The sequence below is a fragment of the Melozone crissalis genome, unplaced genomic scaffold (genome assembly GCF_028551555.1).
Source record: "Melozone crissalis strain CALT ecotype California unplaced genomic scaffold, PUWL_Pcris_2 ptg000018l_1, whole genome shotgun sequence".
Classification (NCBI taxonomy): domain Eukaryota; kingdom Metazoa; phylum Chordata; class Aves; order Passeriformes; family Passerellidae; genus Melozone; species Melozone crissalis.
The window spans coordinates 22,468,222-22,599,823 of NW_026535796.1; the positions used below are offsets into that span (position 1 = coordinate 22,468,222).

At 42.1% G+C, this 131,602-nt stretch overlaps 2 protein-coding genes and 1 long non-coding RNA gene across 6 annotated transcripts; 2 read left to right on the plus strand and 1 right to left on the minus strand.

Annotated features, from left to right (window-relative positions):
• The first annotated feature begins 1,310 nt into the window (after positions 1-1,310).
• On the plus strand, positions 1,311-60,653 carry MAP3K9 (mitogen-activated protein kinase kinase kinase 9). 4 transcript variants are annotated; one of them, XR_008482997.1, is made up of 12 exons: positions 1,311-1,648; positions 6,565-6,978; positions 29,060-29,240; positions 36,395-36,543; positions 39,921-40,096; positions 42,144-42,384; positions 43,494-43,616; positions 44,361-44,514; positions 47,147-47,259; positions 47,923-48,738; positions 49,080-54,065; positions 60,609-60,653. XR_008482997.1 is itself a non-coding variant. In XM_054275860.1 (11 exons), the coding sequence occupies exons 1-11, from the start codon at positions 1,348-1,350 to the stop codon at positions 49,559-49,561; spliced, it is 3,150 nt and encodes a 1,049-aa protein (XP_054131835.1). In that variant the 5' UTR covers positions 1,311-1,347; the 3' UTR covers positions 49,562-56,422. The 4 variants fall into 4 exon arrangements, 1 of the variants encoding a protein (XP_054131835.1); XR_008482996.1 differs by lacking the exon at positions 60,609-60,653 and adding an exon at positions 58,549-59,854; XR_008482998.1 differs by lacking the exon at positions 60,609-60,653 and having other exon boundaries at positions 49,080-49,875; positions 53,945-56,422.
• A 25,861-nt stretch (positions 60,654-86,514) lies between these two features.
• TTC9 (tetratricopeptide repeat domain 9) lies at positions 86,515-114,731 on the minus strand. The gene is made up of 3 exons (XM_054275208.1): positions 114,365-114,731; positions 92,782-92,964; positions 86,515-87,667 (listed from the first exon to the last, which is right to left on the minus strand). Exons 1-3 carry the CDS (start codon positions 114,729-114,731, stop codon positions 87,588-87,590), a joined length of 630 nt encoding a protein of 209 aa, XP_054131183.1. The 3' UTR covers positions 86,515-87,587.
• A 428-nt stretch (positions 114,732-115,159) lies between these two features.
• LOC128936780 (uncharacterized) lies at positions 115,160-119,811 on the plus strand. Its single transcript, XR_008483001.1, has 4 exons — positions 115,160-116,361; positions 118,589-118,650; positions 119,098-119,226; positions 119,746-119,811. It is a non-coding gene; the product is annotated as an uncharacterized LOC128936780 (long non-coding RNA).
• The last annotated feature ends 11,791 nt before the right edge of the window (positions 119,812-131,602 follow it).

Sequence of the window (131,602 nt, forward strand, 5' to 3'; positions counted from 1 at the left end):
TAAAAGCCTGAACCCTGGGGCTCCCTATAAAGGTGCTACAGCATAATGCTAATGCAAGGATGGATAAATAGACAAAACCACAATGCACAAAGTTAAGGAATTAGTAGGAACTACTCTGTACATAAACCAAACTGAAGGCCTGACTTGGGGATGGAGAATTTTTTAAAAATCCATCTTGCAGATAAGAACTGTGTAATTGCATTTGCTAAATACTAAAGAATAACGAAGCCCTGCATTTTATGTATAAGTGTGAAGACATCAGATGTGGTCACGGTACTTGGGCTTCTCATTTGGCATTAGTGGGCTTTGTTATGATGAAGCATGAACACAGAATTTTCATTTCCAGTTTTACCACTGGAATTCAAATGAAATGGAGTGAAATGGGAAGAAAATTTCCCAGTAATATCACCAAGTTCAAGCAAATTCCACTGACAAGATCTGGTGTCTCCACGAGCTGTGAAAACCCTGGCAGCAGGGAGAAGGCATTTGGATGTTCAGGACCGAGCAGCAACATGCTGATTGCAAGAGTGAGAAGTAAATTCTGTTAATTTTTAACAAATCGGCAGGGATACACCCACGATGACCTCGTGCAGAAACCATCTAACGGCTTAAGTTCGGACGGGTTACGGAAGTCCATGGCCTAACAGGAAACCGAGCTCCTGGCGGGTTTCCGACGGGTCCCGGCGGGGCGGGGGACACCGAGCCCAGGTGTGCGCCGGCTCCGCCCGCCACCAGGTGGCGCCCGCCCGCTCCGCCCTGGGGCCGCTCCACCCCGCCCTTGGCCCGTGTCATGCCCCTTTCCCCAGCCAATGAGACGCGGCGGGGAAGGCGGAGCTCAGAGCGCGCGGCCCAATGGGAAGCGAGAGCTGACCATGCGGGGGCCAATCGGCGGCACACCGGTGAGTGCGCGACGCCGGGGGCCGGTAGGGGAGGGGCGTGGCCAAGGGGGCGCGGGCCCTCAATCAGGTGAGGGCGGAGCTGACGAGCGGCGGCGGCGGCCAATGGTGGCGCGGGGGCGGAGCCCGCCCTGCCCACCCCTCGCGCCGCCGAAGCTGCCAGAGAGTCAGGTGGCTCCGGGATGTGCGGCGGCGGCAGGAGGCGGAGGCGGGCACGGAGGAGGCGGCGGATGGGGGGGATGCGGCGGCTCCTCCACGGCACACGCTGCCTGGTCTCGCCCCTGCCCGCGCTGGGCTGAGGCGGCCCCGCGCCGGGAAGCCCCGGCAGCGGCGGCGGCACCTGGTGCCGGCGGGCGCCGGGCCGCATGAACAATAGGCGGCGGTCCCGGCCCCGCCGCCCCCCGCAGCGCCCGGCTGCCGTGGGCGCCTCCCCCTATGGAGCAGCCTCGCCATGGAGCCCCTCACCGAGCTCAGCCAGGAGGGCGCGGGCGGCGGGGAGCCGCCGGGCGACGGGCCGCTCTGGACCGCTGTCTTCGAATACGAGGCGTGCGGCGAGGACGAGCTGAGCCTGCGGCCGGGGGACGTGGTGCAGGTGCTGTCCCGGGACTCGCACGTGTCCGGCGACGAGGGCTGGTGGACGGGCAAGATCGACCAGCGCGTCGGCATCTTCCCCAGCAACTACGTGAGCAGCGGCGTGCAGGGGGCCGGCCCGGAGCTGCGCGCCCGATACCCGCCGCCCCCCGCCATACAGCGTAAGGGAGCCCGGGCCCGGGCGGGGGGCTCGGCGCGGCCCCTTTGCCGAGAGGGAGGGAGGGAGCCAGGAACAGGCCCGGTCCTGCCCCCCTATCGCGGGCTTGGGGTGGATATGGGAAGGGGGAAGAGACCGGCGGAACTGCCGAGGTTGTGGGTACAGCCGAGGCTCGGCCCTCCCGATGTCCCTGGGGAGGGGCCCGGCCCGGCCCTTCCGTGGGTCCTGTTGGAAGCCGGTGCCGCCGCTGAGGGGGAAGGGAAGGCCCATCCCGGTGGCGAGCGGCCGTGGGAGGCCGCGGGCCCAGCCGGCCACAGGGTGGGGGGGCCTGCGGTGGCCTTCGGTGGCGAGCGGAGGGGCCGCGGCGTCTCAGCCCCCCCGGCCTGGGGCCGCCCCAGCCTCCGGTGTGTTCCCTTGCCCACCCGCGGAGGTATTCCTGCTGCTCCAGTGCCCTCTTGCCTTCCCGGCCAGCGCGCCGCTCCCTGGAAGGCAGAGCTTGGCTCAGTGTGGTGGCGTTTCGGCGACGCCGGGAGCAGTGTCCCATTGTTAAGACCTGTCTTTCTAGGGGCTGATAAATTTTCATCAAGCGACAAAACCCTGGTGACTGGGCAGTGGTGGAGTCACCAGGGCTCTGGTCATTCTGCCTTTAAGAATATTCTTAAAGAAAGGTTGCTGGGGGGGAAGCAGTTGTTTCCTGAAGTGTTGATTCACTGCTAATACTTGTACAGTGTTATCCTACTTACTAACCAAAAGCTTATTATTTCTGATTGAAAAATTTCTAAGTTGACTTGTGTTACCAGGTTCCTCTGCCCTCTTACAAGTTCTGTCCTGAAATACCTGTGAGTGAGTTGTATCTGCGTTTGGGTATCTGGGACTGCCTGAGGGTCACTTGACTATGTTGTGATGCTGAAGGCACTGAGGGATCGGTTTGTTTCCCTGAATTTCGGTGCAGTTTTGAAGCCTTTGTTGGAGACAGAGAATAGGGCTGTTTCATCTCAGTGCTTTTTAGTCACTGTGGACAATTGTGGAAAGAGAAACAACGTGGAATGACTTTCTAGATCCTGTTTATCTATCACCATTGACAATTCAGGCAAGGGTGCTTTTTTTTGAGGGGCAGAGAAAGATCTTCAGACTAGTAGGCTTTTCTAGAAAGTAAAAGAGTGAAAAGATGCTTTGTCCTATCTAGGCCGTATCTCCAAGGAGTACAACTAATAGCTTTTTTTCTTACTTTAGATTCTTCTTGAAAGCATTTAGGTAAAACTCAGTAATTTGTAGCATTGCCCTTGGGCTTGTGAAAGGAACTAGGTGCTGTTCCTTTCTTCCATGCTGCAAGAGCACTGTGAAGTTATTTTTTTCCCCACACACAGAAAACGCTGTGAATGAATGCTTATTAGGTTTTGCTTTTGAAGTACTTAAGGGAGCCATTTCTATAGAATCTTTCGAACCCTCAGCTCCCATCCTCTGTGGGGTGTTCAAGTTCAGGCTTTGTAACTGTGGATTTTCCTGTCTTGCTGCCTCTTCTATGGCTTGATGGCTCACCAACAGTTGTGGAGTTGTACCTTCTCCCTTTGTCTTTGCCTTACTCTTCCCCTGCCCCCTACAGAACTGCACTACTTCTTTTCTGTCAAGTCACCAACCATACATTCATGACAAAGTAGGATTTATTACCCTCCAGAGGTTTTAATAATGCTTAAGGAGTATGGGGCTTCTTAAGTTGGTTGCCATTGAATTGGATTTTCAAGTTGAGTATTAGAAATCCTTTGCAAGGAATGCAATCCATTTTTAGAGCTGATGATGTTAGTTTGATAGCTGTTTGGAACAGGAATCACAGTCTACTGTTTAATACTTCATAGTCCAGTAAGTCCAGTTTTGCAGAAGTGATGCAAAGTGTCGTTCTGGACATGCACCTCAGCACAGAACCTATTTTTACTGGCTTTTCTAAAGTTTATCTATATATTTAATGAAAATTTGGGAGTACAAGTCCCGGAGATTCTGCTTCTACTGAGAGTTGTCCTAGTTTAGCTGGTAATTTTAGCCATCCTTGTAGTGCGCTGGAATTTTGCCTTGGTGAAGATACCATGAATGATAAAAAGCAGCCTGTGGTGGCTGTCAGGAGTGGGCCAACTAGAGGGACTCTCATCTGTGCTGGGGGTTCTTAAGCACTTAAGATTGAATTAAACAATTTAATCATATGATCATAATAAGGGCTGATTAAACAGCACCTGCTTTGCAGTTGTCAACATGGCCACTGGTTCGTGGTGTACAGGCTCTGTAATTCCTTACCAGCCTACAGAGGAATGAGAGCACTTCAGTTCTTGAATTCTGTACAGTCCTGTTCAACACAGCTGCCAAATGACACTGGAGTTTATAAATGTGACAAAACCCAAGGATTTTGCACCCTAATGTACCTGTATAACTCAAACTATGAAAATGAATAAACTAATTCAGCAGAAAATACCTTTAAAAAACCCTAAACAAAACATTTTTTAAAAATCAGGGTTTTTTATGAATAAGCTCCCCATGAGGGTAAGCTGGCCAGTTTGCCTTACAGAAGTATACATTTTCAAACTAAACTAAGATCGTACTTCCAGATAAAAGAACATTCAATGTCATGCATTGGGTTTCATGTGGAAGCTGAAGTCTCTCGGTTTTACATCCCACCCCTATTAATTTGCGCATCCAGCAGGGATGTGCTTTTTCTGATGGAAAATGGGTGGCGGCACACAAAGTGTTCTGCTTTCCAGCCCTTCGGTTTCCTTTGCCCATCTTGTTCTCCTGCCTGCCCCCTTACTGCCGCGCTTCTCCCCAGGATCGGGGCGGGTGGGGAGAAGGCCGGGGCGCTGCCCGCGGGGCTGTCCCGTCCCGTCCGGTGCCCGCTGCCGCCGGAGCTGTCCCTTCAGCACCTGCGGGCCGGCGGCCGCTCGCTCGGCGCCTCCTTGACGTCCATTGCACATCCGTGCAATGCCCGAGCAGAACACCCGCTGTGAACAGCACCTGAACGCTCAGTCCGGAGCTGGCACCCTGGTGGTGTGGGATGCGTGTTTGTTCATTTTCAGTTTTTTAACTGACCTTGTTCCTAGAAGCAGGTTAAGTGAGGATTCTATCCGTGCTATTGAAATTCTATTGACTGAAGAGATAGGACTCAACATCTGATTTCTTTAGGTCTTTTACTAGTGAGAAATACAAGAGTGACTCTTTGTGTATTCTCAGTGGCAGGATAGTCTCACATTTAGAGTTAATGTCGTTACAGTCTTGTTCTAAAATTTCCGCTCAGAATTTACTCCTTTCATGTTTTCTAGTAATCTCTGTTTCAAGCATTTGAACACCAAGGTTGCTACTGTAGGACTGAAATCTTCTTTGTTGCACAAATCCTTGAAGCTCAGTGTGTTACCCAAAATATGTATTCACAGTAGCATAAAAATAAATTCTCTTCATGTTCTGGAGGTGAAGAGACCTTTCCTCCTTCTGGTAGACTTTCTTGGTCAGTTTTCTATCTTGTTTCCCGTTAGTCTTTTGTTCTTGGAACACTAGGAAAGGCAGCACAGGCATCCTTATTAAACTAACTCGTAGGTTTGACTAACTTCAAAAAGTAAGCCAACTTCTAAAAATCATGTTCAGGAAAGGAAGAGCTCAGACAAAATACAAGCCTGCAGCTGTGAACAGAAGCGTTTGTATTAACTCCATACAGTTTTGTGACATAGTCTTGTACTGTAGACTTATACATTGGAAAGGCATTTGATTGGAATAAGGAGACTACTTTATTTAAGAGGGATCTAACCTGCTCCCTTACATGCTTAGTTTCCGCTCTGCTAGACAAAGCAGGAGAACCATGCCAGATTTGGCATTTCAAATGCAGGAAAATATTAAAAGACTTGGTGACTTTTTGTTCAAATCTTGCATTATAGTACTCTTCCTTTAAAACTTTTGAAAATGTCATTGACTGTAATTGGTAACCATGCAAATGTCATATAGAGTAGTATCAGTGGTAGCCTTCCACTACTGAAAATGAAGCTGAACATGTTTTTGTTGGTCAGTATGTGGAATTTTATTCTACATTAGTCAGTGTTAGATGGGTTCTTTTGGCCACCCATATAGACTGTGTTTAGTGTACAGTTGTACAGGATACAATTTCTTATTGCTTTTACTCCAGGTGCAATTAGTGTGCTGAATTGAGCCAGCTGCATCCTTTTGTGTCAGCCTGTTAAGTATAGCTGTCAGTGTATGAGAATAGGGAGTTTTTGTAACAAAAATGCAGTATGCATTAATCAAGACATGTTTTTCTTATTGCTTGCTCTGTGCACTCAGTATATGGTTTGATCCATCTGTTTGTCACACTGTTGTTGGTTATGTCAGAACTGGTTAACAGATCTCTTGTGTGGACCAAATCTGCAAACCCTGGAGAGGTGTGGAAGAGTAAGTGTGATTTGGGAAGGACTAAAAGATTGTTGTGGCAGTTCAACAAAAGCCATTCAAATAAGGGAGAAATGGAGAAGCACATACATTTTGTGTTTTAGCTATTTTACATATAAGCACTGTATTGTGAACACAGTGGTGATAAGCTGGTGAGTGTGTTTTTCATTTTCAGAATCTTATAGTGTCATTGAGAGTCTATCCTTAAGGGGGGTAGGGGCAGGAGCATCAGTAGTGAAAGGGTTTAACTGTGGTAAGAGAAGGCTATTCTATTGTTTTACCATTTACAGTGAGTACTTCATGCCAGTTTTATAACACTGCAAGGTGTGTTTGACCATACTATTCAGCACTAAAGGGTTGTCAGAAAGGCCCACTGCTTTCCTTTGTATTGTTCTGGTGAAAATTGGCCCTTCCTCCAAGGGCAGGGGTGAGTCGGCCAGCGTGGACCTTCAGCTGAGTACAGAGTGCGTAGTTACTAAATGCTTACATCTTTTTTTGTCTCTTTCCTAGTCCTAGAGATCGACTTCTCAGAGCTTGTTCTGGAGGAAATCATTGGCATAGGGGGCTTTGGAAAAGTCTATCGAGCTGTATGGATAGGAGATGAGGTTGCTGTCAAGGCAGCTCGCTATGACCCTGATGAGGACATCAGCCAGACCATTGAGAATGTCCGCCAGGAGGCCAAGCTCTTTGCAATGTTGAAGCATCCCAACATCATTGCCCTCAGGGGCGTGTGCTTGAAGGAACCTAACCTTTGCCTGATCATGGAGTTTGCCCGCGGAGGATCGCTCAATAGGGTGCTGTCTGGTAAAAGGATACCTCCTGACATACTGGTGAACTGGGCAGTGCAGATTGCCAGGGGAATGAACTACCTGCACGAGGAAGCAATTGTTCCCATCATTCACCGTGACCTCAAGTCCAGCAACAGTAAGTGCTACACAGTGAACAGTCAGGGTGCTGGGACATGGTTTTGGGGAAAAAAATCATACAAGGAAAAGAGGGGAGTAGTGTTAATTTAGTGAACCACTGTATCCTCTAATTCAATCCCAGAAGGGTTTATTTTTATGCAGTATGGTGCTAGAGATCACAGGAAACATGTAAATGCTTTCAATCTGTAGAAGCAACTTAAATGATGGGATGGAAAAGCAACTGTGAATGAACCATGCTTTGCTAGTGTATTTATATAGTGTCCAGGTTTTATTGTCATTTCAACAGATTTCTGCATAGAATAAACTTGAACTTAAAATGTGTATTATTCTTCCTCTTTTTGGAAGAATAAGTACTTCTTTGTAAGGGTAAATGCTCCTAGGCTTTCATTATACTTGCTAGATTTTGCTGTATAGATGAGATGCAAGCCTGTTGTCCTTATGGGAGATTTAACTGATCCCAGCAGAATTGGATCTTCTCTTTATCCATTGTAGAGCTGGTGTTGACAAAAACATTAACTCATGTGAATAAAATGTCACTCAGGACTTCAGCTGATATTTGTGATGCTTTACATGATACAGCTCACCCATTAGAGAGCAAGGGAACCTTTGGTAGTTAGGATTGTGGAAATCATGGTGATTTCAGCTGCTCTGTAATACAGCTTTACTGTGTGTTGCTTGGGTGCTGTTCTTGTAGTGTGTCTCTTTTCACAAACTTTAACTTCTCAAAGTCAAACACACACATAGAATGTTATTTATGAGTGTGGGAGCAAAGTGCTGCAGTGGTTTAAAGATCATAATTTCCTTTCCCAATGCAGTATGCAGCTGTTTAGCCTTTCTATCTGCTTGTCTGTGTCTAGATGGCAAGAGCGAACACAGACCTGCATGTTGGATGTAGTGGTTTAGATTGGTGTGTTAGTATGAACTCGTTGTTATTTATGGCTTGAGTTGACAAGAAGCTCTATGAACTGGGTGGCTGGGATGCAGGCATATGTTCTCTTTTGCTTTGAGGGCAGGGACATTAGCAAAGAGGTCTGATAGATGGGAATTTTAATATCTTAAGTAGATTCACTAGCATTAACCATTGCAATGCTGTATGTTTCCAGTATCTTCCTATGTTTTTGTGGTCTCTTATGTTGTGGCCATGAATTTACTTAGTTGGTTGTGGAAGAGTAAAAAATGTATTATTAGTTTTTGTTAGTGGAAAAAAAAGGAACTATAAGAGCATTCTAGCTAGTTTCTACAGTATTGTACTTATAGTAACAAGTTTCCCATTTTGTTAGAGTAAGGCAATCTTAATGTCAATAAAGATTTCCTGATAAACCCTTCCCTTAAAAATGGCAAATATATGGGCATGGTGATAAATGTTGTAAAATTAAGAAGTTATTTGCTGCATGACTTAATGACTGGCTGCATCTGTGAATGAGAAATAATTGCCTTTCAGTGTTGTGCTTTTCCTCCTTACCTAAGAAACTATTTACTTGCTTATTTTGCTAACAGGCCATTAATATTTCCTTGCTAAGTGCTAGTTGAGGTTTAGAATTATTAAGTTATTAAGATAAGTTATTTCTAAGGTAAAAATCTGTCAGTTTCTAGTACTTTACTGTTTTATTTAGACCAGAGACTTCTAGTTGTAAAAGGGAAAAGCTTCAGCAAGAGAACCAGGCCAACCAGAGGGACACCCAGTGCACAGTGTTGCCATCCAGACAGATAGGGATGCTAGAAAACACGTGGATTGTCAACAGCAAGAGTAAATGTCTCTTGTCACAAAGAATCAGCAGAGTGTAATTCTGCTGCACTGTAAATGGCCAGTGAGAGGTTGCTACATGTATTACTATAATTTCCATCATTTGGGAGGACACGAAAGTAAAGAAGGGGGAAGAATGAGTCAGAATGCCTCTGAAAAAATTCAGAGATGCTCTGTGTTTGAAGGGGAAAGATGGAGAATTTACATGGTGGTTGTGACCAAGATAGCATCAGATCTAGCAGAGAAATGATGGGTATTGGAAAATTCTATCCCAGATAAGACTGGAGCTAGCAATATTACAGTTGGGAAACTAAATGAATGTAGGAGCTGGTAGTGGAGGAAAGGACTTTAAGATATTTTAAGGAAAAATTATTGGTTTGTTTTTCTCTTTTGAAATTAGATAAATTAGTAGCCTCGGGTGTGGGCTTGACACATTGCAACAGCTGTTTATTAAACAAAGTGAAGTTCTTCATTCTGTGGTTGAAGAGAAATTTAAACTGTATGCTATTTTAAACGTTTGAAATACATGTTATTTTCTGAGTGTACCTACAGAGCAAGCATCATAAATATTAGATTATGACAATGGTGGAGCTTTTTTGTGGGGATAAGGATTGTAGGATGAACAACTTTGAGCTGCCTAAGTCATGTATTTCTTGATTATTCTGTCACTGCATAGCTGAAATCCCTTTTCTCTTATATATAATAAGCATCTTAGAAATTTCTCTGCTCTGTTTCCTGTGGAAAGCTTTTTAGTAGTTTTGTAGAGATTACTGGACTGAGTATATTATTGCATCCTGATTAATGTATAGCTTGCATTTTGTCTGTTGTTCTGATGAACTTAGTTTTCTTAATTACCGTGTATAATGGAGAGCAGGTTATCTTGTTAGCTTTGTGCTGTAGAATTATAAGCTTGTAGCATTTCCTTTGCACAAGTTACCACCCACTAGGTGAGAGGCAGTGATGTGTCTGCGGTGAGGAAAGAGGTTCTGCTGGCAAGAGCTTGGAAAGGATTCTTGCAGATGCATTTCTTACGTGTGCTAAACATCTCCAAGTGCTGTAGAGCTGTCATGGCAGCATCAGCTGTATTGATCTATTGATTGCTACTGCCTACGTTAAGTAATAGATTGTGATTCTTGTACATCTCATCTTGCCTTCAGGCACCAGCTGGGATCCACACAGTGCCTATGAAGCTGCAGGATGAGTTAATTTGGGAGGTAGAGAACAAGATCAGGCAGTGGGAAAGAGCAGAATTGCCTTATTTAAAATCCTTCTTTCTACTAGAATAGAAAAAAATCACAGAATGCCTTGTTGTCAGATGTCTGCTTATATTTAGGCAGACACAGAATGTATAAGGACTGTACTTCGTGGTGAATCTTTTAAGCAGGTCACATTACATCTTGAGCAAATCAAGTGGGCACCCTAATGCAAGTCTGAGAAATTACCCCATTATATAAGGATTTGGAGAAAACATCTTTTTTGATTTAAACTGTTGCAGCTTGGTGGACTCAGTGTGTACCAAAACAACGCTCAGAATAGTTGTCAGCATTTCTGGTAGTGTAATAAAGAACATAGGGTTTTGATTACTTTGGGAGATAAGTTCACTTTAGTTCATCTGAACTGAACTTCAGATGGTTATTTGAAGATTCCAGGAGATGTCTCTTTCTTGAGATACTCCTCATCAAAAAGCACTTCAAACGCTATCCATCTTTTTATCCAAAAAGAGATGTTATCCATCTTTTTTTGGTGAAAAGAAGGAATTTTTTTCTATTCTATAGTTTTCTAAAATTTTTTTCTTCTTTACATTTTTGTAACTTAACATTTAATGCTAGTACATTTAGATTGTAGGAAAAGTGCTTTGTATGTTTAGTACTGTGTTTGTTTGAGGAAGACTTATTGTAAATCTTGGAGGTTCTGGGGGCTGCCTTTTTTATTGTTTTGGGGATGCTATCAGGAAGTGAGAACAGAAAGGTCTTTAAAGAATGAATTGTACACCTGTAATTTAGTTTTAGCGATGGTGAAATTATTTTCATGAGTCTGAGTTCAGCTGGCATTAAGTCTGGTAGACAAGTGTTCCGATGGCATTACCAACTCATATGTCAGTCATATAACTGCATGAGAGAAAAAAGGTAATTTATGAAACTGTTTGGTTCTGCTGCTTGTGGAGATAAGTATTTCTCTTTTATTTTGGGCATTTAAGGGATTCAAGTTATTCCATATGAAAATTCATCTTACTAATCTGACAGAATCCTCAGTGACTGCTGCTGCTTCTCTTCATGTGGTGATATTTCCTTCTTTCCTTCTCCAGCTGCACATTGGTGAGCCATTGAGCATATGCTATGGAATCTTTAGTAGGCCTTTCCCAATGTGAAAGCACCTAAATAATCTAAATGCTGTGCTGTAGGGAAAAAAAGGAACTAGAAATGCCCACTGACATCAACATGACTGTGCTTAGAATAGCTCTTAAGAGTTACCCTTTCTTTCATCTCTCATCTGTGATTCAAGTCTTATTTCTGGCCAGAGAAAAGTGCCTGGCATATAATGCTTAGGATCAAAAAGAGACAGTCCTGTTGGTTTTAGTGAAGTATTGTAAATAACGAAGTTGGTCCTGTTTGTCAGTGTTAGATATGCCAGTATTGCTATAGGAATAAAGCCAATTAACTAATACTATGGAGAGCTAGCAAAAGCATATTTGATTTTTTTTTTTACTGTCTCAGCAAAACATGTTTGTTATTTGCACTACATTGAAAGATTTTGCTGAAGGTGTTCATGCCAGTTAGCAAAGTGCTTTTTAAAAGTCACCATGGTTGTGTTCCACAAAGTGTCACAGAAGATTAGCAGCAAAGTGACATTGCCAAGGTCAAAGAAAGAGGAAAGGACAGAGGTCAAAATAAACCCCAACAATTCTGATTCAGCCAAGTCAGTAGTTTTTCCTTTCAAGTTATTTCAAGTCTTTACCTCTCATACTTTTTGGATCACTAGTGTAAGCTTGTGATGTCCCGAGATTATTCCAAGTTCTAGCTTTCTGTAAGAATTCAAAACTCTGCTATAGCTTTGCTTATTTAATGTAGTTAAGCCTTTATTTGTTCGTAAAGAGCTGACTTTCCACCTGGTTTATGGGTAGTTGTTCCTAGGACTTAAAATATTCCTTGTTTTTTATTTTAATCCAGTCATAGTTGACACTCTTCTGTTGGTCTTTTCAGAGAGGGAACAGTACTTGTAAGCCTCTTCCTCTGTCTGGCAGAGGTGTAGAAGAGGAGAACTCTTACAAGGTCTGCTGAATGTATGTTGGCAGAGCAGTTTGGAACTCCACGCAGTTATTATTGCTGCTTCTGATACTCCAGTGTAATTTGCTGACTAACTCTCCAATGTTGTACCTTCTATCAGAATGGATTTCCTTTGCAGTGCAATTAAAAGACTGAGTAATGCTTCATGTAGAATATTGTGAAGCTATTTCGGTGGTATCTGAATGCTTTGCACTGGGTGAGTAGTTGGCCTGGCCTTAGTTGGATACTTCCTTGGCCTGTAAGAGGAAGGTGGTAAAAAGGTGAAGTTTTATGGGGGACAGGTGGTGTGAAAGGCAGCAGCTGGGAGATGATGGTCACTTGTATGGTAGTTTAAAAAAAATTCCAAATAGCCATAATTTTTTGCTTGTGGTAATATCATGAGGAAATTGATGCCATTAATACTACACATTTTCACTGAAAAGGATGAAAAAAAATTATGTACTATTAGTGCAGAAGATGTAAATTATGCCTGAAAGTGTTGCTAATTTTTAAGATATTAAAATATCAGGAATTCACAGAAGTAGGGTGACAATTTCTGTGTTGTGCTTTGGTACTTTACTGGATTTTTTTCTTCATTAGCTTTTGTAAATTAGTGCAGCTGTTTTCCTCTGAGAGAGGTTTGACAGATGCTTTCATGTTGCAGTCTTGTTTTCATGTCTTAGTAGATTTCTGAGAATTTCAAAATGACAAACATCTTCTGTAAATAGTTTGTTTTAGTTGAATATAGATTGATATCTTTACTGTTAGGTTCAAGTCAAAAATATGACTCTTTCTGAAATGTTTGGTGTCCACAAGAACACTTTGGTGTCCTCCTGCCCACACTAAGTAGTAAAAAGGCAACTTCAGCAATGGAATCTAATAGACAAGTATGGAAAGAGTACCTCTTGTTTTTAAGAAATTATTTTGTGTCTATTACATTTGAAACCCTAGCTGATATCCTTTTTGTGTAATTGAGCCACTGTGTATATTTTTGCTGGGTTCTCTCTGCTCATAAGAAAAACTAACTTATAGTTGTGGTATGAAACACTTTATTCAAATTGTGCATATGGAAGTGTAGAACAGACCTTAGCATGGTCATGTAGTAGGTGTCTGTAGGCATCCCCTGAATTCACTGTCTGACCATCTGTGACAGAGATCTTCTGATGTTCTTCTGAAATTTCTAAGGAGCCAGTTAAGGGTGAGAACAGCCTTGTGGTATCTGTGGGAAGCTAGAATAATTCCTTGATCTCTGCTTTTTTGGTTTGGGTGTTTCTTCCACATCAATAAACTTAATTTTAATTTTGACTGACTTCTGTCAGCAGCTTCACTTTTGCTTTTTTTTATCAAACAATTCCATTCAGAATTTCAACATACCTGAAGCAAACTTGCTCTTGAAGCATCAGACTTAAAACACAGTCTTGTTCTTTGAAGTGATGATTCATCACCCAAGATGATTCTTTAATTTTAAGTTACATTCCATCTTGATGACTGTGTGCATTTCCTTATGACAGGACAAGGGAAACCTTAAGTTGTTTGAAAGAATACAGGGCATAGCACATGGTTATAAGTAGCTGCTTTTTGGTATGTGTTTGCTTTCTGATTCTAGAATAGTTTATGTTGGTCAACTTTGATTGCCAAAAGGTTGCCAAAGTTGACTGCTAGTTGGAGTGTCTGCTAATTGCTTGTTAATTGTCCCACTGCTAATGGAAAGTCTTCCTCAGACCCAAGCTTTTTGCAGATATGAAAAAGAAATAGTGTGAAAAATGTCAATCACTTGTTTTTAAATTTTTTTAAAGTTTAATAGTAATAAAATGGTTAAAAATAGTAACACAATTAGAGTAATAACAATTTGGACAAATTGAATTAAGACAATATGAGACAATAAAAACAAAGAGTTACGGATGTCCGGGTACCTTTTCTGGGCAGCACGAGCCCAAAAAAGGACCCCTGCTAAACAAAGAATTAACCCTTAAGAACAATAGCCTGTTGCATATTCATACACTTCATACATGATGCATAAATTCCATTCAAACACAGGATTCTGTCTGGTCAGTGCCAACTTCTTCCTTCTAATCCTAACAGCGCCTCCAAGGCAGGAAGAAGTTTGTTTCTTCTGATAAGAAGGCAATAAATTCCCTTTCTCTGAAAGATTTAGGTGTCATGTGGCTGCTATCTCACTGCAAGCCATTTCTGTTAAACAAAGCATCTTACATAGCACAGTTTCTATTTTAACAATTTTTATAACCTAAAACTATATTTAACACAGTACTTAAGAGAATTAATACAGCATTACTTTCTAACACAACACATATAATATTCATTTTAATATTTGCAAAAAGCCAATCATAGAATACACGCATTTTTCACAAATAGTAACAGAAACTCATGCACTGAGAAAACAAACTATTCCAAAGCATAACAATTCAGAATTGTGTTGTTTGGTTTCATCACTGTTTCTTAAGTTGAGAAAGAAGAGCTCTTGCCCACAGAGCGGTAAATTGTTGTGTCCCGTCCCAGTCTGTAGAATAGTCATTGTGGTGGTAATGGCAGCTTGGTGCAGCATCACTTTGGGTCCTCTTGGGAAGGAAGTAGCCAGAGGACACACAGCCTTGCTATGAAGTGTTTGTATTACTGCCACACACAGCCCTTCCACAAAGCTTTCTAGAGGTGTTGTTGTATTGCTCACACATTTATTATAACACCATTTTTTATTAAAAACAAAAATACCCTCCCAAAAAAGAAAGCATTATCTTGTGCATATATGGATTTCAAATTGTCTCTGAAATTCTGTATGTGTTTTGAATGCTGCATGTCTTACATCTGGGGTAATTTTACAGCTACAAGCCAAGCTCCCAGTTTTCTGTACATCCATCTCTGATGCATTGTGAAACAGGCTCCTAGATTTTGGTTTGGCCATTGAGAAATATTGGGATCTCCTGTTTGTATTACAGCTGGAAAAATCTAAAATGCAAACATGGCTTCCTCCTTGCCTATGTATAGACTAATTATTAAGATGTGTAGCAAATGATAGTCAGTGTGCCAGCAGCTCCACTTACTAGTAACAGGTCAATAATTTTACCAGTAAGATTTTATTGCAACAATTTCTGTGCTTAAATTGGAGATTCCTGGGAGGTTCCTGGTATACTAAAAAGAAATGCTACTGTGATTAATTGCTGTAAGGATGGTGCATATAAGAGTGGTGGGATGTATGTGCACCAGGCCGTGTGGTCCACCTATCACAAAAGCATTGCATTTCCTGTTGTTTCTCCTTTGTGAGTATGGGCCTATGGAAAGATGTTAGAGAACAGTCTTTAGTTCCTTTTGACTTTGCATTGTTCAGGGATCCTGAGAATAAGAAAAATACGATAACTTTGATTAATAGAACTTGATATGCCCAATTCTGTTTGTTGAAGTGTTGTCAGTCTTGCCCCAGGTTTATTGATTAGCTTTTTATTTGTTCATGTAATTAGTCACATAATGTGTGGTTTTGATATGATTGTGGTTCTCTGGTAACCACAGAATATTCCTAATACTTCATCACGTTATTGTTATTGCAGTTAGAATCTTTAATCACAGGGTAAGCTGGGTCAAAAAATATCTATCAGAAGTGTAGCACATCTAAAAGTCAAGAGCTTTTTGATAGCTCTATTGAAAGTCTTGTGTGGACTTTCATGTACAGTAGTGCAGGAATCCACTCTTTCTCAGCAGCTGACAACTTGTTTTGCTCACTTTAAGGTCAAACTCGGCAGTATCCAAGAAACTCTTGAGTTTTACTGTTGTCAGATGTAGCTTGGTGTTGATTTTGCATCTAAATGCCTTTTAACATTTGTTCTGATGAATGAAAATACACCTCTCTACTTTTTTAAAAAATATTTTAGGTTGAATCTGATTTTAAAAACCCCATAAAATACCCCAGTTTATGGTGTGGATTGTGCTGCTGCCTATGAAGTTTTGTCTTCCTTACCTTCTAGATTTTGAAGTACCAGCTTATTCCATGAATGAGTTGGTGTTGGTTTTATTTACTGTTTCATAAAAATGTCTTAATTGAAACTAAAACAAAACAGTTTGGGCTACCTTTTCCATCATGAATTTCATGTTTATATTTGCCTGGAAACAGCTCCCACTGAACCAGCATATTATTAAATCTCTTTTCAGATAGTCTCTTGAGTGACGAATGATGAATACCATTCATGTGATTTTACTCTTTCTTTCCTTTTTTTGTTATTGCTTAATACAGTTCTTGAAGTGTTGCAGGCTTTCAAAGATACAATTTAACAATGCCCTGTGTTGAGTACAGATGTAATTATATTTTTTCTTTGGAGCATTTAACTGATTATGAAGAGTACAGTAATCCATGCCTGAGCTAGAGGTTGTTGCAATGTCAGCAGTATGGTAGGGTTTAGTCTGAAACCAGAACTGAACAGCTCTTTTTTCCCCAGAAACTCACCTGAGCATTCAGAGTGTTTTGTAGAGATCACTAAAGCGATAAGACTTTTTACAGCCTGGCTAGGTGAAAGGATCGATTCTAAATATATCGGGGCTTTGGAGGCCTTTCCTCTCCCCTCCCCCATTATGCATTAGCTCTTTAGAGTTACTGTACTGCATGACTTAAAATCCAAGAACTGCTGTGCTGTCACATCCATCACCTCCTCTAGGTTGATAGAAGAGGACAGTCATGCAGCTTTATGGATTTGCTGAACCCTGACTCGTACCCAGTAATTAAGGAGGTATTGGTTCCAAGGTGTACATGTATTTTTTTAATGTACTGTTGCTGAATCGTTAGTAATAAGAGAGAAAATATTTTCTTATTACTAGAGGCAATATGTGTGGGTTTTGGTTTTGCTTTTAAGATGTGAAATTTTGAGTGGGTCTTAAATTCTGTCCTCTCTAGCATCTCATGCAACGCTTAGCCTTCTGTACCTCAAACAGATATCAGAATAAAGATGCAGTCCTGCTGAAATGAATGGCAGAGTACCCAACAGAAGGTATGTAAAGGCTGCATGCAGAAAGCCCGGACTTATTCCATGTGCAGATCTGTTAATCACTTTAAGTACTCTGAATGCAGGATCAAGAGCAGATTGCTCATTATCTGCATACTTGTGAAGCAAAGCTGTGCAGGCTGACTGTGGAAGGTAGAGCTAAAATTGCAAATTAGATTTTGGCAAACTGCTACAATATGAGGTCTCATTTTGGAGCGAATTTTTGAAATCCTTTCCCAAATGCTTAGTTCTGTCCTCAAGACAGAATGCCAGTGTACTGCCAAAAGGACTTAATAATTAAAAAAAAGGATTGCCTGGCAACCTCAGTCCCTTGTTCCCTTTGCAATAGCACTGCTTTTTTGACTTGTTAGGCTAACTGCAGACTTGATAGCTGTCCCCTGTCTCTCTGAGACAATGCAGCAGCATGAAGGCTATTAAGGCTATCTTTTTATCTGACATCCAGGTTTTACCACCTCCAGCATCTGAACTGACATGTATCTTGGGAAGTTTTGCTTATTTATAGGAGGGGAAAATAGGATTGGAACAATCAGAGTAAGTTCAGTGGAACAGTCTTCTATTCAAGAATATTTTTGTTTAATTTATGAATACTTGTCTTCTTGAAATAAGGACTGTTCAAAAGCTAGAGGACAATGCTCAATACTTGTATTACTATAATACCTTACATATAAAAACACTGAAGATTTCAGACTGCATTGCATTTCTTCAGAGTACAGTGGAACTTATAATTCTTTTTTCAGATAAAAGCAAGTAGAAAAAGTAGTAATCGTCCCATGCAAGAAGCAAAATATGCTTATCTGATTTTTCTGACTTAGTCTTAATTTAAAAGTATTAATCTACATTTGCATGAATTTCACAGCCTTGCAGTAGTTGAAAGCATTTGGTCTGGAAATAGATCTAGAAGACAGTTAAAGGGATTTGTACAAAGTGCAAATTATGCCTATATTGTGGAGAGATGAGTGAATAAAATTCTGTAGGCTGAAATTGCGTGTCCCAGTTGTGAAATTCCAGGGTCTCTGTGTGTCAGTGAAGAAATTAAAATTAAATAAACCTCCTTCAGAGCTCTTCTTGCTTGCATAAGTATTCTGTGGTCTGAAAAACATCCCTTAGAAAACATACGTGGCTGAGTGAAAAGATTCTTTGTTCAAAACCAAGTTTCCTGTAACAGATTGGCTCAGTTTTGGACATATTCTTCCGTGGGTGGGTGGTAGAGTCTGGATCCTGTGATATTACTCAGTCTTTTATCTGCTCTGGCAAACCTTTGACTTCAGTAAGCCTTTAGCTTTCTTGGGAGATTTGTGTTAAGCAATTTTTGGATAAATTTGGATTTGTTTGGAAATGAAAATATTTTCTGTTTCCTTCAACTCTTGCACTTGAGACTTCTGCTGTATTGGCAGCAGACAGAGGTTTTAATGGTAGTACCTCCCTGGATTCCTCTTAAATCATACCACAGAAATGACTTGCATTATTTAGAACTGAAACCCTGCTCATGTTTTGCATTTAAGGATCTTGGAGTGAAAGAGCATTGGTTTTCATAAAGGTTTCACTTTGTTCTTTGATTAAAGTTCCTGTACCTGGGATTTGATGGACTCAGTATCTGATCTATCTCTTTTCAGTACCTGAATTATTTCAATGGAGGAAGTAAATGGGCTGATGCTTCTTTACCATCTGACCACTTTTGGTAGTTTGCATTTAGGTATTTTCCATTTTGGTCAGTAAAGCCACAGTAGGCTGTTCTGCTTTCAAAATGAAGGAAGAAATAAAATGTGTCCAGTATTCCCACCCACAATGGTACTCCAGGCAGTGGTCTTTCACATTCCAGCTATGACAGGGTAACATTAGTTCCCTTCTTTACAGCTGGCCTTAGTGATCTTTGAAATAGTGATTGTACAGTAGCAGATGAGCAAAAGCCTGTGGGAAAACAAATCCAGTACTAGGCTGTTGTGTCCATTGGTGCTTCAGTTGCTCTGGAATGATGTGTAAAAACACCCAACTGTGTCAAAAAGGTGTGGTATTATTCTGGTAGACAAAAGTCAGGTGAAATAATGCCATTTTGTGCAAGTTTGACTTTCCTTGCCATTTTTCAGCCTTTCAGGTCATAACTAGTCATCTTTTCACCTATCTTCAATCTTAACAAAATGAAAGTAGATATGCTGAAGCATTGGAAGTGAAGCAGTAACCCTTGTTTAGAGTCCAAATAAAAAGACAGACCGGGGAAGAAACTTCACCAAATCCAGCTAGGTAATGATTTAAATATTAGAATTGAATGTTTCTACAGCAAGTGAAATAACAATGGCATTTTTCGTATTTGTAGTCCTTCCTCTGTTGTCACTCCCACCCATTGCTGTTGCTGCCATCTAGCTCTTGGCCTGTGTCAGCAGCTGATGTGGCCCTAAGGGGACAAAAACACTGCACAAAGTAATGGGTTGTGGCTCCTGGGAATGGGTGCGAGTGGGATACATTTACAGGCTGAGTGCTTTTGCTGGAGATTTTCCTCTTGTTTTGATGTGACTGCTTTCTGCATTTGTAGAATGTTGGGGGGCAAAGCACTTGATCCACAGCAGTGTTAATGTTGGTGGAGACTGAACTGGAACTACTCAAGTGCACTGGCGCTTACAGGTGTTGGGTATTGCCAGCACCTTTAAGGGTTTCAAGCCTTCTCAGCTCTCCATCCTCCAGGTGCTGTGTCTGGTAGCCAGCAGTCAGGGCCTCACCTGGGACATCCACCACCTGCTTTGTCTCCAGGTGCAGGAGGTCCCTTTAAGTTCAGGCTTGCTTGGAGTTCCTTTATAGTCAGTTTTTCTTATGTTGGTGGCAAAAGAGCTTCTGAAACTTTGTTCTCCCAACTTGTCTCAAAGCATTGGTAGCCACCCTGACCTCCTAGAAACACTATTGAATGCTACAGGTCTCTATGAAAAATTGATAAAACTTTAAATATTACTGTAGAATACATAAGTTAATATTGCTTTATCACTAGGTAGTGATTTTTTTCATGGTCTGCCTGTTGTATTTCAATAGAAGAGTAGTAGTTACACTGGCACTAAAATCTGACTATATTGTCTCTGCTGGGGAGAAGTTATATGGAAGTTAAGTATGAAGCCAGCAATCATCCATCAAGTTAGAATTGTACCCTGGTGTACCACAGATAACAAATTCAGCTCTTTTCCCCCACAGGTTTCCTTGTCTTCTAACCTTCCTTACAGTTTTCTTTCTGTATGCTTTCAGTTTTCATTACACTCAGTCCTGCTCTTATTTCTTTATCTATTTCTCCTTCACCTAATTATTGTTACCATTTCCATCAGGCCTGACATTCATTAGCTAATAGCTTTCTATTCTTGTGCTCCAGGTTTACTGAGTAGCATCATGCAGAGATAATTGACTTGGTGTGAGCTAGACCATACAAGAGACTGTCTTAGATTTTTTTGCAATTTTTTCACATTTCTTAATACACACACACATTCTCTGGACTGAGAAATGGAGTATGAAGTTATTGATATAGCTGTTGTCATGAAGTACAGGGGCAATGGGCAGTTTGGTGGTAAACTCTCGTGGTGGTATTGCAAGGTAATCCTGATTTCCTTGGTATTGTTATTACCAACTTTTGCCTTTTAAGTCAGGAACTTCTTTATTTTCTTGGTGTACTGTGTGCCAAATAAACCAGGAATATGACAGCAGCCTAGTTGAAAAAGCCGAAGCCAGCTTTGGTATGCCTTACTGTTTATGCTATTTCGTGCAGTAGAGCAGCAGCCCCTTTCTTCTACTTTGATAAATAAAAGTGGGATATTTTTGATGTGGAAGATAATAGTGTAGCAGTTCCTTCCTGAATGTTGTTCTACTTCTGAAGTGATGAGTCAGCTTGTAACACAAGCAAAGCAAAGGAGTATTCTGTTCAGCACTAAACTATGCAGATTAACCTAATCCTTTCTCTAGGCTCAGAAACCAGAAAAAGGCATTTATGACCATATTTTTCTGCCTTGACACTTAATGTTGACAGTTGAGGAGCCATTTTCTACCAGTTCTTTGATGTTGCTATCAACTGGATCAGAATATGTTTAGGTGTTTATTTTTCCTTACTAGCTGTTCCCCGTTGCTTTGGCCCACTGGACAGGAAGAATGCTGTCCAAACTGTTCAAAAGTGTATCTGGAAAGTAAAACAACCATTCCAAGAGAAACAAGGAAAAAACCTTATAATGTTACCACCTTCCAGGGGGAGTATCTGTTTGTGAAAGGAGATTATAACACATTTTCTTGTTTTGCTGGTGTAATGTGAGCAGAACAGAGAATTAAAACAGCAGCTGTTAATTTCATTGCCAAACTTTTCTTCTTAATTTACCTTGTGAAAAATTTCCCTTGGTGAAAGCAATATACCTCTTTGAACTATCTTTTTTGTGCATCCAGGAGGTAGTATAGTGTTGGATTAAAAATAGGAGGTATATGACTGAGGTTTTGTAGTGACTGACTTGAAACCTCAGTAAAAGATTCATTATATTTGTTTAAGTGATCAGATTGAAAAATTTACTGCAGATGGTTTTTCTGTCTGTGTAGGAGAGAGGAGCATGTTTAGAAGGAGAGAAAATGGGTTTAAGAAGAAGAAAATAAAGGAAAGGGATACAAATGTGTATGTTCTGGCAGAAGGAAAGAGATTCAGACTCAGTGCTTCTAGCATAATTGAAAAGAGGAGAAGCATTGTAATACAAATAAGCTGTGTTAAGCAGAAAGGAGAGGATATCAACAATGCAGTTATTTGCATTGCAGCACTAGAGCAAAGTTCAAAATATTCCCAAAACAAAATTTGCTCAGCAGTTTTAAAGTTCCTAATGCAGTGGCTAAGAAGAAGAAGTGATTTGTATTATATGTGGTTTACCCAGTCTCTTCAGGTGTTTTAAAACATAGGTACAAGTAGATCAAAGGATATATAGCTTTATGCCCCTCAATGGTTATACATCTTTATTCCCCTATCTTTATTTTGTTTTGCTGTATCTGTATATCTGCTCTTAAGTCTTTCTAGTAGATACATGAGAAGTGAAAACACAGCTGTATAATATCTGGAGTGACATCTTACTTGCATTAAGGCTTTGAGTGTTTCTCAGTGGTGTTCACCATTGACTTTTCAAATGATTCAGTGATTATTAAGGTGAATGGTGCAAGATGCCATGAGAGATGACCTTCAGCTGGCTTTGTGGACAAAAGGATAGTTTTACTTAAGACTTCTATTACAGTAGTACCAGTTTGGCTTTACATCAGCTGTCATACTAATATAACAATATATTTCTGACTACTTAATTTTGTACATGTTTAGACCACTGAGGTAATCTTGGAATGATAAGTAAATTGGTTTTCACCAGATGTCTCTTTAACATCTTGTGTGTAGGGGAACTTCTGTAATTGAAATAGCTTGTTTATACCAGACCAGAGAGATTTATGTGGCTTGAGTAAGCACTTAGGACAGATGTGCCTCTTGTCATTACAGGCTCCTGTGGAGGTAATTCAGACATGTATATTAGATGTATGCTTGGAATCCCCTTCTGTAGAGGCTTTGTCTTTTCTCTGACTGTTTGGAGCCTGGGAAGACTGCCTTCTGAGATGCTGTGAGTTGGTTTCATGTAAGCCAGTTTTCACTGTAATGATGCACAGCTACAGAGGGGAGAGAACAGGAAGGAGAAGACATTCACCTTTTGAACATGTGAGGCTGTGGTAGGTGTGCATCTGTTGCAAGCATGCAAGACAGAATTTCATCTCTCTAGAAATGTTTATTATTTGCCTCCAGGGCAACCCTTCTGTAGTTTTATCTGCTAATTTATGGCAGAGCTGTAACTTGGCTAGCATTTAAACTGTTAGTTTTTGTAAATTCAGTTTGTATTCCTTCAGAATTCATTTGATCATTTGGCCCTCTATTTTGCCACTTAGAACTAACTAGTGGCTTTGTCACCATGCATGATGTCCTTAATAACAAAATTTTGAAGCTGCAGGTGTCAGTATTTTCACTGCAGTGATTTCTCCTTCTGAACAACATGTATCTCCATAGTGACTTGTGATGATAAAACAGAACTGAAGATCCTGCAGTAGGAACTACCTGAAGGCTAAAGGATATGATGGCATTTTAGAAATCTTAATCAAGTTGGTTTTGTATTGTTTTGAATACTAAGGCAGATGTTTTTTTGTCTTTCTAGTAAAGCATAATAATTTGGAATTTGGTGGAACAGGAAGAACTGACTCAGTGTCAGATAACATTGTGTCAGTTGTACTTCGTGGATCTGTTCCTGTGATGTTTGTTTTCAGTACTGCAAATCTTTGTTTAAGCAACAAAAGTATCTAAGTTGGCCCTGGCTCTAGAAAAGTAACCCTCATTCTTCTTGAAGCCACTAATACCCAGCTGTGGCTCATGAAACGGAGAACCAAAACCTATGAGATCTGTTATCACTAGGATCTGGGTGCTTCCACAGGATTAATGACTTTCTGTAAGAATGACGTTGGAATGTGTGGAAAATCTGCTGGCTATTACATACAGAATGTACATTCTGTAGCTAATGTACATACAGAATGGTGCTAATAGTGGGGAAGGTAAATTGGCTTCACCTGACCTCAAGAAGTTGGTTTCCATCACTTCCAACTCTGCTAGAAAAGCTGCTAGCCCAAATTACAGACAAGCATAACAGGATTCCGACTATATAATACTTCCACTTCCATACTAAGTAAGAAACCATCTTTAAATGGTACCAGAATTGACAGTTAACACCTCATCATTCTTTGTAGGGATGAAACTGGCATGCCATGCAGTGTTGCCTTTCCCCTTTGTTACTGCAACTTGTTTTGGCTAAAGCAGAAGCCAAAGCACCACATAGATGGAAACCTCTATCAAAGAGTACTGAAAAATATAATGATGACAAATTAGAAAATTTTTCACAAGGGTCTGATAGGAAAATAACTTGACGTTTCTTGTAGGGCACCAAAGATGTTCTTGAAGAATATGGAGGAAGCTCAGTAAACATTTTAATTTCAAAGAAAAAGGACTATCTCATCATAACCTAGATAAGAGGAGGCTCCAGTATTTAATTCTAACTTTGTCTCAATGCTCTAACGTGCCTTGATTGGCTGTTGTCTTTCAGCACTTGCAGCACTTGCAGTCTGCCTGGCTCTCAAGGAGTCAGATCAAGGCTGGCTCTCAGTGGGGTCAGATCAAGGGTCAGTAATGGCTCTTGAAAGTCCATGTGGTAATAAAGTTCTTGGTACACTCCTGGTGGTTGAAATGACACAGCTAAATCATATGTATCTGTGTCTGCACGACCACCTGATCTCAGGAAGGTTTTGTGAAGAGATACTAAGGCAAATTTGGTCATATTCATTCTACGCTGGGACACATGGAGATATTGAAGAGCTATCTTACTGAACAGAATTTTTGTGAGCTGTAATTAACTTCTCATTGTCAAATGCTTATTTTCCTGAGGACAAGTTCCAAGTCTTTCATGGCTGTGTGAAAACATATGTGAGCACTAATGGATTATTACTCCTGCAAGAAACACACATGCATGGTGCACTTCACCGAAGGTTGTTAACCATTTTAATGGTACTTTATGCCACCATGCTTTCCTTTGTACTTGCACAGTAAGCAAAGAACATGGTGATTTCCTATATTAAGTTGTTTTGCTGCAGCATTTGGATGGTGCAAGCTGTATGAATGTGCTTGTAATACCTGATTTCCTTCCCCAGTCCCCCTTGTAGACTGCTGGTCGGCTCCTACCATGCTACTTAAGATCAGCTTTTAGCCTGTGCCACAGAGGAAAAAGAGGAGCAGTGGTACATAGCAGACCTTCATCTACAATTTGGCTGGCTCTATGCCCGCACACAGGAAGAGATTTCTTGCCATGGGCCTTGCTGAAAGAGGGAAAGGCTGATCCACCCCTAACAAGCTGATACATGTTCTTCGTATTCCTGCTGGTTTGGATCTAGTTCTTCCCTTGCAGACTGGGTCCAGGGTCTTTGCTGCCAGTCTCTCTCTTGAATGCTGGGAATGTGGAAGATTTTCTAGTAAATTTTCTACATATTTTAAAACTCTGCATTACTTGCAGATCTTTAAAATCAGTAGACAAGATTGAGATTTACTTCCTTGGTGTATTAGCTGTATTTTGATATAAGTGGTCTATATCTGCGCCTGAACTTGTTTTGGTAGTGTAGTAGGTTGATGCTTGCTGGATTCCAGGCATCCACCAAAGCCCCTCTGTCACTCCCTCTGCAACTGCACAGGGGAGAGAAAATATAACAAAGGGTTCATGAGTTGTGATAAGAACCAGGAGAGATCACTCATCAAATACCATTATGGGAAAAACAGACTCAAATTAGAAATATGAATTGAATTTCTTAGTAAAAAAACTCAGAGCTGGATAATGAGAAGTGAAAGAACACCTTAAAAAAACCCAAAACCTTCCCCCCTTCCCAGCTGTATTTCCTCTCCCCATCAGCGTAGGGAAACAGGGAATGGGGGTTATGCCCAGTTCATCGCACATTGTTCCTGCTGGCGCTCAGCGGGAGGAGTCCTCCTACTGGTCTGGTGTGGGGTCCCTCCCACAGGAAATGACTCATGCTGGAGAAGTCCATGGAGAACTATCCTACAGGCAACAACTCCACAAACTGCTGCAACATGGGTTACTCTTCCTGCACTCTTCCCTCGCAGGGTCCAGTCCTTCAGGCACAGCCTGCTCCAACATGGGTCCTCCATGCAGTCACAAATCTTGGCAGGAAACCTTTCCCCACATCTGCAGGTCCCTGCCAGGCGCCTGTTCCAGTATGAGCCCCCACAGGGTCACAGCCTCCTCAGGCATCCACCTGCTCTGATGTGGGTCTCCTCCATGTGGTACAGGTGTATCTCCACATCCATGTGGTCCTCCATGGACTGCAGAGAAAGCTTAGCTCTGGTGTCTAGAGAACCACCTCCCCTTCCTTCTGCACTGACATTGGTGTCTCTAGATTTGTTCTTCTCACATATTCTCTCTCCACTTTTCTCTTGATGCAATTACACCTGCCCAATAACTAACTTTTTATTCTTTTTCTGAAGTATCTTGTCACAAAGGTGTTACCATCACTTCCAGTTGGCTCACCCTTGGCTAGTGGCACATCCATCTTGGAGCTACCAGGGATTGGCTGTGCTGGACATGGGGAAAGCTTCTAGAATCTTCCACCCATCCCACTACTAAAACCTGGCCGTGCAAACTCAATGCAGTTATGCCAGATGTTAATCATCTGTCCACTGTTATCTCAGTCCTGAGCAATCAAATCTGTTAAATTAGGAAAGTACATTAATTCTGTAACTGTAGAGAGCATGTTGCTTGTTTGTGTTTCATGTATCTTGTTTGTTTTGTCACGGACTAATACAAGTGCAGAAGTAGTACTTGCAGAAGAGGACTTGCACTGAGAGTATTAAACAAGGAGTAATAACTGATTGTAGGTAGAATTCAGAAGTAAATGAGACCATGTTGATTAGCATAAGCAAAATGCATATGCAGTGTCCTAGCAACCTCCTGTATGTTCTCCGTAAAAGTCTTTTTTTTAATAAGGAGGAGACAGAAACAAATTAAAATTTCACCTATTTACAAGTTCTTCATTGAAATTCAGGCAAAAACAAGAGGGAGGAGTCAAGGCTTTTGGTTTGAAAGTCTGACAGATGGGTGAGGGAGACTTCTGGCAAGTGAGCCTTTTGATACTGAATAATACAATAAAGAGAACTGAAACAAATGCCATTCTTAAAATTAATTTTTAAAAATTTGGATTTCAAGATTACTATTCCAAGCAGTTATTACAAGGAAATAGAAAAGGAGCCAAGGATGTAACTAAGGAATCAGACTTGCAATAAATCCGTCTCTTTTGTTGTCCTTCTCTGTGGTCTTTTGTCATGGTAATTTTTCTTACTACCCTGCTTCTGACAAAAGAACAAGTTCTGGATACAAAAGAACTATGGAAGTGCTAATTATTTTGTTAGAACTTAATAGAAATCAAGGTAATTAGATTTAAATAACCTCTTACCAGGAAGGTATGTACAAAGTATGTATCAGTTCTGATATATGGTGCTCTGTCCTGCTGTTGACCTCATTCAGACAGAATATGATCTGTGAACAATAAATTCGTTTGTTCCTCATGGTGATTATGGAGGGAAGCAAAAAAAATCCCCAAGCTCCCTAAACCCATACTTTCTTGTCTCAGAGTTTTACTTTAACTTTACAACATCACTGTACATCTCTAAATTACTGCATTTAAATTTAAAATTACATTTTGTTATTCTGCCAGTTCTTTAGGCAGAATGGGTACAAGCTAGAAAAAGAAACACTATGTACATTCTAGGAAGCTTTTCACTTTGCAGTCAATGAGTGACTTGCTAGCAATTTCTTTTAGCACTTCTTCATCTGCTAGAAAGAAGTAAAAAAGTTAGACTTAATTTGAAGAAGAAGCCCAAAGGAAGGCACCTTCTCTACCTTGGTTTCTTGTGGTGGTTCTGTTGTGCACTGAAGTATTGCTCTAAAGATGCATATGGTTTTGCCACCACGAAAAGAACAGTAACTCTAGGCCTCAGTCTCTTCTCTGTGATTAAGAAAAAGGAGCATTCAGTCCTGTCAGAAATCTTGCAAAAGAAGGAAGAACCAGGAGCTTAACTGTAGGTCTAATTTCTTTATACCTTGAGTTGTCCCACAAAAATCTTTCAAGCAGTATTTTGTGAATTCTATTATTGAAATAAAAGCAGTATTTTAACATTTTAAATGTGTGTTACTTATAATGTAGAAGGGTTCAGATAACACTTTTGGGTTTTATTTGGTGGCAATCCCCATTTTAATTATTAGAAGGAATGATTCTGCCTTCCCCAAAAAAAGAAAGCTGTATTAGCTTGAGGCTGACACTTGAGTCTTTTCATGATTGATTGATTATGGAGGTTATGGGGTTTCTTTTGTTTGGTTGGGATTTTTTTGGTTGGGTTTTTTTGCAATTGATACATCCATAGAAAAAGAAAAAAAAATCCTCATGTTTTCTAAGAACCTCTGTCTATAGTGTCTGTAATGACATGAAAAACAAAGTAGCCATGTAGTGATGGTGTGTAACTGGCTTGGTGATTTTTGATGTGAAGTCTTTGGAATAATACCAATAAAATATTTCTTTGGTGCTTTACAAAGCGGCTTAAGAACATTTCAGGGCCTTATGGTTCCATTAGTTATGGAAGTTTAGTGCCCTCATATTCTGTTGCTTTATGTTGCATTGCTGGAGTGGCTCGTGTGGTCACTTTGCGCTAAGATAAAGAAAGAGGGTAATGAGATGCTGCTAAAGTAGGATAGGTACTTGTGGGCTCTGGTTTAAACTCAGTGGTGTAACAGTACAACTTTCCAGCTCCAGAGGAATGTGTCTTAAATCACAGCATTCTTGAGTTCGGCCTCAAGGTGTTTTTAAAGTTCTTGTCTGTGGACTCCTTTGCCACAGAAAGGGCAGAAAAAAGTTGTTTAATAATGATGGGGGAGGGAGTCTGTGGGGGTCTGCATGTCTTCTGGAATTGGGCATGCTATTGCTGATCAAAATAAATTTATTCAGTAGTGACTTAAAAAAAAATATTGTGCATAGAGCTTCTACTCCTAACACATTTACATGAAGGGTATATCCAGCCTATGTGTGTGTATCTGGATTTACAAAAAAAAGTCCTCTAAGCAGTTCAAGAAAATGATGCTATTACTGGCTTGCTGAGAGAGGATTAATTAGGAAATGTCTTCCCTTATCTGGATTTCTAGAAGTTACAGTGGTTCACTTCCTCTTAGCAGAGCATTCTATAGAATGACACTAGGCACTATATTAAATAATTATGTTATTTACATATTTCTTCTCTGGGACTTAGCACTTTGGTTAAATTTGAAGTTATTTGCTAGAGAACTGTTCAGTTGTCAGATGAAGGAATCAGCCTGAAATAACCCATAATAGGGTATGGTATGTTTGAATAACAAAAAGTCAGGGAAAATCTTGAAATTTGGGGGATCTCCAGGAAAATATTTTTTTGCATAAATACTAGCTTTACTCTGCCTACGTTTTATTCCCAACCCCCCCTCTTTTCTCCAGTACTGATACTCGAAAAGGTGGAAAATGGAGATCTGAGCAACAAGATGTTGAAGATCACGGATTTCGGCCTGGCCAGGGAATGGCATAAAACTACCAAAATGAGCGCAGCTGGGACATATGCCTGGATGGCTCCTGAGGTCATCCGCTCTTCCATGTTCTCCAAAGGCAGCGATGTTTGGAGGTATTGATTTGGCATTAAGTGATTGGATACTGAAGAGTAACTGGACCTGCCAGGAAGTCTCTTTTATGTATAAGAATGAGTAATGGTGAACCAAATATTAAAACTCAGGTCTTAAGAAAACTTTATCCACCAGCTTTCCATCTGTCAGACTTATCTCAGACTTATTATTACTGTAGAAAATAAGTGGTGGACCAGCTACTGCATGCCTCTAAATTTCTGTTGTTCTATAAGTTCTCGTTCACATTATTTTGAGATTCATAATCCAAATCCCCTCTGCTTTATCTTAACGAAACGTTTTGGGCTTATTTGGCTATTGACTGATATAATCAAAGGCCATAATACAATCTGAGAAGTACTTAATTTTTATTCTGTTTTACATACAAGGTAATTTTGAACTATTTTGTTTTGGTAGTAATCTGTCACTAATGTATGTGTATACAAACACACTATAGTTAATTGAATTCTCCATCCAGTTTCAATCAAAATACTATGTTTTTTGTTTTCATAGCAGTTTAATTATCTTCATGCTTCTAGTATTTCACATAAGATAATAGATCTCTTATCTGGGTCCATCTGAGTATGTAATCCATAAATAGTAACCTGCAGGTATATGTTGCCTTGTTCATTCATGCACTGGAATTTTCGTGAGTGAGCTGATATGGTGGGGAGGTGTAAGGGTTGGCCCATGTACTTCCAGAAATTGAGTTTGAGTACCACTGTTAAGTGGATTTGTAAATACAGAATTCAGTAAATAGCTCCAGTGACTTTTCTGGATACTGAATGACTTAGAATTAGTACTGAACGTCTGAAACAGATAAAATAGAGAGAATTTTGTTTTTCTTGTGGAGAAAAAGTTGTTAAGGTGTTGAAATGTCAGAATCTTTGTCTTCATAGCAGTAAAATTCTGTTGCTGGCCAGTAATGTTCCTCCACAAGTGAGCGCATGCTGTGAAACCCATCAGGATAAAGAAATAGCCCAGCTGGTAGACATGTCTGGCTCTTATAGCAGCTATTTGGTGTGGGGATTTTTGTTTTCCTTGTCCAGTTTTGCTGAATAGATAATTTATTGCCTTGTGGTAAGTCTGTGAACATGTATTTTGCACTCTGATAGTATGGATAAAATTCTGACTGTGTAATTAAATGTGGTAGCCTCCGTAGCTAATCTGAGACAGATTGAGCAAGAACCAGGCTTTTATTTGGAGTGAAGTCTGGCAGAAATGAAAATCTTAAGGCTGTGCACCTTTTCTGTGCATGTGATGATGGTACTGGTTTGTACACAACTTGTCAACCTCAAACCTAAACATGCTGTTCTCTGAAACAGTGCCAGGAAGGGCCTTTAAGGGTAACCTAAGAGAAAGAGGGAACAGTTTTCCTGTAATTGTAACTTTAGGCATGCTATGAACAGGTCAGTAGATGTTCTATACCAGTATGAATTAATTTTAAAAATGAGAATTATCTAGTTGGCTGGTGATTTTCATGAAGTGCCTCTATGCCCATGCAAATGGTCATTGACTTAAGGACTGTAAATAACTGAAATGATTTGTTCATTTTTCAGAATATTTTATTTCTACTTTTAAGATTCCTTCATCACTTTCTCTTGTTATAGTTACCAGTCTTCCCTTGAAAATAGGTTGAGTTCCTCACAAAACTCTCCCTTAAACGGAGAGTCATCACCATTAAGGGAACTTATATACTGTCTCTGAATAAGTTTTTTCTTTCTAGTGGCTAAAACCTCTATTCATAGTTAAACAAGCTGAAAAGAACATGTATGCAGAGGACAAATGTTTGCCTTTTTTTTTTTTTTTATCTGTCTGCCACTGCCAAAGCAGTCTTGGACTTGTGTAATAATTCCTGTCCCCACCCAAGGATGCAACCTGAAATTCTTAACAGGATGAACTTTTTTATCCTATTAGACTTGCTCCTCCTCTTGTCCAGTTCAACCACTTGGTTAATCACTGGAGTCATAGGGGTTTTTTTGCCTGACAGTCTTCTAGTTAGTCTATGCAGCATCAACAGAATTGTCTCTAATGTTCATGAACCCTTTTATTTCAACACCTTTTCTTTAAAGCTTATTAGAGTAATACTGCTGGCTGAACTGTTGCCCAGCCTTTGAACAAGAATCTTGTTCTCCTTGTGTTCTTGCTGCACAAACAGCTGAAGAAGAATCATACTAGGACTGAAATTTCCTGAGCCAGTCTTATCATAACTGACTGCTTCATCTTTCCAAAACATGTTTCAAGCTCCATTTTAAAAGCTCCATCTGTTTACTCTGGAGTAGAGCTGTCAAAGAACTTAAAAAGAGTGAGGAATGACCACACATGGTATTTATCACCAGGGTCTGGACCACTGTGAAGCTTGTTCATAGTACCAGTACTTAGTAAATCTTGCTAGTGAAAACTTGTTGCTGTGAATTTTTCTGTGCTGTACCCACAGGCTCTAGATTTAGTAGAAGCCTTGTGCTTATATTGTACAGAGGACAATGAAACTACAGTTTTAGTTAAATAAGTCCCTTCCTGTAAATCTGTTATGTGTTTGTATTTGGTTTGGATTTACAGGGTTAAAGTTGAAGCTTGGATATTGCAGCTCATCCAGTACTGTACGCTAATGTTAGCAGGCCTATCAATAACATTTTTCTGTCATTTGGCTGGTTAAATATATTTCTTGATTGCTGTACACTTTGTTTTTTACTTGTACTACTTAAAAGACAGTCATAGTGTCAGTACTATTGCTGTGTGGGATATAAAGGCACCATACAACCATCATCTGAGTTCTCTATGTTCCTCAATTTAGATGTTTTTAAGTTGTATCTACTCTGAGACCAGTGAAATAATTGGGCATTTAATTTCCATTTAGGAATGGAATACCAGCTCTCGCTAAAATCATCAGATTAGCAGATCAGGAAGTTTCAGGCATTCAGTGCTGGGTGTAGAAACTTCAGTCATTAGAATATTTTGTTTTAAGCGAGCGTTGGTCAAGCACTTCCATCCACAATTGACCACTTGTAGGCTTCTGTAGTTTCCTGTGCGTAATGAAGCACTGTCAAGACTTCAATACCTGGCAGACAAATGCTGACTAGCAATATTAGGAGAAACTCACCTGGGAGAAGCACATGAGTACTGTGAAAGCATATGAGTGTTGTGAAATAGGCAGGAAAGGTCATCTCTGGAACTGTCAGTTCATTAACATGCAAAATGCCAGCTGTTAATAGCTATAAAAATGTAATGAAATTTGGGTTTTTTTTTCCTTAATAAAAGTCATGTTCTAGTTGCTGTTGGAACTGGGATCTCTTTGTTGGGTTGATAATTCCTTCCTCATGGAAAGTGTTGAACCTGGGGAAATGGATAAGAGAAGCCTATGGTATGTATGCCATGGAACAGTACCAGTGAGAAACAATTACTTATTTTTTAAAAGTTCACAGACTAACAAGGAAGGTGGCAAAATCACATGTGAAATCCTGCAGACCTCCAGCCTCCCTTGCCCTGAAAATCCAGTGAGTAGGATTGAACCTGATGTTAAATGGCTTAAGGGATTACTGGATCACTGAAAGATGGTTAATTATTCACACAAGTGTCAGTTGACTTGGATGCATGGGTTGTGTCACATGGTTCATTTCATAATTAAAGTCCAAAAATTACTAATAGGTGCTGGAAAAATAAATGAGCTTGATCACTTTTTCTTTCCCCCCGCTAAGAATGTGTAGAGGCCCTTGCTTGTTTCTTTCTATGCCTTTTTTTTTGGTAAGTCTTCTGATCTGGCTTTTTCCTTTGTACTTCCCAATTTTCTGCTTTAGAGTTAATAGGAAAACACTCTGTTCAGCATCTGTCTTGGTGTTTATTCACTTGGGATTATTGTTCAAGTGCCACAAAGCACTATTCCCCTGTTCTGTGCGAGCAGTATTCTCAGCAATGAGGTGTAAGTATAGTGGCATTGAGTTTTGTCAGAAGCAAAGTGACCTTTCCTGCAGTATACACTTCTAGTGTCACATTAGAAGAAGCACCAATCTGTCTATTCCTTTTTCCTTTAAAAGTACCCTGCAGAAGAAGTGCTTTGAGCCCATCAGTAGTGCTTTATCCATTAGTAATGTTAAAGTAATAATACAGCTCTTTGGTAGATTTTACTAGCTTTTACTATCAATGGTGATATCCAAGCTGAAAAGTAGCATAAATGAGCAATCCGATTTAGGCAGTCCAAATATACATTCGGTTCAGTTTTCATTTTCTTTGAGTGTTTTATAAATCCTAGAAGGCCAAGAAGAAATTGAGAACTCCTTAGACTCTAGTTTATTTTTTTCAAATAATGCTCTTGAGACAGTAAGAAATGATATATTATCAAGAGTGTGAATTGCATAAGATAAAGAAAAAATATATTCTGCTTAATAAAGTAAAATAGCTGTGTTAGCAGCAAAGGTTGGATCTTTAGTTAATAAAATCCTTTATCTAAATAGGAAAAGTACTGTTAAAAATGTCCAACTAAGGTAGCAGCAGTTACAGTGAATGTTAAAGATGTGATGGGGTGGAAGGGAATCTCAAGGGTACAGTTTGTGATATCCATTTGTACTCCCAAATGGATAGGGAAACTGTTGCTTTGAAACAAGAAAAGCTTAATATTTTAACTTTATATTATATTTATATTTTAACTCTTCCATGGAGCAGCTATTTAAGGAGCTTGTTGGAAGAGAAGCAGTTTTTCATTTGGTCTTCAGTTGTGCTTAGGAGGCCTTCTAGGTGGTATAGTATGACATGGTCCAAATATATGTATGTTTAGATTTTGTATCTTTGCAAGCGCAATTAAGAAAAATTAGTCCATTACAGTAGTGGTTAATCTCAAGATTATTGACAGCAGTGGGAATTTTTTGTAAAATCAACAAAAGCAGAACATGCAACGTGGATGTCTTTTCAGGACACTGTTAAAGCTCTGAGTGAATGTATGGGAAATCCTTCAAAAGAATGAAGAAGACAGTGTAGAAAAGACTACTGAAAGACATCTTTTTAAAATCTCAGTCTGTATCCAAATGAGGAAAATTATGCATTGACTTGAGCTCTTTCAAGTTGAACATAAAACAAAGATAAAAGGGTTTTGAAGAAAGTCTTCTTACAGCATAAAACCAAATCCCTTGCTTTCAAATGCAGCACAGGTGAGAACCCTGCAGGAGAACATAACAGCCCAGAGGTGGGCAAAATGTGGGAGTGCAAGGAAGAGAAGGCTGTACCAGAAAAAAACCTCAGTGACTTGTGTCTGCCAGAATAGAGCAGAGGCATTTTAAGCTGAAAATTTCTCTAAGGGAGTCAAGCTTGGAGCACATTTCTTTTACTGAAGTAAAATTCACAGAGGTGTAAAAACTGACTGATTAAATGAGTAGTAACAACTCCTGAGATTTACAGTAACACCCAAAATTTCTACAAGAACATGAGAGTCAGCTGAGTTAGTAGCTGTGCTGTGCAATCTCTTGCTTAGAGCTGGTGTAGTACCAGAGAAATGGAAGGTAGCAGATACAGTGACAGGTCTTAAAAGAGCTTCCTGACAATTAGCAAGTATGATCTTGAATTCTTCTCAATGGTAGAAACAGCAGTAAAGAGCAGGGAGCTGGTGGACATGTGAGCATGTCTGGGGAAGAGTTAGCTTTTGTAGAAGAAAATGTAATACCTTGTGAAAAGTGAAAATGCTTGAAGGAGATACTGAATATGTGGATAAGTGGTGAGGTTGCTTATACTGTATTTGGATTTATAAAGACTTTAAGCAAAATCCTGAATCATAAGCTTTTAAATAAAGTAAATTGATGTGGGAAAAGAGGGCAAGTATTTTTCCCTTCATTTAATCAGTACTTAATTGCTAAAAGAATTAATGAGTTTTATTGGTGGGGAATTCTGTGTTCAACACAATCATAAGTGATTTGAAAAAACAATACATGGTTAGGTAGCATGGTTGATGATACCAAGTTATTCAGGATAAGAAAAATTAATGTTCTGCAGAGAGATGAGGAAAAGTTTTACTATAATGAATGATAAAATAGATGGTAATGGTAACAAATTCAAAGTAATACCCATGGGGGAATTTAATATGTACAATTTAGGGGCTCTAAATTTTACTATTGTGATTCAGTAAAAACACGTTGGAGCTATTATGGATAATTTAGCTTGTTTTGTAAAGAGTGAGAAAGGCAACTGCTAAATGAAAATTTAGTAGGAAAGAAAGAAAACAAGCAATGCCATTTGTGCCTCTCCCCCATATCTTTAAAACTTCGTGGTTTTGCTCATTCCAGCAGAAGATGTTAAAGTCAATGAAAGATATGAGATGGTTTCTGTTCAGGATAGTGACTAGACTAGGATTTAGCTAGATTAGAATTTGGGGGTCTGGAAAGATGATGATTTAGGCAGGATGATTGGGAGCCTGTGAAATCATGGACAGCATGGAAGGAGCTAATAGGGAACATAGGTTTACTCTTTCTTGTATTTGAAAGAACTACAGGGAAGCCGATGAAATTACCAAGTGACGAGCTCAAAACACATACACGGAAGTATTTTTTGGCAATGCATCGTTAAATCTGTGGAGTTCACTACCACAGAATATAATAGATGGTAAATGGGTTCAGAAGAGAGTAAGAGATCAATGGAAGAAAAAACTGTCAGGTCACCAAGGATGAAGAAGCAGTTTCTGTTTCGAGTTTCCTAGAAGCAGAAAAAATACTCTGAGATTATGCTTTTCATCATATACTTTGAGGGAGAGCAGTCCTGGAACTATTTCTGTAACTTCATAGGTAGTATTTTGTAGAATATCTTAAGATGACAACTTAATTCTGAAGAAGTATTTTTCACTTATTTTTAGAAATCACCAGCCACCAAACAACCTTCATATTTTTGGATGTTTTGAGAGGCTCTGTTTTGAAACTAAATTAGAAGATCTGTGCTTTTCAGATTGTTCCCAGTTTCAAAGAGAAAATTATTTTTGCCTAAAAGGTGAAAATGTCATGTTATTTCAGAGCTACTAAAAAAAGCAGGTAGAATAGGGCAGATCACCAGCTTGGCATTCATGATAAGCTTGTCCTGCAAACTGCAATTTCTTCAGTATACTAAACTCCCAGGTTCAGGTACCTTGTTGCTTAACAAAGGCTGTGTTCAAGTCAAACACCTATTCTGTCTTTTGTTTCCTTCCCAATAGTTATGGTGTGCTGCTTTGGGAGCTGCTGACAGGAGAAGTACCATTCCGAGGAATTGATGGTCTGGCAGTAGCATATGGTGTTGCTATGAATAAGCTTGCCCTTCCAATCCCTTCCACGTGTCCTGAGCCTTTTGCCAAACTCATGGAAGGTAAGCCAGCTGTGGTGTGTGTGGTTTGTGCTGTTTCTGGAGTGCTGTTGAGCATGGCCTCTTGGTGTTGGCTTTGTTACCTAAGAGCACAGATTTCTCCAGTGGCTTTATCCAGTGGTGCAGGTTATTGTGGGAGGCAGGCCTGGCTGTAAGTCAATCTGCTACCAGAATAATGAAAGATTTTTTATCAACTGGCTTTATAGGAAAAGGGGGCTCTTGCTGTTCTCTCTTGTTTTCTAGTAGTGAGGACTCACCAACACCAAAACTTCACATAATTAGATCTTGTGTGAAGTCTAGTTTGTTTTAAAATTCATCGCTCAAGCATCTTGCTTATAGTGTCAGATTGATTTGAAATGAAACTTTATCCTAGTGACATTTCAGGGAGAGGTTTTAAATGTGGCTTTGACATTGCAAAACAACCCATATTTTCAGTCAGAATGATGTGATTTTCTGCTTTGTCTGTGACGGTAGTTCATGCCCAAGGTGGGCTACAGAGAGGTGAAAGAAATACAGGAGTTAGTCATCAGAGCTGCTGTAGTTATTAAAAAGGGTTGTGTGAGGTAATTTTTGGGTGTATTTATGTGACCTGGTCTGCTGGCCATTGAAACTGCTTTCATGCTTCCTGAGCTTCAGTTGTTCCTCCCTCCTTCTCTCTTGCCCTCTCTCTCTTCCTTACCTTCAGTATTTTTGTCAGTGCCCCTATTCCCAAAGATTTGTGGGTGTTTATATGTAATAAACATTTTATACCTATCTGGCAGAATGGAAAACAGAGATAAAGAGAAATCAAACTTGGTTTATAGTCTTGGTGAGCAAAGAATGAGTCTCGACATAGAACTTACTCTGTGGCCTCTGGTGGTGTTCTAGCCTCAGGAAAGGAATATGAATCTTGAAGAAAATGTTTCTGATGGATTTTTTTTCTGCTTTTGGAATACTTTTGCATTTTTCTGGTGTTTTCTTTAGGTTACAGCCTACAGTTAATTTAATTTAAAGTGAAAAATTTCATGTATGTTCTGCTAAAACAGAAATATCCTACTGGACAGTAAACAATAGAGTTACAGGTAGAATAGCTTGAAGGTAGTGTAAAGTGAGAAACTGTGTCTGAAAGAGTTGGTGAAACTACCAGCTCAGTGTTTTGCCACGTAGTTTATTTTGACATGCTTTCCTGGATATTTTAACTAAAAGTGAGGATTTAAAAATCGTGCCCTCTATTGGGAAAGTTAGGTAGAGGCATTTGGCCAGTGCCTGAACCCAGCAGCCCAGGGGGAGCACCCACGTGGCTTTGGAACACTTGGCTTCTCCGTGTGCAGGGTGAAGACGAGAACAAAAGAACCCAATCACTTTCTGCCCCTTCAGCAAAGCTGTGTTTCAAATAGGCTGTTTCCCATCTCGGGTGAGCTCTTCTTCCTCTAATGCTGCTTTCACTTTTGAATTACTGCCATGGTGGTCTTCACTGAGACAACAAAGCTGAACTTTCGCTCTTCACAGAAAAGTCGTATGTTACAACTCTCCTCATTAGTGCAAATAGTGGCTGATCTAGGGCTGGGAAAATAAAAGCCACAGGCCACCTGCTGGTTATCCTGTTCACTCATTCATGCATTTAGCTGGCTGTAGCATTTTGTTTTACTTTGGGTCATGTTTGCTTTGCCATGCTTAAAATCTGAGGTAAAGAGACAGGGATTATGGCACTGACAGTCCCGCTGTAACACCCATTGCTACTAATTGGCCAGCAGCAGGGGATCATCTGAGCACTGTTTAACATCCTCAGTTCTCTATTTTGATAAAAGAAGCAAATTAAAAGCCATAAATACAAATGTGTTCCAGCATGGAACCTGTTGATACCCATAGTTTTGAAAATAGAACACCCAAATGCAAAATCTCAGTAAGGCTAAAATCAAAGGGAAGAACTGCAGAACCAAACCTTGGCTGTTGCACAGGTTTTGTGAAGTGATTTTTATTTTTAATTACAGCTGCCCCTTGATGTACTTCAATCCACAAAACTGATGAATGAACTTCTTTTAGGGCATCACCTAATATTTTTAACAGTGTTCCTTTTTTCTGATTTCAAGGTCTAGAAAACTTTCAGAACATTTTTATAACTCATGTCTTGCACTGCAGTAATGCTTGTCTTAAGTCCAGTGACCATGTGGAGCAATGCTGTATGATGAGAGAGACCCATGTGTTAGTTATTCCATTCATGCAGAAAAGCTATATTCCTTACAAATACATGTGAATGTGAGTTTTGTGTTTGGTTGTTCTGGAATTTTGCATGCAGGCATCTAGCAGTACTAAAGAGAATAAGGACATCTGTTGAACAAGAACCTGTGTAAGTGCTGGTACAGGACAACATAGAATGAGAATAAGAAAGGGATTTTTTTTTTCTGCTGGAGTAGAAATGAGGTAGAAGGAAGAGAGAAGACTGAATGAGTGCAAATTTCCTATTCAAAAGTGTTGTTAAATGTTTTTATGTAATGGTTTGGGGGATTGTTTGTAATGGATTAGGGGTGACTTCATACTATTTTCTGTTTCTGTTTTCTGTGTTCAATTCCCATCACTGTAAAACATTACCTTTTATACTGTTGCTCATTGAGCTGCTTGATGTGGTGAGATGGCTACCTTCCGTTCTGTGTTTTTAGATCTCTGTAATTGGCTGAATAATTGCATTGGATTGTAAATTAAAAAAACTTGTTTACATCTGTGGTTTCTCCTAAAAGCAAAAGAAAAATGACTGATTAATTTTCTGTCAAATAATAAGAAAGGACCTGTAAAAGTAGGAGAACTCCAAATGCACCATTTGATATCACTATTTACTTGAATATCCTGTTTTCACACAAGTTATGCCCAGTTTGCTTTGCAGGAGAGGTTTTCCATTCTGAGAAAAGATTCATAATGACTCAGCTCAGTATTAGATTTTGGCATCAGGAAAAGCCCTGATGGATATCCTCCTGCAGTATGGCTGTTAATTCTGCAGTGTAGCTATTATAAAAGAAGTATTTGCAAGATCCTTGCATAGTATTTCTACTCTGTGAGCTCATATATGCATGTTAAAGCAAAATATTAAAGGAAATTATTTGTTATTTTAGAAAATGCTTTAAGGTATACCCTTCTGTAAAATTATTAAATTTGTATTTTACTTGTCATAACCTAGAGACTTACATAGGTAGTTCAAGATATTAAGTGTTGCTGGATATTGTACAAGCATGAAAGCATGAATTCCATACTTGTCAATAGTCAGTGCAAGTGGGCAGTGGGAAAGCTGGGGTAACACAGGTAGTGTGTATGCCACTCTTAGCCACTGGGGATCAGTAAAGTGCTACCTGTCCTCTCAGACCTCCATACTTCGAGATGCTTGACAGTTGTTTGTCTTTATTCTGTTCTAGATTGCTGGAACCCTGACCCACACTCACGACCTTCCTTTGCCACTATCCTAGACCATCTTACTGCCATAGAAGAGTCTGGTTTTTTTGAAATGCCCAAAGATTCCTTCCACTCCCTGCAGGAAGACTGGAAACAAGAGATCCAAGAGATGTTTGATCAGCTTAGAGCCAAAGAAAAGGTAAGTAGAGAGTAATGCTCCCTGCTTGTGCTCTCTGGATTGTAATTTCCCTGTTTCATAGTTCAAATGGGGATCACTGTTTCATGCATCCCAGAGCTAATTTTGTCTGTGTTTTGCTGGAGTTAATACATTAAGTCCCCGAATCAGTGGCAGGTTATGATGCACACAAGGGTAGAATCATGAGAAAAATAAATATCCACATCCTCAGCTGCTACTCTTTCTAATATTGTAGTGAGCTTCCATCATAATCTGTGCAAATTGCTGTGATGAGTTGATTGTTTATTGCATTTGATAACTGTTTCCCTATTAGCGTCCTAATTGAGAAACCCACTGAAAACTATTAACAGGAGATGTAGGAGAGTAGTTTCAGCAAATATATACTCTAGTTAACATTGCAGCTTTGTTTCTGCTGGGTTTGTGTTTTCAAGGTTTTGAGCATAACCAAAATGCATGGACTAATAAACATGAGTGCTACCAGGGGAAGGGTCCAGTAACTGCTATAACTGAAGTCCATCTGGGCAAATAGCAGGAAACAAAAATGTCAGCAGGAATAACAGGAATGGTGACCGTCAGCCTCAAAGAGGAGATGTGAAAAAACTGAAGTTTTCTTCAAGCATGCTTGCAGAAAGCACAGCTTGCTGCATCTAATTTAAGGTCCTTACAGAGATTGTCTTTAGTTGTTGGTAAGAAAAACTGCAGCAGAACCAAAACCACTAGTATAATTATATATTTGTAAGTTGACAGTCTCTTGCCTGAAAGTAAACTCATAATAAGCAGCTATCTTGATTTGGGCTCAGAGGTTGGGTTTGGGAGGCAGAGAGAGAAGGAAAAGAAGACTTTGGGTCAGAGGAAAGAAGTCAGCTTCTACAAGAATACTTAAAACCTTTCTATTCACTATTTTAGTAGCTTTTGGGAAGAATAAATTAGCTGATAGGCATTTCCTTGTTACTGTTGTCCCATGGCGTATCTGTGTTGGAACAGTTTTTGAAAACCAGAAACTTCAATAGACAAACAGCTAAACAGCACTAACTACACTGCCCTCAGGATGGGTACTGTATTCCTCTTTAGTAATGGGGAAATCATTTTATATTAAATGATTTTATTGAAATCTCCCTGGTGATGAGCCAGGTAACAATGCCATTATTAAAAACGTCTAAACTAAAATCTGTCTGATTATCTATCTGATGTTTAACTTGAATTCTTCAGTTTTTGCCTTCTGCACTGGAATTGGCCATCTGGAGAGAATTATTCCAAGTGCTGAGTTCTTTTGTCCTTGTGGTGGGAGGAGAGGAACGCAGTGGGATTTTGGGATTTCAAGGACAGTTTCAGTTAATTCGTTTTGTCAGCAAGGGATAGATTGAAAGGTTTGGTGTATGTGCCGTTGCCAGGACCGTGGCGAGATGGCTTTTGAATATCCCCAAGGAGGGAGACTCCACAACCTCTCTGGGTAACCTGTGCTAGTGCTCAGGAATGCAGTAAAAAAGTATTCAGAGAGTGACCCCTGTGTTTCAGTGTGTGCCCATTGCCTCTTGTTCTGTCATTGGGCAGTGAAGAGAGCCTGACTTTATCTTTTTTTCACCCTACTCTCAGGTTTTTTAATACGCTGGTAAGATACCCCTTCACCCCACCCAAGCCTTGTCTGGGCTAGGATGAACAGTCCCATATCTCTCACCCCTTTCTCATAGGAGAGGTGCTCCAGTCTCTTAAGGTGCTCTCTCTCTCTCCATCTTCATGGCCCTTACTGGACTCTGTCCAGTATGTCCATATCTGTCTTGTACTGGAGAGCCTAGAATTTGACACAGGATTTCAGGTATGGTTATGTCTGAATTTTAATACTGGAACAAGTGGTTATGTCTGAATTTTAATACTTGTTATGTGGGGCCTTGAATTGCAAGCATTGAAGTCCTTGAGGATTTTTTTTTGGCTCTCAGCTGAGCCTTTAACCAGTGGGTGCAAGCCATTGAAGCTGTGCCTTCAGAACCAGTAATGTTAGTCTTAAGCCACAGGTGGCAAGGTAGCCTTTTGTTCGTACTTTATCTCCCTGCAGGAGCTGCGCACATGGGAAGAAGAGCTGACTCGTGCTGCTGTTGAACAGAAGAACCATGAGGAGCTGCTACGAAGGCGGGAACAGGAGCTGGCAGAACGTGAGATTGACATCCTGGAAAGGGAGCTCAACATCATCATCCACCAGCTGTGTCAGGAGAAGCCTCGGGTCAAGAAACGCATGGGGAAGTTCAAGAGGAGTCGGCTCAAGTTAAAGGATGGCAATCATATCAGCTTGCCTTCAGGTTGGTGATGTGGTAGGCTGTGCCAGGTGAAATGGGAGCAACCTGTAGGTTTGATAGTTCCTTACTACTGACCCTTATGCACTAGAAAGGATTTGATGTACTTCAGGAAAAGCATGGCTCTTTAGGATCAATAAACTGAATTTAATGCTCTTGTCGCTAGCATTGCCCAAAGTTCCGATATGAAGGCCAGAAGTAAATTTGAAATGTAGCATGTTTGTTAGCTGTTGGCTGTATATGGCTTATTGTAAAAATGTGGTGTTGCAGTTTAACATGTAAATACTCAAAAGAATCAGTTTTTTAAAGGATGTACATAGAAGATGATGGGCATTCTTGCTTGGGGAATATTTTACATAATGCTGCAGGAGAAACTATAATCTACTGGATTTTTTTGGTGTAGGAATCTAAAAGTTACCAAAATACTGACATATTGAAAACTGTGAGAATAAACTCCTAGATTGCTAGTTCATATGTGAACTCCTATTAACATGGAAGCAACTTCTGGAAGAAATGTTAAATATTAGTAAGGTGTTGGCAAAGTCACTCTTAAGAGTGAAGATGGTTTTCTGCTGCAGATTCTTTATGGAGATTTAAATTTGTCAGAAAACCAAAAGTGTGGGGTTTGTAAATCACCTAGTGCTCATTGTTACAGCAGGGATGATGACTTGCACTATATTCTTTGTTTTTTGGGAGACACTGGCTGTTTAGAAGAGAAATTAAGATAAAATGCATTTGTTACCTATGCCTTTCTTTAGGTCTGCAAACAGCTATTTTTGGTGGTGCTTAAGAAACTGAGAGGTAAGGTACAAGGATTTATACAGGGATATAATTTAGCATGACACTAAACAAAACATCTGTGTGTGTATGTGTTTCACACATACACTAAGATTCGTTTTCAGGGCTGTGAGTACAGATCTTTGTTCTAAATTTTTGTTGTGTTCAATGGGGAGATAGCAATTAGCCTCACACACAGCTTTTCTACATAGATCCCATAAGTTGCACTCTTTGAAACTTACCATAAATTATTATTTCCTTTTTCTTATATTAAAAAAAGAAAATTTTAACTGTGTCTTTCTGCCTTTTTTTTTTTTTTTTTTTTTTTTGCTAAACAGATTTTCAGCATAAATTCACTGTGCAGGCTTCTCCAACGATGGACAAAAGGAAAAGCTTGATCAGTAGCTGCTCCAGCCCTCCTGCAAGTCCTACCATTATTCCCAGACTCAGGGCCATACAGTGTAAGGAGCTCAATGTAGTATTGAATTTGGGAAATGTGCAGTCTGTCAGCGTGGTAAGATGCTAAGATTCCGTATCTAGGACAGGATGTTAAAGAAAGCACCTAAAATGTTTGCCTTGTACCTTGCATGTATACATTTGGAGAGAAAAATGGAGTGTCTTAGTGATGGAGGGAGTATCACCACCTTTGGAGCTAAAACCATGCTTACTCAAGTTTGTGATATACTGCTGTTTCTATAAGAAATAGATTCCTTAGGTGTACAAGTTAATTTTAAAAAATACTAATTTGTAGAGTAGATCTGTAAAACATTGCTGTAGTGTATTAAGTTACTGTTTTAAGGAAATAAGAACAAGGGCACTTTTCATGCAAATAATGTTGCCATAACACAGAATTAGGCAGACATGCATGTCCTAAAATTATCAAAGTCGTGTTAACTAATGTATAGTGTTTGTATTGGATATCACAGCACTTGTGTATTTGGTTTCAAACTGGTGGTTCTAAAGAGAAACTGGTGATGGAATAAAGCTGGAGAGGCTACCTACACTTGAAAGGATTAGGGAATGCTTAATTTGGCATTTAGTTGTTAGATTTGTATTGAGAAATGGTCAGAATTATGGGAAAATCACTTTTGTTACTATTCCTGTTCTGGTCTATTCTTTATTCTTTATGTTGCCATTTAACCAATTATTTAATTTGTGTATCTGTTTTTCCTTCCCATTTTCCACTGTTCTTTCCACTTGTGAAGTGACACCTGCTGAAAGCAGTAAAACTTGGGGACGAAGCTCAGTCCTTCCAAAGGAGGAAGGAGAGGAAGAAGAGAAGAGAGGCCAGAAGAAAAAGGGACGCACCTGGGGACCAAGCTCACTTTGTCACAAGGAGCTAGGTGCAGGAGAAGAGGGGTAAGAGAGGGCCTGGAGGAAGGCTCATTTCTAGGTTCTAAAGGTGGTCGTGAGCTGGCTCACAGGATATTTGTCTATCCATTTGCAAACGCCTTTCTGCTTCCAAACTTCTTTCCTCTGCTAGACATGTTAGAGATTCAGAGCAGCTTACAAAATTGCATTCAGTTCATTTGCCTAGGAACTGATGTTTCACTGTCTGGTATTACGTTGTTAGGTGTATTTGTAAGCTGTCAAACTACTTAGCTGTGCAAAACTCTCTGTAGAAGTTCCTCTGTGTTTTAAGGCTCAGCTTTCTGTAGTTGTCTTAAATGCTAGTATATAAAAAGTATCTGGTAAAGCCAAGCAAATGTCTTCTCTTTAGTCTTTTGAAAAAGACATGTACATTGAGTGAATCAGTCCTGAAAGTGATTTTTGCAGAAATACAGGTTGTACCTCTGTTTCTATAGGTTATTGTTCTGTGGCTTCTTTTTTTTTTCTTTGTGTGTGCGTGAATTATTTATACCAGGACTCCAATTAACCATTGCTGGAACGCTGCTTTAAACATAGGGCTATTTTGGCCTTCTAAAAGATTTGAATGCTTGGTAATTTTTAATAATGTTTCAGTGTTTTCCCCCTGATAAATTGATGGTTTGACTCTTGCCGTGTTTTTTAGCAGGGAAAATAAGACAGCCGATTATAATCTTCATCTTTACTATTGTGTGGTCAGGTGTGAAATGCCTGAAAAATTGATGTTTGCATAGTGCATCAGTATTGTAGCCCCCTGGAGACCTGGATCTATTAAAACATGTTCTCTCTCTGAGATACTCAAGACATGTTGGCAGGACAGTGTGGAGGAAGCTTCTTTGACTGCTGCCTATGCTTTACCTGTTCTACAGATGAAGGATAGGATAGCTTTCTAAAGAATTAAAATAGATGTCACACTTTACAATTAATTATGTAAAAGAGGGGGAGATCACTGAAGCTGGAAAAAACACTTCTAATTCAAATAATGTTCTTAGAATTCTGGGAGTAGACCTCTTCCATTTTCTGTTCATTACTGTACAGTCTGAAGTACTGATTGTTTTTGGGCACAGACAGCTGGAATGGAGTTGCATGCAAACTGTGGTTGCTCATTGAACTGTCCTGTTCTCTCTACAACTGAGATGCTCTGTAGTACTCAGAGTCTCTTCTAGGGAGACTCAATACAGATATTGCTTTTTGCAGTGTCTGAAACATGAGAGTTTTGCTGAGAGGGCAGTATGGCTAACATACAATGAACCACTCCTTGCTAAGATCATGCCAGGCTGCAGACTTTAATTTAAAGGGAGCAGAGTTGAAGTAAATATTAGTGACTCAAAAGATAGTTCTTGCTATTTCTTAGTATTTTTAAAATTCTTATTTTACACAGGGTAAGGCAATAAAACTTCATTGAATATTTAAGGTTGAGAAAGACCTTTAGAATTGAGTCAAACCATTAACCTAGCCTCTAGTTTGTTCACCAGTAAACCATCTCCCCAAGTGCCACATCCACACACCTTTTGAACATTTCCAGGAATGGTCATTCCACCACTTTACTGGGCAGCCTATTCCCATGTCTGGGCACCCTTTTAGTGAAGAAATTTCTCCTAATACTTAATCTAAACCTCTCCTGTTGCAGCTTGAGGCCATTTCTCTTGTCCCATGACTTGTTACTTGGGTGAGGAGACTGACTCCCACCTGGCGAGACCCTCCTTTCAGGGAGTTGTAGACAGTGATAAGGTCTCCCCCAGCTTCTTTTTCTGCGGGTTAAACAGCCCCAGCTCTCTCAGTTGCGCTTCATATGAGTGACCTTCCCCTTCCCCAGCTCTGTTGCCCTTCTCTAAACATGCTCCAGCTCCTCAGTGTTTTTCTTGTAGCAATGGCCTCAGAACTGAACTCAGGATTCGAGGTGTGCCCTCGCTGGCACTGAGTACAGGAGAACAATCACTTCCCTGCCAGGATGCCTTTGGCTTTCTTGGCTACCTGGGCACACTGCTGGCTCATGTTCAACTGCCTGTTGACCAGCATCCCCAGATCCTTTTCCGCCAAGCAGCTTTCCAGCCACTCATCCCCACTGACAGGGGTTAGTAGCATCGTGTGGGGTTGTTGTGACTGACTTACTGTACCTTATACAGCGGGCCTCAATTTGTCATCGATGCAGCCTGTCCAGATCCCTCTGCAGAGCTTCCTGTCCTCCAGCTGATCAACATTTCCACCCAACTCACTGTCACTGCAAACTGACTGGTGGTGCCCTCAATCCCCTCATCCAGATCATTGATAAAGATATTAAACAGGGCCGACCCAAATACTGAACCTTGGGAAAACTGGAGTGAAGTGGAGAGCTAAACTAAGAAGTACCCTGTGCAGTCCTCAACTGCATTGCAAGCCCATCCTCATTAACCATTCTGGCACAGTGTAACAAATGAGGGACTGACCTTTTTTTTTTTCCTTCTTCTTTTTCAAGTGCTTTAAAGATGTTAGAAAATTTCTTGCTGTGGGAGGACTTCAGATCTATATAGTTGAGATGCATACAAGCATACCCTAAGTAAATCAATAGAGAATATATAAGGGGAGGGAAGAATGGAAGCTAGTTGTGAGCATGGTCCATTTTCTCACATCCTTCTACTATTTTCAGTCTGAAAGCTCTGGTGGAAGGATGCAAACAGTGGTCATCCAGTGCACCAAATCTTGGGAAGATCCAGAGAACTGCACCTGCTTTTCCAGGATTCACCAGCTTAGCAGAGATTGGTAAAGGAATTCCCTGAACTTGGTACTCTCATCCCCACTTCCATTCACATTCCAATGAACCTCTTTCCTGACCTTCAGCTGGTACCTTACAGCAATGTTTTAATTTTGTTTGGTATCTGTTTTTCTTTTATTCTTTGTCAAGTATCCACTTTCTCCTTCTGGATTTTCTTCTTTTTCTCCTCACTGCTTGTGCTTCTCCCTCTGTCAAGCTAACAGACTTCTGTTAATTCTCCTCTAGCTCCATGCTGTCTCTCAGCTCCTTTCCTGAATAGTGATGTTTACATGTGCAGCATGCTTACACCTTCACTTGCAAGGAGAAATCCTTAAAATTTTTCTACCTTTTACTTCTCACTCACAAACACATAAATTTGCTCTAGAAGTTACTGAGGTATAGGTTGCCTTTGAAATGCTGTTCTGCAATTAATCCCAAGTGGATGAATGCTTCACTGATTTCTTTCACTTTGATAGTGTTTCCAGTTACTTCTCTCAGCCTGTCTTCTTTGGAAAAAATAGATAGTATTTGGGAGTTGATAAATGATGTTTGTGAGGAGAGCAGTTGCATCTTCTGAGGACAACCTTATTTTGAAGTATATTTCTGAGACAATGAAATTTGCCAGTGAAAATTTTACATTGACACAAAGTCTATTTTCATTTGCTTTCCAGATGATGAGGACAGTGAATGTTTTAATGGAGAGGGCAAAGTGCACCCTTCACCTGTGCACAATCAGTCATACCTCTGCATCCCATTTCAGAAGAATGAAGAATGGGATGGACCTTCTAGTGATGCCAATGAGGAGTCCACCCCTGTAAACTCTGCTACCAGTACCCCACAGCTGACACCCACCAACAGCCTCAAACGTAGCGGCTCCCACCACAAGCGATGTGAGGTTGCATTGCTTGGCTGTGGAGCAGTGCTGGCTGCTGCAGGCCTGGGTTTTGATCTGTTAGAAGCAGGGAAGTGCCAGCTGCTGATTGAGGAAGAGCCAGAGGTGCCCAAGGAAGAGAAGAAGAAGCGTGACAGCATTTTTCAGCGAGCTGGACGCCCACGCAGGAGCACGAGTCCACCTTCCCGGAAGATCTTCAGGAAGGATGATCCCCTGTTGTTGCTAGGCGAGCCATCCACATCCCTCACCCTTCTTTCCCTGTCTTCCATTTCCGAATGTAATTCCACCCGGTCCCTGCTGCGCTCAGACAGTGATGAGATTGTGGTTTATGAGATGCCTGTCAGCCCAGTGACAGTCAAGGCTCCCTTGCCAGCTATTACAAACCCACTGGTCAATGTCCAGATCGAGAGGTTCAAACAAGACCCCAACCAGTCCCTGACTCCCACACACGTGACGCTCTCTTCCCACACCCAGCAAAGTGGACACAGGCGCACACCTTCTGATGGAGCCATCAAAGGGGGTGGACTGGTTGTCAATGGGTGCCCAACCAGTGGATGCCCTTCCAGTAGCTGTTTAACTGGAGCACTGGGAGCAGGTAGGTTTTCAGCCATCTTCCTTTTCCTCTTCAGAGTAAAGACAGAAGCAGTATAATTACTTGTTGCTTATGCATTTGTTGAGATGACCAGCCCACAAGAATTGCTTGTGGAGGCTGTCTTTACGCAAGTAGCTAACAGAATAATGCGGCGATGGTTTTGGTTCCAGCATCTTCAGATTGCCATAATCTTAAAGATACAGTGTTTGTAGATTCTGAATGAAGACTTTCTGCTTTGAATGTTTTTTCACTGTATATACAATAAACTAAGATTTGTAGGAACCACTTAGCAGTGACAGCTAACATGTTTTTCCCTCTTCTCTTACATTGTCTGTTTTGGATAGGTGTATTAAAAACACCTAGTCCAAGCAGAGATCCCAGTGAGGTCCCTCGCCTGCCAGACCCCAACCTTGTTTTTCCTCCAACCCCGAGACGATGGAATGCACAGCAGGATCCCACACTGGAAAGACCCAAGACACTGGAGTTCCTACCCCGGCCGCGTCCTGCAGCCAGCCGGCAGCGGCTCGATCCCTGGTGGTTTGTGTCACCCAGCAATGCCAAGGGTGAGTCTTCTGCCAACAGTTCAAGTACTGATACTCCAAGCAATCTGGACTCTTGTTTTGCTAGTAGCAGCAGCACTGTAGAAGAGAGACCTGGACTGCCTGCACTGCTTCCTTTCCAGGTGGGTCCTCCTGCAGAGGAGCGGACACTGTTGGACATGGATGCTGAGGGGCAGAGCCAGGACAGCACCATTCCGCTATGCAGAAGTGAACTTAACACACACAAAGCTGCAGCATATGAACTCAAGCAAGAATTCTGGTCTTAATATGAAACCACTGGGGGCAGTGAGCCCCTCTAAATTCAATCCTACTTTTTGCACTGAGAATGCACTTTGAAAACAGCTGAGATGGAGGGATGCTACAGAGATGATATGGTGCTGCCTCGGCTGAAGATGTGTTGTCAGCTGCCTGATTTTTGTCTGCATTTGGGTGAAACTTGGCAACTCTGAGCTGCTGACTTTTGCTGTGGGGTTTTCCTGTAGTCTTCCCTGCCCTCTTATTGCAGTTTGAATCTGCAATGAGCTAAAATTATCATATCAAAGTCTTTTGTTACTGACCTTGTAGGATTTGGCACCTGGCAGTAAGTATCTTGGTATCCTGATATTAATCAGTATTTTCAAATAATAGTCAAATATTACACTACAGCAGACATCAGTGTTTGATGTTTTCCCAAGGAATCCAGAACAGAAACAAATAAATATCTGGAGACTACCTTCTCTGAAATACATTCAGATCATTAGACAGGCCTGGGAATCATCATACCCCCACTGAAATAGCAGAAGTAGCTATCTTAACACTTATTTGTCCTCTTTTGCTCATGTGATAGTGTAAGGTGGAACAGATGGCAGGGGAAGGGCATGGCGTCTCCACTGGTGGAGGTCTTTGAGAGCAGGTGAACCAGACTGTTGGAAACAAGTAGGTGTAGTTGATCCTGGCTTCAGGGTGGGTTGGATGAACTTCAGTGAACTCCTGAGGTCCCTCTCAGCCCTATTTATTTTATGACCCTGTGCTTTCAAGATGAAGGCTTATAGTATAGCTGTTTAGCTTGGGTTTGTTTTTTTTTCCAGACTTTCGTTCCATCAGTCTCTTTTCTTCCCTCCCTGTTTCTCAGGCTCATAGTCAAGTTGACTCAGCTTTGGAAGGGGAGTTAGCAGAAACTTTCTTTAAAGATGTGTTGGCTTGCAGAAGGAAGTAAATTATGTGTTTCCAAATATTTTTCTTTCTATTTTTTTCTCCTTTCTTACACCTTTCAGGAGTGACCAATGAAACCCAAGACTGTTCTTATGCACACTGGTACTTGTTTAAGGCTGTTTTGAAAATGAGGCTTGTTAGTAGTTGGATTGTGCAAACAGGAATCAGAACATCTGGATTCTGTTTTATTTTGTCACTGACTTCACTGTGTGACCCTGGGCAAATAATGTAACCTCTGTGCCTGAATTTCCCCATCTGTAAATAATAGGAATAATACCTACCTCACAAGGGGAGGGGTTGGGACATATATAATAGGTGTAAAGTCCTTTGAGATCTTTGAGTGAAGGGCACTATAGATATGTAGACCTTTATTCTTGTTCAAATATGTAAACCACTCCTAGATCTGGGGCAAGAACAGACCCCTGTCTGGAAGGAGGAAGTCACATAGATAGGATGTGCCTGTGCTCAGAGTTTTCTGTACAAAGACTTCAAGTGTGTCTGTGCCACTGCAGGTATGTCTTACTGGCTGTAATGAGAGCTTCAATCTTCCCCAAATTTGGCATTATATATAAGGGATGTGGCCTTTATGTGAGTGTAATAGGGTAGTCTGCTTTATTGCAGGGTACAGCATGTCTGTTCACTGGTTTTGTACAGATCTGTGCTTGTTTTGCTAATCTGCTGATATTTGGTTGCAAAGAAGTCATTTGACAGTGCTGCCAGTGCAGTGCTCAGCCTGTTGGGGCAGTCCAGTCCTGCTGTGAAGGCAGGAGAGCCGAATACTTCCTGCAGCTGTCAGCACAGTGAACTTGTGTGTTTAGATGTTTGTAACCTGATTTTAAAAACCAGCATGTTTGAGGAAGAACTGTATGTAAGGCTTTTTAGTTCTGTGAGAGGACTGAAACCAGCATGTTCCCATTAGTCAGGAGCACCTTTTTTTTTTCTCAGAATTACAGTATGTTTTGTTTTGAAAGGTCATGTATTTCTTGTTTATCACATTCCATGAAAAATGCTTAATAGCAGGGTTACTTTCTGCTGCCTATTAAATGCTCCAGAGCTAGCCTTAATGGTGCTACACTAGATGTTGAAACTGGAGAGACTGTTGACTGTTTAGACAAGGTATTATGATAAGGCAAGATGGGATTCAGATACGTAAAGAAAACATTTCTGACTATTTTGTTAAATTTAGACCTTTGGCATTATTGATTTCTTAAGCATCCTTTTGCTTTCCAGTTCTGAAAACTCAGTTTGTGACCCAGACACTAGCAAAAAGGCAAAACTCATCCAAAAGTTTACTAATTTTGATTGTGCTATAAAACAACCTTATTGCAATCTCAGTAAGAGGCTGTGTCAGAGGTATTTGAAAGAAGAACATGAAAATAATTTATTTTTCATAGTCTTCCTTATAATTTTAAAACATCTGGAACAAAACTGGATCAGCTGTTCTGAAATGTTATGTTTTCTATCCAAAAGGTATCATTATAAATGTCATAGAGAGTATCATCTGCTCTGCAAAGGCATCCCGTGGAATAGCTCAATTTGAACAGAAATCTTTCAAACCCATTTACTTGCATGAAATGGGAGGACACCTTTCTAGGTCACACTATATAACTGATATAACTCAGCCTGCTAAACTTTGTAATATCTGGCCAGTTGATTTCACCAAACGAACTTTTAAGGTTTCTGTCACATTCCCAGGAAAGACAAATGTAAAGGCAAGTTTTTCAGTCATCTCTTGTACTTAGGAAGGTTGAGGATAAAGAATTAATCTGTTGCCCCTCTCCCCCTTTTATGTAATCACTTGGTGAAGGTGGTATGTAGCTGAACTTTGAGAAGTACTTTGCTCCAAAGAGTATCTTCCCTAATGCCAAGTGGACATTGCTACATCAAAAAACTTGGTAGGACGGATGACAAGAGTCAAGGATCCAGGTCAGGGTTACCAAACTAGATACTGTTATTACAAAGCTGCTAGACAGACTAGTTAGAAGCATACTGGTTGGTATGTGTTTGTCTTGTGGTTTTTATTTGGGTTATTTTTAACGTTTCTTTGATGCAATTATCGTCATTGACTCTAGCGGGTGTTATCTGAGCAAGTCTTTGAGCATCCACCTGTAACTGTCTTCCAGTGGCCAGCCTGAGGTGTCAGGCAAGAGGAGTCAGTTGTGAGAACAAGGCTGCTGACTTCCCTAGTGGTGGGGTATTCTCAGGCAGGCAGAGAGGGGGTTCTCAAGACTTGTCAGGTATTTTACCTTATGAACTCCAAAAGCTTTTGCAGCCAGTGTCCTGAGGCCCAGAGGCTGTGTGCATGTTTAAGCTAGGTCGAAACCTCTCTCTATATCCTCTGTCCCCTCCTGGCTTGAATTCTCTGCTTTCTTAATCTGTTGGGGTTTTTTCTTCTCAGTTGTGGGAGCTGAGGTGCTCCAAATCTCCAAAGCAGGGGTTGACTCTATTCCACTAGACAGTGAAAGGTTTGAGCCTGTCAGCTCAGAAATATTTTTTTCCTGCTGGTTGCTAGTAGTTCAATTTTTCAGGGAAACAAAAATCTCAGAATATTGGTCATTGGCCTACCTTTATAGTAGTATTCTTGAGGAGGATGGTGAAAATCTTACTTTAAAAAAATTATAACAAATGTGTTGTTTCCTAAATGTCTGAATAAGTTGCATTTTTGTTTTGTCTGAGAAAATGAAAAAAAGAAAGCATGAAAGTCACTGAGCAGTCTAAAACAATGACAAAAGAATGGAGAAAACTATGTTTGAATACAAGCCTTACAAAGAGGAAGTGGCAGTTTTTTAACTGATAGTAATAATGAGATTGTAGCTGAGACAAATACTTGTGGTTTCGAAATATATTTGGACTTTTGTTTAGTCAGCTGGCAGTGTGTATCACTAATTTATGTAATTGATGTGCTGATTTAGGAAATGAAATAGAAAGAAGTTTGTCAGGCCTTCAAAGTATGCTATCCTTGTAGCCTGTTTAGTTTTCCTGTAATTGGAATATAATATGGATACTGGGAGGAAGGCACAGACATAGCAACCACTGCAAAAAAGGACAATTTTTTGGATGAATTTCTACTGGTTTCATAGAAATTGAGTATGGGACAAGTAGAGAGAAAAATGCTTTTGTGTCAAAACTAAGGTGAATAAATAATTACAGATTCTTTTCTAATACTGTTGCTTCTTACAGGACTGCACAGTGGTCTGTTTTACCAGCAAGTATGTCTTAACCTCCTCTCAATCAGTTTTAGAGGTGCAAATGTACCTTTTTATACATATTTTCCCTCCAGTTTATTACTGCAATGCGTTGATATTCAGTATGAGGCAGGGAACCTTGGTGAAAATACTCTTTTTGTAGTAGTTTTCTAACAAAATGAGTATTTTTAAAGTGAATTTTTGTTATTGATGGGGAAAGACCTGTTCTGGTTTGGCATGGTTTTATGATGAAATATTTTTCTGTACCTCTAGGAATGGGAGTAGTTGCCTTCCTCTTCATAGCATGCTGTTATCTTGAGACATTGTGGACAATACTGCATAGAGATGTAACTTCAATAACTCACAAAACTGGATACCTCTCATCTTGTTGAAGGTGAGGCAGTAATGGTCAAGTAAAGAAAGGTCTTTGCCTTTGGAGTGTTTTGTTCAATAAAACATGTAGGAAACCTCCGACCTTGAGTCGCCTTTCTATCTTGAGATTAATTTTTATTTGAAACCTAATTCATCCCCGTGGGATGAATATGGGACCTGGAGTCTCTTTGGGTGTATGGAATCAAACCTTCTCCTACATCCCAAAATTCAGTGATAGCCTGTTATTTTTACAAGTAATTTTAAGCTAATGTAAATAAGTTTGTTTCTTTTTGTTTTTTTGAAATGTTTCTCCTTGGAAAACGTGCTTCTTGCTTTCTAACCTTTTACATGCACTTTGGAGATACTCTCAAGAACTCTTACCAACCCTATGAATAAGAAGGGTTATATCTTGCAGTGTGATTTAAGTTATTTTCAACTCTTTTTTTTTTTGTATGAAAAAGGACATTTACATTTGAAAAGATTTGTGATCCTTATCCTGTCACTGAACAACAGTTTCTTAGCTTCCATGTTTAGAACTTATTTAAGACTACAATTTGGGTAAAACTGGACATTAAAAGTGAGGGGATAGACATGTGTTAAAACATATTTGCAAACAAGCAATAAATACAGCAAATACAACAACTAAAATACACTGTTAAAGAGCATAACATTCAGACTTCATGACTCTTTGGTTGATGATATAATTAAGGTATCTATAGGGAAAAATGCCTTCTTGTGTTTTTTCTTAATTTTACTATTTTGATAGTAGAATACAGTGGTTTGCACAGCCAGCTAATATGGTAGCTAGCTGGACAGAAAGGATCTTTAACCAAATCTGCTTTTTTTCCCTCTTATTTTCAATCCAGGTTTTGGTTTAAATGTTTTTGTGTCTTTTTTTGGTGTTTAACAATCAATATAGTCTTAAGAAGTACTTATTGTTGTTAATCTCACTTTGACAGTTTCATTAGGCATTATGGACATGGATCTGTGGCTTATTCTGGTGCTCCTTCTATTGAATGCATTAGTAGAAAGTCATGCTGCAGTTAAAATGTGCATTTGCTTTTGGTTTTTCCCATGCTTGGCTTTTTTTAAACAGTTTTGCCACTGGTCAGAGATGAACACAACTTCTGAAATTACCTATGTAAACTTTTTTTTTACGTTGGAAGTAGTCACTCCCAGGCTGGGAAGTGTGTGCTTGATTAACAAATAGCTTGCCACTGGTGACTGGATAGTGGATCTGATGTAGATGCTGGAATTATTATTGTTCCATTCTAACAAGGACCTCCCATTTTTTGTAACTGGAAATTCTTCAGCACTTCCTCAACATTTTGGCTATTTTGAGAATATTTAGAGAAATACATTTTAGCTCCTTTTGTACATAGTGAAAAATCTTCCTTTTTCTAATCAGGAACATAATTTTCCTACTGAGAATGGCTTCTTGAGCTCTGTGGTTTTCTTTGTTAGTTTTCTGTTTGGGGAAATTGTTTATTTTGGGTTTGGTTTTTAAGCCTCTCAATTATATATATGTGTGTTAGGTGCATCCTTGTATGCCAAGGTGCCTTCCCTCTCACATATCTCCTTACTGGGGCCTGGGTTGGTTTTTTGGAGTGACCTCCTAGTTGTAGCTTTCAGTATTTTCAGGCCAAGTACCATCATTGGAAACCTTTTGTGTCATCCCATTTACCCTCCTGTGTTGAGCCATGTACTATCACTGCCTCTCCCTATTTCTCCACTGGGGTTTTGGCCCCATCCCATCTTTATTGGTTATTTATTCTTGTTGCCATAGTAACAAGTGTGAGGCAGAAAATCATACACATTTCAGATGTGCTTTGACCTAAAAGATTTCCATGCTACAAGCATATGATACAACTGAGGGAAGTGGAAGTGGAGGTTGGCAAGAAATAACACAGTGAAATTGTCTTCTTAACATAAGTCAGAGGACAGAGGAATTCCAGCTACCTGGTAAACTGTCAGCGTCACAGTTATGTTGGATCCTAAAGAAGAATTTGAGGAATGTACAGTTACTTAATTTGATAGAATGATTTGGGTTGGAAGGCACCTTAAATGTCATGTAGTTCCAGTTGCCCTGCTATGGACAGGGACGCTTTGCAGGTTACTCAAAGCCCCATCCAACTTACCCAGTTTCTGGTTGGTTTGTTTTGTTTTACCCTGAACTACCTCATCTGTAGAGATAGAATGGGCAGAAAGTCTAAGTTTTGGTAAGAATTGCTCTAAGTATTTAAGGTTGCGATGAGATGGGAAGGCAGAGGCAAACTTGTATTTGGCTCTTTGACATGCAAATTCCTGATGCAAAAGTAAAACCAGCTATTAAGATTATACTTGCTTTATACTTTATTTATGTCTCCAAAATAAACAATAAAAGACATATATATATGATAGTTTCTAACTTGTGGAAGAGTTGATTGTCCAGAGTCAAAAAGGTGGAGATTTCATATTGGTCACTACTGCTTTTAGAAGTGATAGTCTCTTTTTTCAAAGCAGTTTGTTGTTTTGTTTTTTTTTTTAATAATTTAATGTGCTCTTAAAGTGGAGCTGTGCACGATCCTGATTGTTTTCTTGTATTTGCAGTATTGTTTTCCTAGTGTATCAGCTCCTAATGCAGTCCTTACTGTATCTGAATGCTAATAATGTGCAGGCAGCCCAATAGAACTAATATTAAGGAAGTATGACACATTTTTAGCGTGCAATATGGTGGATTTATTAACCCAGCTTGAAGTGGGCTACTGTTAGGTCTGTTGTTGATGGGTCAGATGGATGCACAGCTAGGAAAAGGGGGCTTAGAACAAATCTGCAGGAGCAATGCCAAAGTAGTATTTGCTTAAAATAAGCAATTTGAAAAATAAGCATGGAGGGTGGCAGGGGGGAGGGCCTTAATTAATCAGAAATACGTCTATCAGATCTTGTCCATGCTCAAACTTTAAGTTGCCAGGATAGCTAGTGAGAATCTACATTGTGTTCAGTATGGCTGAAACCTCAACATTAAGACAAGAATAATTAATTTTATATATGCGATTTCAGACTGATAACACTGTCTCCCATTCTACCTTGATTGTTTCAATTCAGCATTTTTTCAAGAACAGATGTTGAGGTTGGATAAAACTGGGCTTCTCCTCTTGGAGAGGCATATAGGTCTGAGAGAGAAGAAACATGGCTCTAGCCATGTCCTGTCTTTTGTGTCTTGTGATCTTAGCTGGAGAGGTTATAATGGTGCAGCAGGACATGCTGGTGTTGTTCCAAGCTTCATTAATAAGAATGCCTCTAGCAGCAGTTAAGTTACAGAACAAACCAACAAACCTGGCCTCTGATTACTGTTTGGCATAGCTCAGTTGCATACTGAGCTCCTTGAGTCTGACTATATCTGGAGGTGAACAAAGCTTCTTCCTTGAATTCTGCTGGAATTTGTGAATGTGGCCACTTCTCATCTGGGGCAATTTGTTTTCTCCTAGGCTCAGTCAATGTCACAGAATCAGTTGTCACCCTCAACTTACTGCCCAGATACTCATAGTAGGCTTGTTCTTCTGTCTTGCATGCTTTAGTGAGCAGCTCTTACAATGTCAACAGAGTTAGCATTTGTATCTAAGCAGAGCAGCTAATATCTGTGATCTGACTTTTCACACTGCATCTCAAGCAGTTGTTACTCCATCAGTTCTGCCATTGCTCTATTTTCAAGGTTATCTTGACAACTATAATATCCAGACTGTGAAGAATATAGCCACAGGAAAAAATAATAGGTTAAAAAGAAAGAATATTCAGGAGTGTTTGCCAGCTGAACTGGTTGAATTTGGCCAGTGCTCTTGGCAGAGAGTAGGATCCATTCTTTTGCAACATAGATCTCTCTGGGGGATGGTTTGAACTGCAGAATTTACCTAGATTCACATAAAGTCCATGGGCACCAGTGCCCATCATGTTTGGCAGTTATAAGAAGATACTGCATAAACCCAAGAGCAGCTAGTAATAAAAGTTTGTATTTAGGGTAATTTACTTTCAAGTTAAAAGGGAAGAAGCCTCAATTCAGAAAGCTCTTCATCACATACTTAAATATCACTGAAATCAGTGGAATGTATTTGTGGGTCAAAATGCACAAGACCCCAGCTGAGCAAAGCTCTTTTAATCTGAATTGGGGGATTGTTGTGTAGAAACTGATGGTGAAGGACCAGGTTCTTACCTTGATTGTCAGAGTAAGAGGTCAATTAACCTGAGGAACAAGTTCCTCAACAAGCCCCTGGGTAAATGCTGTTCGGTTGCTGACTCTTGTGGCCTTTCCATGGCTTCACATGCCATGCCTATTTGACTGCTACTTCTAACCATAACCAGGGTAAGCTTTGAGAATGTTTTCTGACATGGGGTAAAGAACTTCTGCATTAGCAGATTGCTAGCTGTAAAGGGGCAGTAAGTGGTGACTAGAGGCTGTGTGTGCAAATGGCAGTTTAACCTGAGGCCTGTTCTCAAGTGTTTCTTCTCATTTTGCAAATGCATCCCTCCAGGCTGGTGGACAGACCTGACAAGCTCAGCGGTGATCAACATCCGCCACTTTTACTAGAGTTCTAGGATTCTTGTCTATCAGCTGTTGGCACAGCACACTGTGCTGCTATATTTGATTTCTTTGTCATAAATTCAGGACAAGCTGGAAATATCTGAGATATTTTGCCTGACTTAAGTTGAGAGGCTTATATAGAGTGAGCAGGCAACAGTGGTGGAAAAATCAGGGAAAATACCTGTGCTTTTAACAATGTCTTTTCTGTGGCTTTGAAAGTCCAAGAATTTCTCAGCCAGAGAATGTATTTCCTCCTTCTTTTTATAAGCTACTTCTTTCTTTTGCCTTATTAATTGTGAATCTGCTCCTGCTTCTATTTCAAGCCAGATGCAAAAATTGGTGACCTGACTTTCCTAGGTATAGTGTTGTGAATCTGAATAACCAGGTGAGTAGATTTCTCTAGTGTAAGATCATGCCCCCATGTCTGATCCTTTGAGATATGGAATAGTTCCTGCTTGTGCTGAAATCACTGTGTAGAGGGTGTTGGGTACTTCATAAGGAACTCCAGACTCTGTAGGACTGGGATTCATCTTACAGCTTGAGCATTTCAGTCTGGTTTTGGAGACCTCTGTATGTCTTCTCTTCTGTTTATGGTGTTCAAAAGTCTGTTGCTATGGAAGTAGCACCTGAAGGTATGTTTTGCCCGAAGAACCTGCAATGAAGCGGTTACATTACCAAATGACAGTGTACCCCAGAATTGAGTAAAATGACAGAGGCCACCAAGTTTTTCTTGTTTGTGTGATGAAATGTTGTCAAATTAAGTGATTTGTTGGAGCCTTCCTTTAACTTCTGTAAAGCAGTAAGCTTAGAGGAAAAGAAGATAGCATTTTTAAAAAGCTTTATTTGTGACCTGGACTTGTTGCCTCTGACCCTCTTGGGCTTAAATAGTTAAATTATATTAATGTCCAGTTTGTTTCACTGTAGGTAACACATCAACTGAATACTCTCGTGCATAATCTACTGTATCTTTCCTCTGTTCTGTGTCAATGTATTATGTGTATTTGGATTACAGTTCTTTTTGTATTAAATTATTTTATGTTATAGAACAATATTTAAGTGAAGCAAAGAGCTAATGGAAGTTGTTGATGTTTTGGGATTTCTTTTCTCTTTGCTCTTTTTTTGGATGTACTGTAAATTGTAAACCAAGGATGCCAAGCAGGCTTGGTTCAATGGCTAAAATTATTGTATTACAGTGTAATGCTGATCTAGGCCTTGTCTCAACACTAGAGCACACAGACTTGAATAAAACTGTTATAAAAGCGATTGTCTTCAGGCCTTGAGTTCTTGGGTTTGTGCTCCAGATATTTTCAAGCAGGTATTTAGAATAGCAGTGGCATTACCTTGCTATGGGGATTTCAGAATTTTTCCCAGTACAACAAGAAGTTTATTTTTCTTCATTAGGTACCTCAGTCCTGATCGGCTAGTCCAGCTCTGGGTTCTCCATAGGGCTTTTGAAATGTTTTTGTGAAAACTCAGTTTAGTGCAGGTCTTGGCACATAGTACTTGTCTGCTAAGCCCCTTCTGGCTTTTCTCTGAACCAAAGAATTAATTGCATACCATTTTTATTAAGGCTAATATTTCTGTTCTGTTAACTTGAGGTTTTTCAACTCTTTATTTAATATCCTGACTAGAATATGAATCTAAATGGTTGGATATGGAGCTTATGCAGTAACATGTTTTGTGCATGGTGACATTTAACAGATGGTTTAGATTCACTTGTGATGCTGTGCCTTTGTCCCTGCCACATCATTCAGTGAGACAAAGGTGCATGAACAAGGATCTTTCCAAGCTGTTTTCATCTGCTGTCGGTGTGAAAGCCAGAACAACATGGTTTTGATTCCCAGGTTGTGTATTTGAATCCAAGATTATACTTTTGTTTCTCTCTGCCACAAAACCATAGTTTCACATTTCTCTGTTTTAAGAAATGTAGCTGTATGGATGAAGGACTATGTACTACAAGTACTTAAATTTCATAATTTCCTTTGAAAAAAGATTTTTTTTCTAATGCAGGTACATGCAAGAAATCCTTCACCCTTCCAACAGATGCAGAGGCTGAACAATGCATAGGTAGGCTACCTTTAGCCATATATTTCATTCAGAATGCTGTAGTGCTGTGTTTTGTGATAAACTAGGAGAACAGTGAACAGACTATCAATTAAATTTGTTAGAAATAATAGCATGCAAGATGAATTGCTTTTTCACTTGCTTTAACAAAAGGTCTCTTACAGTGTTTTGTTTTTCAAGCTATTTTTCACTCTTCCCCAAATCTGGAGTGTCTCAAACTGAAACAAATACTTCTACCTCCTGTAATGTTCTGCAAAGTAGCATTATGTCTTAAAAGATTCAGATTTTCTGGCTGAATTTACTCACCTGTCACAATGACAAGGTTACCCTAATATTCAAGCTGGCCTCATCAGCAACAGAAATCTACATGTATCGTGGCAGATCAATTTCTGCCAGCAGCTGCAGCCTCTGCAGAACATGGCAGGAGCACAAAGCACTGGGTTAGAAGAGGAAAATAAAATAGCAGTTTTCTAAGCAGGGAAATCTTCTAGCAGAGAAGGAACATCTTAAATGAAAACTGGCAGAGTCAGCACCCTGCAGAGCAAAGACACCAGCAGATGCTTTAGGCTGAGCAACTTGAGTTTTTCATTGTTTGATGTGTTGGTAGGGGTTGGGTGTACAAGTTCTACTGTGACAGTGCAAATCATATGTGGCTTTTAGCTCTGAATGTGCTCAGGTGAGGAAATCACCATGTATTACATTATATTCAGATGGCACATGCTGAAATAGTAAATGCAAGTGGTGCTCTGAAAGTCCATAGCATACCTTGATAAAACTTGTAGTGGACTTCCAAGGCTATGCAGATTAAGGGGGAAGAGGAAAGACTTTCCTCTATCATGCAGCTCATATAATTTGATTAATCTGCTATTTCTAGTAGAATTTTGACATTCTTAATCCTTCTGACATGGAAGTAAGAGGAGAAGATGTCCTACTAAAGCTAGGCTTAACAAGAGCTTAATTACATGTAACATGAAAAGTTTCTAGGCATATTGCTATCAGGCTTAAACAGACTAAACTCTTGAAAATAATCTGGAGGGAACATGACAATAACAAACATCAGAATCTTTTAACAAGGATTAACAAGCTTTGTCTTCATGCTTGGGCACAATGGACACTGCAGTTTGCTTTGGCAGGGAAAAAAAATGATTGTAACTAAGGATGAACAAAGCTCTAGCGTTTTCAAGTAGACTTCAGCATGCTTTGTGCCTCTTTGCTGCTTCATCTGAAATCTTATTAAATGGCATGTGATTTACTTGCTGTTAAGTCCTCATTAATTTAACAATGAACAAATCTGAGTGGAATGAAAAGAGGCAGGATCAACTGATAGCACTCTGACACAGAGTGGAACAGAACCATAATCGCTTTACTAAATATAACCAAAGTCTGTACACTTCATGCCTGCAAAATTTGCTCTGAATTTTATTATTTTCTCCCCAGATCATGCTTCAAAAATCACAGGTTTTGAATTTTTTTTTAAAAAGCATGAATGGGGTACCTGTCACAGACTGCAGCCAGTATTAACAGAACCAGCTCTCGTGGATGTGAATGTTGTACACCATCACGTTCTCCAGTGGGGCCCTGAGACAGTAGTTGGAGAACTGCTCATTGTACAAAGAGCTTACTATTTCTGCAGCAGTCTGGAATTTTTGCTTTTGGTGATCTTCCTGCAATTGCATCTGGTTATTCACTTTTGCTACAGGTCTTGCAGGCCTTATTTAGAGCTAAGAGAAACTTCTAAGCAGGTGCACTGTAAAGGAGAACTTCTTGATAAAGACTTGTGACTGGAGCTGCTCTGTAAGGGAAGATGAACTGGAGCAAAGGGTGACTGTAGGGCAGTGGCCTCCTGGATACAGTCCCAGGTCAAGCTAAGCAGAGCAGGTCAGGTGACAGTAACTGGGGCCAGTCCAGTGATCATCAGGCAAGTCTGTAGAAATAAGGCAGGTCCAAGGTCAAGCTAGGAAGGCAGAAAGGAGCCTGGGTGAGCAAGGTACTGGGCAAGTGTAGCCATAATCATAATTTAGCTGAGGCAAGGATTTTGTGGCTGCTTGGTCAAGGGAGGAGGCTGTGATGAGGTTTCTCATAGCTCTTGTCCCAGCCACAGCCACACAGCTGTATCTGAGCTGACCATGAGCCCAGGCAGCCAAACTGTAGAAGGGGCTGTTGGATACTTAGGGGGGCAGGCCTATTCAATGACAAAATCCACTGAAGTTCATTATTATCTTTTTCTAGTTCTGGAGTTCAGAATTGTAATCAAGTGTAGTTAGAGAATTAGAGGAGGGCCCAGGAGATTTCACCACCACTGGGGGTTTCAGAAACTCAGCTTTTGCTGAGTCTTGTGGAGGAAAGAGCTCCTGCAGCCTCAGTACTTCATATCTTCAGTACAAACAGCTGAGATTCTCTGCTGGCTTTCTCCTCCTCCATGCAATTTTCTGTCTTTATAATCCAATCTCCTTTTCTGCAATCACACGTCTTTCTCTGGAGCAATCTGTCATAACCATGTTTGCCAACTGGTTTCTCACCTGCATTCAATTCTGACATTAGGACCACACTTCTTGCATCCACATGTCAGTCTTCAGGGTTAGCCTGAAGTCTTTTTCCCTTCACATGCATTGATTATTACAAATTTCATGCTGGTAGGACTTCCTCACCAGTTATACACAACCTTTCAGCAGTACTATTTCAAGCAATGTCCTTCACTGTCCCCCTGCCTACAGACATGGGTAAGGAATCAATATTATCAGATCTTAATTCTGAAATGGCATCACAACCATTTAGTCTGTAGGGTTCCTCAATTTACACACCTATCAGAAAAACAGATGTCTAAGTCTCAATCGCAAGTTCTTTCCCATCCAACTAAAGATGGAACAGATTTTTTAAAAATTGCCTTTGGACAACTGAAAATGTCTGGTGGAGTGTAGGAATTTGCTGCAACAACCTGCTCTTTAAGCAAGTTCTTTCTGGACTTGAATCTACACAGTCTTGAAGATGTAAGTGCTACCTCTCAGCACTTATCTCTCAGGAACAACAGGACTTTTGGAACTAAGGAGGGTCAAGCATAAACTTCTATGAGAGCCTTTGAACAACAATAATGTTAAGTATTGCATAAGCCACAGCTGAGGGTGTTGGAAGCTGTTTTCCTTTCCTCATCTAAACTATGCAGTGGGTGGCTAACTGCAAGATTGTGCACAAGCTAAGAACAGAGCTTTGGAACCATGTGGCTAAGGGAATCTGGGGCCTGACCAGCTCTGTGCAAATCCTGTTTTGTCTCATACTACAAAAAATTCCTCTCAAGCTGCATGGCACATCCAGACTGCCTAATTTTGATGCAGTGCTTCTGACCTTGGGCTCCATCTCAGACAGGAAGTTTTAACCTTGTGTCAGACCCTTTTTAAACTTTTTATTCTCCAAAGGTTTTGGTGTGCATCAGGATGTTGCCTCTACATAATGTGAATAACACCAGCTGAGAGGGATTGCCCCTGCGCGATATCCCCATCAGCCTCTCTCTTGTGACTGAAGTACTATGCCAGCCATTACTTGTAGTGCCACGGGCCTAATCTTGTAACTCAAACAGCCATTTTCTTTGCCAATGGGTCTGCTTCAGTTTGCTGATATTGGCTGCTGTGATCTGCCATAGGAAAGCAGACTGAAGCTAGGAGATCTTAGAGCTGACTGAGCACTTGGATTCATCTTCCCAATGTGTTTCCTATATGGCTCATTACACCCCTTCTTTAGCTACTTCTAGAATGGGGATATTTACTATATACATATGTCTCCATAGGCTGCAGTGCACAATATAAAAGATTTTTTTATTTACTCTGTGCATAGGAGTAAATGTGATTTAGATTACACAAGGCTCTCACCTTTCTTCAGTTTTGTCTTATCTAAGGCAAATATTTGCTAAAATCAACCAAGATGATAGTTGAGTGTGTCTCTTGATGGGTAGTTAAAACAGCAGCTGTTTGGGTTTGTGTCCTGGGATGACTGTGCATATGGGGAGGGAAACCTCTCTGCTGGCAGCTGGAAGGTTCTGTGGGTACTACCTGTGTCTACCTTTATACCCAGGTACCTGGTGGACATGTCTAAGCTTTTCAGTTCTGGCAGAGGAACAGAAAAACAGCAGGACTTGTCCAGAAATGTTTGGTAACCCTGGAGCGGAGTCCTTATCTTAATTACCCTTCTCTAGCCAGAGATGAGTCAGAAGCGCACAAATTCTTGGCATTCTGCTCTGTCAGTCTGTCACCAGTCTCCTGTCCCTCAAAGACCTCATTTATCTGCACTTATAGTTGGGTCCCTACCTTTGGCTTTTAATACAGCTCAGTGGAAGTTCCATATATTTGTTCAGTGATAGGCATGAACAAGGTATTCATCTAGGTCCTGGCATCAAACTGGGGTTTGAGTGACATATAAATTCAGAGTTTTAAGGATAGACAAAACACATGGGTTTGAACATGAAAGGTGTGCAAGATTCTTCACCAGCTATGCTAAAGTGTGGATTAATTTTATCCTCATGACATGCTGGGAAAATCAACACTTCATCTCCCTGAAAGACACCATATGGCCTGGCTAGTTTTCTTCCTTTCTAGAAGGAAGGGTTTTGGCAAATACAGTGCTGCTGCAGCTGGGAACAGTGCTTAAAATAACACCAAGGTTCCAGCTCAGATTGGTAGCCTTTGGCAGCTGCACTATGTATTGCCAGGAAGAAACTGTTTGCATCCTCAAACTGCATAGGATGTTCCTACTGGTGCAGAAATGTTATTCATTGCTAAATGCTTTGTGCTGTGACAGGGTGGTAGGGAAGTGTATTTATCATAAAAAAAAGCAACCCAAGGCATAGACAGCAAGTTCATGCTGCTGTGAGGCTGGATGACTCAGAATGTGATGGTCTGTGTCCTGCTTAAGAACTTGAAGGACAAAACTTGCTGCAATGACTGTTTCATTCCAGCACTTTAATGCCTGAGAAAGTTTACCACATCTGCATCTCAGTGCTATGCTGTGACAGGCCAAAAATAAAACTTTCTTATATTGCATGAGCATTGGACAACAGGGCAAAGAAAAATTGCTCAGAGAAGTCATTGGATTTGATTTGCTTCAGGTCCTGTGGTAGCCAGCAGCCAACAGTCCTGTGCTGTGGAGATTTTCATTCCCCTTATCAGTCACAGCGCAGAAGCCACTAACACACTCAAGACCTGTTGTACACCTGAAGGAATTCTGGCACTACAAGCAGGGCATTGCACAGACCTACTCCCAGCCCAGCCGTGCAATGGCTTGGCAATCCATGGTTAGCACATGCACTCCTCAGTTTTCCTTCTTGTGAGAAAAGGGCTCCTGCTCACTCCCAGGAGGCTCATGAGGATAGACACCTCCTTGCAGGAGTAGAGAACATTTTGTATGAAGCCCTTCCCTTTGCTGGTAGATGGATTGGAGCTGGTTGGTTTCAATTACAGCTGATTAGATGCTCTTTTTGATGCTAGCTGCCTCTCTCCCAGGCAGAACAGGAGGACAGTGCCCAGAAAGGCTGAGGCACCTGTTCCAGGGCTGAAAGCTTCTCGTCTCCAAGACTGTACATTAACTCCCAACAGCAGCACAATGTGGACGTGAGCAGCACCTTACATAACCTTTCAGGAGCTTGTATTGGCAGACCTGGGAACATGTATACTTTCTTTCCCGTTTTATTGTTTTAGTTATATTCCTTGCCCCAGTTCCTCATCTTTAAGAGTACTGAGCCCTTTTTTAAAAATAGATTGCCCGTTGCCTGTTTCTTGCATGATTACTAGGCAAGAAGCAGTGGTGATGTGGCACACTTGTGCCAGCTCAGAGCAGATGAAGGGGAAGTGGGAAGAACCACACCAGCGCTGACAAGTCACAAGGGTCCCCATGGGGATGTCACAATTCCCTTTCCATTCAACACCCCTTGTCGCTCATCCAAGATAGCTGCAAAAAAGCAGGGCTGTGCTCAGGGTGTTAGGCCACGCAGTTCTCAGAGGATCTGGGCAGGATAATGATCATCACTCTGGACACTGTGCGGGGTGAGGGAGCAGTTTGGGCTCTTCAAAGGGCACACATCTCCATCCGGGCAGATAAGGGCTCGGAATACAAACATGCCTGTGTCCCTGATGTCTCTGGCTGATAGAGGACTTGCTGATTGTTTTCCTGTCAGGCTCCCCATGCCTCTTTGGCAGCTGAAAGATAAAAAGGCTTCTGTGGGTGGAAAGGAAAACATCCAGAGCTCCCATCTGGGTTCGGCAGCCTGAACCACACTGAAGCAGAGCCCTGCAGAGAAGAGATGATGCTATAAAGGATCTGTGGGATGGATTAGCTGAGCTCTGTCAGGCTGGATGGGGAGCTGTGGGTCTGTGGGAAGCAGGTGTGCGCTGTGTTCCTGTACCTTGCTGCCCTCCCCTTGTTCGGCACGCTGCTTGTGCAGAAACCACTTTTCACCGAGGACTTGAATTTTACAGCAGGCATTCAGTGACTTGGCAGCATGCTGTTAGTGCCTTCAAAAGCTGCAAAATGACAGCTTTCTCGGGAGCCCCTGGGCTTTTTGTGGTTTTTTGCCAAGCAGCCTTACATGTAAGTCAGGAGTGAGTCGTCAGATATAAGGGTGCCTGCACATCTCCAGGTCTGCTGAGCACCATGAAACCCTGTCTCCTGTTGCTAACTCTGGGAGCAACGACCCCCATATACCCTTCCTTTCCTCCTGCTGCCATTCTGTTTCCCAATTCCCACCTGATCCTCTTGGATGCGTTTCCAGAGCCTCATCTGCCAGCACTCAATTTTGCAGCTTATGTAGCTGTGCCTTTTCCTGTATTTTTGAGTGGATGAGATACTGATTGCTGTAGAGCACGTCTATTTCTAGCAGAGCTGACTTTTTGCATTTATAGGTGCCAACCACAGGCTAGTAACAAGGTACAAAATAATAATCAAGGTGAGTGTATGACCATCACAGAACAACAGCCTCTGCAACTGCTTGTATTTGATTCTGTAATGGCTTCTCAGATTTTTTTCTTCATTTTCTGTCTATCAAGGCTCATCAACCATTTGTCATTTTTGTCCCAGGTACATGCTAAGGCTTGTGCTGATTTTATCTGTCAGTGAACATCATGATTGAAGTGCAAATTATGTGCTTTCACCTCCCCAAAATGTCTTCCTGGCACTTCTGGTTTCTGTAAGTTATACAATGGCTAAATTACTCCAGTGAACTGTGAATTGTGTCTTCCACATCTAGTAGGTGGTTAGAGCTATAGCACATCTAAAAAACAACAATTTTTACTTTCTCTATATTCAAGGAGGGAGACAGATAAGTGAAGTGCTAGTACACATAAGCACAAGGTAGGGCCTCTGACTCTGCAAGGCCGTGCAGCACATCCTCACTCCTGGCCTTGAGTGCAGGAGCTGGTGGAAGCAAAGCAAGGCCACATATTGAAGGATGAGAGGTAACTGAGGTGCTGCAGGCAGGACAGCTGAGAGGCAGCAGTAAGGACATGAAACCACAGCAGCGCAGGGCTGTGACCTCCTTTCTGGCTGTGTGGCCTGAGGATAACAGCACTTTGCAGCTACACAGAGTAATTGTGGGGCGGACATTTCTACATGTTTGTTCCCCTTCTTTTAACTGCATTAGCGGGGCAATCATCATCACCTCGCTATATTTCCTGTTAGAATTGCTTTCCTAACACCCACTACTGATGTCTCTGGCTGAAATTTAAATGAGTGCCAAAACAGCCAAAAAGAAGGATGTCTTGGTTTGAGAGACAGGTGTCTGCCAAGGAAGGCAGGAACCTCCCTTGGAATGAAAAAAATATGACCCCCTTCCCTCCAAATTATTATAACTTTGCAATTACGGGGCTTTTAGGCAACAACAGGAGAAAAGGAATAACAGTTCTTTATTAGTATGTATGGCACGGCAAACAAATAACCACAAACAGACCCAGACCCAGACCCCCAAGCTCAGCCGTCTCTCGGCCGCAGGCGCTTCCCCCGCGCTGCAGTTCCGGTCACGGCCGGCAGGGGCGCTGCTGGCTCCGGGCAGGGCAGCGCGGGGGCGCTGATTCACCCGCGCCTGCAAGGGGGCGCTGTGGCGCGAGCCCAGCCGCGTCCCCCTCACGCCGTAATGGCGGGAGGCCTGGGTGGCGGAGCGGGCTGTAGGAGGAACCTGGGAGCAGCGGCTGGAACGGCAGGACCAACAGACCCCGGTGTAGCAAGAGAAATGTATCAGAAACCCCACAGCTGTGGCAGGAGCTGCCGGGCGTCCTGGCAGGCAGGGGGTGCAGAGTTCCAGTGTAGCGAAAAAAGCCGGAGCAGTGGCAGAGAAAGGTCAGGGCTGGGCGGTGGCGGCCGAAAGCAGCTGAGATGGCTCCTGACAGAAGCCAGGAGAGGCTCCTTCAGAAAGGTTTTCCCCTGAGGCACCCGAGCAGATGGTGAGGGTCCTTTCCAGTGAGGTAGGGTGCTAATAAGGTCCCAGTTCAATGGCTGCTCCTACAAGCAAAGGCACAGTGAGGAAGAAGCAGTACCGGGCTGGGCTCCGGCGGGGGCAGTGAAATCTCCCCACAGTAAGCAACAGCTCGGCCGTTCTCTAATGCCGACACTGAGAGAGCGGGCCCCGCACTCCCCGGCCAAAATCTCATGGTATCTCTGCCCTTCCAAAGAGAAAACTGCCCAGGTAAGAGAGTGGCCAGCTGCACCCTTCCCTCACCTTGGCCATTTCTTTTATCTCTTTAAGTATCGATAGTTATTGTCTCTTAGCAACAAATGGGAGAAAATTAACCCCCGACCTGCCCCCCAAAAGAAAAAAAGGGACAAATCCTAACCCTCAACAGAGGAAAGACTTATAAGAAGGATGAGTTGAGGATGGAGAAGGGAAGAAGGAGATGGGTAAAATTGCCCATTTACGTTTTAAAAGTGGTGTGATTAAGGGGCACAGGAAGTGTGGACCACCTTTTTTTGAGTGCACTTAGTACCTTAAATCCAGGTCTTCATGGATCATTCAACAGTTTAGAAACTGAGGCAAAAGGAGGTTTGAAAAAATCTTTGCAGATAAGTAAGCTCTAAGCAGAACTGGAAGTAGATCCTAGGAGTCCTGCCTCTTTCTTCCCTTCTCTGGCCACAGCTCTCTTCTTCAGTTTTCTCCAAGTGTTTTTCACTGTAGGTGTACATTAGCTTGCTCTCTTGAACAATTGCATTCAGCTCTTAGCAAGGATAATAATATTAATACAAAATGTCTGGATGTCTCTAGAAGTCTACAGGGAAGCACAAGATGCTCCAATAAGAGCAGCACTAACAGGAAAGAGATGAATGCAGCACAAGAATGAGCCTTTTAATGGCCCATTAAGAAGAAAAAATACATACAGAAGTTGAGGCTATTTTTTTGTTTTTATAATTGTTTCCTAAGAATATGTTGCATTCTATGCAGAGGATCAGTCAAATGTTTTGTTGTGAGTTTTGCAGACTTTAGCTAGTAAAGGGAGGTTATTGGTGTGTGAATGTAGAATAGTAAAGCATTTCTCTTGGTCAAAACTTAAAACATAACAGTGAGTGTCAGCATCCCTCAGCAGTGGTGTATGTCACACAAAGTGTAGCTCAGCAGCCGTGCTGGGCCCACACAGTCCAAGGGTCCCCTTATGGACACCACCAGAGATGATCCCTGAGCTGGGTTTGCTGTCTCCTGACCTGCTGGGGAGGGCAGGGGCTCCCAGCCCTTCAGATAAATGCATTAGGCTTCCTGAGTGCCCCAGGCCCAGGGATGCAGGCAGATGCTGACAGTCAGTGGCAGCCAGTGGTTATCTGCCACACAATCCAGCGGGCAGGACAAGCATCCTTAACACCAGTGGGTCCTGAGGGGAACCAAATCATTTGGGCATCACAGTACATGGGGTCTTTGCTGCTTCTACTTTTCACTCTAGGTGCTAATACCTTTCAATCCCTGTTCCCATTCTGGTCATATAAAACCAAATAAGTCTTAATGACAGTCTTCTTTCCTCCCATTTTGCCCCTTAATTTGCTCATATTTAGGGGGACAATCCTGAGTTTACAGGAGATGCCTCTGCATCAGTGGGTGTGGAGACAGTGAGACAGGTTGGGAGGTTGCCATATGATGTATAGGGAGAGAATATAGAAAGTCTAAAGCTTTGCTGGGGAAAAATTGTCATTTTTTTTTTTAGTGCCCTCCAGGAGGCCACCTATATGCTTCTCATCGTCTTCCTGCTACAGGATAGCCTTTTATTTGATGAGATCTTGATAAGCCTGGGCTCAAAGTGTCCTTTTCAGGGCAGGTAGAAGAAGTCCTTCAGTGTATGCTGCTGGGTACTTCTTACAGTAGTATGTTGTGCTGATATCCTGGGTCAGCACTCAGAACCCCTTCTGAATAAGCAATACTTTCAACAACTTCGGTAGAACTAATGAGATTGGACACTCTGGGAGGTAAGGAGCTATCTAGCTGGGCATCTCAAATGCCCATTGCAAATATAGGCTGGACACATATTTTAATTGAGAACATCTTCTTTCCTGAGGATTTCACGTGGTTGTGATCAGAGCTGCATAAAGGACTAAGTAGGAAACACCAGCCTTTGAGGGGAGGGGAAAAGTGTGCAGATGTAAAATCTCTAAGGTGCAGAAAAGGTGAGGAATCGATGACATGAGGTTTGGTGAAACTAAGTGTGATTGAATGTTTTGACCCCATGCAGTATTTGCCCCTTGCAGTGCTTTGTCCCATATACAGGCCAAGGAGGTATTCACTTGTATTTCAGAATACAGTTTCTATGAAAGATGCCTCCTAAATAAAGCTGTATTGATTCAAAGAAAAGGAATAAACATTGCATTACATGAAAGAGGGAAAGGAAATGCTGGTTGAGAATCAGGACCTCAGAAAAGGATTTGAGGCTGGAAATAGAGTCACCTGTGGATTAACATCAAATGGTAACATAAAAACAAACATGGCAAAATAACTTTTGGTGGAGAAAGGAACAGAACTTTCCTCATAACTAAGGGAAGAAAAGTCCTGGTGCTGTCTCTACCCCTTAGGACCCAGCATAGCAACTAAAGGATGTGAATGATACAGGAGACATGAAGTCCCAAGCTGTCATTGTGTGTTACTGTCCTCCACTGAGGGGGAAATGAGGCCAGGGAACTAGAGGTGCTTTTGCCTTTGTGCATAGAATATCCTGGAACTGCCCTTACCCTGGGAGTTTCATGCTCTTCCACTCATTTCACTTTGTGAAGTACCAGGTGTTCCTGACAGCTACTTGGTGCTGATTTCTAAGTCTTAGTCCCATTTGATGATCCTCTGATTGGCATTGTGGACTGAATACATATTTCTCATACCCAGTCTTTGCTGTTCTAGCTCCAGTGGCAGACAAGGAAAGGAAAGTAATTTCTGATCTCCCCTAAGGTAGGTGTTACAGATGACATACTCTCCTGTACAGGTAAGAAGAAGCAAGTCAAGACCTTGACACAACTTTAAATTCCTTTTGTCCTTATGCTCCTGCCCTTTCCTACCTATGTGTGCTCAACAAAGACAAATGATATTCTGGGCATCACTCCAATAAACAACCTCTTTGTACCAAAGAACAACAAAACCCATAAGCTTTCACATGCAAGTCATATTGCCTGGGGTAAGACTGAGAGCATGATGGGAATAGCTGAGCTGGTGAAGAATAGCCAAGGAAGGATGTGATTTTCTGAGCTGGCCAGCACGTGCCATGTAAGACACCAGGGATCTCTTGGTGTCATGGGGTCACCTATGTCAAAACAAAACAAAAATTAATGAAGTTAATCTGCGTGAGGGGAAGTCTGATGTAGAATTAAAATCTGTCTCAGTGAAGGAGAAAATAGCCAGGGAAAGGCTGGAATAGCTACACACTGAGCTTCAGAGGCTATTATTCAACAGTCTCCTTTGGCAAATGAGATATGCTTGAAGGAAATATAAAATGCCCCTAAAGTATGTGCCTGTGCATTCATGTCCTTTCTCACACATGCACCCAAGTATGTGTGAGCTGGGGGAGGTGCCCAAACCCAGCTCAGAAGAGGACATCCATTCTTTGTAGTTTCCAGGAGGGTGTTACAGCTGGCATTGCAGCGGCCACTGGAGTTCAACACAGACAAACTGTGATGTGCTTCTCAGCATCATGAAATCAGGAATTTGAAACTAAAACATCTCCTCACTCCTAATGATATTAGCACTTCTACTAGCATTTGCTTGTTATTGAATATAGTTCTAAAAAAGGCATTTTACTTGTGCTGCGTAGAACTGCTGCTTTATCTGCAGTTCTAAGGAATATCTGGTTTTAGGCTGTAAGACTTGATTTAGATCAAACGTGATGACAAATGGAAAAATAGAAGGAAAGTATTTACTGCTGTCTGGATCATACTGCAGTGGATTGCTTTCATAAGATGGCAGGGTCCTCCTGTAGCTGAAAAGGTGCAGAGAGGATATGATACAAGCTAAGACTAATTCACCACATCTCCCTTGCTCCTGCTAAGTCAGTAGGGTTCAGGCTGAGCATGAAATAAAAATTGCCATCTATTTTTGTGATCAAGTGTGGATGTAATACAGAGCATGAAATCTGGGAAGGAGGTTACAAACCTGATAGAAAGCCCAAGGTACCCTTCCCTGTAAGAATTACTCCAGCAGTGGAAGGAAAGCTTGAAGGCTTTTGCTTTAGGAAGGAAAGGGCTCTGGCACTGTAGGCAAAATGTGCAAGGGGCCCAAAACATTTCTCTATGATGAGGGGTGCTCTGAGAAGGAACATGTCAGGCTTTCTGCCCTAAAGGCTCTGGGCTGCAGCATTTCAGGAAACACAACCAAATTATGGTCAAAGTACTCCTTTTATTGCAACAGATCACAAGATGGTTTTTCAGCAGACATTCAATTATTGCACAAAATAGATGCTTGAGCATAACGGGAAGGTTCTTTTTTTAGACAGAGCTACTCTTGCCTTGGAACTCCTGTAATCAGAGAATGTATTTGTAGCAGTTGGCTACTCCTGCCTCTGCAGGCTTTTTAAATCTACATCAGACTTTCAAAAGTACAGGTTTATTTAAGTGTCTCTGAGATACTGGACTCTAATGTCAGACTAAAGTATGTAAGGTATTGCAGCACAGGTAAATAATAAATAGCACCTTTCCAATGCTGTCACCTTCTTAAGAGGAACACTAAAATAATGGTGTTCCTTTCTTTCTAAATTTATTGTCCATCAGTGACTGCCAGGTGAAATCCATTGGCTATACAAGGAGTGACAATTTACACTCCCACTACCCCTTTCTCCTTGCCCTCTGCCTCTCCAGCTGCCACTGCCAGCCCTGGGCTTTCTGCCCTGGGAGCAGCCACCACCTTGGGGACTTCTCTCCAACACTGGAGCTGCCATGGCAGAGCAGCACACCCTCTGTTGCTCTCGACGCTTCTGCACAGTCTGTGTGCTTGTCAGTCACTTTCAGGCTTCTCTTAAAATTTGGCAGTGGCTCTTTTCCCATGCTGAAGCCTCTGATTCAGGGAGCCATGTCCCTGTGCTTTGAGGGTCATGCTGGGACTGCCTGCCTGTGCTGCTCCAAAGGGATATCATGCTCACTTGCTAACCCACCTCTCCCTGAAAGAAGAACCATGTTTTCTATGGTTAGAAAATGAAAGAATTAACCTTTTCTTGGTCGTTCAGTTTTGTGCACCTTTCTTTCTTCAAGTATGTAGTTGGGACACAGGGGATGTCCAAAACCTTCATGTCCCATAAAATAGTCTATTAACTTAACTACAAACCTGCCAGGGATATGGCAAATCCATGACTAAATGCAAGTGGGCATCAGGATGAATGAGTGCAATGACAGTGCTGAGCAAGGCAGATCAATGTTGATCCAAGAAAGCAAGCAACCTGCAAGGTTCCTGTGGTAAACAGTGAGGTGTTTTAAGTAAAAGTATCCAAAAAGAAGTACCTGAAAGAGAGCTAATGCAAAATCTCTTCAGTGATGGAAAATACAGAGGCTCTTGAATTCGCTCTATTGTTTGTGGAATTCAGCAGTAGAAACTGGTGTAGAGGTTGCATGGAATTGAAATAAAAAGATGTTTAAAGTATCTCCTGCAAGCCAAATCAAACCAGATTATTCGTTATAGTTATCATGCAAGTATATGTGTGTGTGCCTATCTCAGAATGTACTGATAATATCTGGAATGTTAACATGAAAAAATATCATTGCAAAAGAAATCTCACTGCAAAGTCAATGTTTGTGTTCAACCTGAAATATTTTGCTCTGCTGATAGACCCAACGTGGGCTGAGTAGGCAGTTCTACAGCTGCTACTCCATGTCTGCATAGCTTCAGTTGTGCCCCAACATAGGTACAAAATGGGCTGTCTCATCTGCAGCCACCCTGAAAGATAGACTGGGAAGTTAACTTGGGTTCAAGTGTCAAGGAAATAAAACCATCACTGTTTTCTGAGGCAGGGGCATTGCAGGCAATGGTGTGATAAGATCATTTTCTGTTGTCTCAAAGGTGACTATAAAAATGCCATCAGAGAGTTTCTGGTTTACTCTTTCTACCTTTGTATCTCAGAAGGTGAAAACTTTTTCAGTCTATCTCTATCATCAACAGTACAATTTCTGCTGTCATTTCTTATGTGACCATGTAATGGAGCTAAATCAGGGTGTTGGAAATCTAAGAGTCAATTTGCTGTGTTGCTGAGTCTATTTCTGTTTATTGCTACTGTACTGATTCCTCCAGGCAGAATCTCATTGAGTTGTTTGGATTCTTTCCTATTTAAACACATATAAAGGTAAGAGTAAATGGAATGGATTTGCATCCTGCTGAGTAAACCCATGCCTGCAGAAGGGCCTTTTCTTTCTCTGATATCTAATCCTTTCCTTTGGCAAAGTAAATAATGAGACACTTCTACAGATCTGATTAGGCCCTGAGACCCTTTTTAAATGACAGAAGATCAATACTATTGCTAAATCCATTAAACAGTTCTTCATACTTCAGTTGTGCTCTCTCTAGGGTATATGAGAAAGAATAGATGGATATTTTGGCTATTATATAGGAAATGCATGATAAAGCCTCTTCTTGTGTTCCATTTTCTCTCCCTGGCTCCAAGCCATCCCTATCTCCAAGCTCCCCATCCCTTGAATCTGGCTCTCATGTCAGAAATAGCCAGAGACCTGGGATACAGAAGGGATTTTGTCATTCAGTCTCCCAAGCCAGGTTTGAATCTATCAGTAGTACCTGGAAGTTCTGGTTGGTTGTTTAATTCTGATAACAAATTGGTGAAGTAGGTCTCAGTTTCTGGTTTAGTTTTTGATTTAGTGCCTGTTTTTTGCTGATGCTCCAGCCTGTTGGTCATCCTCCTCTGGACCTGCTCCAAGGCATGCGTGTCCTTCTTATACTGGGGGCTCCACAGCTGGATGCAGTACTCCAGGTGGGGGGTAAAGAAGGCAGAGTAGAGAGGAATTAATTTTCTTCCCAAGCCTAGGCAGAGAAAGCTTTTCCTGTGTGATTTGATGAAAAACAGAGGCTGCTCTAAAGCTCACACACTGCAGGCTGGGCTCTGGGAATGCTGGTATCTTTTTGCAAGCAGCAATCTGAAGCACAGGATCTCCTTCCAATTTTTAAAATTTTACTGCAGAAGACTTTCGTGTCCACAACATCTATGGGGAATTAGCAGCTCTGCCCATTCCTCCTGTCAGGAAAGCCAGTGTTGATGTGACAAGATAGTGCCTCCCAGTCAGTAGTACTTACTACTTCTAGAGCCCTATCAGTAATGGTAAGTACTAAAAAACTGGGAATACTGAATCTTCTTTCTCCACCAGAAATGGTCCCTCCAAATGAGCCCTTGAGTTTCTGAAAAGTTAAAGGCAAAGTGAAACAATAATTCAGAAAAGGAAGTATGCAACCCAGCACGCATCTGTGCTTGTCCATGCTCTGATGTCACCAGCAACCAACCTGAGAGCCCCATCTGCATCCTGCTCTCCACAACCACTCTGTAATTATGTCTCATTGTACATCATTTTTGTTCAACAACTTGCTGGCTGTTTTTCACATCAAATGAATTATTCAGCAGCAGACTCTGCTCTTAATCCTAATCACAGTAGCAGTAATATTTCATGCTCATAGAATCCCTTCAGAAGCATGCTGGAAATGTTATTTGTTGAGTTCTTCCATACTCTGCAACAGAAGATGGGGCTTGTTCAGTGAAGTGAGAAGTGGGGCTCAGAACAGCTCTCTGACATGGACTAAGTGAGAGTGCAGAAGTAGGAGACAAGTCCAACCTCTACTACCCTACACAACTTTTCTTCCCCTCTGATCCACTTTCAGCACTGTACCCAATCTGTCAGATCCCCAGCTACTCTAATTAGCATTATTTCCTTCAATGCCTTGGGGAGATAACTGATATTTTTTTCTTACATGTTTATTAAAGACAGAAGCACTGGTTTGTGTGCATTCCAACCCCCGATCTACCAAGCCAAGTCCTTGGCTGCATACCCTTTCTCTTGCTAGGAAAGAGCAAACAGCAAGTCAGACATTCAGAATGTCTTTCTGGATGTCACTGAACTACTCACTACCTGTGAGGACAGAATAAAAATCTGTGAAGAGAAGCCAAGCCAAAATCTTCACTGAAATCACTGCAAACTTCAATTAAGATTTTCTTCCTTTTTTTTTTTTTTTTTTTTTTTTTTTCTCTTTTTATTTTTTTCCATCTTTCATCCTCAGTTTTAATTTCTGTTGAGGATCACCTGGTTTTCTGTTCATGGTCAGGTGCATGAGCTGCTAAAAAACCAAGACATGCAGGAGATTTGGTAATTCAAATCTATGGGCTGCACTGCCTGTGACCTTTGCTTAGAAGGTTTTGAAAGAAACACAAATCTTCTTCCTGACTGGGGATGCTGGGGAAAGGGCTTGCAAGGTGTGGTGAATAACACTTGATTTTTGTGCCATTGGTTCTTCAATGTTCCAGTCTTGCTCAGGCATTATTAATCCTGCTTATTTTGGAAGATCTGAATGTGCCTGATTCTGCAACATAATTTGAAAGAGCAAGGAGTTGCTTTGCATGATGAAAGACACTGTTGAGTGATGATCCCAACAGCCTGTGACTCTCAGCTCTAAGTGTTTTTGTAGCTGCTAAAAGCACTGCTGAGCTTGTGCAGTAGAACTTGTTAACAATGGCACAGAAGTGGAACAAGTATATTGATTTTTCCCCACCCAAAACCTGGTACTTTATGCTGAATCTTAATTTTGCTTCTTCTTAAAATTTGACCACATGCATCCTTTAAAAAGCAGAGTTGCAGATCTGTTCTTTCTATGGAAGAGGAATTGTGATGTCTGATTTTGTGGAATCTGACTGTTTCTCAGCCACATGGCATGCAATTCACTAAGGAATGTTGGCTGCAGGAATACAAAAGAACATGACAACAACATAGAAGAAAAACTGGAGTGGGTCAAAGCAGTCTGGGGTGAGACTTGAACGTGAGTCAATAATGTCTTGCTAGCACAGCAAATATGTAAGGCAGCCTATCATATATCAGAAATAATTTTCTGAAATAATGCTTCTGCTCTGGGTTGTGCAGGGAGGCCATAGCTAGAGAACTGTCCTGCTTTCAGCACTGCACTCCAATAAACATGTAAACCACCTGGAAGAAATCCAGGGGGGAATGAGTAGAACAAGCAAGGAGCCAGAAAACTTGCTGAGTGTAAGAAATCTTGATGGAAGGTGAAAGATCAGTCCTAGAGAAGAGCCTTTCACAAACATAATGACTTATTGCAAAGACAGAGACTAACTTTTTGATAATATCTGCTGTAGCTGAAACAAGAAGTAATTAGTTTAAATCACTGCAAAGGAGACAAAGCTGTAGTAAGAACTCTCTTTTCATCTATGAAGGCAGTGATATTCTGTCATAGGAGGCTTTTGAGAACAGGTTAGATAAACTAAACTCAGGAGCAGTTTAATTTGAGATGACCTAATTGCCTTAAGGTGATGGGGTGATGTACATGCTCTCTTGAGGATCTTTTCAAGTCCTATTTTCAGAGCTGGTACTTCCTCAGATTTATGGTATGAGATGACATGGCTTGGTTTGGCTTGCTCATCATGAACAGAGCTGTGAAGTCCCTGCAGGGCCTTTGTGTTTATACTGCTGATGAGTAAAAAGGAGAGATCTTATCTTTTATTAGACAGCCAACTTTCATTAGTGAAATAAGTCCATCTGACATCACAAAGATGTAAACATCTGGGATCCCTAGAGCTCCACATCAGTCTGTAGGCTAATAACAGGTGAAGTGGGACATGGCTGTCCCAGAACACAGAAAATAAGAAAGATGTCTCTCAACAACAGCATATGTCTTAGAAGGAGATTCATTGCTTGAGAAGAAAAATGGAGCTCATTTTATAATCAGAACCAGTACTGATGCTACTGTGGGGTTCTTCATTTTTCTGTTGATTTGAATTTTGACTCTGTGTTGTGGTTTAACCCCAGCCAGCAGCCAAGCCCCATGCAGCCGCTTGCTCACTCCCTCACCAGTGGATCAGGGAGAGAATTGGAAGGGTAAAAGGTAGAAAACCCCTGGACTGACATAAAGGCAGTTTAATAGGGAAAGCAGAGGCTGTTCACAGAAGCAGAGCATAACAGGGAATTAACTGAGTGCTTCCCTTGGGCAGGCAGGTGCTCAGCCATCTCCAGGAGGGATGGGGCCCCATCACATGTAGCGGTGACTTGGGAAGACAAACACCATCACTCCAAATGCACCCCTGCTTCCTCTTTCTTCTCCCAACTTTATATACTGAGCATGATGTCACATGGTTTGGAATGTCCCTTTGGTCAGCTGGGGTCACCTGCCCTTGGCTGTGTCCCCTTCCAACCTCCCATGCACCCCCAACTTCCTCACCACTTCCTCCTTCCTTTTTGTACAGTGTGGCTGTACAAAAAGCAGAAAAGGTCTTGGCGTAAGCCCTGCTCAGCAATAACAAAAACATCTCTATATCATCAACCCTGTGTTCAGCACAAATCCAAAACACATCCCCATACCAGCCACTATGAAGAAAATTAACTTGACCCCAGCTAAAACCAACACACTGTGTATGTGGTAAGTTTCGAGATTTTCCAAACTCAAAGTGTTGTATTCCCAACCCCTCATCTGAGAGTCAAGATGTGCAGTTACCTGTAAACTGCAGATTCAGACTCTATTCCTCTGTACAGCTTTTGGTCTTCTGTCATATGGAAATAATTTTCCAGACATCAGTCAAATCTCCCAGACTGACAGCCTGTTGAACAGCAACTTGAGCTTGCCAGGCTGAGTTGATAACTTGAGTTTGGGTTGCTGTGACATGCTGGTTTGGTGATGCTCAAGGCAAGGTTTTCTCTTGCTCAGCTCTTCCATTTTGCTGGGCCACTGACAAAGTAACTATTTTTCTATGTTTATATGGAAGCCCTGTGTGACACAACAGCAGGCAGGATTGCCTGCCGCAAACATTAAGAAATTAAAACCTGAGCCATTCTGAGCTCCAAAAGAACCTTATGGGCTTTTACATTTTATTTGCTGATGTTTATAGTCCTTAATACTGAGGTTTTAAAGGGCATTTAGAAAGAGAGACCTGAGGCTGACAGTGTAGACCAAGCACCAAAGAGTGGGATAGTCAAAGCCCATGAGGTTGTTAGCAGTGGGGGTGTGCCAGTCAGCTGTCAGCCCTGGCTTTGTGACACCGCCCTGCAGCTTGGGGAGCTGATGTGAGGACCCGGCCTCTGGACCATGAAAGGGTCACACATCTGTTCTGCTCAGCTGAGGCCAAGCACATTGTTTTTGTGAGCACCCGGGCTCATCCCCCGTATCTTGCTCAGGTAGAGGCCATCCAAAGGACCCCATGAAAGGGCTGGCATCTTGGCTTGTGTCCTTGGGCTCATATGCTCTCCCTGAGTTAATGCTCAGAGCCTGCCAAGAGGCAGCTGAGCCTCAAAGACAACCTACTGAATTCAGCAACTGTTAGTTTGGATCTAATTCAGCCCCAACAAAATGCAGGAGACCACCTCTGAGTGAGGAATATGCCATTTGTATGTGGCCATTTCTCTAACCAGAAGTTTGTAGGAGGTAATATGAAACAGCTTGGGGTTTATCTGCTGCCAAAAGTTTTGCTGCAATCCTGTACTGCTGCTGTGTGAAGTGGAGGAAGCCTGCAGAGGCTGTAGCTCTATCACCTGCTCTTTTCAGGGAGCCAAAAAACATGGTCCATCCTGCACATGGCTTTCCCCTGAGGCTGTTACAGGCCATGCTAAGCTGCTTTCTGTGGGCTGCCATCACGAAATAAGGCTGACAGCTAGACTGGCTGGCAACCATCCATTGTTGGTTAAATGAAAATCCTTTGTTCCCAACTGTAAATTCCCCACCTGTCTTTGCTAAGCAAAGTCAGAGAAACGGCCCATCTGTTTCATCCTGGATTATCTGAATATGTACTTTTCTCTTGTGGCCATTAAAACACACTTGAAATTTAGTATCACGTGCTAAGCAACATTTAGAACATGAGTCAAAGATGTTGGGGCAGGAAGAACCAGGTGCAACTACATCTGAGTTTGGGCCGCTGCTGAAGCAGAAGCATTGACAGCGATAGCTCCCCCTACCAAACTGGAACAGCAGCCTGCTTTTATGGACGACTTTGGTATAAGGGCTGGAAATCGAAGTTTTCAGGAAAATATCAGCCTTGGAAAAAAAAGCTGTCATTTGCTTTGTTTCAGGGCTCAGAATAACTCCGTCCCCAAAACCATAATGAACATGGCTTACTATTTCCAGCTAATATAGCTCTTAAAATGATGGCCCTGTTGTCCCTGTTCCCCCAGCCCTGATGGTGCTGTCATGTGTTAAGAAATACATCAGAATAAGGCATTTGGGCTGTCTCTTGGTTCACAATATTGAAAGCACCACAAAGGCAAAAGAAAGGGATCAGGATTTAAAGGTCCAGCAGACAGCCACTCCCAAGGTCTCCTCCTTTTGTCCTCAGGGTGATACTGTCCTCACTCTTCCTTCTTCTGCCTCCAGAGTCAGAGCTATGGTAGGGTCTGGTTACTCAGATGCCCAAATCCTACTGGGGTCAACTCTATCTTTTAATTTTTCTGCCACATTCTGTTTTTCTATTTCCTCTTCCATTTCACTCCTTGTGTCTCCCATTCTAAAAACCCCTCTTCTGCCCTGGAGTCAGAGCTTCTGCCACGTCCTTCGGACTTTCAGGTATGGGTATGTATCTATGTCTCTTTCTCCTCTGTTCCTTCTCCCATCTAAACTATCCTTTGGGATACTCTCATTCTGCTTTCTTGCTCAAACAGGATCCCAGACTCCAAACTGCATGTGCTTTTATTGATTTGTCAGGAGAGTTTTCACTCAGGCTGGCTTTCACATTCCATGAAGCTCTTGCTTCCCTTGGAATACCTTCTCCTTCCTCTCTCTCCATGGGGAGCATGTGTAAGCCACTATGTTCAGAGCAGATTCATGGCCAGAGAAAAGCCTGCAGAACTGGTAACTGGTAACAGCAATAATTGGTAACCACGCATTTGCCCTGCTCTCATTTCAAGAGTCAAGTAGTTGGGAAGAACATGTGAGAACTGGTTGAAGTAGAGCAGGTCCTGCTGTGAGATGGACTGGGCAGCAGGATGTGGTCAGGTTCAGCTTTGCCTGGTACATTTCTCCCCCTAGGGTTGCACCCCACGACACCCTTGTGCACCCACCCACATGCACATTCACATATGCAGAGACTGAGGAGTGCCTCCATAAATGTTGGAAAAAATCACTGGTTGAGATGATTTAGTATTAAATATCACTTCTGTTATTAGTAACCAGGTATTTTTTTTTGTTTTGAAATTATTTTTTTCTTGGCAGAATTCTTTATAGAAAGCTGTTCTGTCATCTTCAGTGCTCATATTTTGCATTTTAGATGCCAATACTACGTGAAGTTAACACCAAATCTTTGCAGTAGTGAGGTAAACGGGGTCTAATACCAAAAATGTACAGTTTCAGATTAATCACAGTTTTGATTTGAAGCTCTGATAATAGACAAGAGAATATATGCTCATATGCTTCTGTTAGCTCAGCTCTGAGGAGAAAATAGTACAATGCAGAGAGTACATGGGTGATTCACCCTCCCTCTGAGCTCATCTGCCATCTCCTCTGTAGGCTCTGGAGCACAACAGGGAGCTCTCTGAGTGCCTTGTGGATGAATTTACTGTGATCCCGGGCATTCTGCACCTGGGCACATGGAATCACTGAAGATCTGGTGGCAGTGCTTGTGTGAGAATTTGTGTTGGCCCCAAAGCCCCAGCCAAATTCCTCTTCTTATTTCCTGATGCCCTTGCCAGTTCCACCTGGCTGCATTACAAATTATTTCCTAACCAGTGATGGGGAGCTGCCAGAGGTAGCTACCAGCTGGCACAGGCTCATGTTCCCTCCAGGCAAAATGTGGTGAAGGGGAGCCCTGTGGAAGGAAAAGCTGTGGAAGTAGGTTTTGCAGAGCTGCTGCTGTGTATAAGACTTGGCTGGCAGTAAAGGAAAAAAGGAGGCTGTGGTAGGGCCTGTGAAGCCTCTCTTGGAGAGCAGCCTCATTCACCACAGCCATGACTGAATATTGTCAAATATGTCCCCTTGTCTGTCATGTCACAACAGGTGCTTTCCAAAGGACAAGGAGTGAGCATGAAGGTAGAGTAAGATGGTAATTTCCTGGGCACTACACAGTCCATTTATTTCCTGATTTCAACCACAACTGCCACTGGAAAGAGTTTCTGTAGGCACAGTTCTCTGGGCGGAACAGTTTGGGGTGGCCTGTGCTGTGACAGGGGGAGCACCTGTCTCTGGGAAGCGAAGGAGAGGGAAGGTTTTCCCTTCCCTACATCTGTGGGACCACTTATATGCCCTTCCATCTCACAAGCTGCTAGCTGCCTCAAAGTTACATACTGCCACAGGTTTCTTCTTATGTTCTTATCATAAATGCATGAATTTACCTTCCTTGAGTTGCAGCTGTGGGAGGAGCCAGGACAGTGCCTTGTCTTTTCATCACTTTCACTGAGGCAGCATGAAGCTGTTGTTGTCAGGGGGAGGGTGGTACAGCCTGCAGCACCTTAGTAACCTAGGAAGTCCTCAAGAACAATCTCTGGAATCCACTTCTTACCAGCTGCAGTGATCTTAGTAATTGGTTATGAAAATATGTGGACAGTATTAAGAAATGTGATCATTTACTGCACCCTCCCAAGCATCCCACATGGGGGGCATGTTAGCTCACTCCTCTTCCTCCTTATTTAAGTAACTCCTGCCCAAGCCTTTAAAATACTGTGCAGATCAAGAAATTTCACCAGAGAAACTTGGGAAGAGCATCACTGTCATTCAGGGTGCAGGAGGAAAGGTGAATAAACAACCATAGAAGATGGATAGCCAGCAGAACCTGTGTGAATTTAGTTTGATTTCACCTTCACCCAGTGTATACCCTCCCCTTTCCCTCCTCCTGGTCCTAGGAAAAAAGCAGATCAAAAGGGTGTCATCACGGGACTGAGCATAAAGAAAACAGTGCAGATAAACCCTCTGGAGATGTGATGTGAGGCATGAGAACACAGCCACTCCTGGGCCTTCTCAGTGTATTTTGGGGAAAGCATTTACGCAGATGAGGCTTGCAGAGGAATTCTGGGGAAGCTAAATGGAGATGCACAGCTAAAGGGGTTGCTCTGCACTCAAGACCCTCCTTTTCATCTTAGAGGGCCCTGGATTTCACTAGTGAGCAAGAATATCCAGACCTTTGTTTCCCATCCATTCCAGAAACTAGTCATATCCTCTCCCTAGTTTAAACAAAGACTTCTCCATCCCGTTCAAGCCACCTTTACCAACAGCAATTGCTAGCACATATTTGGAAAACTTCCACAGCCAGCATCTGTTTGTCCTTTCCTTGCACTTTCAAAAATGATTGTGCAGCAGGAAGGAAGCCTCCCCCTCTTTTGCCCCCTCCACGTGGAAAAATCACATCTAATCTTGCTGTCTTTTTTCCCTGCTGTGCATCCTCCCAAAACTGGGTGCTGTTATGAACTGCAAATAGTGTGTCTAAGCCTTTGGTCAGTTTTTTCTAGTTCAATTATCATTCTGCCCACGAACCTGGGTTTGGCTCATATTTTGCATCCCGTGATCATCTCATCCCTGTCCTTTCACCCTCAGTTCCTGCTTGCTGTCCTACTGCTCTGCCTGGCACCTGCCATTTTGTTCCTGCTGTTTTACCATGAGATGGATGAATGGGCTCACTTCTCATTGCACTGAGGACATTTTGGCCCTGCTGGGTATAGGTAGGGGTGTGTGTTCATTCCCCTGTGTACTGCATGTTGACATACAGATTCGCCACCTGGCTGAGCTAAAGCTTTATTTACTTTTTTGGGGTTCCAGGATGTGTATCTTCCCATTTCTACTTGACTGCTCTGGAGAAACATACCATCAACTTGTAGTGGACACGGCTACCTCCAACAGTGTGTCTCCAACTCCCTACAACAAGGTCTGTGTAACTTGGGTAGAATTGGGTGGCCTCTGCCCACACCTCCACATCTGGCTGCTAAGGACCACTCACTGGAAAAGGTGTGTCCATAATTCTCTCAAACTCAGTGTCACTGCATGAAACAGTCCCCGACTCTGTTCCCCCTTTGGTGACTTAGTTCTTCCAGCCTCTGGTGTGAGTGTCACTGTTTACAGGTGTATGTAAGGACAACAGTCTTCTGAAAGAAAATAGGGTTTTGTATAGCACCTGAAGGCTCTCTGAAATATTTTTCTTATGCACATTCAAAAACTTCCCTCTTTTCTCTACCCTTTGCAGTGCTCCTGGAGGTAAAGATGCTTAAAACTGAGGAGACTGAAGCCTGCTGTGCCCTTTTTATATTACTATATACATGGCACTGATGCAGTGACAGTACGTCAGTGAAGCCATTGTGAGGGCTAAAATTGTTCCCAGACAAAATGACAGTCATGGCCCTACATCTCCAGTGGCTGGAGAATGCCCTTGCTCTTACATTAAGGTCATGAGTAACAAGCCTGTCTCTGCTTGCATGAGCTTTCCTGGGGCAGAGACTGTTTGCGTAGGTGGTGTCCTCTTCTGCATTGCCTGCAGGATGAATCCTCATTTCACTCCTAGTGAAGAGACACATGCAGCTGCAGGATGAACTGTCATCAGCAATATGAAGTAGGGGAGAGTGACCTCTATTTGAATATTTTGTGTGCTGTGATATATTTAGGAGATAGAAGACTGCATGTGCCTGAGAACCAGAATCTTACTAACGCAGTACTAGGTACATCTTACAGGCACCCAAGTACAGTTGGCTGTCCTGGCTGCTAGGGCACACCGTTGACTTATATTCAATTTGCCTTTTCTCTTGATGTTTCTCTAACAACTCTCTTGAATTTTGGCTGGAGAAAAATGTGGCCAGATACCACAGCTGGAATGTGAGATGCCATAGCCAACTGTCTGCAGATACCAGGTCTGCTGGAGCCAAAGCACACGGCACTTGGCCAAACTTTGCTTAGCTCTGTTTCAGTTTCTGTGTTTCACCTGAGGGCCAAGTGAAATAACTCTGGCTACACTCACTTGACACTGACCACCATGGGATGAAACCACTCATGTCTATCCTGCAACTGGGAACATGTCCCTATGGGCCACTGCTGGGGCAAGTCACGCTGAGAATGTTTGTGACACTTACTGATCCCATTATTGGCAGTTTCAGAAAAGGGCCTTTGAGCAAAGGAGAAAGAGCTCTCAGAGAAGATCAAACTGCTGGAGGAGGTCTAAACAGGCCCTCTGGACTGCCAAATAGGCTCCAAAGCTGTTGGTCCTGCCCTGTTGTCAGCACCACATTCTCCTACAAAAGAAAAAAACAGGACACAGGAACAACCAACACAAGGTGGGAGAATCAAGACCTCAATCCAATGTACTAATAATACTTTGCACTGTACATCACTGTACTGTTACTTACAAACATTAACTGATACATCCTCACAACACCCCTGCGAGGTAGGGAAGTATTATTATCCCTAGTGTACAGATAGGGAAACCGAGGCACCAAGAGGCTAAAAGTGACTTGCCCAAGATCACACGGCAAGGCATTGGTAGAGCCAAGGTAAGAATGGAGACATCCCTTGTTCCCCACCCATGCTGACCCCTCCTTAGATAATGTTGCCTGTCTGGACATGGGGAACCGAAGAGGTTCCTTTGAAAAGCAATGCCCAGACTTGTTGCCTATGAATAATTTTTATTTGCCTTTAATGAATTATTTCACAGTTTTTCCCTCACACTGTACACCATGCTTTCACAGTCCATTCAGCGCTCTGTGGTGGCCCACAGCCTTCTCCTCTGGCACTGGGACAGCTCTGCAGGGGGTTCATAGGGTGCTCTGTGCTTTCATAAAGAGGATGTTTAGAAACAGTTTTCACTGACATTAGACTGGGAGCATGTGAGCTCTCACTGGAGACCAATAACACACACCGGAGAAGCAGGCAGAGGGAACTGATGGTAAAAAGGCATTTGCTGTTCCCTGTGGAATGACTAGCGGCTCTCTTGGTTTCTTAGCTCTTCCAAGCTCCAGTGATCACTCAGAGCAGAAACCCTCTGTCTCCAACTTGCCTGGTCAGGAAGTTGTTGTTCTGGGGGTTGCTTCCCTAATAGGTAATAGGCAGTCAGTTCAGGACCAGGCAGGTCCCCCAGCATTGCCTACTCCAGGTGTGTGACACTGTCTGGGAACAAGGCTGGCTGCAGTTGTTGTGCTCTTTTGCCACGGGGAAGGGGTATTACCATGGTTGGCAAGCAGCCGGATCCAGCGTCCAAGTCTCTTTCATTTCAAAACTGGTATTCAATGAAGAGCAAGGGAGAGTGGATGGATGAGGAGATGAGGATGAGGCAGAGCAAATGGGAAAATCCACCAAATGAGCTTCTAGGAAGGAAATGTTCCCCCTTGGGCACTTCAGCTGAAGTGGCTTCATTTTCACAAGGTTTCCTTCTCTCTCTGGGAACATCTGCTGAGCTTCATCTCTGTCAGCTGGATGTATCGTATGACATTGGTATCTGCAGGGAAAGAACACACAGAGGTATGGTGGTTACACAGCTCCCTGTGGCAGACAGACAGAATGGACCCTGATCCCTGGTACATCACAGGGGAGCAGCACGGCTCCAGCGCTGTGTGCTGGAACAGCACCAGTTGGAAGGGGCACTGAACCAAACCCAGAACCTTTGGTTTTGCAGAGCGTGGTCTGATTTTACTCACCATCCCTTCTGCTCACATTATTGCCTCAGCTAGTTTTTACTTTCTCTCTGATGTCAGCACAGTTGAACTCACACAGCTGAAACTATCCAGGTCATCCTTTCCTGTATTTGTGGAATGACACACCTCTATTGGCTTCTCTCCCTGCAGTACCTGCATGCAAGCCCCTAAAGGCATTTTGTGTACGGTTATGCTCTGCCTTTTCACTCTCCCACTCTGTTTACAGCCTATTCTACTCTTTTCACATTTTCCCATGTTGAATAGAATTGGGAAGAGCATCCTTCACATTGACTTGTACCCCTTCTTCCCTTAAATTTTCTGCTTGGATGTCCTTCCACCATGACACTCTTTCTGCAATTTTTTCATATGCTATATGCTGCATACTGCCTTGTCTGTCTTGTCTTATGAAATTCCTAGAGGTACAGAACAACTGATCCATCCTAGTAGAAAGCTATGATATCTCAGCAGTGTGAAGGTGATAAGCTGAGCCTTGTTGTTCCTTCCAGAATTTCAGAGCATCAACACACCATACAGACTATGTGAGTTTGGCTTTATCTCCTGGCCTGAGCCCTGGGGGAACCTGATTCACCCTGAATCACAGGTTGATCTAAATGAGTACATGTCTCCAGACAGAGCTAATGATTCTGCAGTCATGGTCAATTCTCTCTTTAACTCTTTAAGCTCTTTATGCTGATTTCTATCATGAAGAAAACTTCACACACTCATGGCACCCACAAAATGGCAAAAGCCATGCAGTATACCAGAAGCAAGCAAGTAAAACCACAGCCACTTTCACTTCTGTATTAAAAAATGATTCTTTGCTCAGAGCCTTGTTCTGACAGCCAGCCAGGGTCACCTTGGTCCCTGAAGTTATTAGATCCTCAGACACCAATCAGAAGTGCAATGCAGTCCAATCAGGGGACAATCTCATCTCCTCCTCATTCAAACTGCAATGTGTTCCACACCAGCTATGGAAATGAGAAGTGCTTCAGCTTTCAAAGTGATGAACAAATTACTGGGAACATGTCCAGCACTAGTGAGGGTGGGTATTGCACCCCTCAAAGCAGTTGTGGGTGCAAAGCTTCCTTTAAAGATGAGGACATCTCTGTTGTGCCCTCTGCCAGTGCTGAATCAGTGCCAGACAGATCAATTTCTGCCACACAGAGCTATCCACAAACATGCCACGGGGCATCTGTGGGCCATGGCTATGCTGTTGTGACTTCTTAAGTTGTCTCTGGTGAGGTGGGTCTCCCTGCTGAGTCTTCTGCAGGTTCAACTACATCATCCTAGGCACTCCAGAGGGTGGGATTTGATGACTAAGCTCCTGGACACATTTTGGAAATTTTTAATGAGTTAAGAATTCTGCTGTTGCTTCTGTCAACAAGGATGCACCAGCATCCTGGCCTGTTTATGCATTAGCACTTCTTACCAGCCCAGCAAATTTTAAAGCAGCTTTTTAAAAAACAGAACTATTTCAGCTGTGCAGCCTCCTGGAATGAAGACATTCAGTTGAGGTGGTAGTCCTGAATTTTAGGCTTAAAATGAAATGAGTGCAATTGGCTGACTTAAAATGAAATGAGTGCAGGGCAGGACACACAGCCTGAGCAGGGTCCTGCCGTGCTGCCTGCATCTCACTGTGACCTCTGCTCTGTGCTCTTCTAGGCTCTGATGGGCTGTGCTCTGTACACATCCCCACTGCCGAGGTACACGCTTGGAATGCCTGCCTGGTGCAGGTGAGAATGGATAACTGTGGGCATGTCAGGAGATCCCACCTGCCTGGGCCCGCAGGGACTCGGCATCTCACTGAGGGGGCAGAGGTGGGCTCGTAATTGGGAAAAGCTGCCAGCCTCCTTTGGCTTTCAGGTAACATAGTGACTGCTGATGGCACAGCTTCACTCACCTGGGAGATTTTGACATGCCTGGGAAGTGATGGGCAAAATAATTTGTAGCCTGACAGAGAGTGGGAGACGCCCCCATTGCAAGCTATTTTTAGATCTCTCAGGCTGGTTTTGGCATGTTTTACTTCCTTTGTGAGGGCCATTATTTTACCGAGGAAGAATAATGAGAACAGCACTCTGTTTACAGGAGTGGACCCCTGTCTTTGTCAAGTTTTTTCTACCACATACTATTGCACCATACTAGCTCTGCCTGCAGAAGTATTTCAAAGTTATGTGGAAATGTTAATGAGAAGACAGATCCACTGATCTCTCAGTGCAGAAAAAGTGATCCCCATTGGCTGATATGGAAATAGGTAAGAACAATTCAGATAAGGGGTCACACCCACGCAAAGAGGTACTGCTAGAGCTCCAACAGGAATGTGTTTCCTGGCTCTTAGGACTGTGCCTGTGTCTCTCTGCAGAGTGGCCTAATGCTATTTTAGAGGTCATTTCTGCTTCCCCTACAGCTTCAGAGCCCAGTTGCCTATCTGCTGTGCAGACACCATGGTCTGGGTTTTGTTCCCAGGATTTCTGAGTCGCAGGGGTGCAGGAAGGCAGTGCCTGAGTGCACAGCACAAAAAACATCTGGTCCGGGCAGCCCGCGGGATGTCTGAACATGGGGTCCCAGCACAGGGACAGCAGGGACCCCTGTTTGACATTACCAGGCCATTTCCAGCTGATGGTCTGGTCTCAGTCCCAGTCAGTCCCTGCCCTGACAATGCAGCCCCACTGGGAGAGGGCTGAACAAGGCTTGCAGCAAGGTGCATGTTTGGCTGCCTGTGCTGCCCTAACCTCTGGACACAGAGCTCATGGAGGGTCTATGCATGCTCTACATGACTTAACAGCAGCTTCCCTCTTCCTTAGTAGGAGGGTTATACAACTATCTCGTGTTATTTCAATCTGCTTTTGTGATTTTTGTTTGGAGGTGGCACAAGAAATCAGGCCAAATCCAACCTTCCTTCACCCTGGGCAGATAGTGAATAGCCATAAGGGATCTGCTGTGCTGACAGCCCTTTAGAAAACTAAACCCCTTTGCTAACTAATTCCTCTTTACCATTCAAAAGCTCTCTCATCAAAGAGAATAACTGCCAGTGATTTGTGCCAAAAACATTCCTTATTAGAAAAAAAAGAACACACAGAACATGACTGCAATAATAACTAGTGAGCCTGGTAAAACCTCAGATAAAGGAAAACAATCACACTTTGCAGATGGAGACATTTAAAGTAGAGACACTGACTTATTCCAGGACACATAATAATTCTTGATAGTGCTATCTAATTCCTATTACTGCATTTTAACAGCCACATCCTTTCTTACTGTATATATTCAATTCTTTCCCCCTGAATGCCCTTCAAGTTTTCCATAATCATAAATAAAACAGTGGAACAACAGCCTTGAATGGTCTACAAATAACAGGAAAGAGTCTGATGCAGAGCTGAAGGCCAGAACTGGGTTTTGTATACATTAAAGGCCTTTAGGGACACTTTTTGGTATTTTTTGTAGCAAGTAGTATTTGAAGTTGTTGCTGTTGAATAAATTAGTATTTATTTCAAGAAGCAATGAGGAATACCAAATAAATAGTATCACGAGGAGGGGGATGTTAAGAGAGCACAGAAACATATTTAAGAAATGGAAGCTAAGCTGTTCAGCTAAAAGAAATTTTTCACATCTGAATCTAGTCAAAAATTCAAGGTTAGGATAACTTCTTTTCCACTGACTACTTTTCTCTTGCATATGCTTCTCCATTTCCTGGTTCTGGCAAGGGCTGAAAGCAGAAGGGCACACTGTAAACTAAAATAGGCTAAACTGAGCTTTGAAACACATTTGCTCTGGGAGTGTGGGGTGCACAGCTGTGCTGTCAGACTGCCCGGAGCCCATGGCCAAGCACAGCAGATGGGACCAAGCACCCTTAGGGGAGGTGGAAGAGGAAGGAGATGCCAGCACACTCCCAAGCACACCCTCCCTGATGGTCCTCCAGGGCACAGCCACTGCAGGAGCCCTGCAGGGCCAATCACATCAAGCACAGGCAACTCCAACAGCCTCCCTTCCCTCCTCTAGTTCAATGAGTATCAGTTCCACCATGCTCCACCAGGACCCAGGCTTGCCCCTCTTTCCCACCCAGTTTTCACTTGTCTCAGATTCATATGAAGAGCTGCTCTGTAGGATTTTCTTTGCACATGACTTCCATTTTACTTTCTTGAAATCCTTTAATTTTGAGTTCTACAAAATTCCTTTCTATTTAAAACCACAGTGTTGTTTTATCTCCCTATGATTTCTGAAAAATAAAAGCATCATCTCTGCCTCACCCTCATCTCTGGCCTTTCACCCACCTTCTGAGGCTGGGCAGGTCAGCATGGAGATGGTTGCTCTGGCAAGGCTCAGTTGTTTGAATATATAATTTCATTGCTGTCCCCAAATGAACTGTATGGTTTTAACAAGGAAACTTAACAAGGATACTTAACAAGGAATTGGCTGATTTCATGGCAGAAGCTGAAGCATCCTGATGAAGCTTTGTGGGTAAATGTCTGTCTCCTTGATCAAAGCAGAATACTAACCCTTTACTGAGATGGCAGAAGGATGTCTACTAAGGGTGACAAATAGTCACCTGGCATTGCTAAGGGGAAAAAGCTTTTTCTCAAAGAGTAGGAAAATGTAATGGTTGGGGTACACTCTTTCCCTGCCCTACTTTCTTCAAAAATAAGTTAGTGTGGAGAAGAGAGGCAGGATCCCCTCCACACCCTCAGCATTCCAGCAATACTGTCTTCTTCCAGGTCATGCTGCAGCCTTGGCAGCAGCTAATCTTTGGGCACTGTGACCTTGCTGCACTGCCCACGAGTGCTTGAAGGGGAGGACATACAGTGAGTCATGCATGCTCATCCCTGTGGAAATCAACGCAGTCAAGTCAGGGACAGATACATCTCATGGAAAGAAATACAAAAGCACTCAGAGCAAAGCCACATCCCTGCTCCCTTCCCCATACCTGTGGGCTGGCGGGATCTTGCTTCTTTCAGGTAGTAGAGGGCCTTGTTGAAGTCACCCAGGTGGTAAAATGCCACTCCCGATCGATAGAGCGCCTTGAAGTTCTCGCCTTCCTTCTGCAGCACTTTGAGGCAGTACTCCTTGACCCGCTCGTAATTCACCAGCTCGGCCTGGAGCAGGCAGGCTGCAAGGGCATGGGGAGGATGACAGACAGACAGGAAAACATTAGTGCTGGAGTTTCCCCTGCTCTTGCAATGTGCACGGGAGAGCAGCTTAGGTGAGGGAAATGACTCAGCCCCGTGATTCAGAGAGGGATTGTTTGCCAAACCCGATTGTTCGTAATTTAAATACCAATGCTTCTATTTTTGGCATTGCAAAGCAAAGGGATTGTGTTTACTCCCGGGGGACACATAGGCACATGAAACACTGGGGGAGAGAGGGAGAACATAAACACCCCTCCACAGCTCTGGAATGCCACACAGTCTTGTGGCAGTGGCTGGCTTTATTTGTTGTGAAATCGCTTCCCGGACTGAGCGCTGGAGCTCTGAAAAGTACAAAAAGGTGGACTAACAATTATCCGACAAGGAGAAAGGGCGATAAATTGGATCAGATTTCGTATTTGGCTTAATCCAAGGCTCTTAGGTATAAAAATAATATGTAATTGCCTTTTATGCAGGAGATCCTGTACAGAGTTTTGCTATAGGAAACGACAAGGGGTTCTGCCCTGCTGGAATGTGCTGTCAGCAAACCAGAGACACCTGAAGTTGTAGTACAGGGAACAAATATGCTATGCTGCCTGCTTTCTGCTAAGCACTGCAACACAAGTTCATTCCCAGAGATGAGTTCTGACTTCCTAAAGGAAAAGGCAAACCGTAAATAATATGTTGAGAGTTCTGTGTGCTGAAGGGCAATTGTTGCATAAATGTCTAGGAGCTGAAGAAAGTGCCCATTGTGAGTTTCCCACAACTAGAAGTGATATAAAGGGGAAGATCCCTGAGCCAAGCTTTACAGCCATGCTCATGGCTTTCTGTAGTGCCCACTCCAGTGGGCTAAATCTCATACAGGTGACCTGAGCATTATGAATAGCTTGGGGAACACTGACAAGAATAGGACATGATGCAGTCACAGTTCCAGGGAAATAAAGTTGTGCTGCAACATAAGCCCATCTAGTGCTGCAATCCAAGGTAACTTGGAGAATAACACAATTTGGGGAAGGAAGGCAGAATGCCACTGCAAGGATCAGTTCAGAGGCTGGCAGTGTCAAGTGCCAGGGCATGGGGAGAAATTTCCCATCACAGGTGGTGTTACTCAGTGTGTCTCTGGCAAGGAGGAGACTCAGTGCTCCTGGAAATCCAAGTCATCACAGGTCAGGTGTCACCAATGAACAGCCAGACTTAATTTCTTGCATGGTAAATGCAGCTGATATGGTACTGGGTCAGAAATGTGATGCACTTCTTCATCCCCTTTTCCCACACCCCTGTAGTAAGCCCTACAACCCTTTTTGTATCACACTTTACTTCATGAGAAGGAGGCTGGCTAGATGACCTCCTGAGATTCTTCCAACCTAAATTAGTCCAAATCTATGATTACTTAATGTGGACAAAATACATTTCTAACCCAAATACACCTTCAAAACTTAAACAGCTTACTGGGAACAATCATACACAGGCTTCTACCACCAGAGCACTGATGCTAGAGACGGATTTAACAAGGACTGCAGAACTAGTCCCACTGCAGGTACATTAAGTGACAGAGCCATTAATAACAAGAGCTTTGTCCTATTTGCTTTAATAATGGAATGTCAATATATAATCTAACACCTCCTGCCATTATGCGCATACGTATTTTGAAAGGTTCTGATTTGTTATTTGATTGCCAGTTAAAAACCACATATATTTCTGAAACCTTAATGGTGTTTCCTTATCCAGAGTTTGTCCCTTCCTATTTGTCACACATTGATTTTTCTCACTCTGTTTCTAATGGAGCTTGAAATGACTGTGCCTTGTTTTTCTTTATTTTTTAAAGCTATTGAAAAGATGGCTGTGTAAATTTACTGCTGGCTTCACTGCCCCAGAAACAGGATTGCTTTGTTTATCTGCTGACCAGTAACATGTACAGCAGTGGCAGTAGCTTTCTGCACACTGCCAATCTGAGCCAGCTTTTCACGTTCTGCCTTTCAGAGCTACTAGGGGCTGGATTTCAGTTTCTCTGTTCATTTGCTACTTGGTATTTCCAGTGAGAGTCACAGAAATGACTCTGGGAAAAATGACAGGTGGTCTATTAACCTGTATTAACTCAGTAATTCCATACTGTACTTGCTTCATATATTCATTGAAAAGAGAAGAAAAACTTTCCCACATCCTGCTATTTCATAAACCCAAATGGGTTTCCAAATATCCAGCTGGGTTCTTTCTGTGACTCATACTCACAGTAAAGCTTCTGCAGGGCATCCCCGCTAACTGTGCACGTGGCGGGGAGAAGTCAGCACCACATGGCCAGCAGGAGAGACGTGTGTTTATCTGAACAAACAGAGCAGATGGATGTGCAGGAAGCAGTTCTGCTGGAAGAGCTGGCCACTTGGAGAGCCACTGTTGGAAGCGGCTGTTGGAAATGAACCTGAAGGGAGTATCTCCCTTATAAATATTTAGACATGCGTGCTTCCAGTTCTTGGTGGCCTGAAATGATCTTAATCTACTGTGGTCCAAGGAAAATACTGAGGCTGTTAGTAATTCGGCTTTCAGAAATGAAGGAGACATGGAATCTTTGTACTTCTTACCTAATTCAGTCAGGGGAGAATTGTTTTGAAAATGTGTTGTTTTCCTAAACAGATGTGTAACTCTGGCTGGGAGTGTTTCTTTACCATATCAAACAACTTATCACACTCCTTCTAATTTCATATTAGGCCCTTGGTGAATCCCTCTGAGGAACAGAGCTCACTCAGAGAGACCAAATCTAGAGGTTTATCCATATCATCCTCCTGCTGTCTTGAAACTGAATGGGCTTGATCCTACACAGCACCAGCTCTAGTAACTCTCTGGTGATTGAAGGGTGCTCTTTACTTGCAGAGGCAAACTATAGTTGCCCATTTCCCGCAGGTCTTGTTGTCACTGTAATACAGCACCTGGGGATTACATCTCCCCCACTCAGAAAGGTTGCTTACCCTGCTTCCAGCAGCATGCGACAGTTATCCATCATATTTGGTTATCGTTCTCATTTTGGCAGCTAATTCATTGTGTCAGCTTAAGCAATAAGTAATTCTTAACTTTTAAGCCTATGTATGTCACATAGTGATGAAGAATCCCCATCTGCTGTAAAATAAAATCAAATCAAATAAAAGCCATCTTGAAACTACTGAGTGTAATGTGCCTTGGGAACAGGGAGAAGGTTAATGCTATTAGCTCCAGAGGAGGGGCCCTGTCCATCACACTTCCCAACTGACTGCTGATGTTTAAGCAAGGAAATAGAAAATGTGGCTGTTTTTCTTCACAAGAGCAATGTTAAAACTAGATTTGTACATTTTAATTAGTGGATTCAAATGCAGCCAGCTCCATTTTAGAGGTGCAGTACGGATCTGGTACCAGTAAATAAGTGAGCTAGTTTGTATAGCCCTGTTCAGCACAAGGTTGAGCAAAAACAAAGATTAAAGCACCCAGAGAGCCAAAATACATCTACATCTTTAACATTTACCAGCAGCTGTGGTGAGCAATGATGGGAAGTTGTAACTAAAATCCTGGCAGTTCAAGAGTTTGGATTCTAGTTTATTCCACCTTGAAATAATTTTGAATTTCAGAGTATCTTTCAGGATGCTATCTAGGCTTGACAGGTACCAGTGAGAAGGGATCCATGACAGCTTTTTTATTTCAAAGGCTAATGACTTTATTGTTTATGAAACATCACTACATTTCTATACTGATTTTTGTTTAGTTTCAGTTTGCTAGCCACATGTTACCCTGAAAAGCCTATGTATCCTTATTGTGTTGGTACTTTGAGACTCTGATCAAGTCCTTCATCTTCTCTTTATTAGCTTGTATAAAGTGGCATCTGGAATCTCTTACTGAAAAAAAAAAAAACACCAAAAAAAACCCCTTATTTTTTCAGCTTTCCTTGCTTCTATAGCTACTCTCTGAACCCTCAAAATGAAGTTCAACTGATAGTGCTGTCAGCATCTTACTACAGAAACCTCTTCTGTGAGAATACCTCTGCAGGTTATGCAAAAAACTCGGTTTGGCCCTAACTTTTGGTTTCTAATTTTGGCTGAGTTAAAAACTAAGTCTGGGAGTAGCATGTCCAGGCTTTAACATGGAGATTTTGAACAACAACATCAAGAGACTTGCTTAGCTGGGAATTTTCACCAAAGGGCAAATCTTCATTCCAGAGCAATTGTCCAGACACATTTTATACCGGTGGCTAAATTCCCACTGTAGGTAAAGCTCAAGGCCTATCCATGTTACAGAACTCTTAAGAGAGTGGGCTGAATTGCTGTGCAAGCAGCATTAGGGCTGTGCAAGCATCCCTACCCTGTGGCATGTTCCCTGGGCTCAGCACACTGAGATGAAAATGCCTTCATCTTACAGGAAAATCTTGGGTTGCAAACTCATGTTTTACAAACTCCTGTTTTGTTTGCTTTCACTCAGGTAAGCTGGTTGCATTGCCTATTTTAGGATTTTCTTGTGCCTTTCACTGAAAGAGAGAGTCAGCTGCTTATAAGCTGGTCTTTTAAGTTTATAACCTAAAATATTCCATGTGTGATGGAATATTTCCACCTTTGATATCTGCTTTTGGAAAATGTTGGACAAGACTGTTCAGATATTTTTGAAAAACAGGCTAGGGAAACATAGCTTATTTTCCCCTTGTTAAAGATCTCTGGTGACTTCCTCTTTGAATGCATCTCATGCCCTCATCATTTGGCTTTGCAAACAGCAATCTGGCAGATATCCTTTGTGTCAAGCAAGTGCCTTCTGTTATCCCCAAGGTAATCTTGAGCTGGCCAACTGGTAACCTTCTGAAAATAAAACCAGTATGGTACTCATATACTGTAGAGATATACTTTAGAATCTGGTACCCAAATCCTTTGAATATTCAGTCCACCCTGGGCACAATCTGATCCAGAAAAATATTGTGATCTGAAAACTTTGAGATCATAAAAATCCTCTTTTTGGCTCACTGGTCACAGGAATAAAGACCAGAAAGTGGAAACCAAGCTAAGAGGCATTGCTTCAGTTATGACAGAAAGATGGGGGGTCAGAGGCACAGAAAGGGGTTTCTGGTGAAAGCAGGGCATAAGTGAGAACTGAGGTCTATTGGGGAGATAAAGTCTGGGTGGAGGTGTGAAGTTAAGAGTTTGGGGCATTGTGCTAAGGACATAGCACACACTGCATCCAGCCTGGAGACCAAGAGGAGCATTTATAGCAGTGCAATCCAGACAGAAGAAACCAATCTCCCTAGCTGTGTATGGCAGCAGCATCTCTAGCACACCACTTAACCACAGTCACATGCCTGCTCTGAATCCCCTTTTCCTGTGCTGGGATATCACCAAGGGACACTAACCAGTACTGCTGAAAGGCTACCTTTGCAAACAGGGCAAGGAGTAGGTGTCCTGTACAAGAGTTAATGAGAAATCATGTGGTTGAACCACTCTTACATACCTGTGCAGAAAGGTCTGAATCCAAATGACCTTTCTTTTCAACCCTTAGAAGGAAAAAACATCCTGTATTGATTTGTTTAGTTGCAATGCAGAGAGAAGTAGCTAAACTAATTACTGCTTAAGCCTGAAGTGGATCTTCCCTCTTTACTGTATTTATTCTTGACTCCACCACTAGAGTTTAACAACATATGTGAATTGTTCCTCTCTAGCAAGTGCTAGGTACTCCAGCACTATAAACTCAACCTGTATTTCACAAATTGACAGTGTCATTCCCAGAAATAACCGCAATTAAACTCTGCAAAATACTTCACTTTCGGATATGATCTCACCTTAGGTATAGCAGCCAGCAGTTCACTTAAAATCTATTTAATTGCAGGAAGATGGTTCCTATTCTTGCTCTGGGGTTCTACTTTGGGAAACATGATTGATACTTTAATATAATTCCTTCAGGGTTTTATTCAGACATTTGATTAAGACCTTCATAGATCATTGAACAGGCTTTGTTCTCACATCTTTTTAAGGCTCAAAATAACAGGGCAGACTAAGAGAGTCCTGTATTTCAGAAGGCTTGGTGATGCTCTCCCTCAGGAAAGAGAAGACATGGTAGTGGTAAGTTCTAGTTTAAGCATTTGGGAAATTATTGGAATAAAACAACAATAATAACAATAACAAAACCCAAATCAAACAGGAGGCAGCAGGGGGATAGGGGATGGGGAAAGAAAAAATATTTGTCTTGGATTAGACAGCAGCCTTCTAACCATGCCACCAATGCATGTATCATTAATCTCTGTTTGCTGCAGACTGTGTAAATGGTGTTGACAAACAGCACATGGGGTTTACAATGTTCACTGGAAGAATTAAAATGGCTACTATTACTATATGAGACTGAAAATGTCAGTCATGTGTTAGTAATTTCAATATAATTAATTTCTAAAATAAATAAGGTAATATGTGACTCACAAGATGATGCTGAAAATGTAAAGGGTTATTTTAGATTTAAAGTCACCTTGGACTTAAATACAATTTTAATGTACAGCATAAAAAGAACTGACTACTGGAATGCTTATCCAAATTTCTCTGGATTTATTGATCCTGAGTTTGTAAACTGCACAGGCTACATGTAGAAGGCACAGCCCAAGCTTTAACCTGTGTTTTAACTCGTGTTAAATTTTCAGTAGATTGGTACTAAAAGAAGCCATATAATGTGTGAATGTAAGAAGCCTGCAGCAGAGGAACTGAGAAAAGCATCCATATCTCCACAGAGCTCCATGTGTGCTGTGCCTTTCAAGAATGCAAACCAGCATTCCTCAAAAGAGGATGCTTAAAATATCTATTTTTTTTCAGAGAAATGCTGCATGCAGTTTCCCTACTAGACTGAGACACTAATTAGGATCTACAGTTTCCAAACAATCTCTTCCATTAAATATTTCTCTTCTTTCTCTATAGTCCAAGCTTGCAAACAAAGAGAATTCTCTGGCTTCTCACCAATAAAAAGCTAATTATAGACAGCTTGATAATGTCTGACAATAATCTGGTCAGCTGACTCCTAGTTCCCAGACAACCTTAATGGGATGAAAAGGGAATATCACAATGACAGCCTTTCCAGCCAGTGGCTCTCATTTATTCCTCTCCAGGTACCAAAAAGGCCTAAACATACCCGTATGTTTCTGCTTGCAAGGAAATGGGTGGAAAATTAAAATCCAAACTGTATGACAGGTTGCCTCTCTCCATAGGGAGGGATTAATGCTAAATGAAGTGTGGATCCACAAATGTTTGTAGAGCCCAAAGTGAGCCACCTCTTCCAAACAGCCTTCCCCTTCTTCTCAGCCTGACTCAATTTGTGAACAGATACCAACTGTTCCTCCCCCTCCTGCCATCCTGGCAATGCTTTCCTTCCAATACATGGCATGGTCTCTTTCCGTTCTCTGCTGCTCCTGAGTGCTTCGTACCCGTCAAGAAGAAGGATCCCAACTTCATCATTCCAATTAGCTCTTCTAGGGGAGAGAGAGGCACTAGCAGTGACTGGAGTACGCTGGTGCTTCCACCGTGGTACACATTAAAAGGTATTTAGTAGTTCTCAAAGGAGCTGCTGAGTCTGTGTGTCAGGCTTTTTGTGGCTGGCAGTCTACCCTAGGACTAATATGAGCTGTCAGAACAGATCAGTTGAACTCCAGTCTGTGATAGGATGATCAATCTTGAAGATAAAGGAAAAACAGTAGATATCTTGGCTTTTACACTAGTCTAATGACAAATTTTAGTACATTTTCTTAAGCAAGTTGAAGTAGCATAGTCTAAATGAATAGACTTAATTCTCTTAACAAAATGAAAGGCAACATTAAGTAGTTTGCACTGATGTGTCCTAGGCCCCATGGCATTTGGTATTGTCAATACAGACCTAAATGACAGACTGTAGACTGTCTTGTCATTTTGCCCATAACTTCTAGCTATGAGAAGCTAGTATCTGTTGGAAGGTAGGGGCAGAATTCCAGAGGATCCCCACAAATTGGTGGTGGTGTTCTGATAAAAACAGGATGCAATTCGACAGTGGCAAGTTAGAAGTTCTACAGATCTGCAGGAAAAGACTCAACTGTGTAAGTCAAGCAGAGGAGCAGGTAGTTGGAAAGCAATTCTGCTGAAAATCCACAGGAGGACCCTCACAATAACAAGTGGTCCAGAGAGGACAGGGCCTCACCAAAACAGTGAAGGAAGAGAGGCTAACTTTATTCATCCACATAAAAAGAAAAAAAGCAACTCAAATGCAAAGAAGGTTATAACCAGGAAACTATCTGTTCTCCTTGTACTCAGAAAGTAAGGAGAGGGCTTGCATTTCAGCTAGGAAAAACTCTATAGCAGTGAAAAGAGTAAACCTTTGAAAGAGACTGCTTGGGAAAATTGTGAAGGTTCATAGCTTTGCAAATACTTAAGAACAGGTTAAGCAAATGTTACTTGAGATATGTCTTATCTGTACACTTGTACCACCCATGGGTATGGATGGAAGACTCTTGACAGCTCTTCAGTCCCATTCTTGATTGTCCCGAATACTCAGAGCATGAACATCCTGGGTTGCCCTTGACAGCTGCCATTTAGTTCTAATTCCTATCAAAAGGTCCTGTTGGAGGATGTCAGAGCAACATCCTGGCCAGATGTGGGGACAGATAAGCATTTAAGAACAGCTGGCATGACTGCTAGCCTTTGCTATGTAATTATATTCCACTATCTCATACTTCTGTAGGTTTGAAGAGCCTATTTAAAAGTGTTCATTATTTCTGTACGATGGTTCTTAAGCTACTTTAAGATAAGTTTGTGGTGCTTTTTGCTTCCTTTTTGTCACAAATTCAGTGATGTAATACTGCAGTTTTCCTTCAAAGAGCCAAGGCTTTGAGAAGCAAGGAATTTCAGCCAACTTTTCATCTGATCCCCACAGCTTCTGTTTTGTAAGAGTATTTTAGCCTACCACTTCCTGTAGTTACTAGTCCTTCAAATCAAAACCAGAGGCTTAGTGAAAAATCTTGGCAGTGGTAATATTAAAGCAGTAGTTAAAATCTAGATTTCAAGCAAACAAGAACTTTCTGAAGCCAAAATCTGCCTCTAGTTATGTATCAGCAAATCTTTATTTTACCAAAATAAAGAGCTTCACATGGAGATGATCTTCATATTGCACCTTTGTTTTTCTCAGCCAGGAGAGGTAGGAGCAAAGTCCTGTCAAAGCACTGATACAGCAAGAGATCCAGTCAGGTTTTAACTACTACAACATTTTGATTCTATAAAATCTAAATTATAGAATTCTATAAATTCTATAAATAAATTCTATCCTATAATAGCTCCTACTGCAGACACATTAGAAGAGATGGAAATTCCTTCTGGTTTTTTTTTTTGCCAAGGCTGTTATCGTTGATCTGCCAGGTTAAACACCCTGGAGGTTTCCTCTTCTATGACTATCTAGTAATCTTTGACCTGTCTTTATCTTTTAGAATCAGTGGTCATCTAATCCAGTCTAGTCCAGACAACTAGACTTGGCCTTCAGATCTGTTCCAGTTGCTATTTATTCCACTGCCTCTTTGTTGCTGTTTGCTTTTGCTCACCTTGTGTTGCTTTACTTTCTCGCTGTGGCACCTTCTCTACACTGTTACCTTTCCTTCTCTGGGTTCCTGTTGCTACAGACACCCACTGAAGGAGTCTTGTCTCTTGACTTGTTTTCACAAGGGAGAAGTACACAGAACTTTACCAGAGATCAGCAGCAGCAGACAACCATCTAGTAAATGTCTGGTGTTCAGCAGCAGTCAACTCCAACAACTGCTATCAAATATTTATAATTCTTACTGTAATATATTAAACACTGAAATTAAGGTCTTAATGGAATTATGGTATTTTTTCAAAACCCATATGAGACAAAGAGGGCCTTCTGTAAATAGGAAAGCACTTTGGAGGACATGAGGGATTTCAAGCTGCTTTCTCTGCTGAAGAGAAATGCCTACTTTGCTCACTGTAGGTCAAACAACGGACAGCAGTACTGTGAAATGCAGCTGGAACAGCATGAAGGCTCTCCAATGAAGTCTCAGACAGTTGTGCATGCCATGGTGGCCTCAAGCCTGGCTTACTGCAGCATACTCAGTTTGGGATGAAAGCTGGCACTTTATGCTGTACCATGAACAAGGCACGATGACGTGGCTGGGTAACATCTGTGTGCTGTGCCCTGTGGTGGCTCACGGTTCACCTCCCAGGACACATGACAGAGCTGACCACTGCAGAGTCTGCTGAGGGGTGGAGAGCAGGCTTACCATGGAAAATTGATTGGGACTGAAATGATTTTGGATTTTCCCTGAACTCTCCCTGGCTGAAAAGATTCATCTGGCAAGATGGAGATGTCAAATGAGGAGGAATATTTCCTTCATTAAATTAATTACTCATTCATATGTTTTATCCAGGTCCAGTGTAGCCTAAAGCTTTTCCATTTTTATGATGTTTCGAAACAGAGAGAAACCTTTATGCCTTTGTGGGAGGGATGGAGAGAAGAACTGAAAGAATCAGAGAGGCAAATCAAAAGTAAACTGTTTTCTAACTGAAGAGAGGTATAAAACAAAGTTCTCAACCCTATTTTCCTTAAAAATGTATTAAACAAACTTACTGAGAAGAGTGATTTGTCAGCAACAGTGAACTAACCCTGCCTGTGCCAGGCTGTCACCTGCCTGAGCTTTGACAGGCCACATAGAGGCAGTTAAAGTATCACCCTGTCATGCAGTTGATCCTCTAATGTCCCTGCTTCTTCCCTATCTTCCGTTTATACCATATTAGTTTAGTATCATTGATACATCTCTCTTCCTATCAAATCGAGCTGGCCAACAGGTTTGAAAGTTACTGAGAGGGGACTGACAGGCAGACAGCACAAAACATATGTACTTATGACTCATTTCCTTTGGAAATCGGGCTGAAAACAAACTTAAGACCAGAGGGATGATTCAGAATATTATTTGCTTTAAAAAGTCAGGGTTTGAACTATGCAAAAGCATAAGCCAGTCCTCTAACAAGATGTTTGCTCTTTAATATAAGCTGTGGCAAAGTGCTTCAGATAAAAATCTCAGATCACTCCCAAAGCCTTCATAAACCACATTTCTGCAGTGAATTGCTGGCAGTGGAAGGATGAGGCAGGAGTGCATCTCTGACTGGGGATAACATCCACACCAATAGCAGCTGTGTTCAGGCACCAGGAACACCAAAATCATTGCACTGAACCAATACAATTCTCTGTCTTGACTGTGCCTTTTGGATTAAGCTGAGGAAGAGGAAGATACGCTGTAACAATTAGGTGATGAATGGGTTCTGCTGACAAGGATGCTGGTCTGAAAAGAGATCACTAGTAGGATATCTCAGGAATAATTTCAGAATGGAGCTTGTTTAGTGCTTTATTAATAGCCCTGTGCCAAAGTCAGAGTGACCTACTGACTGTCAAGTTCAAAGATATTGTCAAAAGGGATGAGGATGACAATGTCATATATAAAGAACTATATGACCTGGTACAAGGAAGTGAATTTATTTGCAATAGAATTTGGTGATGCAAAATTTAAGACCATACTAAGAATTTTTTGCTAAAAATTTTGAGCTCATGAGTTGGGAAAAAACGAAGAGGAAAAGGATGTGAATACACCAGATGATCAAAGAATGACTGAGTCATTTATGTGACATGGCCATAGATGGGAAAATTAAAATCTTAGAGAAGTTTATTCAAAAATTCAAACCAGTTAGCAGTGGTTGTCAAGCATGAAAATGTAATATTTGCTTTTCAATTTTTATCCTATTTAATAGGGCAGCGAATGTTCTGATTAGCTATATGTCTAAGCCTTCTTTTCTAACCTTATTAGGTTCTTTAACTCCATGATACCTTCTGGCACTTTACTCCCAAGTTAATCAGACCTGAGGCTTAAAAATTATTTTGTATTAATCTATTAATTTAATTTACCACCCCATCCCATGAGCCACCTCAGTTTGAGCTCCATCACAGTAGTTAGGGAATGTAAAAAGGAAAATCAATCCATTTGCTTTGTACTTCCAGTATAGGTGAGGATCTTCCACTGCTCTGGTTTCCTTGCAACATGAACACACTACTGTGTCTTAAGCAATTAATCATTGCAAAGCATTTAAGAGGACAGTAATCTAGGATTTGAATTATGTTAGTATTAAAAATATATGGTGACTAAAGGAGTTGAGGCTTAACTTTCCACCACATTGTTTGATGAAAGAATGATTGCTTCAGGTATGGTACAGAGATTCTGATTTGATCCTTTTTGAATCACTAGACAACAGAAAAGGTGCCTTTGCAGAACAACAGCTAGGGCTGACTTAGGATGATTTTCCAGAGCACCCTAAGACACTCCTTCTCTCATTCTTTCAGCTGATCTTGCAGTTCTCCTTCATGATCAGCTGGGTGGTGTGATGTTCTCCCTGGGCAGCTCCTGTTTGCTTGGATTTATTCTCTGGAAGTGTGGATGAAATAAAATCTTTCTGCCCTCTTCTTCTCTGGAAGCAGGGATGAGCAGAGGTATGTGAATTCTCACAGCTTCTTCCCTGCAGCTGGTTGAAAGATTCTTAGATTGTCCTTTATATCATAAAGATGCTTTTCCTATCACGGTACATTTCTGGATTTCATGGTGACTGCAGGGATAACACAACACACTGGGGGTAGATGTTTGTTAGTCACATTTGTCCAGGAATAGACAAAGAAAGCACTAAAGGTCTGACATAAATTTTCAAGTCCCAGACATGTCCTCGGCTTTTCATTTCTTTCAGGAGTAAATTTCCTCTCCCATACACTAGGGAATGTGTGGGGCAATGGATACACAATGGATACCCCACTTCTTGTTTTGTATTCTCATCTCCTTCTGCTTCAGGTAGCAGTAAACAACTTTGCTGTCTGGAGTAGAGTCTTTCAGACTGGAAAAGGCTGAAGATAAGCATCATCCAACTGAGCTGATCTGAAAGCAGTCTTTACATGCTAGGCTAAACCTTACAGACTCATCAGATGGGCAGCAAATTTTCACCATTGCCTGACTGGGTTCTACCAAGAGGGCCCTGAATACTCTTGCTTTACTGAATATGGTGACCTATAGCAAGAATAAGGTGACTTATACTCAAGGTAACTCATCTGAGTTTCATCAGGTAGGAAATGAGCTTTCTGTCAGATGTCTCTGATGTGGCCAGGCCAGAACAATGCCAGGGGCATGGAAACCGACAATTGTAATCAGGGCATCAAAGGAGCTTTGGAAGCAAAATTTGAGGAACACTAGTTTGGTGGCTCTTTGCTGGCTGACCCAGCTGTTTCTTTCCAGCAGCTCCCAGGCAACTGGATGGACGGCTAGATTATCAGAGTTTTGCTGTCTGCCACTCTGATATGAAAGGAGTTGCTGTTGCCATCGATGCAGAACAATCTACATGACAGCCCCCTAAACTGGCAGCAAGTAAATGCAGTGGGCACTGCTCCCACTAAAGAAAGAAAGGGAATACTGAGCAGTGTCCATAAAAGTGGTTGCTTTAGTAGGGCAGAGATTTGATCTGTCAAACACAGATGTGCTGGAGAAGGAAAAATGATGAAGCCTTGAAAGCAACAATCAGTGTCCTGGGTCCTGAAAAGCTTCTGTAGCAATGTAAGTAAGGATGGTTGTTTTCTGCACAGAGGAACATATACAGGGTTGCAGTTCCTGCCTTGTTGATGGTACATGTGAGTGAAAAGGACTGAGATAACACCATAGTCAGGACCCTGAGACATAGGACTTGTCAGGCAATGATGTTTTTCTGGAAAATATCCACAACTACTAAAGGTGCAAACAGCATGGGATTGCTTTTTTCCCCCACACTTCTGTTGGGAGGCTATTGCAGAACTATTCAGTGATGGTGACTTACACTGCCTAAGGCTTTCAAGTTAAGTATGTGCTACTCTGATGGGCAGAATTGTGGTCATGGCCACACAGGACATGCATGTGTTAGAATTCATGGCCCTGACTGGAAGAGTTGGTCATTTTATCAAGGTGAGTGACACAGCATGTAAAGATAGGGAATAGAGTCTCATGCTTGCACACGTACAGTAGAGAGGTCACACAAAACCAGGTAACCAGCACCAACTGACTGGCTTCCAGTAAATGTCACATCACCCACTTAGGGGATGAGAGGACCTCACTGGCATAACAGAGGTGGGAGGTGTCTGGGAAAGAACAAAGCTTTGTGTAGGAGGTCAAAAAGTCTGACATAGCTGTGTTGCAAGTGGGACAGCAAGTAAAGGAATTCAAAGGGTAGAGGCACGGACTATGCAAGCAGCCCTGACTTCTGTGCTGAGACATATGATGGGAAAACTGGGTACACAGGACAAAGACAAGGAGAAGCAGATGGTGCTATCCAGCCTATGAGCCTCAGGGCAATGGTGTTTCAAGAATTTTGGAAAGTGGGTAAAATGGGGCATATTTTGAAGTTAAGATCATGACATCAGTTATTGCCTAGTAATAGATGAGTTCTGGCATGTCATGCTATGAGAGCTAAAGACCACTGCTCCCAGCTGCCACTTTTGCCATAGGTTATCAGAGAAAAAACATGACTATGCCTAAACCATTTCCATGAACTGTCTTAGTGCTGTTTGTGGCAGTGTCCTAAACTCCAAATGGCTATCCTGAGACTGATTTTTCTGCTCCAGCCCCACATTCAATGGTTACCATTTTCAGCTGCCTAGGCAAGTGTAGAAAACCACTACTATCACCTCTTAGCTTCACTCAAGTGAGTGTGCCCCAGCTGGAGTTATGTTCAGCAATTCCAGCAAAGCTTCCACAAAGTGCACTGACTCTACAATCTTTGTTAGAGAGAACAGAATAGTAGCACTCCATGCCACCACAAGATTTACCTGCATTCATCCATCAATGTCCTGAGCCTACTGTTTCCCATCCAAGGTGCAGTGCAGAAATGAAAAAAAGGAGAGAGATTCCTGAGCTGCCATTAGTAACACCTTTCTAGTTAATGATAGTTAATTCTGACTTTTTTTCCAAGCATTTTTAACCCTCAATATTAGTCACTGGTATGGTCATCTGAGTAAGCTGAAACCAGAATTTATAGCAATTGTCTCCCTTTCCTATCAATTTCTCATCCATGAAGCAAGAGAACAGATAAATAGTCAGCAATTTTTCTCAAAAGTTTATTATGTATTTTCTCTCTTTCTTAATTTTATTTCCCCCATTTCACAGTCCTTTGTATGTTACTTTCTGAGACACAACACAATGTCAAGAAGCTTGCAATATTTAGACCTCCCCTTTTATTTACATGGTTTACTTTTACTGTTCCTTTCCTCACAGCAGCTCCTTTACCATCCTAAAATCCTAATGTGTGAACTCCTGATGATCCTCCATTCTTGGAATATCTGTAGCAATGGCAGAGGACAGTGACAAGGAACTTGGGATGTGCTGCTGAACTGATAGGCAGTTCTGAGAGAGGCTGGAGAAAGAGGCCTGGAGCTGGGTTAGACATTTCTGGGCCTGAGCCCAAGTGAACAGCAAGAAGAGAAGAATGTTCCACCTGCTGAACCTTTCAGAAGTGGCCCAGCTCCCAGAAAAGGTGGTAATAACAATGGAGCTCATGGGTATATTTACCAATTGACTGGGACCCAGATTTAACACTAGGTTTTACTGAACCAGCTGAACCATCTTCAGCACAGCACTGATGGAAACCTGTGGAGGTGTAAGAGGCTGTGACTCATTGCATAACTCTTGCTGAAGGAAACTCTAGGACTACATTTCAGAAGAGGATGGAGTAAAGCTGGAAAGATGTGCTACTACAGAACTCAGAAAACAGCAGTGTTCTCATGGTGCAAAACAAGCAGTACTCTTAGGTAAACAAATTAACCACTCTGTTCTTGGAGAGCTTTGTGATTTTCAGTATCTCCTGATTCATCTCCCACAGTAAGCTGTAGCTAAACTTTGAGGGATCGCAGGTCATCAAGACTGCAGCTCCTCTGGACAGTCTGGCCAGGGGATCTACACCTTCTCAGTTCTTTGTTTCAGGCAAATGTTGTCAAGGTCAGCTGGGATAGGCTTCTCCTCACACAAAGGGAGTTAAACTTGAGGTAGAAGTGGCTGCAAAAAAACCTGCAACCCACAGAGCCTTAAGTTTTGAAAAAGCTTGGAATAAATGGTGACATATATGGAGAAAAACACATCTTCTGCCTCAGCAAGAGATAGTCTCAGACACATATCACTTAAACCAAGGTTGGTGGCAGCTTGCTATCCTTTCTCTTCCCTCCCTCACGCCCCCCTGGCATCTGGATGTTTTTCCATCCCACCCTTCCAAAGCACCAGAAACTCCATGAACAGGGGAGATCTTTGTTATCCTAAACAAAAAGGAATAGGTGAATAGTGTGTATTTCTAAAGAGCAATTCATGACAATAGCTTTAAATTCCACATCTTTCTTAAATACATGTCAGAGTTTGGGCCTATCACTGAAAAACCACACACAGTCATTGGTGTTTATTCTCTGCTGCAGTTGCACGTCCCTGGAGCAGTAATTGCATCAGTCCTGTAAAACAAGGAGCTTCCAAGCATTTCAGGCTGGTCAGATGTATCTAAAACAGGAGTGTCAGGAAACACCCCCTACCAAGAAGTGAAAATGCAGACCACATCCTGCTGCTCTGTTTGCTGCTGCCCCTCTTTCCCACTGTATGGCATCCTTATAGAGGGTGTTTTTGTTGATGCAGTACATTAAAAAAACCATCACATCAAGCAACAATCCAAGACTGCTTTAACACCCACAGCACCATGTGTCCTGGTAGAGTCTGTACTTGCTAACGGCTATATACTTGGATGGGCTTTTAGCAGAAACTCCTTTTGACGTCTCCTAGTGGGTGGTCAGGGGAAAGTTTTACCAGCTTTTCTCGAGTTTAGTTACATTTTTACTTGGATTACGTATTATAAGTATTTGTATTTCCCACCGGAACTACTCACAGAAGACCACGCAACTGATGGTAATTGGAAGTAGTACCTACACCCCAGCCTGAGGATGCTAGAAGATTGCTATGCTGCTGGAAGTGTCATGTTCTGTGGGACTGTCACTATGACCTTCACAAAGCCATTGAAATGGTACCAGTGCAAATTTCTGCCAGTGTAAGAAGCCAAACATCATTTTCCAGACTGAGATGTATCTAGGAGAGCTAAATTTTTAATACTCTTCCAGGCATTTGTGCCATCTGCCAAGACTCCTGTAGTAAACTACAGGTACCTGAATGGGAATATAAACACTCTACACCTACTTTACATTCATGTAATTAACAGCTTTACAGTACTCCCGGGAGGTCAAAAATGCAGATGGATAAACTGAAGTTTACGAAAGATTTGGTGAAGATAATACAGCTGGTTAGCACAGAGGGAGGATTAGCAAGCAGATCCCCCGGTGCCACTTGTCATACCCAGATCTCTCTCTGGTTCTGTTTCTCCTGCCAGAATTAGCTCTAGAATTTCTGCATGCTTAGGAAAATCAGCAGAGGTTTGCTTATCACACTGCAACATTCCCTCACCAAAAAAGCTTAAAACTGTGCTTACCCTTAGCATTTTGCTGCTCTGGAATGACTAGGACTTGTTTCTTTCTGCAGAGTAGACATAGTGCTTTTAATCCTGTAAACTTTTAGGCAGTAATGGTGGCATAAAATAATCATTGCATTCAGTGGTTGCATTTGTAGTTGATAAATGATCCCCATCTGCATGCAGTATGTAAAGCATTTGAGCTTCTTCTAGATCAAATATGTATGCTGTATGAGTGGAAGGGAGATCAAGACCTGATGTGTATTTGGCCAGTTTACTTTTCCACAAGCATTCTTTGTACATCCATCTGTTTTTTACAAAAACATAAACCACTAACTTGTAGAAAACTCAGCTGAATGCACCATGAGGATGCGATCATGGTCCTTGTTCTTTATTTTTCAACAGGGCTGAGAGAGGCAAAAAGAGGTCAAATGACTTCCTCAAGGTCAGAGACCGCCAGTGAGTCATAAAGAAAGGACTGTTTGCATACAACCCTGCATTCATTCCGCAAGGCTCTATGCTGCTGGTAGGCTTTTGTCTTTGCCTACCCTAGCAATTTCTGGGAGCCTTGGCCATGCTGCTGCTCTTGCCTCTGGTGACATTCATCAGGATGACTTGTGGTAAAATGACGGGGTATTGGCAGGCCCATGCAAGAACGCAGCAGCACAGTTGTGAAGGGCAGTCCCTTTAAGGCAAAACTCTTGGAGCTTAAAATGAAGCCGAGCTAGCAGCTTAGTGAAAGAAACATGAGCAGCTCTGCCAATGGCAAGTTCTGAAAATCCTTGGCTGATTTAAAAGAGTAAGTTTTTAAAAATCACAAGAACTTAAGACCAGGAGATCTGGGATCCTTTGAAATGGGCTAAATAGTTTAGGCTGTGAGTGTACCTCACAGCTCTACAACAGCAGACATTGGAAACACACCAAATATCGGGGGGCTTTTAATAAATATGTGAGCTGGCCACCCCATCTTACAATAGAATTGCCTCTTGAAGGTGGTCTACAAAACTAGTGGACCTAAACAAGAATCTGTATGCACATCTTTGCCTAATTTACCTTCAGCAGGCAATGACAGGCACTGAAAACCATTTAGTATTTGCCCACATGTGCCTACTCATGCAGTTGGTCAGATTTAAAAAAAAACCAAACTAACAACACCAGCCTTTACCCATGAGATCACATAAAATCCCCTCTGGGTTTATTTCTCACCTATGTGTATATTTACCTATAGTTGATGCTCCCCTCTGACTCTCATGCTTCATCTAAAGAAGCCAAGATGTATGTGTGCATCTGTAGCTGTGATGCAAAGCATCTCTGACAGGTGGATGTGTGGTGCCCACATGAAAAACGACAGTGCAAAAGCAAGGTGGGCTTCTCAAATGCCAGGCTTAGAGAGCAAGCGGAGGTGCTAAAAGAACTTGCTAATAAGGACACTCAGATGACAGCTGGTAATGCTACCGGCTATACTTCAGAGCTAAGTGAAAAGCTGCCTTCTCCAGAGTTAACATGTACTGCTGTTATGCTTTCTGCACTATACAGATTTATTTATTTTAGAAACAGCTCTAGGCAGCCAGCAGTGCTCAGAAGCAAAACTCCCTGCATCTCCTCTGCCCCCCATGTCAAGTAACACTGATTTCAGCTGTAACAGTACGTGCTGGTGCCTCTGCTAGAGCCCACGGCGTAAAGGAACTGGTGTCTTCTGCTGCATCACACTTAGAAAATGAAGTCTCACTGCTGCATGTCTTGAAGCTGCTATTAGAAATATATATTAATTACTGTTACATTTGTGAGGAAACGCCCTCTCCTCTCTTCCTTTCTTTTTCAACGTGAATTCACTGATCCTCCTGCTAGAATGGGAGCTCTGTGACTAGGAGTAAAAACACTCCAATTCCAGTTTAACTGCACACTCCCCTCTCCAGCATGTAGGGCATTTCTTTAAAATTGCTTGCAGATAGCTCAGCAGACACACACAAAGCTGTGCATTTCTGAGACAATTGCTGTTCTCTGCTCTGTGCATGCCATCTACTGAAAACATGTGACAACCGCCTGTGCAAAATGACAGCTTGACCTGCTGTGAGGTTATCCCAGGAAAAGTACTCCTTGTAAGTCCAGGGTTAATTATACTCACCTCCTCCTGTGTTCATACTGGTTAAATTTAGAAAAAATCTGTTCATATTTAGGATAGAGATGGAGAATGTTTCTCACACCAATTGCTACTGCTGACAAGATCAAATACAACCAACAGTGACAAAAATTCCTTGCACAAACATGAAACTGTAAAAAAGTGAGCTGGACAACAACAATGACAAGTCCATCAGCAGGAGTCAAGACATTTCTAGCAAGTGGAACTTGTGTACTGGCAGAAAGTGCCTCAGAAGCAAATTCCATTTGTCTCTCCCACTTCATTTACCATCTACCTACCACGTCTCATTTGTATCTAACAGAGCCTGTGAGCCCTTTTTCAAGCCCAGGAGCTCACCAAGCTATATTGTTCAGAGTATTGTGGGCTCTTTGTGTAACCCTGCCAATCTAAATGATCCTTGCCAAATACAATCAATGGATTTTAATAAACCTGTGAACGGAAATTTGTAGAGAGACAAAATTACATCTGTGCAATTATGGTATCGCTCTGAAATCTCACTTGCCTCTCCACCTACAAGATTTCAATAGGCTTTTGAAGGAAGAGTATTTGGAAACATGATGAAAAGGAGCTAAATCGTGCTCCTCATTACATCCCAAAAGGCATGTTGAATGTAAGAGATTGGCATGCATTATGACGAGAGGATGCTGGCTCGGTGTTTCAAACCATTCACTTTATACTGCATCTTTTCTAGCACTAGAGAACAGGAAACAAAGCTAACGAACTCTGTCTAGAAAGCCAAAAGCTAATGTCCTGATTTGCACCATTTTTTACCCCCAAGGATATAAAGGGTGATGAGTGACCCTTCATCCTTCTGGAAAACAGCAGAGCTTTTTTAATGCTGTTATTTTGTGTGTCTTGTCCAAGTTATGAATGCTCTCTTCTCTGTATGTACCTAGGCACAAGTTTTTGTTGTAGAGATGCTTTCAGGTTTGGAAAGAAAAAAACCATGTGCTGCTGGGGACCAAAAATAACATCTGATCCTGCACTTGTTTGGATAAAGCTTCTTGAAGTCAACAGGAGTTCTGTTTCTGTAAGGACTTCAGAATCAGACTACAAAGTTAAACCCCCCCCTCACTCCTCTCCATCTTCCTGCAGCACTTCTAAACAGATGGCAAGGAGCAAAGGGAGGCATGATCAAATGTCTACTGACCACAGTGATGACTGGAAGCCAGGACTGTATTGGCTTTCAACTTTCAGTGCTAAGAAGCCAAAAAATTATTTTTATATCTGGTAGAACTATTTGGAGGTATTGCAGTTGCGCCCAAACCCTTCCCCTTCCTTACATCAAATGTGGTTGGAGTCCGTCTCCTTGTAATACCATAATTACAGGCTCCAGAGCCGGAGCTGCGGCGAAGGGACTGAAGGACATCGCGGGCTGAGGGTACAGCGCAGCAGGCAATCTTGGCCATTTCACAAACCACGATTTCTGTCAGCCGGAGCGCCCCACGCACGCACCGCCGCCCTGCCACCTGTCTCCCGGGGGAGGAGGGCACGGATTCATCGGGGGCGGATGGAGCCGCCCGGGAGAAGGGCTGGGGGTCGCGGGCGAGCCCGAGCGCCAGATGCGGCCGTGCGCCCCCTCCCCAGCGCTGCCCGAGCAACGCGGCTGTGCCCAGCGGGAGCGCGAACACGAAAATGGAAGCCAGCGGAAGGGAAGGAGATGCGGCGAGCGGAGCGGGGCGGCAGCGCTGCTCTGCGGAGGGGGAGGGAGGTGTGCGCGGCGCAGGTGGGGACCCGCCGCCCCCCGCCCGCGGCCCCGCTGACCTGCCAGGCTGTTGTAGCAGTCAACCTCGATGGCCTCCACCGCCTGCCGCTGCTCCTCGCTCAGCCCCGCCGCGGCGGCGGCGGCGGGAGGGCGCTGCCCGGCCGGCTCCTGGCTCAGCAGCAGCAGCAGAGCCTTCAGCTCCAGCAGGGCGCGGTGGTACTTGCCGATGGCCTCCCGGAATTTCTTGTCCTTGTAGCACTGCGCCCCTTCGCTCTTGAAATCCAGCGCCCGTCCGATGAGCTCGCCCGGCTCGGCGCTGCCCGCCGCCGCCGCCCGCGGCTGGGCACCGCCGATGGGGCCGTGCCCATCGCCCGCCCCGCGGCCGCCGGCGTTCAGCTTGCCCGCCGCCGGGCTCGCCCTCTCCATGGCCGCGGCGACGCCCGGCTCCCGCGCCGCCCTACGCGGGCGATGCCGCGGCGCCCGCCGCCGCGCTCCTGGCCTTGCCCCCGCGCCGCTCCGCGGCTCCGCCGCTCGCTCCCATCCTCCGGCGGCCGCCGCTCCTCCTCCCTCGCCCCGCCGCCCGCGGGGCGCCCGCCTCCGCCCGCCCCCGCCACCCGCCGTGGGCACCGCCGCCCCCCGCTCCGCTGCGACCCCTGCCCGGCGCAGCGCGGCGCGGCGGGGGCGAGCCTCGGGCGTGGGGATGCGCCGGCTCCGCTCACCGCTCACCGCGCCGGCCCGGCAAGGGGCGAGCGTACGCCGGGACCCTCAGCGCCCCGGACTGGCTGACCCCACGGACCCCTGCCCGCCGTCCTGCTCTCCCTGAGATTGAGCTCACTCCAGCCCCCACAGCCGGCTCCCTTCTGCCCTCCTGTGCCTTGCCCTCCCGTACCTGAGGGTATCGCCTCCCTGTCGGCAGGCTGGGATTCCATCTCCAACATTCCCCTCCTCATCCCCTTTTCCCAGCTCCGTCTCCTCTCCCAGATCCCACCAGTGGCTATTCACCATCAACACCTGTTCGGGGTCCCTCGAAGTGTTTCGGTGTGTATACTCTGTATCACTGGGCAAAGAAATGCCAGAACATGAAATCTCCTGTGTGCTCTGCATCAGAGCAGCAGAAGCCAAGGACCAGTAACTGCCCTGGCACCAGTAACTCAGGGATTTTGATTTTCCTGAAACAGATTTTCCTATGTGCTGCTGAAAAGCTGAAAAATGGGTCGATGCTCATTGATGCCTAGAACGTGTCCTGGTTTGGGGGTATCAGTGGAGAGTGATTCTCCTGCTGCAGACCAACAGCAGAAAAACTGTGTGGAGCATGAGGCATCGTTTTGTTAGGCCTAACACCGTATCTGCATTGAATATTAGAACAGTTGGATGTATTTAGGTGTACTGTTGTGCCAAGATATTTTGTAGGTCTTACCACGTGCTAAAAACTAGAGGATGGATGAAAAAACCAAAGTGTATTTTTTTTCTCAATAATATATTGGGATGCATCTTTTCATTACCCAAGCAACTCTTACATGATAAGGCTGTAGCTGTGGTGCAATGTGTTCAAGCTTCTCTCTGCACCCATGAGAACATTTTAAAATTGAGACTTGAGTTTTTCTTTGGGGTATGTACAGCCTACTGTGGTGTAGGTGTTGCAGTGCTGGACAAACTGGGATAGCTGTGTGGCATAGCTCCATGTAAAGGTATTAATGCAGGTCTGGGACCAGTGCTTGGATAATTCCTTGTTAGCAGGGCCAATGAGTTGTGCTTTATGCATTGGTAATGTTAGTCCCTGCTGCTAAGTTTCTGGACCTTGTTGAGGTTTGGTCACAGTGTAGGACAGACACTTGTCTACTCACTTGAATCCAAAATCCAGAGCCACAAGGAGAAGGAAATAGCATCACACTGATTGTGATAGAAGTACAATTTTGAAAATGCTTTCACAAGGGAAATTATAGCTAAGGCATTCAGCAGTGATTACATGATTTCAAGTGCTTTCATTTCCAGGTGCCCTACTAGCTACATCTTCAAGAAATCTTACTTTATGAAAATGGATGCTCAGCATTTCCAGGTACCTCAAGCCAAGAGTGAGATAAATCACTTACAAATCCTGCTCAAAGTACATGTGATCTAAAATCAGGAAATCCTGGGGGGCGGGTGTGGTGGTGGTGGATATTAGTCACAGTAGCTAGAGTGGAATTGATGTGTGGAACCTAAATATTAAGGAAGGAAAATTCCTGTTGGGACATTGTTTTGATCTGACTGCTAGTCATATTACACAAAGTAAGTTTAAGTAATTTCAGAGGTTTCATTGTACCATTATTGATTGCTGCTTGGGAGAATTCACAAGGACAACATATATCTCTTGTGCTGGAACACTGACTTTGCCAGAGGAAAGGAGATTGCCACAGAGGATTAATTGCTCAGATCTGAGCAGCTGCAGAAGCTATCGAAGAAGGAACTGTTTTCTTGGAGGGTAATGTAGCAAAGTGACATTGGGAGTAGTTGCTTCCCTTTTTCAGCATTTGCCTGAGCCCAGGGAGTTACATGGCATAGGGGGCACTAAGACATAAGTGACTTTTTCTCCTCTTCCACCCTCTCTGTTCAAGGGATCTTTGCGATGTCTTCCTTTGGTTACAGATCAACAGTGGTAGTCTGAAACAAGCTATGAAAAGTGTAAGTTTTTTTACAGAAGAGTTTGGCAGTGGCCACTGGCATTGTGGGTGCAGATCTGGTCAGAAATGGTCACAGAATAGTGATAAAACTGGGTGGTCCTTGCATTATGAACTATACTGAATATACCAAACTGTGGCTTAGTCCCAAATTCTGCCTAAGCACCCAAATGAGTTTTCCACCTTGTAGTTCTTGCAGAAATGTCCAAACTCTCTTCCTGACATTGTTGGTGCCTGTAAGGATGAATGCCGCAAGCTTGTAAATCCCAAACCAGACCATAACAGAAATGTCTGAATGGTTGCTGTTTATTTGCCAGCTTAGACCCTTTGTTGATAGCAAAGAGTATCCCTCAGCTGAGAGCTGGATCTCTCAGCCAGAGAATTCAAACCTGCCATAAGATGTGCAGGATGACTGGCAAAGGTCAGTTTAGTCCACCAGATCCTTCTTCCTGGAGAGGAGTTAAGCACTGTGGGCTGTACTAAAATATTTAGGAAACATCACACAGACATAGGGTCACCACACTGACCACAGCATAGGGGACTGCTTTTGTTTGTTTGTTTGCTTTTCAAGAGGAATGTGGTGCTTGGAGGAAAACATGAGAAGCTGTCACCTGTGACAGTGGTCACAGGGGTTTTCAGATGAGGGAAGAGAGGAGAATGTTGACTCATGTTTCAGAAGGCTTGATTTATTATTTTATGATATATGTTACATTATAGCTACACTAACAAGAATAAAAGGAAAAGTTTCATCTCAGAAGGCTAAGAATAGAAAGGAATGAATAATAAAGGTTTGTGTCTCAGAGAGAGAGTCTAAGCTAACTGGGCCGTGGTTGGCCATTAATTGTAAACATCCAGGACTGGCCAATCACAGATGCACCTGTTGCATTCCACAGCAGCAGATAACTATTGTTTACATTTTGTTGCTGAAGCTTTTCGGCTTCTCAGCAGGAAAAATCCTAATGATAGGATTTTCATGAAAAGATGTCTGTGACAGTCACCTTTCCAAGACAGACAAGATTTGTGCTGGAGAGATACCTCACATTTCATTTAACATATGATGTGATGTTCAGGTCTAGATTTCAGCTGTCTCAGGCCCATTAGACTGCCCATACAGTCTTGCCAGTGGTCAACACCTTTAGTGATATTCAGCTTGAAAACATCATAGGAACCTGAAAGCATCAGAAAGAGTTAGTTTATATATTATATTGATGCACTGAACTGTGAAATAAAGCATACATACATTCAGATAAAATGAAGCCAGTTTGCAGTCATTACCTGTGTGCCATGAGATGAGGTCATGGTATTGGTCAGTATCAGCTATTGTGCCTGTCTTTAGCCCAGTGGTGAGGGATTTTCTGACCATAGAAGCAGAACACACTTATCTCTCCCATTCTGTAATAGATGGGGTGTACCTGTCTATCTGGATGCCCCCAGGTGCTATGAGTATCCAAAACTGCCTGAGTGTGCCTGTCTCTCCTCCTCTGCACTGAGCTTTCCTTAGCATGTTCCAAAAGCATACACTTGCATTGCTTAATTATTATTAATAGTAGTATTATGCAGAGATCACATGCTTCCTAGGATATTTTAGGATCTGTGACTCACTGAACCATAATTTCCTGTTCACAGGTTACCTGAAGAAAATTGTCTTTTTGGAGTCCTATTCTTGGCTGGAAGATGTGGGGGAAATGGTAAATATTGTGAAAAATACTGGATCTTACATATCTGTGAGCTGTCCCAGCCTTCCTCCAGCTACAATTGCTTCTGCCTGCACATAAGACAATTAATTTACAGGCATATGGAACAGATTCTCTGCATTTCAGGATACTTCTGTAAGGAAATTGGAAAGGTTCCTGAGACAGTTGAGGAGGCTGGGCACTTGGGCTCTGGCGGGGCATTGAAAGGCTGGAGAATCTTTCCTATGAAGAGAGGCATAGGGAGTTGGGGTTGTTCAGCCTGGAGAAAAGAAGGCTTGGAGGGAGGGACTTTATTGTAGCCTTTCAGTACCTAAGGGGGGCTAGAAGAGAGTTGGAGAGGGACTTTTAACAAGGGCAGGTAGTGTTATGACATGGGGGGGTGGCTTCAAACTGAAAGAGGGTACATTTATTGGACATAAAGACTTTTTTTTTTTTTATAAGGGGAGTGAGGCACAAGAACAGATTGCCCAGAGAAGCTTCTAGAGAACACATCCCTAGGATTGTTAAAGGCCAAGCTGGATGGAGCTTTGAGCAACTTGGGCTAGTGGAAGTTGTCCATGCCCATGGCAGGTAGATTGGAACAAGGTGATCTTTAAGGTTCCTTCCAACCCAAACCATTCTATGATTCTTCTAGGTGGATGTGAATCCACTGTAGCATTTATGCTGTCAGGTAAGCTTTTTATAAATTGGAACTCTAAAGGTTGCTATGAGGAAGCAAGTTTATATATATTGAAACCAGGTATCAATTTGGAAAGCAGTATAGCATGTAAGACCTCAGTCCAGTTTTTGTGCATTCATTCATCATGATGGGACTGTTTCCCATGTGAGAGTTGTTTCATCAAATCCTTCCTGCCAAAGCACAAGCCTCACCTATTTCCTATTGTGATGAAAATGGTGTCAATCCCCTGTGAACAGAAGAGATCCCTCATTGCCTTAATTCAACTGCAGAATTCTCAAACAGCAGCAAGCTTCCAGCATATGCAGCTGCTGCTGCTGCTACAGTCTGTCACCAGCTTAGTCAATCATCCATTATTTATTTCCAAACTGTATGTAAAGTTCTGCAGCATAGTCTTTTATGTCCATATACAGGGGAAAGAAGAGAAAGAACTTCTGAAAGGCTAGGAGAACAAAAAGAGAGAAGCCTCTGAAATCCTTTGTTGGGGAAATTTTCTTATGAAGTTGTATCCAAGGAATAGAGGAAAGGGAAATAAAATCACATTTAACAACACCTTGGTACAAATATCTGTGATCTCTCTATATCATTTGTTGCAGTCAAAAATTCCTTTTTAAAGATGAGATCCTTTGTTTACAAGTGTCCATCAAATGCAACACACTTAGAGAGTATTGTGCATGTCTTCTTCTACAGTCTGCATTCTGTGTTGGGTCAGTTCATCCTGCAGGCTGTTTGATGCCTGCTGACTGCCTGGTTGAGAATGGTTAATCAGGACTACAATGAATCTCCCAGGAATAGTATACAATCAAGGAAGAACAGCCCACAGAAAATGTTTGCAGGCAAATAAGAGAGTCTCCATGACAAGCCGTTGCACGTGTGTGTATATGAGTAGCATCTTTGTCACAAAAAATGCTTGCTGACAATACTAAGAGGTGGATGGTGAAACAGAGCAGCTGTTCAGAATTAAAACAACTGTTCCAAGTTCTGGTTTTAGCATTCTGGATTATTTCCTTCTTTTTCATAAATGCGGTAACAAATTGCTTACTAAGAAGTTTGCCCATGAACCCAAGACAGATCAAATCACAACAATTTAACATCATTCCCAGTGTTTCTTTTTGCACTTTAATTAAAAGTGAGTACTCTGATTTGTAGAACAATCATACTGGAAGGAAATGATGCAAAAAAAAAAAAGTTTGAAAAACACTTTTAACCTCTTAAAATCAGCCGTTGACATCCCATCTACAGGCTACAGCTATAATCTCTCAAGTGAACTCCAGTGTCCTGGGTAGCTCTTGCACTTTTACTCAGGCTGGACAAAAAACCAGCAGAAAGGTTGATTCCTTTGTTGTGTGTGAAAAAGAGTAGCTCTGGAAAAAATCACATCCAGATCTTGCTTATCAGACGGATATTGAGAACCACCAAACAGGCACTCCTATATCTTTCAGTCCTCATTCTTCCTCTGTCTTATCTTCCAGCATCCAAAGCTGTCCTGATTCTGGAGGCCCATCTACCGTGGGGCAAAGGGGTGTGATGTGAGGTTTTTGAGTTAGCAGTGATCTAGATCTGACTTGAGAACAATGCTTTTTCTGAGACCCTAAGGAAGCAGACCCTCATTCCACTGTCAGTTGCTACGACCCCAGGAAGACTTACAGAACTGCCTAATGCTACAGCACAGCATTACAGGCTCAAGTTACTGCACATCAGCTGTTCCACCAGCCTGGCAGGATGCCTGTTCCAACCCTCCATGGAGGTGAAGGCACTCATTCCCGTAATGCTGAAAGACTGCATATTGAGCAGCATCAGTGGGGAATAAGAGACTTCATAGAAGCAGTTACTGCAGGTCTGTTCGTGTCTGGCATCCTCCTATTGCCCAGGTAAATGGCACATAGTTCAATGTTAGTAAAGATCACTTAACTCCAAGAGTGACCAGGTGACACTTGGTGTTCAGATCTGTACAGGAGTACAAAATAAGTCACTCAGATTTCAGTCTGATGAAGCAGTATGTGAGTGTAACTGGAAACTAAATTACTGAACAACACAAAAAAGAATCCTAAAATGCACTGACTCCCCATGAACTTTGAATTGCTGGTACTCTGAAGAGAAACGCCATCCAATGGTCACCAGTAGTAAAGCATGCTCAGTTTGTGTTTCCACATTAGGACTGTTGCCTGGTCTTTACACCATGCTTACATCTTCAGGATCAAGCAGTGATTGCAACTGCATTCTAAGATAAGTGCATATTTATCATTACTTGCCCATTACCTGAAGAGCTCACACCAGCACCCTTGGGTTCAACTTGCACATACAGCTGTAAATCATAGAGCTGAATTCTTCCATGGTAGCATAAAGGCATACACCAAAAGTGCATCTAACTGCCTCTAAGCTGGAAAAACCCTCCGTCTCTTAGTTTTGTGGCTTAGTCTTTTTTTATGAGATTAAAAATGATGCATGGGAGCAAATGGAAATGCTTGTGCTTCTAATTGCTTGCTGCGTGTGAGACACAGCTATTCCCAACTTCAGCTGTACTGCAAGAGGAGAACTATAAGCAGTAATTTTACAGAGCAAGCAGACCTGCTAGAGAAGTGTCTGCTTTTTTAATATCTGGCCTGGCAGTGTGTAAAGGAGTTAAGATCTCACAACAGATTGTCTGGAAAGTTCCTAGTTTGGCAATTTCTTTGAAAACCAGAGCTTACAAGAATTGTCTTGCATGACCCATCCATTTTCATTGTCTTATGTCATGACACAATCTTCACTAAGGTAATGGTTCAATGCCTACTAACTTTGTCATTCCTGAGGGGTATCAAACCTTGGCCTCTTGGAAGGCTCTTGCTGTGCTAGAAATACTTGATTGGGCTGATGTCAAAGAGAGAGTTTTTGCTGTTTTCCTGTCTGGTCTCAAAAGTTCCTGCAATATGTCGATGGTGTTTAGAATGGCCTCTGAGGAGAAACAGGCTATTTCAGGAAGTGTGGCTGACGATACAGTTAATGGTACTGTCCCCTAAGAGAGCACTTAGCCACTCTGTTGGCAGACTGGCAGGCCCTGCAGCTCAGATAGCTGTGCTATCCTTAGAAGAGAGGTGAAACAAAGGTGTTTTATGGTCCTGACCTTTAACATGCCTGTGCTGTTATTGAGTTTGAAGGGTAAACTGCAGGGCCTGGGTCAAATTTCAGTGTAAATGCATTTGTACTTGCTTTTCCAGTTGGATGTAGTTATTCTGCTTGCTTCTCTCTCTCTCTCCTAATATGCTGAGTGTGCTGCAATGCACAGCTAAGCAGATGGCTCACTTCATCCTAGAGACAGATCCATTTCTGAGCATGGGGATACTTGTAGCTAAAGAAGTGCTCAAATGAAACCATTTGAGTAAAAGCTGCATGGAGATAGTTAAGCTCATTTACCACATATATGGGTGATTTGCTTACAAGAAAAAGGAAGAAAAACTGTAAAAGAGGAGTGCTTCTTGCTGTATCTCCAACATTTGTCCTGCAGCATATGGGGTTTTCCTGAGGATGTGCATTCCCAGATTTCCTACAAACAAATTTGTGAGGTCTGGTGAGCACAAAGCCTCAGGCAGTGTGGTCACAGGCTTACCATCTGTGTGCAATCCCAGTAGCATCAGCACTGCAGTTTATGTGAGGTTCTCATCTTTCAAATTTTGTTACAAAAATGGTTCTGTTCACCATCCAGACAGCTTTCCAGGCCAGGCCTCATCTTCCAGGACACTGCAGTGATGGAAGGTGGCCAGCATTGTGTGGTATCAGTATAACGGTGTGTATACTGAGAGCTTAAATCAACTCTGAGTGAGGGAACATCATTGCTTCATCCTGCAAAGAAAAGAGAAATTCTAATGGATCTTGATGTGTGAAAGACTTTCAAACTCATTTAGTTGGTCCACGCAATATTGCCAATGTAAGGTCTCAAGTGTGGACACGTAGAGATTAGTACTATCCCTATTTAATCGAAGCTCACTGAGGAGTTCACTGCAGAAAATTTATTTAGTGGTTCCTGCAACTCACTGTCATTGCATTGGTAGGCTTTTTGAAAGGCATTTCTTTCCCCATAAGCTGTCATGCACAGCTTACATTAATGATATTGCCCTGAGGAGAGTCAGATGAGCAATCCTTATGGACCTATTTGTCTGTGCACACCTGTCACAATAATTTCTTAGCCCTGAGCAGGAGGAGTGTCATGGCAGCTCAGGAAATAAAGATTTCCTTGCATTGAGGAGACTGAATAGAATCAAAAGGGACTATTTTCCTCCAAAATGAAAATATCGGTATTAATATATATCTTTTTAAATTACTCATTGACTGTGCCTCTACTTGATTTTCTGATTGCATGTCCTGTCAACTAACCACCCAATGACGGCAGTATCCTCACTTCATTTAATTCTTAACCCACTGGTTTTCAAGTAAGTATGGTTTGTTTATGAGGATCAACCTAGGTTAATCTCTCATTGGGCTGTTGCCTTCCTTCGTAAAGTTGTACAATTATTTGACTGTTTTCTTCACAGTTCTAGGCTTAAAAATACCAGTACTAAAAAATGCAGGGTAGTTAGAATAATAAGCTATGCTTGACCTTATTAGCAAGATTGCTTATTCTGTACTGGGAAGCTTTAGGAATTTTGTAAATTGTACTGAATAAATTAGATTAAAGAGGACTATGGAACAGATAAACATGTGCATTTAAAAAATGAAATTTATATAGAAAGAGAAATATGGGATGAATGCAGCTTTCTATGTCTACTTTTATAAATGTTCAAAGACAGAGGAGACATTTGATCTTCCATAAAAGCCAGTATGGATGAGAAAGTAGAAAACCCATGAGCGACACAAAAATTCAGGCTACCGCTTCTGTGTCCTTGATACTCACCTGAGAATCAGTTTGGAGTGATCACTTATTCTGCCCAGAATAGAGTCCAAGATTTCATCTTGAAGGCTAGTAAGTCATTAGCCATATAATGTTCCACTCCACTCACCCTTCCTTTTTAGCAAGGAAGAATGACATTGAGGTGAATAGATGGATAATATGGATGGAAAATATTCTCCAGTAATCTTGGAGCTAAAATCTGGAAGATATTGATTTCACCACAGGTCTGATAGCAGATTTACAAAGGCAAGAAAACTCATTTAACCTACCCTTCCTTAAATTCAAATCTTGTTATGACTTGGAATTAAAAAAAATAAAATAGAGACTTGGTAAGTGTCAGACACTAAACAAGGATTATTTTGGGGCTGTACAACTGTATAAGTCTGCATAACTAGGTAAGGCTTAAGCTGTCCTGTCTCAGTACAAAGCCCCAGCTGATTATGTACGGACATTTCCTGCTGGGCAGAAATGCAATTTCCCACAGATGCAATTTTTTACAGATGCAGCACTCTACATGTGAACAAAACACTTTGCTGCTCCTTTGTTCCATACTGGGGAAGCCCATCCTGGAGAAACAGCCCTATTGATGAAGGGTAATCATTGCCCTGCCTTATGTTTTTTTCCCTTGGACAACAGTATACGCTTCATGGCACTGAATCAAGCTGTGAAGGACAGTCATGTGGTGTATGCTGATGGCAAATGTAAATTTTTGACAGATTTGTAGGTCATACAGTTTGTCTGTGTTCATCTCCTGATGTTCCTATTACCATTATTTATCACTGCATTACGATAGCTTCTGAGTCCCAGTGCAGCCCCACTGTGCTAAGTACTATAGAAAGACATTTCTGCCTTTGCTGGTTTAGCTTCACTCCAGTAGATCAGCTATATTAATGTATCTCCTGCCTTGCTACTCTAATTTTCTCCTGTTCAACAAAAGGAATGTTTAAAACACTGGGGAGAAGAGACTGGAGGAAAGATAATTTGATTTTTAATCCATGAGCATCCTTGGTCTACTATCTATTGCACCAATAGAAAAACATGACTAGTTCTTTGCTGGATATGCAAATATCCCAGCAAATACCATGTTCTGTAAGTTGCCACATACCTGCTGACTTCAGTATCATCTGCAAAGTAGAGAGGTGTTATGGCTCTTTCCATTATACAGACAAGGCTCTGGTATCAGTGTGGGTTCATCACTTCTTTGCAGCAGATGCTGAATCTCTGTGATGTGAGCTTAATTAATTTAACCTGCTCTTTCCTACCAAAGCCTGGTGTAAAGTATTTACAGCTGGCTCACTCTTGGCTGATGTGGTTGAGAGAATATCCAAGATGGAGGATTCTCACATGTGCAAAAATGTCCTGGACTGTGCCCTTCTTCTAAGCTACTTGGTACCAGCTTTGCACATCCTGAGCTCAGGGTCTCAGGTTCAGGCTCTGGACATTTCTGTGAAGTGGCATAGCAGCTCTGATCTCAGTCTCTGATGATGCACAGTGCAGCACCAGCATAATGGGCTGATACTCTTCTGATACCCAAGGGATCTACCTTGCTTCTTTGGGACCCTACTGAAGCAAAGTATAAGATAACCTGTATTTGGGTAGAGAAATCTGTAATTTTTAAATGTGGCCTGTGATAGAAATTGTTAGTCCTGCAGAAGAAGGGATAGATCCTTCTAAGAGTGGGATTTCTCTATAAATTGTAGATATCAGAGCCCATTTGATCACCAATTCACTAGTAATTTCCTACTCCATAGAGGACCTTGCACCTTAGAGGCTATAGGGCAACAAAGTGAAGCCTGTAATGATGCTCTCTGCAGACACTTCTGAAGGCAAGGGAAAAAGAACACACACCTTCTCAGCCACATGTGCAGTGACCAAGGAAATCCCCTCTCTGGAAATACCTTGATCAGACTAAGCAGTCAAAAGGCTACGTAGCTGTTGAGATGAAAGACCCCCATAAACTCATGCCACCTCTACCAAACTGGGTATGTCGCCTTTCCTCTCTCTAAAACAGTGTCCAATTACCTTTGATATATGCAGTATTATCCAGCAGGAAAGGAACACTTTGTTATAGATCATTTTTCACAGGCCCAGCAAATAGGTCACATTGCCCACCTTAGACATGAGTGTAAAATTCCCGCTCGCTCCGGACCCAGGGATGAGCAGCCCTGGCTGTGCAGCCATGACCTGGACTCAACACTTGGGCCACTTGCCTGCATTCAGTTTTGGATAGTGTGGAGGCACTAGAAAAAGAACAATGCAGCCAGGATGTAAATAATATGTTTTTTTCAGTACCTGTTGAGGTGGGGACACATAAAATTTCTCTGAAGGAAGCAAAGGTATTAGAGTTAACAGGCAACCAACACCAGTAAAAAGATAGCAGGGAAAAAGAACTCCAATTAAGGACCTGCCCAGCCCATTGGATACCTGAGACAAGTGATGAAGTATGCACACTAAGATTTAATGGTAGGTGAGGATATCTGTTTTAGAGAGATGGAAGGTGCAGAGAAAAAGCATTTGTGCCTCAGTGGACAGAGCAGAAATGAAAATTCTTCACTGAAGTGAAACAAACCCCTTTTAGCATCATGAGGCCTGCAGTTGTTGAAGCAGAGATATTGCTAGACAGTTTCATAATGTTCTGCCACCATTGCTGCTTGATGGATTTTATAGCTCTGTCCAATCTTGAAATATAGAAATTAAGTGTTTCTTTTCACTTCCTGATCTGGTCAGTCTGTCCATATTTTGTATCCTCCCACTGGGAAGCACAGGGCTCACTGCCAAACTGAAGCCCTCTGTTTTTCAATAGAAAATACAGTAAATCAGGAAAATAAATCTTGATTTCTTCATCAGACTAGAGAGACTCTATTTTATTAAATAACTCTTTCAGATCAGGCAAGTGCCTGACTTAAAGGCATAAAAATCAAGGATTTTGCAATTTGGCCATATTTGGGGTTGCAATGCACAGTAAAAGGATGGCATTCAAAGCTTACTGAGAGGTATCTAACAAATGCTAAGGCTGTGGTGCAATCCAGAGATTGGGAATATTAGATTGCTAGACATGTGCAATAAACAGGGTGTATGGTGAGAAGATTGTTTTGCTCTTTTCCCTTTCCCTGTCCTGGGCAAGCCTTCATTGTCAGCAGACACTGTTTGCTTGGTGGCAGCAAGTGGGCCACGGCTGTACTCCAGGGCCCTGCTTTGCCCTTTGGAAACTGGGCAGAAATAAATCATTGATTCAATAACTGGTCAACAGCTAACATCCAGCTAACAAATGGACACAAGCAGAGCTGTATGGGATGGAGGCCATGCTCCAGAATTGCCTGACAGCTTCATCTGCCTCTTGCTGGATATTGGCCTGCTTGTGACCTGTGAAGCTCTGGGGACATGGGGCAGTTTCTGCTTCTCCCACCAGTCCCCTCAGGGTGATCCAACACCTGTAGATTGTACTTGCTGCATCCTTCTTTGTCATACATCCTTTGCGTTGACAAAGCCAATGCAGCAGCAGAGATGCTAAGGTCAGAGATGTCTGCAGAGACACAAAAGTCAGCATCTGCAGTTACTGGTTTTAATACATGATCATAGCAAGATGACATTGTTTGTGCTCCTTTGCTTGGAAGCTCATTTCCCCTCCTGCCTGCAGTTGTTTGCAGCCATGTGGCATCCTGACATTTCATCTTTATTAACTTCTTGACAGATAGCCTTTTGGAGCTTACTGGGAGATTAATTGTTTTCAGGAAGCTTTTAGACTGTTAGCAAGGTTTCATCTTTTCTTTCCCCATTCTTTCAAACAGGAGACTCTAATAAAGCACTATGAGATGTATTTAAATGGTCTGAGGATGCCAGGAACATAACTCCTAGTGTCCCCCAGTTCCTCTGCTCTTTGCAGCCCAGAGCTGAGAGAACAAGGGATGGGGGGGGAGGACACAGTTTTGAGAAGGGCACTGGCTGCAGCCATCATTGCAGCCACTTTAGTTAGATTTTCCCAGTGGCATTTTTCCAGGAAAAAAAAAAAAGAGCTTACAAGCCTGGCTATTTTTTTTTTATAGTCAATGCATATGATTAGCAGTATTTATAAAAACTGTGCAGAAAACAGCATCTCAGGAAAAGGAAAAGAACATGCAGATGCACTGAGCAAAAGGAGAAATTAGCAGACTTTGAAGTCAGCAAAAGTGCCTGATTAAGGATTTAAAAATCAGAATTTTGCAATTTGGCTGTGCTGTGCTGTGGGTTTCTAAAGCATAATTCAGTGATGGCTTTTGAGGCCTATGGAAGCTATTTTGTAAATGACTGCATGTGTAATGCCATCTGAAGATACCAGCAACATAAGTGTTTTCAGGGTGGAAAGAGAAACTTCACAAGCAAAAATGTTAAAAACAGAATATGGGTGATGAACTCATGACAGCCCCCTCAAATATTTCCTTTCCCTCCTTACACATTTTGTGATTTCAGCATTTTCTTTGCATTGCCCATACATTTCTCTTTCTGGTTTGTTTACATGTCTTTCCCTCAAGCCATGAGATAAGGATTTAAAGGAATATTTTCCCATTCCTATTTATTATAAACCAGTAGCAAATTGCTCATTTCATAAGTAATTCAAGCCCAGCAATTTTTCATTAGCATAAGAATTTAAATTTTCCTTGTGCTTCATTGCAGAACTAGATTTAACGGAACATAAAATGGGACTTGGAGATATCTGCTATTAATCTGTGAGTTCGAATGCAGGTGGGCAGAATCTGAGGTGCTGTGATGATATCCTTGTTCAGTAGCCTCTGTTGTGTTTTGTAAACCACTCCCAGCTTAATGATAAGGCTTGATAAACAATACTTTTCACCTGATGGCATATAGCTAGCTTATTTGTTCAGTCTCTGCAGGCTGTTAGAAATGTGCACAGAGATGGTTTTCCATCCTTTTTTAGATGTAGTCCTCTCAGTTTAGCTGTGCTTATTTGTGACTATAAAGGGAGTCCTTGGTTGTCTCCCTGCTGTACCCAAAACGTGGCTTGGAGGACTCAGCACTAACAATCCTGCATCCACTGGAGATAGCAAACATTGTAAATTAGGGACAGTCTGCTCTGTTACACATAGGGGAGCATAGTAGCATGAGATTCCTCATTAGCTCTGACCATAGATATACAGAAAAATAATCCACTGCAGGGAGAGTGACACTAAATGATATCTGAACACCAGGACTTGAAAAGGTGTCAGTTTTTATCCAAGTGTTTTATGCGTTTTTAAAGCACACAAATGGAACGAATGAATCTAAATATTCATTGCTTAAGGTGCCTTTCTCTGACATCAAAAGCTGTGTGCATAAATTCCTGATTTTATGTGATAGCTTTCATTATCTCTCCATCTGTAATCCACACCTCCTGCTAAGAGGGACAGAACTCCAATGCTCATTAGGACGCTCCCTTTAGAGGAAGCCAGGTGAAAAAGTCCTCGTCTTTTATGCTATAGCAGGAGGTGAAAATGTTACCAGATTAACAATTCTTTCCAGCAGTGCTTTGGCTAGTCTCACCATGTAATTGAAAATTCATTGTAAGCAATCAAGCCTCATTATTTTCCACCCAGTAATCTTTACTTTTCAGCCCCTTGCTCATCTGAAGACATACTTGCTAAGGAGAGGTGCAGAGTCAGCAGGAAAGATGGGCAACATGAATAATGAAAATAGAGGTCAAGTTTACATTTGCTACTGAAAAGAAATAGTTTGCACAAAAATAGAATGAAACAGGGCATCAGAGATGCTCCAGAAGGACAGCTGTTATGTCTGGTGGCATTTTTCCCTCCAGGAGGATTGTTCCTGACAGCATTATAGAGGTATTTGGTTTAGAATGGCAACCTATCATAGTATGATTTTGAAACGTTCTGGTGTGGATAACACTAGAGAAATGTGTTTGGCAAAGGTAGAAACTGCTAACCAGTAGCAGCTAACTAATGAATGGGATCTGCAGTGTGCACACATGAGAATTACCCCATGGAAAAGAACATATTACACAAAATATTATCTCAGTGACAAAGGCAAGGACCCAGGAATAATGAAATTGAAAAAAAGAAAAATTAAAGTTAGATTAAATTTTTAATCTATTTTAATCTACTTAATGCTATTAAATGACACCAAGTACTCTGTTTTCATGGCTTTCTCCTGAATTCAGTACTACAGTTGGACAGTGCACTTCTGTTCAGTACTTTTTCTTCCACTGTTCAATCTTTTTTATTTATTTTTACTTACTTTGCCAATTAAACAAATATTCTTTTGAAAAAAAGATTAATTTTCTCAGAACACTTACCATCCCACCCTCATATTTTTGCAGATAATATTAAATTTATTTTCATGAACCACTCAGAGCCAAGGGCCCTGTTATCACCTGCCTTGTAGAGATGCAGCTGTGAGGCACTGAGATTACAAAAATCTTATTTTGAATAATAAACTGTGAGAGATTTTAGAGACCTTACCTTCTCAGTGTGCAGAGAATTACAAAACACACAAAGTGTGACCAGCATTACTTTATGTGTATTGAGGGTTCAGCACGTCTATATATCTGAGTCTGAAAAAACTTCATTAATCTAATCCATGACTGTACTACAGGCAAGACTAGAGTCCAGTTTTCCAAACCATCATTTTGCTGTCTGACCTTGTCACTTTCTGTAACCTTCGCTTGGTACCTTCACATCTTTCAACACCTGAAACATGTAAAGCAAGTGTTTTGCAGGCACCTCTTCTTGACAGAAAACAATCCAAGAACATTCACAAATGATACAGTGACTTTAACATATTGAATGAGATAGGAATCCCGGGAAGAAAAAAATAAAAGAATATGTGGTTTTGCAATTACAGTCTGTCTCCTAATGCATTAGTATGAGAGGACTGAATAGAGAGCAAATAAGCAGCATGGTCTCTCTTTTGCTCTAACTTCTGGATTGCTCTCTTACAATAATAATATTCCTTTCCTGTACTTCATACACAGTAAAGTACTTCCTATACTTTTTTCACACAGGCCTCTAATGGAAGGGCAAGAGATTCCATCACCAATTAGGATCATGTGCCATCAGCAAGGTGATAACTCCAGGCTCTCTTAGACTCTGCTACTGCCAGCAAGGGGATGGCTGATCTCGGCAGCAAAGGCTCGGGCACAGTGAGTCCCTGGAGGTACAGCTAGCATGACATAGGGGTATTGGACACTCTGTACAGCAGATTGGCAGACTGTAGTTGTCAATCTAAATAAGGAGCTTATTAATCTTCAGTTTTTTTTATATTCCTCCACCCACTGAGTGTTCTTCACTCTATAAATGACTGATGACTGACGATTTCACTTAAGAGTCAAAATGCCAAGGACCATACCTCAGGACTGGGACCATAACATCTATTATTCCCACATGGCTAACTAAATTAGGGCTACCCCAGCCAGCTCA

Excerpts from the sequence above, each read along its gene's own strand:
- MAP3K9 (XM_054275860.1), top strand. The coding sequence starts at position 1,348 with ATGGAGCCCCTCACCGAGCTCAGCCAGGAGGGCGCGGGCGGCGGGGAG. Across the intron at positions 29,241-36,394 it reads AAAGGCAGCGATGTTTGGAG|TTATGGTGTGCTGCTTTGGG; the intron begins GTATTGATTTGG and ends CCTTCCCAATAG. Across the intron at positions 36,544-39,920 it reads TTTTGCCAAACTCATGGAAG|ATTGCTGGAACCCTGACCCA; the intron begins GTAAGCCAGCTG and ends ATTCTGTTCTAG.
- TTC9 (XM_054275208.1), bottom strand. The coding sequence starts at position 114,731 with ATGGAGAGGGCGAGCCCGGCGGCGGGCAAGCTGAACGCCGGCGGCCGC. Across the intron at positions 92,965-114,364 it reads CTGCTACAACAGCCTGGCAG|CCTGCCTGCTCCAGGCCGAG; the intron begins GTCAGCGGGGCC and ends ATGCCCTTGCAG. Across the intron at positions 87,668-92,781 it reads AAGATCCCGCCAGCCCACAG|ATACCAATGTCATACGATAC; the intron begins GTATGGGGAAGG and ends CTTTCCCTGCAG.